This window comes from Pelobates fuscus, chromosome 6 (genome assembly GCF_036172605.1).
Source record: "Pelobates fuscus isolate aPelFus1 chromosome 6, aPelFus1.pri, whole genome shotgun sequence".
Classification (NCBI taxonomy): domain Eukaryota; kingdom Metazoa; phylum Chordata; class Amphibia; order Anura; family Pelobatidae; genus Pelobates; species Pelobates fuscus.
In genome coordinates, this window is record NC_086322.1 from 67,304,816 (window position 1) to 67,448,994 (window position 144,179).

Here is a 144,179-nt window from a genome sequence, read left to right on the forward strand (position 1 = left end):
CAAAGACAAGTATGCTTTTATCAGGTCTGCATCTAACCATTTCTCCATCGGCTCTCTCAGGTATCTCTTTTAGCCATTCTTATGACTGCGGTATCAATTTTTGCGAATTTACTGTTGCCTGAGGAATATGGATACGCCCTAGAGATCTTATACTTTAACCTGGATTTCTCGTCTGGTTTGTTCCATTCCTGAATATCACATCTTAGATTGCAGAGTGGACTGGAAAGGTGGGTCTGATTGATTTCAAATCTTCCAGCTTCCTGCGAATCAGGGCTTTCTTCCTGAAGTCTTAAGGTGTTTCTCAAGAGCGTAATGAGCTTGTCAATGGACCTAGCATCCAAGGATCTAGGAGAATGCTGTGAGTCTTCTTCCTATTCTTCAAAAAATTCCAGAACCTCTGAATCTTCTTCTGATTCTGATGACTGAGGTTCAGTTCTAATTATTTTGCTAGATGGTCTTTTCTCAGTAGTACTCCTAAAGCCTTCGTCTATAGCCAGAGATATCCATATTTTCAAATCTTCCTGAGGAGATCTCGTCCTGTTAGATTCATCAGCTACTTCCATTAGGCATTATCTACACAGGTGTTTCCCCTTCATGAGCAGAGAGATTGCAATTTATGCATCTATTGGATTTTTCCTTGAACTTCTTAGGTGGAGTGTCACGAGTTTTGCTGGGACTGAAACATAAAGCTACATTTATATATTTTATTAGCCCAATATTGCACTCTTTTTAAGAACCCCCTTATGGAATAAATGTATTTGGCTCACCTATTTTTTTTTAGTCAGATCTTCTAGAGGCAGAGGGAGAAGCCATACTAAAAGAAAATATTAATATAAGTATTTGCTATAGCATTACTAAGGTTATCCTAAAAAGATTATGCTCATAAGGAAAATAATTTCACTATACCTGGAAAATATGTACCACTGCCCAGGGCAGCAAATCAGAGAGTCAAATCAAGCTGGAACAGGGTCAGGGAGGCACACAGGAACAGTCTGCTGAATTTATAAGCAAAAACAAGCATTTTTCAATTTTGGCGCGATATCCCTCTAGCCCCTTCCCGACCAAGGATGTATCAGTTATATTCTACGAAACACAGTCCATAAGGACTGTGGTTGTACCTGATAATGTCCACAGGGAATTAGATTGCTTCCAGCCTGAAAAGAGGCAAAATACCCCAAGTTTAATATCTAAGGTTGTTTCTTTTAAAAAAATATATACATGTAAAGAGTTATTCTGGGATTCCTGACAGGTATCAGTGTTAAATGTAACTTGTGTTCATTTTGAAAAAAATGGTTTGGAAATAGCAAAGTGCTACTTGTACTTATAGCCCTATAACTTTCACAAAAAAAAAAGCTAAGAACATGTTAACATTGGGTATTTCTAAACTCAGGACAAAATTTAGAAACTATCTAGCATGGGTGTTTTTTGGCGGTTGTAGATGCGTAACAGATTTGGGGGACCAAAGTTAGTAAAAGTGTTTTTTTTTTTACATTTTGTCATATTTTATACAGCTAAACACAAACACCGCAGAAATGTAAAAAGAGCCCTGGTCTTTAATGGTAAAATAATTGAATGGTCTGGTCACTAAAGGGTTAAATGTCAGGATTCGCAAATGTCAGGATTCGGGCATGCACAGTGCGCTGGAACGCGTTCCAGCTGATAACCGATATTTTCTCAGGGGAAATTTTGAAGGTACGCACTAACCCCTTTTTCCATCTGAATATAATGATATGAATCCAAACTCAGAAAGAGAGGGAATCGGTAGTGGAGAACTCCACCGCCGATACCCAAAAGGGTTACAGGAGGTATGAGGGGCTTAACCCCAGATACAATAGTCAAAAAGAAGAGAGAAAGTGGAATAGGGAACCAACTCGCATTAAGCAGGTGGGAACACAGATCCACTAAGTAATACCTCCTAAAGTAGAGCGTCACATAAATAGGGTAAAAAACCTTTATTAGAAAAATATAGTACACACCAAAATATTGTGTGAAAAAAAAGTGAAAACCAACACCTAATTAAAAAACTTTGGGCTGGATCTAATAGTAACCTTGAATTACAGATAAATGTTGTAATGGGAGCCCGTGATATTATGAAGTAAATATATACAACTAGAGAGAAATCACTGAATATAGCTCCTAGAAACACAGTATAAGTAACAAGGCTGCTAAAAAAAATCGAATGGACAGGATAATGAATGTATAGCAGTGGTTATGGTACCATAGAAAAGAGACAGTTGGTAAAAAAGATAAGGGGTAGGTAGAGACACAGTGTCCTAATAAGCCTGAACAGGCAAAGGAACAGATATCCTATAATGTAACATACGCACAGGTACAGAATAGTATTGAGTAATGAAGGTAGAAACCACCTATGAGTAGAGAACTGGAGCCCAGAACTAAGTAAAGTAGGATAATAGCCAGGACCTAATCAACCCTAAGCTAACTGTCTCAAGAGACCACTGCTAGCTGCTGCTTTGAGGCAGCCTAACAATATCCCTCCAAACTTAAATAGTAAGACGCATGGATAGCGTCAAACACAGCCCAAGTTAAATAAAAACGAAAGTAGAATCAAATAGAATTCATAGCGTCGGCTATGCCACTCGACGCGCGTTTCGGCGTGTTACAAACGCCTTTGTCAAGAGCAACCGGCACATACAAAAGGGGCCGCTTATGAAGGGGTGAGTGTCCGCCCTTAGACGTAGAACCGCCAATGGGATTGCCAGGTTCCCGGAGATTGACAAGTACGTCCTCCGGATAGTAGACCAATCACAGGCGGTGGGCAGAGTCTTAACTCGTCCGTACTCTTAACTAGCATAGGGCAGGTACGGAAGTAGAAAGGGGACAAACTAAGTGGCTGAACATAGGATGTATACTGGTTATTGAGAACCGAAGAGCAACAAAATAATTGATCAAGGCAAAATATTGGTTCAATGTAAATAAACAAGTGATACTCTTGAAATAGTACCTTAGAGAAGAGGGTATCAAAATAACATGAGATAACACTGTTAATTAGGCTTACAACGAAACTCAGTAACCAGGCAAAAGTCATTCAGAGGGAGAACCCAGAGGATTGACAGTGATGGATGAATAACAAGCAGTCACAGATAGTAAACGCCACATAATAATAATAAGGGCCACATTTGAAATTGCCAGAATAAAGTAAATGGAATAAAGGTATATTGCCATGTAATGTATACAGACAGCGATCATTATAGTCAAGATACGGCCACTTAAAGAGAAAGGAGATAAATAAATAAATAAATAATAATTAATAGAAAATCTATATATATGTGATAAACGGTGCCATGGAAAAAGAGAGAAAGGAATACTGATAAAAGGGGAATGAAACCACTGACATTAAGGTAGAATGAAAGTTTAGAAAACAAAATCAAATATAGGGAGAGAGGGAAAAGCCTTCATTTAACCCCTTAAGGACCAAACTTCTGGAATAAAAAGGAATCATGACATGTCACACGTCATGTGTCCTTAAGGGGTTAAACCCCTTGTGTTCAATGTATTAAGTTTGTAAATCCATCTGCATTCTCTTTGGCGTAGGATTTTGTCAAAATCGCCACGTCTTTGTTTTCGTCTGATACACTCCAGACCGCAAAAACGGATGTCTTTTGAGGACCCTCCATGTTGTTCCTTGAGGTGTCTTGAAATGGGGGGTATCAAGACGATTTTTGGGGGATCTGACATGCTCCTTTATGCGCTCCTTAAAGGGCCAGAATGTTTTTCCAACATACATTAACTTGCAGGTGAGTAGATATACTACCCCTGTAGAGTTACAGTTAAAGAACTGAGTAATTTTGAAGGATTGTTTACCTTCACTGTCGCTTACTGTTTTGGAATCTCTGAGAATATACCTGCAGGCAACACATCTACCACAGGTAAAAGAGCCAGTTGGTATATTGCGTCCAAGCCAGGTGGTGATGGGAGGTTTTTTAATAGCAAAGTGACTAGGTACCAAAATGTCACGAAGATTCTTGCCCCGCCGGGCTGTAATCGTAACATGTGGACCTAGAACTTTGTTGATGTGAGTATCCTTTAAAAGTATCGGCCAGAATTTTTGAAAGGAATGTTTATCTGTATCCCAGCCAGTATCAAATGTGCCAATCATCCTGATGGTTTTATTGGCATTATGATGTGGTGCTGGGGGGTCTGCCAGAAGGTCAGACCTGTCTGATGTCAACGCTCTGGAGTAGGCTCTCTTAAGACACTTATTCGGGTCGCCTTTCTCTCTGAATTGCTGTCTCAGAATTTTGGCTTTAATTTTGAAATCCTCAACATCCATACAGTTACGTCGCAATCTGAGATATTGACCAGTAGGGATACCCTGTTTGAGAGGCCTTGGATGGAAACTGTCCCATTTGAGGAGGGAATTTGTTGCAGAGGGTTTCCTGAATAACGAAGTTTTGCGACAACCATCTGGAGAGATGGAAATAGTGAGATCCAAGAAATTCAAGGAGGATCCACCAAACTCTGCGGTAAACCTGAGGTTGTCCTCATTAATATTGAGGAGTGTCACAAACCTATCAAAATCATCCTTATTACCCTGCCACACAAGTATAATGTCATCTATATATCTGTACCAAAAAGGGATATTGGACAGAAAAGATGACAAATGGGTAGATGACTTGATATTCTCTTCCCACCACCCTAGATGAAGATTAGCATACGAAGGTGCACACGCAGTGCCCATTGCCGTAACTTGTATCTGATGGTAGTATTTATTATGGAAGAGAAAGTAGTTGTGGGAAAGAATAAAATTTAACAATTTGAGAGTAAAGGAAGTGTGTGCCTGCAATCCCAAACCTCTTTTATCCAAAAAATATTTAGCATGTTCAATGCCCCTATGATGTGGAATGGAGGAGTATAGAGCCTCCACATCAAGGCTACACATGTTAGCCATGGGGTCAACTTTAAGGCTTGATAGGAGAGAGAGTGCCTGTTTAGTGTCTCTAATGTACGAGGGTAGAAGCTCGACAAGTGGTCTCAAAATTTTGTCGATATAAAGGCTACCCTTTTGGGTTAGATTGTCAACCCCCGACACTATAGGACGACCAGGTGGATCTACAAGACGTTTATGGATCTTTGGCAGGCAGTAGAAAGTTGCTGTCCTCGGGTGATGATTCAGAATAAAGAAATATTCCTCGTCAGAGAGCAACCCTCCACTGCGGCCATCGTCCAAGATGGCTTTGTAACTTAAAAAGAAAGTGTCTGGTTTTGCCTGGTTACTGAGTTTCGTTGTAAGCCTAATTAACAGTGTTATCTCATGTTATTTTGATACCCTCTTCTCTAAGGTACTATTTCAAGAGTTTATTTACATTGAACCAATATTTTGCCTTGATCAATTACTTTGTTGCTCTTCGGTTCTCAATAACCAGTATACATCCTATGTTCAGCCACTTAGTTTGTTCCCTTTCTACTTCCGTACCTGCCCTATGCTAGTTACGAGTACGGACGAGTTATGACTCCGCCCACCGCCTGTGATTGGTCTACTATCCGGAGGACGTACTCGTCAATCTCTGGGAACCTGGCAATCCCATTGGCGGTTCTACGTCTAAGGGCGGACACTCACCCCTTCATAAGCGGCCCCTTTTGTATGTGCCGGTTGCTCTTGACAAAGGCGTTTGTAACACGCCAAAACGTGCGTCGAGCGGCATAGCCGACGCTATGAATTCTATTTGATTCTACTTTCGTTTTTATTTAACTTGGGCTGTGTTTGACGCTATCCATGCGTCTTACTATTTAAGTTTGGAGGGATATTGTTAGGCTGCCTTGAAGCAGCACCCTATTTATGTGACGCTCTACTTTAGGAGGTATTACTTAGTGGATCTGTGTTCCCACCTGCTTAATGCGAGTTGGTTCCCTATTCCACTTTCTCTCTTCTTTTTGAATCCAAACTCAGTTAGTCCTACCCGTGCAGGCTCTTCAAACAAAGAGAGGCTGAACTTCGTTTGGTGTACCCACGGAAACACAGGAAGGTGGCCCCCCCCAAAAAAATAAAAAAATAAATTATAGAAAGGAAAAAATATATTTCCTGTTTGTCCGGCTGAGGACAGGAAAAATGACTAGGGTATGAAGGGAGGAGGGACCTTTTATACCTAATAGTCTGATTAATGAGCTTATAATTCCTGTCCTGTGTTGGCTGGGGAGGAACTACCCATGAATAATGCTTACATGATTAGCCAGGAATCAATTTGTATTAGTGAGGGAAAAACGTGTTTCAAGGAGATATCTGACTGTCATTCTGGGGTCAAAAATATTTTTTTCGTAGTTTGTTGCAGAATTGGTTGCGCTTCAGACTGTTTTTTTTTTTTTTTTTTATGCCTTCTTTTGGATCAACAGCAAAACCAGATGTGAGAAAGGCTGAACTTTATGGACGCATGTGTCTTTTCAGCTATGTAACTATGTAAAAACTTAAAGGGACACAATAGGCAACCAAACCACTCCAGCTATTGCACTTAGTGCTGCAACGTAAAACAGCCACTGGAGGCGCTTCCTGGCTGTTAACTGAGTTTTGGTCCGAAAACTGACGCTGGATGTCCTCACGCTCTGCACAAGGACATTCGGTGTCAGTTTTTTCCCCATAGGAAAGCATTGATTCAGTGCTTTCCTATAGGGAGGGCCTAATGCGCGTGCACCACCTGCCGTGCATGCGCATAAGCTCCCCCTTGTTGGAGGAGGCGGAGCTGGGATGTCCAGCAGCGCTGGGATCCGGTAAGTGAATAAAGGGTTTTTAACCCCTTTTTTTTTTACCACAGCGGTGGGAGGGAAGGCAGAAGGAGCTATAGTGCCAGGAATACAGCTTTGTATTCTTGGCACTATAGTATCCTTATAATAACACATAATAATATCAGAGTAAATAAAGTCAAATGTATATGCTTGCAATATAAATATAATAAAAATCACATACCTTCCTGATCGTTACGGGTTAGTCTCTCGTTCTTGTGTTAATGCAGCTGTAAAAACATGCTCTCCCAATTATTTCAACTAATACTTGGTTTATATAGATTTCCGATAGCAATAATATAAATACCGTATAATACAACAAACAATAAAACAGGTAACTGCAGTTTACTTAGGGGTAAACTGAGGTCAACCAGCCAAAAGTTAATTAAATTTAAGTCCTGATTTCTTGGCAGATACACAAGGACATGATGAACATAGACAAGGCCATAAGCAAATAACGAAGAACTTGACATGGCGTAGCAAGACAAAATGGTATCTATAGTCTAAACATTTTACTCACATAGCTGGGCGTGAAGCCAGTTTGATAACAAATAGAACACAGTTTAAGCTACAAAATGTTCCATTGTAAGTAACAAGGGGGGAGGGGTCTGCCATTTCTGCAAGTGCCCATAACACACTGAATTATAGACATTTGTACACATATAGACAGAGAAAAAGTCACTCATATCAACCGTCATCAACAGTGACACAGGCACACACATAGAGACATGTACGGAGTTTGTTGGCGCTATATACAAATAATGATAATGTAAGAGTAAGTAGCAGGCTGTGCATCCCTCAGTTTGTATTGAGACAAAGTCCTGCTTAGTTACTAAACAAAAAGGAATATGGACCCTAGTTTATGCTCTCATGGGGCAACATAAGGAATCATAATATCTCCATTGCACTTAATAGGTGACTTTTGCCTTTTAGTTATAAACCAACAGGCTTTAATATTATATTCAAGACAAATATTAAAGAATAATGAATAAATACATGTGTATGAGTGTATTACATAATGGGATAAACAAACAAGAAATGAGTATAAGTGATATAAATATTATAGGTAGCGCTAATGGAAACAGGTGCTGCTATAATACCAAAGTATATTGTCACCACATATACTTAAAAACCAAGATACAGTAAAAAGATAAAAGCGAAAAAAAGAGGGAACCCTAGGACAGAAAGTCCAGGATACCCGAGTAGGATATCTCAGTGTGAACTGATGCTGTTAAAAAGCCATAATTTTATTTGTACATACTAGACATCAACAAAAAAAAGGAAAAAATATAATCCCAAACTATGGGGAAAAAAAAAAAAAAAAATAAATTGTTGGCATCTTACTAGGAAGGGACCCCAAATGAAATGGGAGACAAACAAGGTTTGTTGCTCATGAACAGCACCGCTGCTAAAGGTAATATAACCTAGGGTAGAAATATCCTGTATTTAGTTATAGAAAATAGGATCAGGACCCAAGGGGTTAACTACCTTTAGGAAATATGTAAGCACCTTAGAATCCCATAGGTCACCCAGCTCAAAGAGTAGCAGGATATAGGTATATAGGTATATGCCAATAGGCAAATATAAAGAACAAAAAGTCTCTCTGCTGCACTTTTCTATATATAGGTCAGCTATGCCTTAAGACTGCATATCCTAGAATAACCTCCTTGCTAGTCCTTGCTCATGCTAAGGTACCTAAGTACAGGTCAATGTCCTTCCTAGCTTACATCGAAAAAAATGCCATTAATAACTGAAAATTCCCCATAGATAAAAACACCCCAAATAAAGTGTAAAGAAAATAAAGTGAAGTGGTTAGAAACCCATCCTATGCCTAACGCGTTTCGGCGCTTAAACTAGCGCCTTTCTCAAAGGCTTTCAAAAGATGAAAACCACTCACAATTTTTTGAGCCTGTTAAAAGTTGGCTCAGAACTTATACAGCATGCATGTCTGATTCATGGACATAGGTGAAATTTTCTTTTGGATAGACTCTCTGGACTTTTCAGGAACCAGGGGTTTGGAGTAGAAAAAAAAAAAAAACTACTCCAAGGGAAGAATTAACAGGCTCAAAAAATTGTGAGTGGTTTCAGCTCTTCAAAATTCACTTTTATTATATTTTATACAGATCACACTATGTTTTGCTGTTTCATTATATGTTTATAGGTAACACGTATCAGTGTCGCCTTGTTCAAGTATATACCAGAAACATTTACTTTTGGTTACCACCATTGTATATATTACAGGTAACATTTTTCTGTTTTTTGTGTGTGCGCTTTTACCTTTTATCTTTTTACTGAAACAAGAAATGAGTGTCCTATCAATAAAATATAACTTTTAATAGTTCTATTAAAATTAGTGAATTGATAAAATATCCAATTATCACAAGTATTCAATATGGTGATGTACCAATGTGCAAATGCCAACTATTTAGTAGAGGAAAAATAGATCACATTATAATATTTTAAACTTTTTCAAATAACTCAAAAAAATATATGTATCCAAATTTCCTCTAAGGTCAGGTTTAGAATCCTGAACCTTCTGATGCAATGATTAAGACGCAAAAAAAGATAAAGAATTCTTAAATAAGAGGGTTAAATAACCATAAATCCGATCTGAAAAGGTAAAATATTACAAAAATTGGGAGGTTCTGTTCAAAAGTTTTCAGAAACCTACTCCCAAATGCATGTGCAAAACATAGTTTTGCAATCCACAGTGGTCAAATTAAATGTCTATTGTTAAATAATTCATACAGAAATAGTCTCAATATTGCATTGTTACCCGTCACTAAACCATTTAGTTTTTGTAATATTTTACCTTTTCAGATCGGATTTATGGTTATTTAACCCTCTTATTTAAGAATTCTTTATCTTTTTTGCGTCTTAATCATTGCATCAGAAGGTTCAGGATTCTAAACATGACCTTAGAGGAAATTTGGATACATATATTTTTTTGAGTTATTTGAAAAGGTTTAAAATATTATAATGTGATCTATTTTTCCTCTACTAAATAGTTGGCATTTGCACATTGGTACATCACCATATTGAATACTTGTGATAATTGGATATTTTATCAATTCACTAATTTTAATAGAACTATTAAGTTATATTTTATTGATAGGATACTCATTTCTTGTTTTTTTATCGCTTTTGTCTATGGGTTAACCCCTTATAGAGTGTTCCTTTAGCTTCCTTTTTCTTTCTCTCTTTTTTTGTTTATTACATAATGGGGGAGTGCAACCTTTTCTGCTGCAGTAAGTCCCTGTGCTTTGAGCTTTCTCCTGTGACTTGCTTTCCACAGGGGTACCTTACCAATTCCTAGTTCAGTAATGGCTAACACTGACACCATAAATTGTTTCTGGACTACATTTCCCATGATGCTCAGTTAGCTTTTAGAGTCTAAACACTAGCTGAGCATCATGGGAAATGTAGTCCAGAAACAATTTATGGTGTCAAGGTTAGCCATCACTGTCCTAGTTGGTCATTCGTTCTCCTAAGGGAGAATCATTTTGTGTGTGCACACACTGTTTATGCCCATTAGGATACACTGGAAGTAAAGAACACAGGGTTATCCTCTAAAAGAAGCCTCAGTTTGCACTTCAGCTTCCAGTGGGCGGCCGTTTTATGTGTTTCAAATTCATAGCGGCCATCTTTAGTGCATCCTACCGTGGTTCCATTATGGTTTCGCTGTTCACCCGGCCATTTTTAATGCGATCTGCAGTAATTATGAAATCTGAATGGCTTACTCTTATGTGCAGTTTTATTTTACTCCTTCCAGGCAATGCATCTTTCAATAGCGTACTCACGGAACTCCAAAACATTATTACAGGGAATCCAATAAAGCAGCCATATAAATTAAAGGCTGCCAGATACAAAAGTCAAACTTGTCCCATCTCTTTTGGCAGTTGCCTTTGCAAAGATATTTATAAAAAAATATATACCTCATGACATAACTTACACATTTATAAGAAGCAATGACAATAATAAAAACAAGATACACCTATTACAACAAATAAGATTAAGAAAAACTACCACTAAGAATTACTTAATTGTAAATATCATTATTTGTTAAAGGGAATCTAACTTAAAACATAAAATACATAATCTAACCTATCTCACTGTATTTAAAAGGCAAACTTTTGAATACAAATATATAACAAATAATAACAGGGGAATTAATATACCAAAAATTAGAAAGAGGAATAAGGCAATAACTATTTAAAAAACAAACAAAAAAAGAAAAACCCTTAAAGAAAATTATATTTAAAAAGTGACATAATTCAAAGTCACATTTTTAATAAAAAAATTCACTCAATTTCTTTACGTCCAAGTTTTTTTTTTTTTTTTTTAAACTTCTCTCCAACTTTATTGACCTTTTCAGTCACAATAGAATGGAGGTCTCGAGGATTTGTGTTACAACATTTTCAAACTTTTTTTTCCTTTTGATAATTCTTTATTTTTGTAGTGCTTGAAAGTATAACAGATTAAGCTGCAATGCCACAACAGCACATACAGATGTAAGATATTACACTTTATAACAGCTGGTTTGCATTACTAGTAATCTACACATATTTTGTATAAGTAATCATATTCACAGGCTAAGCATAACATGAGAAACATCCTGCGTTTGAGTATGATTAAAGAAGGGTACAACATATCAGGAGGACAAGTCCAGTATGTTGGACCATGAGAAAATGAAAGAATACTTTAGGATAGCATCGTAGCTGGCTTCAGGAGAGATATACCACTGGAGGAACAGAGTAAACTGTGGTTGAAGCACATTATAAACAACATTTATTACAACAGTTTAAGCAGTGCATGCATTGTGAACACTGATGCCTGGAGTAAAAGGTAAGTCAACCTATGCCAGACAATGGAGAGTCTCAGATACTGCCATTGTTAAGTACTGCTATGGGGCTTCTCTGCTCGGGCCAGGCATCCTCACCACACCTCAGTAGTTGTTGCATCCCACCAATATATGATCCTGCACAACCGGTAACAAGTATACAGGGCTTCCAATGTGGATAGTCTGTGGTGTGAGTGGTGGTGCTTTGTGTGCCTGTCTTTGGGGTGAGCTGTTGCGGGCACGTGGGCTCGGCGGTCCCCTGTTTGTTCTCCTCCGCCCCTCTATGGGAACGTGGGGATACCCACTCAGACAGGGTGGATCTGAGGGGTCGCGGCTTGGTCAACAGGAGTGGAGGTAAGTATATGCTCCTAGGGGAGGAGTCTCTCTAAAATTCCAAAGAGCCTGAATAGAGCCTTTCCGAGGCTCTAGTCCATTTGAGTTGGGCATTTGCAAATATATCTAGGTGTCTTTATTGCACAAGCTCCTGGTAAATTTGATGTCACATTGATTTATTTTATTGAAGCGCTACACTGCTTTGTTTGCATTGTTCATATTTGGTTGTCTCTCTTGCAATCATTACATTCGGCCTTACTGTTGGTACATTTCACGCATGCATTCAACCATATTCGACCACAGAAGGTGCATATAGCCATCATTCAGCCACAATGCATATTTAAGTTTTTTTTTAATTCAGCTCTTACTTGGCCATATCACATGTATCCCAACTTAATTTAGTCCCTCATACATTCAGTCATAACTTCTGGTAACGGACTGCAGGTCTGGTTTATCGATTGACTTATTTTAATTCAGCCTTACGGTCGGCCATGTTAATATGATAATTTTTATATGTGTGCTCATAACCCTTTCTAAAAGGTTTGTCCCATATAGAGATATATGAACACAATAGGTAGGTCAGCCGGGATACGACCATTATACTTAAGAAGCGGGGTGGCTACTGCCAATAAATATTTAACATTATACAGGAAATTTCATGTTACTTGTATACCTGCTTACACGGGAATTCATGACTTATTAATTCTATGTGATACTCTGTTACTTATTACTGTCAAAATCCCTACAAAATTGGAAGGAAGTGGGTTTGAATAGCTTTAAGTGTAATCATGTTACTTGCATAAGATAATCAGTGTTATCATACCTTTAGGTCTTAGTATTTTGTTCGTATGTCATATACATAGCCTGGACCTGCCTGAATTTTATTTTTATTGTTTTGCTGTTACTATTTCTTGATGCACATAAATTATTCCATAAATCCACCACCATGACATACATTTGTTTTTTCATAAACTGAACTAAAATTATTATTTTAGCTAAATGTAATTAATTATTTATTTTCAAGTTCTATTTGATTTATAGTCAAATAGATTTAGTCACTTCACACTTTAGAGAAGCACTGTGTGTTTGGTGAGTAGTTCAATGCTTTTCTCTGGGGAGGTCTAATGCGCATTTGCCGCGCATGTGCATTAGACCCTGTCCGTCACGGGACAGAGGGTGCAGAGCTTCGACCCAGGGCCGAGTGACATCAGCGCTGGGATAAGGAAAAGTAAAGTAGTTTTTAACCCTTTATTTACCAGGGAGGGGCGATGGGAGGCAGAGGGATACAAGTTTGTATTCCTGGCACTACAGTATCTCTTTAAATACTAAACTAGTGAATAAGGCAGACAGCATTCAACATCAAGAATTAAATTGTTTATAAAACAAAGTTTATTCACAATAACATTTTTACATTGAATCAAAAGACAATTGCATCGCTTTGTTTTTTTCTTCCATTTATTATTTATTTATTTAAGTTTAGAAAACTGTGCTTGCACAAATTGTGGGTGCAATACCCAGGCACAAAGGAAACAAATTTATCACAGTTGTCAGAATGGTGGAACATATTCAATGTTTATGGAACATAAAAATATAGCAAAACGCTTTTCCATTGCTTTAGGTTTTTCCCTCCTCTTCTTTTTGGAGGTAGACTCTCCCAACATTACACACGAATCACCTATACGTCAACATTTATTAATGCCTTCTCTGTAATAATAAACCATAGCTAAATAAGAAAATGCAGCATTTATTCATAAAACAAAACCCTGTGTAACAATTTCACATTTCATAAACTAAAAAAGGCGATTTTTATTTTTTTTCTCAAACTTTGGAAAAAACAATAGTGCAATGTACAGTCTGAAACTTTATATTGAAGACTCTTGGTCTTGTGGCGAACTGTATGTTAAGGCACTTGGTGTGTAATTCTTCAATATTTCAGAAGGAATTGCTTTCAAGCTGAAAAAGAGAAAAATGGTTAGGATTTACAGTGTATACACAAAACATTCTATATAAAAATAAAAAAAGCATAAATATATACATAAAAATACACAAAATAGTCAACTGTAATAAAAGGTTACAAAACTTTATTTTATTAATCTCATGGTGTTTCTTTCACTGTTCTCAGCATGAGAAAAAAAATCTTGGTAAATTAAGCTAATTTGAATAATAAATAATGCATTTTTATGTAATCAGAATAAAATGGAGATATTGATTTGCAGGAATGAATAATGTTTTAAACTATGGGAGAAAAACGTAATGAGAAAAAGAATCCATGTTTAAGTGGTTTGCACTTCGAAACAAGGTTTAAGACAAAAACAGCAAACCAGAACCAATTACATTAGGTTTTGTGGTATAAGGCCGATTTAAGTTTCTAGGTGCAATAATATGTGGAAGAACAGCCAGTGAGGAGTAGGTAGAAAACGAAAATGGAGGAAATGTTTACAATCTTATTGAGGCATCAGCTCTGAGGTTTAAGTGGGGCAAATAGGGGCATATAATGTACAAGAAACATAGATGTGGGTTGGATGTAAACATCTCTCTTCAAACCATTACCCCAAACTAGGTGCCCTGTACAGAAACAAACAAATGTGTGGGATATGCATAAGGCTGTCCTAACTATAAGATAAGGCCAGGGACTAATAAAAGTATTTTAAAAATTGGGCAGACTAGATGGGCCGAATGGTTCTTATCTGCCATCACATTCTATGTTTCTAAATCCTGCCTAAGCCCTACAGTAAGGAAACAGATAGTGCAACAAATGTTAATGCCGGTCATTGATTATGGGGATGTAGTGTATGCACCTGCATCGCAAACCCACCTTAATAAACTCAATACCAGGGCTTATATAATTCATTCTGACGCTTTGTGCTACATTGTAATTACTTAACCCACCACTGTGACATGTTAAAAGAGCTAAGCTGGCTATTGCTGGAATCCCGACGCACTCTTCATCTTTCCAGCCTTGTGCATACGAGCTATTCTGGGAAGCTCCCACCCTACCCAAGTAGAATGCCCCCCTTGCTTGAAACAAAATAGACAGCAAACTTAATGTCTGTTATCAGCTAAGGTGATGTTGACTGTCCCAGAGTCACAAATCTACCTGTAAAATCTATTTTCTGTATATTGCATTACAGAGTTTTGTTCTCCTGACAATTAAGATTGTGATATGGGGAAGGGAGGAATGGAGGGGGCGGCGATATATGGATTCAGGCATTTCTCCCCCTCATCAAATTCTTGAAAGCTGTATTGGTTATAATTATAGTTAAACACAAAACCTCCCTAACTCATTCAATTCCTTTTTGTTCATATGTCTGCATCTTCAGCTGACTAATTCAAAGCTGAACATAAAAAAGGAAGATGCGCACTGACACAATGATAAATGCCTCGACACTTTAACTGTTTATAAAAGAAAATATGAAAGAAAAAAAGAAAAATATTTTATAAATGAAGAGGGAATGGCAGTTATATCTATATGTATATAACCTTTAAACAACTTTGAATATGCTGTAGCTTTTCAAATATTTGCAGAGCCCATTTCCTGACCTAGGATTAAAAAAGAATATTTACTTTTGAAATCTTGTATTAGTAAAATTTAGAATACCTCAAAAAGGCAAGGCTTTCCCTATTTAAGGGGTTTCTACATGTTAAAGATTTTGCAATGCAAGCACTTATGTACTAATGTTTACCAAACAAGAAAATAGCAATAAACCAAGAAATTGATACGATTTAAACAGGCTAATATAAAAATACCCCTTTATTAGCTTTTACTCTTTATATGTATGAGGACATACTGAATATAAAAAATACTCCCCAACAGTTGCAAGGGTATCAATTGCAGATCCGTAAAATGGGTTTAGACTTAAGCTCATTGAGTTCTTCGGCAGCCTGGGTACCATAGAAATGTATTATAAATCTGCTTTAGGAGCAAAATTTCACATGTAATGTACAAGGACCTATCTCCTAAACACAAATGATTTATAAATATGCAAGACCTTTGTGATTGTTCAATGTTGTGATATACGAATTGGGGTCAATGAATACATTCCATCCCTGACCGAATGCCCCCTAGATGAAGGAAATCCAACTGGTTTAAGAGGTCCTAAAAGAAAAAAAGATAATTACAGTTGAAATTAATGAATTTGGAATAGTGTTTAAAAAGAGAAAAAAAAAAAAAAAAATCTCAATATAAATATATAAATACATTGGCAAAAGCAGAAGGACATGGTGCAAAATATTATACAAAGTGTAAAATGATCAGAAAGTGTTAAAATATATTTTGGAATGTTATAATATATGGTTTAAATCTTTTAAATCTTACAATTGCATCAGTAATACAAAAACAAAATAAGAGCAATGAAGCAGAAACTGCCCAGCCATGGACCCTATATTTAAACCAATAACTATGAAAATATCAAGGTAAATAAAAGGAACAACATAGGAGAATTATTGGCCCACCCAGTGTGTCGACTGATTGACTGGGCCTTTGTTTTCTTAGGGTATGTAATGTTCCATGAAGGTTAAATCGGATACCCTTTATCATTTCAAGCGGCTACTAAATGTGCACATTTGGAGGAGAGGATGTTGTGCTTCAATCATGTATGTACCGTATATACTCGAGTATAAGCCGAGTTTTTCAGCAAATTTTTTGTGCTGAAAAAACCCAACTCGGCTTATACTCGAGTCAATAGTCTGTATTATGGCAATTTGCATTGCCATAATACAGACTGGGGCTATGGGGGCTGCAGAGAGCGTTACTTACCTGTCCTGCAGCTCCTGTCAGCTCTCTCCTCCTCCGCGCCGTCCGTTCAGCACCTCGGTCAGCTCCCAGTGTAAATCTCACGAGAGCCGCGGCTCTCGCGAGACTTACAGTGGGAGCTGACAGAAGAGCTGACCGGACGGCGCGGAGGAGGAGAGAGCTGACAGGAGCAGCAGGACAGGTAAGTTACAGCTCTGACAGCCCCCCTCTCCCCCCCACTGAACTACCAATGCCACTGGACCACCAGGGAGTAAGAGCCCCCCTCCCTGGCCAGCTAGGAAGCAGGGAGGGGGGACGAAAAAAATAATAAAAAAAATAATAATATTAAAAAATAAAATAATTAATAAAATAATTAATAATATAACAATCAAAATGCCCACCAACACATACACAAACACACACACTGCATCACACACACTCACACTTCATTCATATACACACACTGCACTCACACACTGCATTCATACGCGCACACTGCACTCCTACGCACACACTGCACTCCTACGCACACACTGCACTCCTACGCACACACTGCATTCATTATATACACACACTGTAAATAAATATTCAATTAATATACACACACAATGCACTCATACACACACACTGCATTCAGACACACACACTGCATTCATTATATACACACACTGTAAATAAATATTCAATTAATATACACACACACACAATGCACTCATACACACACACTGCATTCAGACACACACACTGCATTCATTATATACACACACTGTAAATAAATATTCAATTAATATAATTTTTTTAGGATCTAATTTTATTTAGAAATTTACCAGTAGCTGCTGCATTTCCCACCCTAGTCTTATACTCGAGTCAATAAGTTTTCCCAGTTTTTTGGGGTAAAATTAGGGTCCTTGGCTTATATTCGGGTCGGCTTATACTCGAGTATATACGGTAACTATTATAAGCATGGAACATGACAGCATGAAAATAACTAGAAGATAGATTACTACTTCACTCTTGTTTGTAAAAGATATTTAGCATACATTCCCTTACAATCAAAGGGGAAATGACAGCGAGGGACATAACAAATATTCCTAAACCCGTCTTAAAGGGATATTAAGCACCCAAAAAACTTTCACCGTAATGAAGTAGCTTTGGTGTATTGGTGTCTAGATCATGCCCCTGCAGTCTCACTACTCAATTCTCTGCCATTTAGGAGTTAAATCACTTTTGTTTGTTTGTGCAGCCCTTGTCACACTTCCCTGCATGTGACCTACACAACCTTCCTACACACTTCCTGTCAAGTGAGATCTAATGTTTACACTTCCTTTATTGCCAGTTTGTTTAAAGGAACACTCCAGGCACCCAGACCACTTCTGCCCATTGGAGTGGTCTGGGTGCCAACTCCCACTACCCTTAACCCTGCAAGTGTAATTATTGCAGTTTTCATATTTACCTTGCAGGGTTAACTCCTCCTCTAGTGGCTGTCTTGTAGACAGCCACTAGAGGGTACTTCCGTGTTTATAGCACACGAAAAGTGTGCTATAGCGTCGCTGGCTGTCCTCACACTATGTGAGGACCTCCAGCGTCATTTAAATCCCCATAGGAAAGCATTTTTGATGCTTTCCTATGGGGAGGTCTAATGCGCGTGCGCGGCAATGCTCATTAGGTCTCCCTGCTCATGGCCGCGCATGCTCAATAGGTCTCCCCCGCCGAGGAGCGCGGGCGGACCCTGACCCAGCACCGAGGGACATCGGCGCTGGATATAGGTAAGTCACTGAAGGGGTTGGGAGGGAGAGGGGACCTGCAGTGCCAGGAAAACGGTTCATTTTCCTGGCCCTGGAGTGTCCCTTTAATTTAGAATTCATCTCCTGCACTAGTAAACAGCCTCCTGTGTGTTATTAAAATTAAATTAGCAGAGCAGCAAATAAAAATGTCTAAGGTAAGTTAACAGTCACAGCCAGGGGTTGTTTGGGTAGGGCTGCATTAACAGAAACAAAAGTGATTTAACTCCTAAATGGCAGAAAATTGAGCAAGAAGACTTCAGAAGCATGATCTACACAAAAACTGCTTATAGCGCCACTGTCACGCGAAACTTGCCTTTCTATTGTTCCCTCTTCTTTTACTCTCTCAGAATCTGTTTTCTTTATTTATGATCTAATTTTCTTTGAAAGACAAAGTATGAACTACTTTGTCTTGTGCATTTTTCCTATGTCTGACATTTTCTGACAAGAGGGAGCTTAATTCAGTTCCATTTCCGGTGTTGTGTTTTCAAGAAAAATAGATAAAAAAAAAAAAAATACATTCTAAGAGAAAGAAAAGATGAAATAATAGAAGAAAGGTAAGTTTGGCGTGGCCAGTGCCACTTTAACCCCTTAAGGACCAAACTTCTGGAATAAAAGGGAATCATGACGTGTCAGACATGTCATGTGTCCTTAAGGGGTTAAGCTACTGTTGTTTTAGTAACTTAATACGGGTTTAATATTAATTGGTTCAAGATACAGTATCCCAGTGAAATCACTGCACAAAGGAAATCATTGCAAACCTGTATTTTCTCTTTCTAGACTGCTACTTCCTTGGTTGCTCAGTTTCAAAACTTTCTAATTTATTTTTCATTACCTACACTATTACAATATTATAAATAAGTAAAGACAATCAATAAACTAGCAATAGATATACAATAGAAACAAATGGACACACTTTAAATTATTATATTTAGTGTGATTTTATTTAAGATGGGATTCATCCAAATATAGAGTCACAATTACATGGACTCTTAGCAACACATTTTGTTGTTTAGTAAGCACGTTTAGTGGACTTAACAAAATTGAGCAACCACTGGCTTAAAAGAGGACCTGGCATTGCAAACCTAGCGCAGTTGTGTCACTAATTTTCAACCTTTTAGGCTACGACTGGAAATCATCAATGCATTTAGAAATTAGCATATTAGACATACCAAAGGATAACATCAAACTCCCTCCTCCAAATCTGTAATCAATTCTGAGGCATTTTATTTTGTTTTTCATTTTCATCTAAGAATTTTCATAGCAATAACATTATGAACAAAAAGTAAATCTTAAAGCACATTTGTGATCCAGAGAGAGCGAGCTACCCATAGCACACCATTAACCTTGTATCTCAGTGTCTGCTATATTTGAAGAGGAAAAATAATGTCTTCTAAATTAAAAAGTAAGCAATAAATCCTTACCCAACTTTAACTTAGAATACTCACTGTCCCCCTTACCAGTGGATGAAAGTTGGTTAGATTTCTTGAGGCTTATTTTTCTGCATATAGATGGTCTTCCCAGTCTTTTCCCACCGTTTCTTCTTTCTAATATCCATTCAAATGAAGGATTAGATTTGGTAAAGACTGCTCTTGTGGATTTTCTTAAGCCCATTCTTTTTCCAGGTTTCTCATTAAGAGAGTTTTTTGATTTAAGTGTAGTGCTTAAGCTTTTGGTCACAGACCTGCTCCCCTGATCAATACATTCGGTGCTAAAATCAACAGGGAAATTAGGACTGGATCTTAAAGTGCATTTTTTTAGTTCAGTAGCATTGCTCACACCTAGGGCTTTCAATGAGGAAATATTTTCCTTTGGACGTTTTGTTTCAACATCACTAAGTTTTGTAAGAAAGACTTTGCAGCCTTTAAATTTTTTTGCATTTTTGCTTGCATAGGATTTAGTTTGCTTAGTCATTTGTTTCATATTCAACAATTCACTAGGAACACTAGTTGTTGAATTAGTACATTCCAAGTCACTGGATGATTCATCATCGTCATCACAAGGTAAAGCAGTTACAGGTGACTGAAAAGTTTCTTTATCTTTTATTTCAGGAACTGTAACATCAACATCTTCCAATATCTCTCTAGTGCATACAAATTTTAAACATGTATCTTTAGACTTGCCATCCACAATCTGTAAACGGTTTAGATTCCACACTTGTTGGCATTTCAATTCATTGTTTGTATTTATATTTTTTACTCCGACGCTTTGTGGTTGAGCAAATTTAGAAATGCTTGGACTTTCTTTTGGCATGACCAGAGAAGTTTGCTGCATGCAATTCTTTACTCTTTTGCTAGAATTTACAGCAACATGTTTTTTTCTTCTTTTACCTACCTTATTGTTTAGTTCTAAAGGGCTTCGAGCGTTAGCTTTTGGTAATATCGAGAGGGATTTAGTCTCTGTTGTTTGCATAAACAAAACAGAAATATCATTATTATTATATTTTTTTTCAAACAACATCTGAACGGGCGATCTTTTCTCCGGAGGACCACATAGTTGCAAGGTTGAGGAAGACTGTCTTTCATTGTCATTTCGCCATGCATTTATTATCTGTTCGTATTTTAGGTCTAAATCTTGTAGCAAAGACTCTTTGGAAGTAGACGAAGACCACCATTTAAGGACGGTGTTAGTTTGAAAAATGGAATCGACAGACGTGTCAAAGTTTCCATCAGTATTTGCAATAGTTTCTAAACATACTTTATTTCTTGATGAAATTTCAGATTGTTTGTCCGCAATTTTGCAATGTTTATTGCAAACTTTAAATGTCTTAAGCCTACGCTTTTCTGATTTCTGATGTAAGAGATCACTAAAAGCCAAGGCAGAAGAAGACACAGAAGAACGCAGGGAATACAATGATGACCCGCTAGACAATGCGGTTTGACTAAATAACTGAGAATTCCTTGGTGACGATCGTCTACCTCTCTTCTTATAAGGAGGTTTTCTTTGGCTCAGTATGTGTCTAGTTTCACTCCTGTTCCATCCAAGATCCTGTTTTGGATTAAATTGCCTCTTGTGAAGATGTAAAACAGTGTTCGGTATGGTCAAGATCCTTTCCTGAGGCGAACTACATTTAACTGTATTTTTCCGCAGTGACAGTCTCCTTGGATTTTGAAGAGTTTCAGAAGATCTTGAATGACAAAGTGCAGAACGACTTCTTGTAGTTCTTCCATTTTCAGAACTACACATATAGCCTTTTTTATCAGACTGTGGTAATAGATGTGTTTTGTTAGAAATTAGCTTTCCAACAGGGGATATATTAATTTTTGAAAAATCTGGTAAAGATTGTGTTTTATTATGAACCATTTCTCTATTTGGGGATGCATTAACTCTGGAGATACGCCTTTTCATAGTTGACGTCCCAAATTTAATAGACACTGTTATATCAGAGGTGTGTCGATCATTTCTGCTACGCAATGCAAAGTTCCTTTTAGGCTCTTCAAGCTTAATATTTTGTGTTCTTTTTATCTTTGTTGTTTTTTCCCCCAAAGGGCTTCTGATCTGCTTCAAAACTAAAGGAGCTATTCTTTTGGGCCTTCCTTGTGGTCTTTTTTGGAAACGAGTCTCTCTATCGGTTTTCCCTATACATTTGTATTGATTATAAACACCAGATTTTGTTCCTTTCAATGAGAGAAACTGGTCATTTTCTTCCAAACTCTTGTAAGACAGGTTACTATCAGCAGTGGATCTATCTTTGTCTTGTTTTTGATCATTAATGCAGCCAACTGCCTTTGGAGTAGGTGAGATAAAGACAGGGCTCAAAGTATATTTTACTCCCTCAGCACTATCTACATTGGAAAGAAACATGATCTTTACTGGACTACAAAGTCTATTAGGAGTAAGTGGTATACTTGTTTCCATTGACTCTGGTGTAGAGAGTGTACTTTGGGCACTTAGAACCAGAGGCACAGAGATGGTATTTGTTTTATCTTTAGTTTTATTCACACTTGAACATGTATTTTTTTTAAGAAGGTTTAGTGGCTTCATTGAGACTTCTCTCTCTGTACATGTCATATTTGTTTTATGGCTTTGTATTACAGAATTATTTTTAGTGCTTTTAGAATTGCATCTTTGTTTTAGTTTTTTCTCACACATAGCAGGTGTGTTTAATTCTCCACCGGTTAAATACACTGAATCTTTAAGACGTTCAACAACAACATGTAGGTGTGTGTTCCTCAAACGAATATTTTTATCGTTATTTTGAAAACAATTCATGCTATCCTTAAACATCCCCAAGATGTGCTTGAATGTGCATTTGCAAAATACATGGCTAGAACTCAGGGCAAAACACTCTCCCTGTGACACATTAAAAGTTTGAGATTTTCTAGAATTACTTTGGCTACAATTTGAAGTGCAGTCTTGAACAACAGTTTTGGGGCCAGTGTGGATTCTTACACTCTTTTTCTCAAGTGGCTGCTTTTGGATAGGAGAAAGTCGTAAGTGGTTGGGTAAACCATCAACTTTTGAGCAGTTCACATGCATGGAATTCACTTTCAAGTTATGGTAGTGAGGTAGTTCTGTTAGATTGTTCTGAGGTTTATCAGCTATCTGTCCACTTTTACAGTTTTCTACAACTAAAACACCATTGGCTTGTTTTTTATTGGAGCTGACTTTTTGGTTTGTGTTTTTTTTGGTATTCTTTTCAAAAGCTATTTTGTTCTTAGAAAGGGTTTCCACTAGGGTACAAAGTTCTCTTTTGACCTGTAAATATTGCCGTCTGGTTAAGGAAAGGGCAGAGGAATTAAATTCTGATGCCTTCTCCTGCCGTCTGCGAAATCTTGTTTGGATCATGTTTGCTTTTGAATTTTTTACATATTGGTTTAGCACCTCTTTGAAACTGCAGCCATTTTTTGCGGTCTTTCTTATAATATGTTTTACTAAACTTCTAAACTGAGGTGTGTCACTCAAGTGTTTTTCAGTGGCACAAAGATTGCGTGGACGGGACTTTGTTGCCGCAACTTCCCTTTTAGTGGTATAACTAAAAAGATCTTGCAAAATAGAGTCCTTTCTTACTTCAAGTTTATCCTTATAGTTTTCATGGTTATTGGACTTTGATGAGATATCAATCATGTTTTTGCAGCCTTTACTTACTGCATGTTTAACAGAAGATTTATAGTGTTTAGCAGTTTCCCCTTGAGAATGTGCCCTATCATGTTTTACTGATCGTAATGAAGTACTTGAAAAATTAGTTTTCCGTCTTTTGCTAGGTAGGTGTGCGTCACTACATAATAGACAAGAAGACTTTTTTCTGGAGTGCCTTGTTTTATCGTTTTTAACGGGATCACTAGATTTAAGACACACAGCTCCATTTTTGTTTGCATCCAGTTTAACAGTTCCAAACACAATACTTGGACAGGTAAGACGTAAATCCTTGAGACAAACAGAAACAGTGGGTATGTGCACGTTAGGAGCATGTCTTTTTAAACTGCCACGTCTGGTAAGTTTATGTGATGTAGCATCATGAAAAGTGACACGTGATTTCTCATTGTTCTTGCAGAGGCTCGTACAACATCTTTTTTCTTCAGTTAAGAATGTTAACATAAGTTGGATTTGTTGCTTGTGGTATAGGCACAGGGAATCTAAAACTTCAGCTAAGGCATTTCTCTTTTGTAGGTTAATCGGTTTATCCAGTTTTTGTATCATAGGCATTTTGATCACACTGAAAAGACAAAATACATAAATCAATAATAAAAAAATAAAAAAAATTATGGTTTTATAAAACAAAGCAAAAAATAAAATATAATACACTATATTACAAGTTGTCAAATTGTTCATAAGTTTGAAAAAAAATTAACAGAGCACTTAAGGAATTTAAAGTCTACATGTTGAATGGAAACTTCATAAACAATAAAAACGTAATACGCAATTTAAAAGACACTCATAACCCATATCTTTAAAGGTACACTATAGGGTCAGAAATACAAACATGTATTCCTGACCCTATCGTGTAAAAACCACCATGTAGCCTCACTAAACATAGTAAAATCTTACTTGTATTCAAGTCTGCAGCTGCTGGCTCTGCCCCTGAACTGCTATCTGCTGACATCATCAGAAGTAGTGGTCTGAGTCAATCACAATGCTTACCCATAGGATTGGCTGAGACTGTCAATGAGGCAAATCAGGGGCAGAACTAGCACAAGCCAATCACAATCCTGGCCAATCAGCATCTCCTCATAGATATGAATTGATTCAATGCATCTCGAGGAAAGTTCAGTGTCTGCATGCAGAGGGTGGAGACACTGAATGTCAATGCTGAATGTGCAGTACTGCCCCATGAAGCACCTCTAGTAGCCATATTAGGAGTAGCCAGTGGAGTTATCCCTAAGCTGTAATGTAAAAACTGAATTTTCTTTGAAAATACAATGTTTACTGAAAAAAGCATGAATGGAATGTATTCACCAGAACAAATACAATAAGCTGTAGTTGTTCTGGTGACTATAGTGTCCCTTAACTACCATCATAACAATGTATACAAAATACTACATAAAATGTATCCCATTAAGCCCACTCACCTTCCTCTTGGATATAGAATTTCATCCTGTACAAAAATACATTTCCTGGTCAGGGCTCCATCCTATCCCTTTGCAAGACTGACAGCCTTCTTGGTCATGGAAATCAGTTTCAGTAATTATTTTAGAGTTTTACTTGAACCCATCTTTTTTTCACAATTCAAATTTGTAACATTTTGCCCACCAAGACCACTATTGAGATCATTTGAAAGCTATGGAAGTTTGCAATACTATGTTAAATACAAATAATTGGCTTGCCTGTGAGCCTCCTCAGGGCTACTTCAATGCAGCAGCTTACAAACAGTGGTTGCACAGATGTCTTTGGCCATCAAGAATTGCATTTTAAACAATGAAACTAAACATTGTAGATATCCTCCCATCAGCCTTGGCCCAACTCAGGCACCAAGCAGGGAGCAGAAAAAGAGGACATATAACCCAAATATGAAATAAAGTTGTGGTCTGGGCACTTAAACTGATCGCAAAACAGCAGCTTTATTGGAGCATAAAAGGTATTTGTCAAGCTTGCCAATTCGTACTACTTTACCTTTGCATTGCCCATACCAGCCTCACATTGCAGCCATAGATACAAACAGTAATACATGCACACATATATACACACACACACACACACACACACACACAGTGTCATAATGTGTATCTGGCTGTGTATATTTCTGAGTGTGTCTGGCATGATCTACCTGTGTATGTGCCTTAGAGTGTGTGTCTGAGAGTATGCTTGTGTGCAAACATAGGTCTCTGTGGTCATGTGTATGGGACTGTTTACGTGTGGGGTAGCTGCTTGCTGTGTGTTTGGTGTATGGGGGGCTGCCTGGGGTCATATTTCATAACTGTGTGTATGATAAATGTGTTCAACTTGTGACTAACTGGATGAGCGAAACAATGCTCAGGTTGGGGTGTAAGTGTGACAGAATGATGGATGTTAAGTATGTGGTTGGGGGGTGTATAACAGGGTTGGCGTGAATGTGGCACGGTTGAAGGAAGGAGTGTGACAGAATTAAGGGAGATTAATTTGACATGGTGAGTGTGGCATGGTGGGGGGAGGGTGAGAGTTCCAGCGTTGGGGTGAGTGTGACATGGTTGGAGAATGAAGTTTGACAGGATGGGGGGGGGGTAAGTGTGACAGGATTAGAGGCATCAATGTGACAGGGTGAGTGTGGCACAGTTGGGGGTGAGAGGCATGGTTGTAGGACAGTATTGGAGGGGTTAATGTGATATGGTGAGTGTGGCAGGATGATACAGGAGGAGTGTGAAAGTGCGAGATCAGGTGAGTGTGACAGGATTAGGCGGGGTTAAATGTAGCATGGCGAGTGTGGCAAAACGAGGCCAGGTGAGTTTGGTATGGTTGGTGTGGGGAGAGGATTTACAGGATTAGGAGGGTGAAGAATGAGGGCAGGTGAATGTGGCTGGGTGAAGTGGGCGACAGTGTGTGTGGGGAAGCTGTATTTCAGTTACCAGCCTCCCCACACTGCTTCAAATACTTTTTTGATAAATTCCCTGGTGGTCCGGTGGGCAGGCTCTACTGTCTGCAGCTCTGCCGGGTGCGAGCTTCCAGGGCAGACTTCGTTTTTTTTTTTTATATACGTTGACCATGATACATGCAGTCTATCCGGTCTCTTGTAAATGTAAATATGGAGACCACTTATTTTTACGCTTTAAATTTTTTACTGATAGACATACAAAAAGACTTATTATATGTAACGGATATAATTGGATAAAAAAATGTGTATTGCTTGTATGCTGGGGTGCCTACAAGGCGGGGAAGAGAGTCACTAAAGCTATCTTTAAATAGTTATTAACAATTTGATGATCCAGATACAGTTTCGAGTACTGTCACAGATTTAATCTTACATTCCTTTCTTTCATGCCCAATCGGTTAATTTAATAATCAATTTCTCATGTTATAATATTCAAACCATCTAGACCAAATTTTATTATATTTCACGATATTTCCAATATTAAAATAAACCGATTTTTCCATTACCCCATGGTGATTAATTTTGGGTTATAATTTCAGTTAGAGAAGGAATTTATATGCTCTTCCAGTATCTGGAAATACAGATCTTTATTGCCAGATACTTAACAGATACTTTTCAGAATTTCTTAAACCAATAATATTTATATGAAAAAGAAACATTTCAGGAGTCAATTCCAATAACTTTAAAATCTAGTTCTTTAAAAAGCTGTAATACAAAAGCCTTAAATCAGATTCAAATTAGTACAATCCCACCAAATATGTTTCAATGTTCCAATATTCTTAGTGCATCTCCAATATTGGTTTGAGTAATGAGCTTTAAATTTACATAATCTAGTGGGAACTAGGTACCATCTATTAAGGATTTTCATAGTAATTTTCCAATAGGAAATCAGTACATTGTACAAACATAAGATGGTCCATAGAATGTGTTCATAATTGATGAGAAAAAAAAGAATAACCTAAATATTCTTCCCACTTTATAATAGTTTTTATTTTAACTTCAGGAGTGAATTTGTTGATGATCTGTCTGATTTTAGAAGATTTTTTTAGGACTTGACCCATAAAGAACTATCTAAAGGAGACTGGTCTACAAATTGCATTCGTTAAAAAAAAAAAAAAAAATTGTAATTCTTAACATTTTTTCCTCTCCTGGTTTTGACTGCCATATTCTGCATGAAAAGAAAAATAGTTTCATTTTCAATCAGATATGACTTTCTAGTGCAGGAGATATGGAATTCTAAATTAAACAGAATCTGCAATAAAAGAAGTGTAAACATTAGAGGACTCTTTACATGAAGTGATTAGGAAAGTTGTGTAAGTCACATGCAGGGAGGTGTAACTAAGGTTGCATAAACAGAAACATGTGATATAAGTGATATAACTCCTAAATGGCAAAGAATTGAGCAGTTAGACTACAGAAGCATGATCTATACACCAAAACTGCTTCAATAAGCTAATGTTTTGGTGACTATAATGTTCCTTTAATATATATTAAAAAGAAAATGCAGGTTAACACAAGTTGTAGGTGATTTTCGATTTTATTTAATGTTGTGACATCTCCCCTTTAAACACATCAAATCAAGTATACATTTTTTTATATTTTAATGTATTTTGCAGAAATTTACGTGGAGGTTGGGGGACTTATTCAATACCCATGAATCTAATTTTAGTAGCAGAATTAGAATGGTGAGTTTTTAGATGTCGTGAAATTGGTGTCTCTACTGGTCTCCTTACAGAATTAACGTGTTCGGTACAGGGTATTTTTATTTGTATATATAGTTGGCACTAAATACCATCTATAAATATTTTCTGCACTATCTCCAAATGAGTATAGCAGTAGGTCCTACTGCATCATAAAGGTCAATTTTCATTGTATGCCAGTTAACTCATAGCCCAATTTCTTTCTCTATGCAATCATATAACTGGCATACTGAGCAATAACCTTTTCTTTTAAAAGGCTTTGGCATTCAACAATATCAACAATAGTTTATTTGTAAATATCGTAACACTTTTTTGCGGTTTCGTTTATTCGAAATTTAAAGACATGTTTATTATTGGAACTAAATTTGTGTGTATAAAATATATTTATATCAACTGTAAATAGGAGTAAGTCAATTTTGGTCCAATTTTATAAATGGGAAGCAAGAGTTGCTTTAAATTGAAAAAAAAAAAGAGGATTTCTCCCCCCCCCCCAATGGAACACCCACTAACCCCTTTTCCAAACCCTAACAAACCCTTTTCTGTTGGTATAAGCCCTATATTTATTGACCACAAATGAGGTAAGCAACTTAGCACTTACAACACATAGTCTAAACAGAGTATTTCTGTATAAATAGTGTTTTAACAAATGAAACAGGCTGCTTTCTTAATCATGGACTTTATGAACGTGGCCCAGGAGAGATATTCCTTTCATAAGATGGGGTGAATATAGGTTCACACCGGAGAAACCAGTGGCAATACAATTGCAGGTTCATCCCGTCATTTCATAGAGACTTATGGACGTCATATGATCTTTGAAGATGGTGTACCATTTCTTTAATATATTCTTGTCATATCAGGTACCGGTTTGTAATGTTATATCTGAAGAAACTCATTGCAGCCCAAACACCTCATGACATCATCACAGGTTCTGCTTGTCGCAGTCTCCCTCACAAACACCCACGGCTTAAGTGGCTAATAAAGTTACAGTATGCTTCAGAAAATGAAGAAAAAAAAAAAGTGCTAGTGGGCAATTGCCCCCCTCCATCGCATGGGGATGTTTTTTTTTTTTTTTTTTTAATTTCCCCAACGACAGCAGCTGGCTCACCTTCATAGTGGAGATTATCAATTACCAACCAGCATCTCCTCCTAGAGATACATTAAATCAATGGATCTCTAATTTGAATGTTAGCTCCTTCACGCAGAGCATGGTTACGCTGAATGCACTGAGATAGGAAACACTTTAGTGGCCGTTTGAGTGACCGCCACTAGAGGGGTTACTAGACAGCAATGTAAATACTGCCTTTTCTTTTAAAAGGATGAGTTTACATTGAAAACCCTACAAGGTACAGTAAGCTGTAGTGATTCTGGTGACTAATGTTCCTTTAAGACATGTATTTTTGTTGTTGGGGGAAAAAATGGCTTCCAACGGGTTTAGCTGGCTCCTAGCTTGAAAGCAAATTTGTCAAGCCCTGCCCTATCAGCTTCTTCTAAATACATCTGCAGAGGAAGCAGGCACTTCAAGGATCAGATAGTGCAAAACAATTACAATGAAAAGGTATTTGAAGAAAGGGGCAGGAGGAGTAATTTTATAATATATTTATATTACTGAGATGGTTTAACAAGGGGGAAGTTACCACAAACTGTGGCTCAAAGTTTCTGCCATGTCCCTAAATGAAATAAGAACTGACACTAGCTGCCCTATGATTGTCTAATCCTCAAGTTGCTCAGTGTGGAGTCAGTGAAAATAGAGTGGTCAGATGATCGAGTGGATTGCTGTTCAGCTTGAAACACTGCAAATCCAGAGATTTATGCACTTTTGAGCTGGATGCTAGCTCTTGCGTTTGAACTAGCTGTGGCATAAAGATGCAGTGCTAGCGGAAGCAGAAGTTTTTGTTTTGAAGCATAAAAAGAGAGGAAAAAAAATATTATAATAAAATTGCCTCCTGGTTAATTAAACATGCTGCTGCACTATACTACTAGTAGTGGTGGTGGCAGTGGGGGAGATGCCAACAGTCCTCATAGCGGAGGAAATGTGTTCAGACTCTCAGAAGCCATGACACTACTCCTGATGGTGGATCTTATCTTAATACAATACATTTGGAATATAAAGGATTGTGTATAGGCAAACTAACAACTTTATACAGCAAAAATAGGCATTTGTGTTGCAAAACAGGTTGATGCTTGGTGGATTTAAGATAACATTGTGTTTGACTAAACCTACACAGTGCAGGGAATACACCAAATATATAAAATGAACACAAAACTTTCGTTAAAAAACAAAACAAACAAAAAAAACTGTACATTGATTTTAAGTGGTAGTAGTTAGGTAGATACAGCAGTAACCTAAACAAAAGTCTCACACACAGGTACAGCAATGCTAAAATTAAATCACTGATGGTCTGTCTCCCTCAACAGCTGCAGTCAAAGCATCTGGAAGGATGATAGATGCGAGATGCGGCAGCCGAGGGGGAGGGAAGAAGAGCATAGCGTACTGATTTTTTTTACACCCCAGCAGATTTGCCCATTTGAATGTTGGGAGTATCGGCTCAGAAATGGCTTTGCAGAGGAAGCTGCTCCTCGTAGCAGGGAGGGAATAGCTTCTCTCGGTAGGTTGCGGTGGTAAGGGATTCTATTATCAAGAATATAGACTAGGTAAACTGCTGCTCTGATCACCTCAGTCATACAGTTTGGTGCATCTCTGGTGCTCTGGCTCCACATGTTGCTGACATAGTGGATAGATTATTAGGCGTAGCTGGAGATGATTCAACTGTCATGGTCCATATTGGTACCAGTCAAAGGAAGATGGAGGGTCCTAAAGTATGAGTTCAGGTAATTAGGAAGCAAATTTAAGAAAAGGACTCCAAAGTAGTATTTTCTGAACTATGATCTGTACTACAGATTTAGTTGTCTAAAACCAAAACAAAATCAGATGACTAAAAAGGCTTTAGTGAAAACTCCGAAATACACTAAAACATGTTCATGCATACTTCGCGTACAGAAAGTCGGGTTGTACATGTGATGGAGCAGAGACCTGGAATTGTATAGCACACACAAGCCGGAGGACGGATCCTGCGTGATCATGTTGCTCCTAGTGACCATATTTGGCAAAACCTACACAGATCGCCCTATAGATAGTTGGCCAACTGTTGCAAGGACACCTACCCAACGAAACCCTGTTATCTGCATGTGTACTCTCTCCCTGTCCTATGTAATGTGTGTAACTTACTGAATAACATGTTCAATCTCTCAACTGATGTCTACGCATGAACTAGCCAATTAAGAAACTCTAAAAAAGAAAAACCTTTGACTAGTAGCAGAAAAAGTTAACCTCTAATATAAAATATGTACGCATAATGGTTTCATATATGTAACAGTGTTTATTTGTGTTGCAATTTCTTCGGCTTTTGCACAAGCCTTTCTGCAAATGTTATATCGCTATCTTTGTCAAGAAGAAAAAACAAAAATAACTTAACACTGTTAAATTAACACTGTACAGGTGATATGGAAGCATCATGGGCTGATATTTTCATAATATACAGGTGCGTTTATTATTGTAATTTCTTTATAGTACCAACTTATTCTGCAGAACTTTATACAACGTTATAAAAGAGGGATTTAGCAGCAAATGAGAGATGTATACATTTTGACAGGAACAACAAGTTAATTGATTGAACACAATAGGAAATGTAGCAACCACGTCACAGGGTGGAAAAGTAGCAGAGTTGAACAGTGAGAGTAAAGTGTGGCATGGACCTAATCAAGCCGAGAGCCTTGGGAGTCCATAGACTACTTAAAGCGGCACTGTAATGGCAGAATCCAGGTTTGTTTTTTTAACCCATTACGGACCAAACTTTTGGAATAAAAGGGAATCATGACATGTCACACGTCATGTGTCCTTAAGGGGTTAAACCCCCCTCTCCCAACTCAACTACATCTAATTGTCTCCCTAGCCAAATACCCCTATAGCCCATATTACCTATTTTCTAAATCTTCATTTCGTGCCCGGACCTAGGCGCCGCCATCTTTGTGTGGGTAGATGAAGTCCCTGTGGGACACGTCATCTGCAAACACTAGATAGCGCTGTGAAATTCCTGCACATGCCCAGTTAAACACTTGGGCATTCGAACAGGAATTTCGTCTATTCATTAATTCGTCAGAAAGACAAAGAAATGAATTGAAATGTCAGACAAACAAACACCAAATATCGGTGTGTTTAGTTTATTACAAGAAGGAATCTACCGGCTCACAGCTCCCTCAGTGCTCCCCGCCACTTCCTAGGGCCCCCATGTCCTCCCTCACTCTATGGGGGTCAATATGACCCCCATATTAGCATAAGGGAGATTTAGATTTCCCGAATGCCCCTACTCGATATGCCGCGAGTTGGGACATGCCTACTAAACAGTGTAATTTTTCTTTTTAGAAACACTGTAAAAATAAACCCCTCCCAACAAATGGCCCCATGGCGGGGCATCTATTAACTAGCAGGGGGGCCGAGCCCCCACTCGGCGATTAAACTAAACTGAGGACACACTGTTCCCCTTGGCCTCCATCCATAAGCTGCAGGTGGGGTCCCTAAATGAGTTTGGGGGGGGGGGACGACCTATTGTCCACCCCCACCCATGAGCGGCAGGTGGGGGCTCTCAATGACAAGGGGGTGGGGGGTATATACCTATTATGGCCCCCCCCCAGGCCCCACCCATGAGCGGCGGGTGGGGGCCCTAAATAAAAACTGTCCCCCCAGTGTAAAAATAACCACCAGTTACCACCCACCCAAATAAAATTAAATTAATCCTTATCTACCCCCCCCCCCCCCATAGCCTAAAAATAGTGAGGGAGAGACAAACTAAATACCTGAAGAAAACAAAAACAAAAAAACAATTACCATTAGAAGTCTTTTTTATAAAACCTTTTTTTAGCCACAAAAAAGGCAAAAAAAATAAAAATGAAAAATACCCGAACTTCTCAAATAAAATTAAAAACCGAGCAAAAGGTTTCTAAATATAGTAAAATCTTACTTGTATTCAAGTCTGAATCCGCTGCCTCTGCCTGTGAACTTCCTCGGACATCATCAGAAGTGGTGGCCTGATCCAATCACAATGCTTCCCCATAGGACTGCTTCCCCATAGGAGGCAGATCGGAGGCAGAGCCAGCACAATTCAAACAGCGCTGGCCAATCAGCATCTCCTCATAGAGAAGAATTGAATCAAGGAATCTCTATAAGCAAAGTTCAGTGTCTGCATGCAGAGGGTGGAGACACTGAATGTCAGTCACACTGTGCAGTACTGCCCCAGGAAGCACCTCTAACAGCAATCTGAGAAATGGCCAGTGGAGGTATCCCTAATCTGTAATGTAAACACTGCCTTTTCTCTGACAAAAACAAAAAAACGTGCTTACAGCAAAAAGCCTGAAGGTAATGATTCTACTCACCAGAACAAATTCAATACACAGTAGTTCTGGTGACTATAGTGTCTCTTTAATTTTATGCCACGACAGGAGGCTTCATATACGTTTTAACCTTATTTACTAAAAACCTTCCAGCAGCAAAGAAGCTGTAAAAGGTACACACACTTGCCCCCTCCTCAGTCCCCTTAAAAGTAATTAAAACTCACCTTATTTCCAGTGCAGCAAGGGCCCGCCCCCGATCCACTTTCTTAATGACAATCAGAATTGCCAATTTTTAGCCAATCCAATGCTTACCCTCCATGGTACTATCCTCACTCATAAAGCACTATGGAAAGAATGCCTACGCCAGGGATAGGTAACCTTCAGCACTCCAGATGCTGTGGACTACATCCCCCATAATGCTCTTACACTCATAATGCTGGCAAAGGATAATGGGAGGTGTAGTCCACAACATCTGGAGTGCTGAAGGTTGCCTATGCACTTAATTTCTCTTTAGCTGCCTGCAGAGATAGCTCTCTAATTAGGAGAGATAGGCAGCTGCCTAAAGCCTTGCAGCCACCTAACTTGGGGAAGAGAGTGCCCATCGCTTCCGGTCTGCAGCTCTGACGGGAGATCAGTCTGCAGTAAAAAAAAAAAAAAAAGTCACCAACATTTACCCTGCCACACTCACCCTCACCCTCCCAATCCTGTAACACTCAACCCAACACTTAATCAACACAAACAGCCAAGCAAAACACACTATACGAAAACTATACACTCTTACTCTGATAGCTCAGAGACTTAGACACGTGTGGACAGGTCCTTGTGAAAATGAATATCCTGCTTTTTTTTATTTCAGTCTTTGCCAATCTACGCACCAAAAAAAAAAAGACCTAGCTCACCTACAGGTCTCAATCGACAACTTCATCTGGCAAAATAAAATAAACAGGGTTGCCCATGGTGGTTTTATATCAGCCAAGAAAGGCTGTGACTTTCTCATCTCTACACTTCTACTATCAGCCTAGCTGGCCTAAAATGCCACGTGGCATTCCCCTCTGGACCAGAGCAGGTGGGTTGATCTGGAGTCGTTGCTCACCGATTCTGATGTCCCCCAATTTTACATGTGTGTAAATTGGACTAAATTCTGTCTAAACTCTTCCAGTCTTGACTCCCTTTCCTCCTGACATGATCCTTAGAGAATTTGGGGGACTGTCATCTGCTGGACTGTAAAAGTTTAGCCATCAGTCCCAGAACAACACATTCATCCTTTCCCTGAAAGGGATAGACAGTCTCCAAAATATTACTTAAGACGTATCCAATTGAGAGACTTTGCTACTCGAGGTGACACAAAACATGCTGCCCATACTCAAACTACATCCGAAAGTCATGCACAAATAAAGCCTCCCAAAATGGGTTGATCTCCCAGATTGACATGCTCTTCTGCACTAACTCATGGAGCAAATGGATAAACCTTAGGTACACCTATTTATGGTAAGATTATGGGGAGTAGATTTAGGAAGCAAACACCAATTCCTCCATCTGTGTCACATTGCCGCTGGTAAACCACAAAATTATTTTGCATAGGGAGTCTGATTGCTGGAGGCGTTGTGGACATGGGAACCTATATCCATATGCGGGCATGTAATTTCTCCTACAGAGAATTGTACTTCTGGACCCTTGGGTGAAGGTGTTCCTGAAACTCCTTAGGAGAATTATATTGGCAACTCATGGAGCGGTTGCCCCGTTTTGGCTTTATATCAAGACTCCTTCACTTGATATAGTTAAACATAGAATTAGGGACAACTTTTTAACTTAACTTTAAACTGACAGCACTTGTTCGAAACACTCTCTCTGCATTCCAGAAAACATGACTCTGTGAAAAGAACCTGAGATTGGGGGCAGCTCGTGACCTCAGGGTTATGTGTTCTATCCCCTTAATGCTGGCAGCAATTCTCCTCTGGCCTTAATCTCCCCTCTTTAGTCTTCATTACATTAATCTTACCTTCTAATTTCTCTAACTTTTCTACAATTTGTTTTCCTTCTCGCATTTTGGATAACTCTTGCACATAGTCTAATTAATTGGGCGGATCATATCCTCAAATGTACAGTAAAATCGAAAGCCACTGAGGGGTGAACCTTTTTGGAAATTCCCATTATGAAGCATGGTCCTCTGTGTTTTTAAACAGTGGTACCGGACACTATATTTGTCACCCAATGGGATTAAAGTTAATATGTTATTGAGCAGAAAGCCCCTGTTTGTTGTATGTAAAAGTATGCTGCTATATCCTTTATATGTCCATGACTGTATTTCATCTGCAGCAGCATTTTTTTTTTATATTATATTTTGTTTATATAATAGTCTTCAACACGTATTGAAAGTTTTTTTTTTTTTTTTTTTTTAAATCTAGTATATGTAAAACCCATCCCTACCTCTAGTAAATAACAGGATCCTTCATCCATATGCATGCACCTTGGGTTAGACAGCGTTTCAAAACGGAGGGAAGCAAAGAAGACTAAAGTCCGTTTTCACACACCATCTGACCCAAGGTGTCAGGATCTGATCATATACAAAAGGTAGGGAATACATTTCTCATAATTTTGTATACATTTAAAAAATGCAGTTATTGTATGCATTTACAAGTTTAGTCACTCAACGTGATCTAAATTATAAACCTACATAAGTAGGAGAGGACACTCAGACATATACAGAGTTATTTACCAAGGTGGGAATTCTGAATTAATTTTAAATAGTCAGGGTAGCTGAACGCAAAGCATAGCGGACTTAGATATATTTTTTTTCATTTTGGTTATAAAGACCCTAAATTTGAAATGAACTAAAATGTTTACTTTAGTAAACGACTGATAGGATATCACTTGCTATTTGTAGTTTCTCTGTCTGCAGACAGTTTGTGAATAAAAAGTAGCTCACTTACTGTTGACTGAGATGTGCGCATACATTTGAGAAGTATTTCTGGCATAAAGAGAGACTTCTGATATGGAATTTTGTAAAACATTTTTTTATTCAAAAACTTTCAAAATTTGAGCTTTCGAAAAAAAAAAAAATTAATAAGGGAAAAACCTTTCAACAATTTAAAGTTGTATTGGTGTCCAGAGTGCCCCTATAATGCCCCATTTTGGCATTAAAATGTTTAAAAATCAATTAAACTTCCTATTATTTCAGCACTTTGAGTTTCCTCACTATTGTTCCACTCCTCATCCTATGAAGTTATTAATACGGATGACCTATTATAGCCAATTAGAGAGGACACTTTGGGACGCAACGCGCACATACTCTAATCGTCCAAAGTGAATGAGGCAGAAAAAGCTCCCCAGTGTCTGATTGACAGACCGTAAATGTTACTAATGCAATTAATACAAGTGTTAATTTCTTTTGAAATTGGCACTTTTATAAAGTCAGTGGACATGCTTAAGTACCCCTGTTCCACTGGACCCGCTTTACTTCTCAGAAATATACTTAACCCATTCTGCTGCCGTAACTCATCAAGGTACATGGTAAAAATGGGATTACAATTCTGTTGGACCCTCTCTAAATTGTACTAATACTCATATGGATAACCATGAACATCTACAAAGTTTAGCATTTTTTTGGTCTTCAATTTCCAGGTTTAAAGTGTAAAAGAGTGTGACCACCTTCACTGGTGCAAACATTTCTCCTTTGCTGCCTAGCAGCTTCCCACGGTTCTCTAGTTTCCTCTTTTCTAAATCTGCAATCATTCAATAACCATTTTGTCGGTTTACTGTGCTAAAATTCAGAAGGAAGGACAGAAGTGCAGAGTCAGCACAATTGAAATATGTAGACACCTATCTTATGTGTTTCAGGATGTGGGAAGAGATGTGAGGGAGGTAGAGGTACACAAGCTCCAAACTGGGACATGAAGCTTCACTTGTGTAGTTTCTCCTTTGTCCTAATCTTTTCCTGCCTCCGGCCAATGGAACACAAAAGACAGGAGTAGATTTTCCTGTGTCTTGTAACCTGAACAGTATAGGTACACCATCATTGTCTCATGAAAAAAAAAAAACAACTCTCAAATAACATGCTTCTGAATTTTTTTTCACATTATCTTGCTTGTACTATCCTTTCTAAACCAAATGAAACAAAACTATTTATTTTGTTTAATCTTTTTTGATAAAGTTTAACAATATTAAAAGGTCACTATATAAACATTTTTTAGTATACATGTGCTTTTAGACACATTTTCTGCTATTTATAAGTGAGTGGGTGAGGGGACGGACGGACATATATATATATATATATATATATATAAAATCTATAGAGAGATCTCTATAGTGTTTCTATGCAAACATACAATTAGGCTGAGGAGGGGGGCGGGTATAGAAAGCGAGCTGAGAGTAAGACAGCTCGCGAACGCGCATTCCACGCACATGCAAGTTTGAGCGCGGAGTTTCTTCATAGGGCGGCATTCAATGCCGCTCTATGAAGAATGCGATTGGTGCAGCGCGAAACCGCGCATGTACACCACATCGCGATAACGCTTCTCAAGGAGAAGCATCCTATTGGGCCCTGCGATTTCGTTATTTTGACGAGAAAGGGGGAATGGGCTAGCGGGGAGCTCGGCGCTGGAACGGAGGTAAGTTTCATTATTAAAACTTATGATTTTTTTTCTTTTATGGCAAGTTCATATAAAAGCAAGAAAGAAGGCTGGGGCACCGGTCTCTCTTTATTTTATATGTTGACTATAGTGTCCCTTTAATTTTCAGAGGACCCCACACTCAAAAAAATACATTCAAAACAACCGCCTAACCTGAGATGGAGATTAGTCCGCAGCAAATTGACCACAGAACAGGAGCTCACACAGAATGGCACTGTACAGTGCAACAAATCACTCTGCAAACTGTGTCAACATATATGTGGAAATACCACAGCCAGACACAATAACAAATCACACAATATTAAGGGATCATATTCGTGCACATGTGGTGTACATGATACAGTGTACAGTGTGTGACAAAGGTTGCTACATTGGAGAAACTGGCCTTAAGCTGCATGTCAGAATGAATATACACAGACAATCAAGAACCACAAGGAAAACTGATATTGTACCCCTGTTGGTCATCACTTCACCCAGACTGGTCACTCCATCCAAAACCTCAGGATTAAAGTTCTTAAAAGGTAATTTCAAAGACTCTCACGAATGAAAGACATTTGAGATGAAAATGATCACACATTTCAACACCAGAAATGAAGGATTTAATGTAGACTCTGGCTTTCTCACACACTACCAAAACTTTTTATAAACACACATCTTATTGTCTTATATCATTCTTTTTTTTAATATTCTCGCTTCACCTTTATTGGATCAATTTATATACACACATATATGCAGCTATATACTTGCATGCCCTGCTATGCCGTTTTCTCTTTTTTTCTGTGTTTTTTTTTTCTTATTATTTTCAACTAGTTTATTGACTCCTGTTTATTTACTTTTTCTGGCTATTCTCGGCCAACCTGCAGCTTTCACTTTAAGGCACATCTTCTGCTATTTATGACACCCCACTAACCCCCCCCTCCTTCCCCTTCTCCAACATCAGTTGTTATAAGTGTTAAACTATCAGATTTATCTGTTTTGCTTCAGACCTGAGGAAGAGAGGAAAACTCTCAAAAGCTTGTCTTTAAAATATTATGTTGGTCCAATAAAAAAAAAAAAAAAAAAAAAAAAAAAAAAAATTTCATTGCATACTGCAATACTCTGGTATTTTTTTTTCCCCCAAGCAGTCCTGATGAAAGTTCCTGTAGGGAACCAAAATGTTGACTGACCTTTATGGAATCTGAGCAACAAAGCTGAAAAATACTTGGAGTGCTGGTATTTATGTGAAACAAATTACAAAATATATATATATATATATATTTTACAATTTTACCCATCAATATAAAATTGAGGCATAAGGTAGAATATAGTCATATAAAGCCATCTTCTTCAAATAACCGTTTTAACTCTACCTATAGGACAGGATTCATAAATACTACATTGTAACCATTGTTATTAGCTGATCGAGGAATAGATCTTCGTGCAAACAATAATGATGTTGACAATTAACACACTTTCAAATGCATATTGAAAAGCAGTGAAGTGCTTTACTTGAAATTATAATTTAAGATTACACTGACCAAACAATTAACTCCATACAATCAGGTTTAGCTTTAGAACATAAAAAGAAAAAACAGAATTACAGTACACTTACAACACAACAGGTACAGGAATTTTTTTAGAAAATATTGTAATAAATAACTCATGAATTATAGTGCAATTGATTTATGCATAAATACAACTCACTGCCTAAAAATCAGTTTATATTAAACAAAATATTTTGAAAAATCAAGGCAGCCACATTAAATTTTTACCAAATTACTGTGAAATGGAGTGGTGACAATGGGAATGCTGCAATAGAAAAGCAAAATTTAAATAATAATAAAAAAAAAAAAAGTACACAAACTGGAATTTTACTGTAAACAACTAAACAATTTCAGTAAGTTAATATACAATGTAATATAAAACGGTCATCAACTACAAGAAATGATTAAAATTTTACTGATCAGTAGTCTTAAAAACAGAGGCACATTTTTTTTGTGGGTTTTTTTTTTTTGCTTTTTCAATAGAAAATATTTCAGAAACATTCAAATAAGCAGAAATGTTGTAGGGCTAGCTTTTGCTTCTAGTTAAAGGTGTACTCATTCTAATAAGCAAGTCTACTCACTTACAGTTACCGAGTAGTAAATAAGACCTGTCACTTGAAAGGCATTTGACTAACTTTTTGAATTCTGAAAATAGACAAAAATAACTTTAATGTGAGTTTTACTATTGGAGTGTAAAATAGATAAAACTCGCCCTTGCAAAAAGTCAAAATTAAAACCGTAGTAAAAAGCTGCAAGGATATAAAACTAGTAAAGGTTGTTACTAGTAAACTGTCCCTGATAAAATTGAGCCAAGTACATTTTAACCACTTGCTCAACTTTTGAAGAATTACAATTCATAGCAAAATGACATGGTATTGACTGAACTGAATTCTTGGCATCTTATACACTGAATATAACATTCAAGTTATCTGACACCAAGAGCTTTTTATTATCAGAGGTCCTAAATAAAAATATTTATGCAACCAATGAAACAAGGTTTTAAAGCTCAGAACGCTATGCACAGGTTACATTTTTTAAAACATTTTAAGTGTATATGTGCAAAATGAAGTTGCTAATGTGAGTTTCCTTAAAAGAGCTACCCAAATATCATTTGATTATGAAAATAATTTTCTAAATTTCAGGAGGTAAAGAGAACAGTATAATGCCTTTGAAATCACATTATGGAATGTTGTATGAAGGTAGAGTTTGCTTAAAAGGAGGTGTTGAAGCTTTGAAATAACCATGGTAGCTACGAGCAAAACAAAATAAAAATCTGAAGAGTACCAATGCTGTACTCTTACACAAACCCTGAATAGACTGAAGATTTGGTTATTAGCCCCACCTCCCCCCACAAAAAAAAAAACCTAATAAAATTGCCCCATGGAAATAAAGTTTCGACCAACTGAAATGATATCGGAAACATATCAGCAGCAAATCCTTAACAGTTACATTGAGGTTTGTCAGTATCATGAATTTTAACAACCTTTGAAAAATATAATATATATATGAATAAAGTTAATATAGACTAAAACAGGACATTTAAACCAAAGTTTTAAGCTTATCTTGTGCACATAATATATATGTGCTCCAACCTGCTTATCAGGATCTCTGTAGTTTAAAAAGTTAATTTTCCCATAAAAAATTTTTATAAAACATTTTCAATAAAGATTTTTTTTTGTTTTATATATTTCATTTAAAGTCAAAGGGTATAGTTATGTGTTTAACTATCAGTATGGGAGTTTTACGTTCAGTAGTGTCAGTCTCTTGACTATATGCTGTAAATAAAATACTTTATTTTACTTTTACAACATTTCCATTAGTATTCTACACCTTAAATAATTAGGAATGCTCTCTCTTGTGTAGTAATGGATGCACAAGTGCGGAGTTTAAGTTGTCTTAAGTTAATACTGCACACATTCCCAGCCAGTTATACTGAAATGTCTCATGATTTTATCTATAGGTATAACTGGCACATATGAGCATTTCAAGTCAGAAGTATAAAACATAACTTGGAATATGAATATTTTGTAACTGTAAAATATGAGCAGTGGAAGTTGTCTGTAACCAAGTATTGGTATTGTAGAAATTATGAAGTGCTATGTTCGTAAGTATGAACCAAAAACCCTGAATCTCATCTATTTCAGCAAGTGTATGCTCAGTACAAAGTATCAGAATTAAGTGTGCAACAAAATAATTTAGTCCACAGTGAAAACCCTGAATTAACTATTTGAAAGGCATGTAAGTGGTTTTTGAACCGTATTCGTTTTCTTTCTCGGTCGAGGAGGTTTTATCACACAAACGTGCGCATACAGTAAAATGTGTGTATAAGTATATACACAGATCTTAAAATCACAATAAATCTACATATGCTTGTCATCTCTGGAGTTGCCAGTTCCTGAATTTACAACACTGTATATATCGGATTCCGCTAAACGAAGCTTTTTCTTAGGTGGGTTCTTCAATGTTCCGGATCTCTCTTTGACCTTGTATTCTAAAGTGCTGTGAGGTACTCCATAAATTCCTTGTGCTTTGGAAACACTCATTTTTCCACTCAACACCATAGCAATTGCTTCTTCCATAATTTCATGATCGTACTGCCTATATCTGCCACGTTTTCTTCTTGGTTGCTTATCTTTCCGGTCATCATCTAGATCAGAAGATAGGTCACCTGTTCCGTTCTTTGAATTAAGACATAAAGGAGAAATATCTCCATGTAGAACGTAAGAATCAACATTTGAGCGGGTTATAGTTCCGGAACATTCAACCTTGTTTTGCTTAGGGAGTATGTTTTTAAGTTTCTGAGGAGAAGAACCTTCCAAGACTGCGGAGGTTTTAGTAACTTGATACATGACATCCAGAAGACCAGAAGGCTCCGGCTGCGGTTTGGGCACAGAGCTAACACGTACCTGAGGAATTTTTAACTGTACAGGAGGAATTGAAGGTTCGCAATGAAAGCCTTCTTTTTTTTCTTTAAACTGAGCAACCATTCTCTGTAAAGTTAACTGATGGAGGTAACTGGAAGCTGTTGGTAGTTTCAGTTCAGAGGTTTCAAGTAGGTTGAGTTTATTTTTTTCTGTGTGCTCTGCTTGAGCCCTTGCCCAAAGGGCCACTTTCTGCAGGACAGCACAAGTTTCTGTATTGTCTTTGAATAAATACCCATCATTACATTTTTGAGCTGTGTTTTTTAAACAGGCAGGTTTGCCTGTTGATAAGGCTTTTAAGTGAAGTAGTAAAGTTTTCTGAGGTATGCCATAAAGTATGGCTGCTTTATTAACGTCCAGTGTGCCCAAATTAATATCTTTCAATGCTTTTGAAAGCAAACCGTCTGCAAACTCAGGACTTCGGTCCAAATAATCTTCGCTGTCTCCCTGTAGTCTCCTGGATGAATGGAATGAAACGATGGTCAACGGATGCATGAGACGTGCACACAGGTATGGAAGGGGATGGTCCACTCCTTTATTAAACGCCTTGCTTAGGTAACATCACCGCTTCTGACAATGTTTTTAGTCAAAGTGGCAGTTAGAGGTTAAAGGAATCTTTACAGTTCTGCATGGAAACTTTGTCAATCATACGATGGCTTCTATAACAGCCCAAGCAAGAATTCAAAAACCACAGTTAAAATAATTGCTTATTTGCAAGAATTCTCTTTAGTACATGCTACTCCATTTGACCGATCTTTGCAGAGTCAAACTGTTATAATTTAACTAATGTAATTAGTAAGCCCTCCAAGATTAAACTTTGTTAGTAGAAACGTGACGTTACCGCTAAACAAGTAATAAAAGAGTAAACCCCCTTTTAAACAATTTGCGGCAATAACACAAACAAAAACACAACACACAAATACTTTTTACATGAACTACAGTGAACCACAGTGAAAAAACAACAAAATAAGTTTATGTTGTACTGTTAAGCCCACTGCCACTAAAGAATGTGGGTAATATGTGGGTGTTTAATAGATTAGTACAGTTCACATTAAAACCAAAGATAAAATGTACTAATAAAAATACAAAAATAATGTCTGTGTAGAGTGGCAAGGTTTGATTAGAATTCTGAAGTCGTACTCGCACAAAATAGTTAAAACTGATATATGGCAAAATACCTGTACAACCGAACCTCCAAGCTTAAAAATATTTGTTTTTCTGATTTGTTGATCTTACGCTGAAAATGTATTAAAAATAATATACAAAAAAAAAAATAAGCTATCACTTGTCCATGTATAAATGTGAAATTCAAATATAAATTTTCCAAAAATAAATAAAATTTACCACTGGAAATCAAGTGAATTGAGGTTTTTATTTTACCTCTATTTAGTATTCATACACTGCAACTATAGCTACATGTCATAGTTTACTTAATGTTTAACTAGTATTTGTGTAGGTGTTATAAAAATATATAAATAAATGTTACCAAGAAAGTTATGTTCTTACCCATTCCTTGAATTTTTTATCTTTCCATTCTTTTCATGTCCATTACAGTTGCTTTTTAGAGAGAGGTCCAACACACCTTCTGTAAACAAGCAGAAAAAAATATAAAAATATAATATTTTTCTTTATATAGAAGGTAAATGTAGATAGTCTGAGCTGCTTATGAGTAATTTGTAAAAACAGAGAAAACACAAATTAAATAAGTAGCAAAAACAGTTATCCGTTTTAAATACATTACCAATTCTTAAAAAACTGGCACTTGCACAATGGAGGAAATTAATAAAAAATAGTCAAAGCAAACTGAAAGCATCACAGGATAAAGACTGTTCTACATTGCTTACAAAAAAACAACAGTAGTAAAGTCCACAATTACAGGTGGGGAAGAAAGGGAGCATCATTGTACTAAAAAGATAGTATGGCTAAACATCCCTCCTAATTTCACATTTGAATAGCACCCCATACATGCTGCAGGGGAACAGCAGGATAATAAAATGCACCGAACGGTACTATATACAAAAAATGTCTGGGCACACATTCATTTGCCAAGCATATGCACAAGCCTGCAAGAGAGTGAAACCCTAATAAATGCTTTAATACATGTATTGGGGTATGGTAATAAGGAACCATGGGGTAAGAGTGACCATTCTAGTTTATGCTTCTGTGGCAATTCTATCTATGCCAATTTAATTTAAATCAGATCTTTCACTTTCAAGGGGTCCCTGCATATTTTGGAAAGGTCTCTGAAAAAAAAAAAAAAACATCTTTGTTTAGAATCCAATGACTGAGGTGCAGTCGTAGGTAGGTTTACTTACATGAAGCTCCTGTTTGTGGCTGCAGTCATCTTCTTTGACTCCCAGTGCTTCATCTGCCGGGAGCTGCAAGAGTACAGCACTGAAGTCTATGGAGTATACAGGGAGGCTACACTAAGAATGAGACTGAGACTATTCTTTAATCCCAGCCGCAACCTGTGACATCTGGGATTTGACAAAAGTTGAAGACTAAGCTCTGCCTTTTGCCAACCGTAGGCTTTACAATAAGAAAACGTTTCTACTTTGTCTTTTATCATCTTTTGCTTGTGTTGGAATTTCAATGAAATACTTATGCAGACAGCATCATAATTTCATAAATATCAAATCGGCATGAAATACTGAGGTGTAAGGCTTGCGTACATGCAAGGATTTTTTCCCAAGACTTTTCAGGTTCTTGCATGGGACTGAATGCTCTTGTGATTAAATCACACCAATACAATAAATCAACGTTTATTTAATTAATAAGTCCTCCTGAGTACTCTTTTACAGATTCATTTATTAAGGCAAAATAAGATGGAGAGTGAGTACTGGGCCAATGTTGGATATATAGATATACACGCACATATACACACACAAACATACATACATACATACATACACACACGATAATGCTCACCATCCTGAAAATTATTTTCTTCGATTCGAGTTACAGTGAGGTCTAGGGGCCCATCTTGTTCTTCGAGAAATAAGTCTTCTGTTTGATTCACTTGAATACCATTGAAAGTAATGGGAGTGTCCGACAAAGGTTCATGGTTTCCTTGAAGAATCTTTCGACTTTTTGAAACATATTCAACTGCAAACTGACGTATCATTTTTTTCAATAGTTCCTGAGCTACAAGTGGAATGTTAGGATCACAGTTCTGAGGAAGATCTAAAAGAAAAGAAAAACATTTTTTTTCATATCAATTTAGCGCTTTCAGCATGCAACGAAAAAGTACTTCTTCCCATTTTGCTTATAACACCTACAGAACACTTATTTATTTTTAAAGCCATTTTACATGCAAGAGTGGTCTCATGAAATATGATTTTATATGCACCTGTTGCCTCCACAATTAGTAGACGGCTATTGCTTCCTAGAAGTTATGCTGACCTCTAAACTTTGCTTCTATCGACGGATTTATTAAAAAATAAACTGCCATTGTCAAATTAAAATGCTTAAGGTAAAACAAAAATATCTAATGAAACCAGTATAAATTAAAATCTTGTTATTTTTAGACTTTTATAAGCTACACTCCTATTTTATGAGTTGAACACAACATTGTCACTGAGAAAAAGCACGACACGGATGTAAATCAATGGAGAGCTCAATTACAGAAAGTTAAAGGAACCCTCCAGACACAAAGCACGTTAGCTTGCTGGTGCTCTGTGTGTCTGGAGTCTGTCATTTATTTTTTGACAGTTCATGAGACATTTCATAAGAAATCAGCATTTTTATAATTGGGGGGCAGAAATATATTTTATGCAGGGAGGGAAAGAGTTGCAAAAGCTGCAGACAGCCGCATTACCTGTGGCTTGTATGCCCTGCACAGTCACTTGTGAATTTGAAGTTTTACTGATATGCCAATGACATAGCAGCTTTGGCAAGAGAAAAAGAAAACAACCATGTCTTGACCATGACCGATTGATTAAGAGGTTTTTCTTTAATTCTCACATTTAAAATTAACAAATCAAGGCTACATAATTTAATGGTCATGGCATCGGCTCCTTGACAAGTCAAGGTAGATTAGGATTGTTCTTCTGTTTGCCTAACATGACCAAACAGAAAACATATAATGTAAGTATTAAGGACGGGGGGAGAATTTGAATGCTGCTGCATTTTACAAGACAGAGGCTGTCTTGTTCAAGAACAAGAGAGTATGTTATTCTATTTTATTTACCGTATATACTCGAGTATAAGCCGACCCGAATATAAGCCGAGGCCCCTAATTTTATCCAAAAAAACTGGGAAAACTTATTGACTCGAGTATAAGACTAGGGTGGGAAATGCAGCAGCTACTGGTAAATTTCTAAATAAAATTAGATCCTAAAAAAAATATATTAATTGAATATTTATTTACAGTGTGTGTATAATGAATGCAGTGTGTGCGTATGTGTGTGTGTATGAGTGCAGCGTGTGTGTATGAGTGCAGCGTGTGTGTATGAGTGCAGCGTGTGTGTATGAGTGCAGTGTGTGTGCGTGCATGAATGCAGTGTGTGTGTGTGTGTGTGTGAATGCAGTGTGTGCAGGGCCGGTGCAAGGATATTTGCCGCCGTAGGCAAAAAAAATTTTGCCGCCCCCTCCCCCCCCATATGTCCTGACTTCCCCTCCTCCTCCCTCAGTGGTCCTTACCTCCCCACCCCCGTGTTCCTTCACCCCCCCCCCCCCCCCAGTGGTCCTGACTCACCCCTCCCCTAGTGGTCCTTACCCTCCCCTCCCCTAGTGGTCCTTACCCTCCCCTCCCCTAGTGGTCCTTACCCTCCCCTCCCCTAGTGGTCCTTACCCTCCCCTCCCCTAGTGGTCCTTACTTCCCCCTCCCCTCCCATAATGGTCCTTATCCCACCCCATCCCTCTCATAGTGGCCCTTATCCCCCTTCTCCCTCCCATAATGTTCCTTATCCCCCCCCATCCCTCCCATAGTGGTCCATATACCCCCCCCCTCCCTCCCATAGTGGTCCATATACCCCCCCCCCTCCCATAGTGGTCCTTATACCCCCCTCCCTCCCATAGTGGTCCTTATCCCACCCCCTCCCATAGTGGTCCTTATACCCCCCCTCCCTCCCATAGTGGTCCTTATACCCCCCTCCCTCCAATAGTGGTCCTTACCCCCCCCCCTCCCTCCCATAGTGGTCCTTATACCCCCCCTCCCTCCCATAGTGGTCCTTATCCCCCTTTTTTTGTTATTAATTTTTTTTTTTATTATTTATATATTTATTTTTTTTCGTCCCCCCTCCCTGCTTGATATATGGCAGGGAGGGGGGCTCCTTCCCTGGTGGTCCAGTGGCAGTTCAGTGGGGGGGAGAGGGGTGCTGCCAGAGCTGTAACTTACCTGTTCTGCAGCTCCTGTCAGCTCTCTCCTCCTCTGCGCCGTCCGTGCAGCTCCTTCTATCAGCTCACACTGTAAGTCTCGCGAGAGCCGCGGCTCTCGCGAGACTTACACTGGGAGCTGACCGAGGTGCTGAACGGACGGCGCGGAGGAGGAGAGAGCTGACAGGAGCTGCAGAACAGGTAAGTTACAGCTCTGCCAGCACCCCTCTCCCCCCAGTCTGTATTATGGCAATGCAAATTGCCATAATACAGACTGACTCGAGTATAAGCCGAGTTGGGGTTTTTCAGCCCAAAAAATGGTCTGAAAAACTCGGCTTATACTCGAGTATATACGGTATATTGCAAGCATTTAACCTTATAAACACTTATTATAATAAGTTTTTTTTTTATATTTCTATATTTATTTCTATTGAAAATATAAAAAAATAAAATAAAAAAAAAGACAAAGCATTATGACTTCCAAAACAATCCCTATTTTTTTATTGTAGCCTCATTTATTTATATATTTTAAAATAGAAAAACAGCCAAACCTCAAAGCTGGATTGTCTTTATATTAAACATTAGTAAACGTTATTTCTCATTTCTGTTTAAGAAAATCATCACTATATGTACAGGGAATATGCTTGCAACATGACTTTTACCCTTGATAAGTAGCTTTAGACCTAGTTGTGGGTTCACTAGCCTGCTACTATTAATTTCAGTTCAAGGGCCCTTTCCTATAGGTGCAATAAAACAAACAAACCATTGTTACATATAGTGTGTCTAAATTCACAGCAATTATAGTCACAGTAACTTGACAACTGCAGGAGAGATGCAAACATATATTCAATGTTTTTACTGAAAAAGATTGCTGCTAGTCCAGGTCAGAAAACACATGGAAACATCCAGAGTGCATTTGGATACAGTTTTCAGCTAGCCTGGATGAAATCAAAAGGTTGAAATCCAGAAGCGAATTATAGAAATATGCAACTGAATGCTTAAATAAAACGAAAATATATAATGATTCGGCAGCTGTACGAAAATTCTGTTCATTTAAATTTCTACATTGAAGGGACACTGTAGGCACCTAGACCCCTTCAGCTCATTGAAGTCGCCTGGGTGCAATGTCCCATGTCCCTTAACCCTGCAAGCGAATTATTGCAGTTATTGAGAAACTGCAATAATTTGCTTGCAGGGTTACCACCACCTGTAGTCTACCAGACAGCCACTAGAGGGCTTCCTGGTTTGAAACGGACCTTAGGTCCGTTACCAGACGCTGGATGTTCTCACGCTCTGCATGAGGACCTGCAGCCCCAGATTTTAGGTGAAATCCTAATGTGAGCACGTCCATTGCCGCATGGGCGGAGCCTGACCAGCGCCGAGTGACATCGGCGCTGAATTCAGGTAAGTGACTAAGGATTTTAATCCCTTCCAAACCAAGGGAGGTGGGGCGTGAGAGAGGGGGGGGGCACCGAAGGATTCTATAGGGCCAGGAAAACGGCATTGTTTTCCTGGCACAATAGAATCCCAATTCTGATACAAGCCGACTGTGCAAAAAGCAAATGGTTTTGATAGCTATGGGAGAAATTGTTAACTACACTGATGGGTCCAATATATTTCAGCAATTAAAATTATTTGCTAGTACGTCATTCAATTTCTAATTATACAGTTACATAACAATATAATATTACTTGATGCACAATGGTTGACAATAGTCTAGACACAAAATGGGTATTTATCAGCTTTTTATTTTTCACCAAAATTTACCTAATAGCCGTTTAGAAAATATAGACAATACACATATGACCAGTATGCCCATGTAATGACCGTTCTAGACTTTGAAATTACATTCTTTGGTTTTAGAACATCGGTGCATGCACAAAAAAGTATACATTATATTTATGGAAAACTTACCTTTCTTTTGAAAGAGTGCATTTAAGTAATTTTCAGCTTGGCATTCAATATTTTCTGTGTTGAACTGGCCCTGAGATATCAGTTCCTCTGTAGGTGTGGACTGCGCAGAATCAGATATTGGACAATCCTGAAATAAAGAAAAAAGAAAAAAAAAATGTAAAAAAAATAAATATAAAAATATATATATATATATAAAATATCTAAACGAAGGGGGAAAAATATAAATCTGCTCCCGAAGATCTTTAAGGAACCACCGGTCCATGCGGACCAAGTGGGCTTTGTCCCCAACCGACAACTCTATGGCAATACTAGACGGGCGGTAGACATAGTGTGGTGGGCGGGCAAAACGCGAGCGCCTTCTCTGGTCCTTTCCCTGGACGCAGAGAAGGCGTTCGACAGGATACAATGGCCCTATATGTTTGCTCTACTAGAGGCAATGCACCTCCCTGCCACATTCATAAAAGCGACTAAGGCACTCTATGCCTCCCCGAGAGCACAAATATCAATCCCAGGGGCACAGTCGCCCCCTTTCGAACTAAGGAACGGTACCCGCCAGGGCTGCCCCCTCTCCCCCCTCCTCTTTATCTTAGCACTGGAGCCCCTACTACATCTCGTTCGCACGGACCCGGAGATCCGGGGGGTGCGGGTGGCCACCGAAGAATTCAAAATATCGGCGTATGCTGACGACATTTTACTCACAATAACAAACCCTAAAACCACCATTCCTCGGGTACTTGAGATTCTCGACGGGTATCACCAGGTATCTGGATACAAAATCAATATTGACAAGTCGGTCGGCATGCCAATAGGGATGACAGAGGCGGACATCCAATGGCTGCAGCAGGCGATAGCCTTAAAGATTAGCACACAACCCATTAAATATTTGGGGGTCAGGCTAACGCCGGCTAACGAGGACCTCTATAAGGAAAACCACCAGAGAATCATTGCGGTGCTACGGCGGGACCTAGATAAATGGCATGATAAGCCCATCTCATGGTTGGGTAGGCTACATGCCATCAAAATGAATCTCCTCCCACGCCTCCTTTTCATCTTTCAAGCGTTGCCTGTCGCTGTGACTAAAAATGATCTTACACCCTTACAAACCGCAATAGACAACTTCATCTGGGCGGGGAAGAGGCACAGAGTAGCGAGGCATACACTATACACCCCGAGAGGCAAGGGGGGACTGGGACTCCCAAACCTTCACCTGTACTACCTAGCTGCCCATCTAGCGCAAATAATTGAATGGCACTCCCCACCCGACACACACAGATGGGTTGACCTAGAAACGCACTTTATGGGTACTGATCTCCCCCAGTATTGGATGTGGGTCCCGAAGCCCGACCGTCCAGAGATTGGCACCTCCTGCCCCGCCATCCTCAATTCGACTCGGGTCTGGAACGCTACTGCCCACAAATATGCCCTCGCGCACCCGGTCTCTCCATTGACCCCCTATCTCCGTAACAAAGCGTTCCCGCCAGGTATGACCCCTCGAGACTTTCGAGGCCTTGAGAACACGGGTGTTCAGCGCTACTGTCATCTGTTCCAGGGAGGTTCCTTTCACACCTTCGACAACCTAAAAATGAGGGCCCCACTAGCTAACAAAGACTACTTTCGCTACCTTCAGCTTAGGGACTTTGCCAGGAAACCTGAAATAGCGGTAGCGGCCAGGGCCAAACCCACATTCTTTGAAGCGTTATGCCTGTCTGATGGACCACGTGCCGGCCTCATTACCCGCCTTTACGAGCAATTAAGCGCACCCACAAACGACTCCCGCGCACCCACAAACGACTCCCACACACCCTCCTATATACTACAATGGGAGGCGGAACTCCAACAAACTCTTGACAGTGGGGACTGGCAGGACATATGGGAGGCAGCGGCCAAATCCTCAATCTGTGTTACTCACCAGGAACAGTGCTATAAAACACTCCTGAGGTGGTATACCACCCCAGTGAAGTTACACAGGATGGGGAAAACGCCCTCAGATGTCTGCTGGAGAGGATGTGGAGCCAAAAGGTACTTACCTCCACATGTGGTGGTCGTGCCCGAAAGCTGCCCTTTATTGGGAGCAGGTAGCTAAACTCCTGACTGACGTACTTAACCGACCGATTAGGCCAGACCCCTGGACGTGTTTACTAGCCAAACCCATCGACAGTCTCCCACCCAGGGAACAGAAGCTAGTGAACAAGATCAACTTGGCGGCCAGACGCGCTCTGGCGCAAACGTGGCTCCAAATAGACACACCACCCTTGGACAGAGTCATAGGTAACATCAAGGAAGCGTTTCTCATGGATAAGCTCACTGCGCAGGTGAGAGACACGTACTCCCACTTCATCAAGGTCTGGGAACCATGGGAAGTTTACATTGACCCATAAGCCCGTACTCCCCACCCCCGCCAGCCTGTGCCGTCTCCCGACAGGGGGTATCTCCCCCCCCCCCCTCCCTACCTTTTATCCCTTTCCCCCTTTCTTTTTTTCCTCCTTCCTCTGCTTTTTCTCCTCCTTTCTCAAATCTCGCTAGGTGTTTCAACTTCACCACATAGTTTCGCAGATTTAAAGTTTTAAAATTTCAACGTTGACCATATAGCATGTTGCAGTGACCACTGAAATAGCCACAGAAATATTATATGCAATGAGGCTCTTGGCATATGTCATGACTGAACCCATAAGCAACAGTGCGATGTGGCAGTGAGGCCTCTACACAGGCCCCCGCAGGGCGGCCGACCGAGATGCCTGTGGGTGTCGTGACCGGCACAGCTGTCTCCTCCTCAACACAGGGGGCGAACCAATTATGCACTTATAAATATGCTAATATGAGACTGTCCCACCATGTAAATGTTCTGGCTTCTGCGTAAGCCACATTGTAAACTGCCTAAATGCCTGTTTTCTGTTTTCTTTTCCTTTGCTACTGTGGGCTTCTGCGAAAGCCGTGTCATTGCAACGTCTGAGGACCATTTGTCACGACCAAAAATAAAGAATTAAAAAAAAAAAAAAAGGAACCACCGATGATCTGTTATAGACGCAATAGAAATCTTCGTGACATATTGGTGCATACGGATCCGGTCGCCAGTTACTCTAACACAACCAAGAGCAACATACGAGGATGCATCCGCTGCCTTGGTTGTGTGACATGTGGACATATGATTCCATCAAAAAAATTTAATCATCCACACACCAACAGAGTTTATGACATTAAGCACACCATCACTTGTAGAACTTCCCACGTTATTTACAAACTTATGTGCCCATGTGGTCTCTATTACGTGGGAAAAACAGAGACACAAGTATGAACGCATTAGGGGTCACCGTTCCAGTATTAGGTTAGCCTATAGGGATGGACTTACTGACAAGCCCGTGGCCAAGCATTTTTTTGACAAAGGACACCCTCTATCCTCCCTCAAATTCGTGGGTATAGACCACATTCCCCCTCCCAAGAGAGGTGGAAATAGAGGCAAAATGTTGCTTCAGAAAGAAGCATTCTGGATACATCAGTTAAGACACGGTGGCCCCTAGGGGTTTGAATGAAAACATTCCTTATTACTCATTTATTTAGCTCCCTTTAACAGTACCAGTTTGATTTTATTATTTTTGATTTTAGACATACAGGCTATTACCCCTTATGGGGGTTTGTATACATATATTCACTTCTTTAAGTCTTCATTGATATGTTGTTTCATGGCTATGACGTTAAGTGTAGTGATATTTCTCTCACATATGTATTGCACAACAGTTTTTTGCATGTTCTTTGCACCATTTTTTGCACTTTATTCATTGCACGTCACCACTTTAAAAAACTACCTGGTGTAATATCTTCTATAACACTGTATATTATACACACTAGTTACATTATTGGTATGTGTTTCTAGTGGCACCATACAAATATGCCATATGCCTTCACCAGATAAACATTTACAGGGTTTCTTTTTTCATGTCATATTACATTTATAATATTTCATTTTTTCATCCACATATATTCACTCCTACAACACACACATGGAGTTTCTATAATGCACTATCGGCAGATTGTCCGCATTACGTTGCTTAGCAACGCCCCACTTGCCGGTTAACAACACGGCACGCGTCATGTGACGATACGAGTCACGTGCATCTCTGAGGGTGGAGCAACGGGTTGAGTGCTCGCGCACACCCGGAAGCATAGCCGACGCTACACGCGCGGTTGATATGCCGCAACCCCTCTCCATTGATTTACAGGCTCCCCGACATGTAGGGGAAAGGGGCGGAGCTGGGCTGATACCTAATGCGCACACCCGGAAGTATATACGGCGGAAACGCCGAGGACACCATGCACCTGGGTGAGTCACGTTTAATTATTGTTATGGCTATATATTGACATACATTGCTAGTACTATGTGTTGTCCTATCATTTTTTGTCTGACCCTGGGGAAGGTCCCGAGCGGGGACTGAAACGTTGGTCACAGATTTTAAATATGATTGAATAAAACTTTTGGATTTTTACAAGACCGGTGAGCAGCTATTATTTGGATATATAATATCTAAACGAAGGGGGAAAAATATAAAAAAAAATTGTTAACACTTACGGTGACTATATCTTTACGAAGGTTACATAATGAACATTTATCATCTACACACCAATCGACTAGTTCTTCAGGTTCACAATCTAAGTTAAAGAAAAAATAAAATTATACACACATGAATGAATACAACAATAAAAACATGAGTCTGAAAAATCTAGTTCTACATCTCTGCTTTAAGGGGATACATTTTGTTATATTCTCTTTGAAATGGATTGTCCCTTGAAAAAAAAGAAAAAGGCCCAGATATAAAAAATAAATACAAAATATGTACATTATTAATTTCATTCTACTACATTGCAAAGTTGAGACATTAAGCTTTTAAACACAATAGCTTAGCACTGCATAAATTAAAACAGTTGTCAGGATGAAATGATCAGTAATAAAAACTGCACAGAATTACCATGCAAAACATATCAAAGAGGCACTGTCACCATCTGGACCCCTGACTGACTACCCTCTGCATCCACCATACCCCTGCAGCAGTGTCAAACGTGAACCTGTCCATAGCAGACGCCACCTGGTTCATAACTGAGCCTCTCCATAGCAGGCACTGCCATCTTCAGGCGGGTCCTCTTCAGCGACAGGAGACGAAGTCCCTGCTGAACTCTCACATGTGCAAGAGTACAGCATTGAGGTCTATTGTGGTCCTGCGAGACAGCGGGATCCTCCACAGATAAAGTCAATACCCTGCAGCCATCTTTTAAAATTAAAATTGGCAGCACAACTTTAGATTGCATGCTGAACGGCACGGAGGAGAAGGGAGCTGAAATAAAAAGTATGTAACAGCTTGCTCCCAGCCCCCAACAGGACCGCCGGGCTTGAAAGGAAAGTTAGAAAATGCAAGAATGGGGGTCAAGGGCCTGCGCTTGAACAAAAGAAGTAAAAAATATATAAAAATATATATAGATAAAATAAGCAATAATAGTAAAATCAAGTAAAGTTCATCCGGATGTATAAAAAAAAATAAAAAAAAAAATATATATATATATATAATAGATATAAATTGAAACTCACTGGTGTGTAATAATACGGTAATAATCCTCAAGTGTTGCTCCGTCCGTATGGTAGGTAGTCCATTTATGTGAAGATAAAAGAAAAGGAAAAGCTACCAATGGTGAAATATTGTATGTCCAGATGTGGTATATATTCAAAGGAAATGTATTTCACTCACATTTGATGGAGCTTTAGCCAGCTCTAGGAGAAAAGACACTTAGTGGTTTGATCCCCACTATCGGATGTACTTAGATGGTTGGTCCGTCTATCCGGCTTGGAATTCCTGTAGTGTAGGCTAGGACCTACTCAGATATGCGTTGTTCTTTAGTGCTGGGGAGATAGGTCCGTCTTTCCGGTATTGGATGGTAGATGTCCACGGAATATATATAAAACAGCAAATAGTGTTCTCAGTGTGAACAACAAGATAATATATTTAAAAGAATTATACTTACAAGAATAGAGCAGACAAGTACTGCTCTATTGCCACAGCACTGGTGGAATTATCCCCACCTAAGGATTTCTTTTGACGGGATACACTCCGAGTAGATAATAAAATAAAAAAATAGGATAAAAATAATAATAAAACTATAGAATAGTAATATAAAAATTAATAAAAATGCCAGGAGTAGAAAAAGTGTATAAAATACAATAAAAATAAGTATACAATTGGTCCTAGTATAAAAGGTAACCAAAAATAACTTTTATTGATTAAAATACACTTATTAAAACCATTTACGCGTTTCACCTTTGGGGTTTTCTCATAATGGTAAAAGAACAGTACACATGGCAAGGAACTAAATATATAAGTTTACAGAGGTTGAATATGGTGCCAAAATTTAAGTGCACCAATCACAAACAAGTATTAGAAACAAAACTTTCAATACATTTTAAAAATAACATTAAAACCATATAGGTACATTTATATGAGCCTAATTAGGCTTAAGAAATGTAAATATTACTAAAACGAAGCTTTAAAAAAAAGTATTAAAAGGATTTTAACAGGATCTCATTACTTTTGGTCCCGATCATGTGATACATCTCAAAATAACATTAAAACCCTATAGGTACATTTGTATATGCCTAATTAGGCTTAGGGAATTTAAATTTTATTAAAACAAAGCTTTTGAAGGGATTTAATTACATTTGGACCCGATCACGTGATAGGGACACAGCGCACATGTGCAGATCGTCTAATGGGCGAAAATACTTCCTGGTATAGGAGGAGTGCTCAGTGATCGGCCAGGGACACAATGCTCTATGGGAAATGAAGTCCTGACGGTCACTGGGCGGCTCCTATAGTAAAATACATGCCGGGAATCTAGTTTTACAGTGTAAAGGAGACTTAACTAGAGTATAAAACCATATGTTAAAATACAGGCTATTTATACATAAGGGTTTTTATAGAAACAAAGGATGTCAGGAAGTAATGTTGAAGATATTATATGAATAAGAACATTGATATAATTATGTTATTGAAAATACTCTACAGAGAAAATAAAAATTAAAGTTAAAAATTGACAAGTGGTATAATTATACAAAATAAAAAGTTTATTATGTGATGAGGGTATTATAAATTAAGCATATCATAAAAAAATTGTGCAGATCAAAATCTGCATTAAGTCCATTTGGTATTAGGGTCTGTAACTTATAGACCCATTCCATCTCAGTTTTACCTAATATGTTTTTCATATCTCCTCCTCTCCAAGGTAAGGAGCATTTTTTTATTCTCATATATTTTAGCATTTTGGGATCTTTATTATGAATTAAGAAAGGTTTAGATAAAGAATGATTTAGATAACCATTTTTTATATTCCTACAATGCTCACCAAGTCTGATTTTTAAACATCTAGTGGTCATCCCAACATATTGGAAGCCACACGGGCATTCCAATAAGTAGATGACATTCTTGGTATTACATGTAATAAATTCTTTTATTTTGAAAGTGGTTTTGGTTTTGTTTGAGGTAAATTCTATTATTTTTGGTGGCATTGTAGGATCAGCTGTTTTGCACACAATACAGTTCTTGCATTTGTGAAAGCCTAGAGATTGGGGAAAAAAAGATACAAGATTATTTGATTTGGTTTCTTTGGTGAAATTGGTGGTTAAAATAAATTTAGGAAGGTTAAATAAAGGCGTATCCCAAGCAATTTTAACCAAACAAGAGTACAATTTTTTAAATAAAAAAATTTCCAAAAATTCCGGTAATATACTTCCTGCCAAAAATACACAAAAATGCTACTAATCCCCCAGGCAGACCAATAGTTTCAGGAATAGGTTCGCTTTTATGTAACCTATCCCAATATATAGACACTCTTTTACAACCTGCCGTTAAAAAAAATGAAACCTTACCTTCAAGACTCTATGTCCCTTTTAAACTTTTTAAATGATTTTAAATGGGACCCCAATTTTATTTTGGTCACTTGTGACGTCCAATCACTTTACACCATTATACCTCATAAAGTTGGATGTGAAGCCATTAAAAATATCTTAACAAAGGAAGATAGAATTCCGGAAGAACAAATTGATTTTATTCTAGAGGGTATTAATATTATTTTAAAAAATAATTATTTTTGGTTTTTAGATTCTTTTTACCTCCAAAGAAGAGGAACTGCTATGGGTACCAGGTTTGCCCCTAGCTACGCCAATCTGTTTATGGCAGATTGGGAATCTACAGCTATCTACAACGGAGATAATTTAAGGGCAAACCTGGTCTCATATTTTAGATATATTGATGATCTTTTTTATTTGGAATGGATCGGAAGACAATCTCATTTCTTTTTTTAACGTTCTTAACACTAATAACAGGGGCATAATTTTAACCCATGAATTTAGTAGAGAACAAATACATTCCCTAGATCTCAATATATTTATTAAAAATGGTAAAATAAATACAAAAACCTTTTTTAAAGAAGTCTGTGTCAATACAGTAATCGATAAAAATAGTTGCCACTACAAACCGTGGCTCGACAGCGCTCCGAAAAGCCAATTCCTTAGATTACGCAGAAATTGCACAGAACTAGAAAACTTTGAAGAACAAGCTAATGCCCTCAAAAATAGATTTATAGAGAAAAATTACCCAGAAAAAGACATACTTGAAAATATTAATGAGATAAAAAATAAAAACAGAGATGAGCTTTTAAAGTATAAACCCAAAATTAAAAATGACTCAATATCTCTTCCCATTATTTTCAACTATACCAACAAAAGTAAAGAAATAAAAAAGATTATCCAAAAACACTGGCATATTTTAGAACAAGATGAAAAACTCTCAAAAATTATTCCAAAAAAGCAGAGTATAATTTTTTTAGAGGGGCTCCTAACGTTAAATCTATTTTAACCACCAATTTCACCAAAGAAACCAAATCAAATAATCTTGTATCTTTTTTTCCCCAATCTCTAGGCTTTCACAAATGCAAGAACTGTATTGTGTGCAAAACAGCTGATCCTACAATGCCACCAAAAATAATAGAATTTACCTCAAACAAAACCAAAACCACTTTCAAAATAAAAGAATTTATTACATGTAATACCAAGAATGTCATCTACTTATTGGAATGCCCGTGTGGCTTCCAATATGTTGGGATGACCACTAGATGTTTAAAAATCAGACTTGGTGAGCATTGTAGGAATATAAAAAATGGTTATCTAAATCATTCTTTATCTAAACCTTTCTTAATTCATAATAAAGATCCCAAAATGCTAAAATATATGGGAATAAAAAAATGCTCCTTACCTTGGAGAGGAGGAGATATGAAAAACATATTAGGTAAAACTGAGATGGAATGGGTCTATAAGTTACAGACCCTAATACCAAATAGACTTAATGCAGATTTTGACCTGCACAATTTTTTTATGATATGCTTAATTTATAATACCCTCATCACATAATAAACTTTTTATTTTGTATAATTATACCACTTGTCAATTTTTAACTTTAATTTTTATTTTCTCTGTAGAGTATTTTCAATAACATAATTATATCAATGTTCTTATTCATATAATATCTTCAACATTACTTCCTGACATCCTTTGTTTCTATAAAAACCCTTATGTATAAATAGCCTGTATTTTAACATATGGTTTTATACTCTAGTTAAGTCTCCTTTACACTGTAAAACTAGATTCCCGGCATGTATTTTACTATAGGAGCCGCCCAGTGACCGTCAGGACTTCATTTCCCATAGAGCATTGTGTCCCTGGCCGATCACTGAGCACTCCGCCTATACCAGGAAGTATTTTCGCCCATTAGACGATCTGCACATGTGCGCCTTGTACCGATCACGTGATCGGGTCCAAATGTAATTAAATCCCTTCAAAGGCTTTGTTTTAATAAAATTTAAATTCCCTAAGCCTAATTAGGCTTATACAAATGTACCTATATGGTTTTAATGTTATTTTGCGATGCATCACATGATCGGGACCAAAAGTAATGAGATCCTGTTAAAATCCTTTTAATACTTTTTTTTTAAAGCTTCGTTTTAGTAATATTTACATTTCTTAAGCCTAATTAGGCTCATATAAATGTACCTATATGGTTTTAATGTTATTTTTAAAATGTACTGAAAGTTTTGTTTCTAATACTTGTTTGTGATTGGTGCACTTAAATTTTGGCACCATATTCAACCTCTGTAAACTTATATATTTAGTTCCTTGCCATGTGTACTGTTCTTTTACCATTTTGAGAAAACCCCAAAGGTGAAACGCGTAAATGGTTTTAATAAGTATTTTAATCAATAAAAGTTATTTTTGGTTACCTTTTATACTAGGACCAATTGTATACTTATTTTTTATTGTATTTTATACACTTTCTACTCATGGCATTTTTATTAATTTTTATATTACTATTCTATAGTTTTATTATTATTTTTATCCTATTTTTTTTATTTTATTATCTACTCGGAGTGTATCCCGTCAAAAGAAATCCTTAGGTGGGGATAATTCCACCAGTGCTGTGGCAATAGAGCAGTACTTGTCTGCTCTATTCTTGTAAGTATAATTCTTTTAAATATATTATCTTGTTGTTCACACTGAGAGCACTATTTGCGGTTTTATATATATTCCGTGGACATCTACCATCCAATACCGGAAAGACGGACCTATCTCCCCAGCACTACAGAAGAACTCATATCTGAGTAGGTCCTAGCCTGCACTACAGGAATTCCAAGCCGGATAGACGGACCAACCATCTAAGTACATCCGATAGTGGGGATCAAACCACTAAGTGTCTTTTCTCCTAGAGCTGGCTAAAGCTCCAACAAATGTGAGTGAAATACATTTCCTTTGAATATATACCACATCTGGACATACAATATTTCACCATTGGTAGCTTTTCCTTTTCTCTTTTATCTTCACATAAATGGACTACCTACCATACGGACGGAGCAACACTTGAGGATTATTACACACCAGTGAGACTGTTTCAATTTATATCTATTCTATATATTTTTTTATATACATCCGGATGAACGTTACTTGATTTTACTATTATTGCTTATTATATCTATATATATTTTTTACTTCTTTAGTTAAAGCGCAGCCCTTGACCCCCATTCTTGCATTTTCTTGTTTTCAATAAAGGGTTTCCCGAGGGATTTCCCTTTTAGGGTTGCTGCTTAATTGAATTAGCGCAGACTCTTCCTTTTTGTTTTGTAATGTAAGTTGCCATAATACAGACACTCACTCGAGTATAAGACAAGTGGTTTTTTTTTCAGCACAAAAAAATGTGCCGAAAAACTTGTCTTATACTCTAGTATATACGGTACTTTCATTAGTCCCTGGCCGTATGCCTATCCCATGCTTAAACTCCTATACTGTGTTAACATCTACCACTTCAGCTGGAAGGCCATTCCATGCATCCACTACTCTCTCAGTAAAGTAATACTTTGTGATATTTTTTAAAACGTTGCTCCTCTAATTTAAGACTAAATTGTTGTGGTATTTTTTCTTCTTTTAAATATAGTCTCCTCCTTTACTGTGTTGATTCCCTTTATGTATTTAAAGGTTTCTATCATTATACATGTTAAGTTCCTTTAACCTTTCCTTGTACGTTTTATCCTTCAATCCATGAACCAGTTTAGTAGCCCTTCTCTGAACTCTCTCTAAAGTATCAATATCATTCTGAAGATACGGTCTCCAGTACTGCGTACAATACTCCAAGTGAGGTCTCACCAGTGTTCTGTACAATGGCATGAGCACTTCCCTCTTTTTACTGCTAGTACCTCTCCCTTTACAACCAAGCATTCTACTAGCATTTCCTGCTGCTCTATTACTTGGTCTGCCTACCTTTAAGTCATCTGAAATAATTACCCCTAAATCCCTTTCCTCAGATGTGGAGGTTATGACTATCAAATATTCTGTACTCTGCCCTTGGGTTTTTACGTCCAAGATGCATTATCTTGCACTTATCCACATTAAAATGTCAGTTGCCACAACTCTCACCAGTTTTCAAGTTTACCTAAATCATTTGCCGTTTGGCTTATCCCTCCTGCAACATCAACCCTGTTACATATCTTAGTATCATCAGCAAAAAGACATACCTTACCATCAAGACCTTCTGCAAGATCACCAATAAAAATCTTAAAGAGAATGGGTGCAAGTACAGATCCCTGAGGTACCCCACTGCTGACAAGCCCAAGCTTCGAATATACTCCATTGACTACAACCCTCTGTTGCCAGTCACTCAGCCACTGCCTTACCAATTCAACAATATTGGAATCCAAATGTAAAGATTGCAGTTTATTGATAAGCCATCTATGTGCAACAGTGTCAAAAGCCTTACGGAAATCTAGGCAAGCAATGTCTACTGCACCACCCTGATCTATTATATTAGTAACCCAATCAAAAAAAATCAATAAGATTCGTTTGGCATGATCTCCCTGAAGTAAACCCATGTTTTCTCTGATCTTGAAATCCATTTAATTTTAGATGTTCAACAATCCTATCCTTTAACATGGTTTCCATTACTTTCCCTACTACTGAAGTAAGGCTTACTGGCCTATAGTTGCCGGACTCTTCCCTACTACCTTTCTTGTGAATGGGCACAACATTTGTTAACTTCCAATCTTCTGGGACTACTCCTGTTAACAATGATTGGTTAAATACATCTGTTAACGGTTTTGCTAGTACACCACTAAGTTCTTTTAATAACTTTGGGTATATTCCATCAGGTCCCATTGACTTATTTGTATTTACTTTTGACAGTTGAAATAGAATCTCTTCCTCTGTTAACTCACATGCAACAAATTACCGTATTTTTCGCTCCATAAGACGCACCTCACCATAAGACGCACCTAGTTTTTAGAGGAAGAAACCCAGAAAAAAAATATTCTGAAGAAACTGCCCCATAGTGTTTCTTACTATGGGACAGTTTGTACAGAATATTTTTTTTCTCCCCTGTCCCATAGTGCCCCCCCCCTCCCCATAGACTTCAATCTCCCCCCCCTCCCCATAGACTTCAATCTCCCCCCCCTCCCCATAGACTTCAATCTCCCCACCCCTCCCCATAGACTTCCATCCCCACCCCTCCCCCATAGACTTCCATCCCCACCCCTCCCCCATAGACTTCCATCCCCACCCCTCCCCATAGACTTCATCCCCCTCCCTCACTGTCCCCCTCCCCTTGTCCTATAATTACTTACCTGTCTTGCAGCGTTGGCCGGAAGCACAGGGCGCACCGCGGTAGTGGAACATTTTTATTTCATGTTCCGGTTTCTGGTGGGACTGAAAGGAAGTGCGCACTCAGCTTGTGCACACTTCCTTTCAGTCCCGCCGGAAACCGGAACATGAAATTCAAGTTCCACTACCGCGGTGCGCCCTGTGCTGCCGGCCAACGCTGCAAGACAGGTAAGTAAAGCTTCATATTCGCTCCATAAGACGCACAGACATTTCCCCTCACTTTTGAGGGGAAAAAAAACTGCGTCTTATGGAGCGAAAAATACGGTACTCATTTGTCCTTTTTTATAACAGGCCACTTTCCTTAATTTTCATCTGTAAATACTGAACAAAAATATTAATTGAGGCAGTCAGATAGACCTTTATCCTCTTCTACATACCTTCTTTTGTTTTTAATCAAACTAATCCTTGTTTTAACTTTCCTTTTCTTATTTATGTATCTAAAAATGTTTTGTCCCCTTTTTTTTTTAACCAACTGCTATTTTATCTTCTGTGTGTGATTTGGAAGCTCTTATAACTTGCTTAGCCTCTTTCTGCCTAATCTTATAGATCATTCTGCCTTCCTCAACCTGATTTTTTTTTTTTTTTTAAATATATATATATACACACACACACACACATATATACACACACACACACACACACACACACATATATACACACACACACACACACACACACACACATATATATATACACATGCCCACACACGGTCAGGAGGGCTGCACTCACCTAAACATGCATTTATTCATGGATTTATTACAGGGTGCTACTGAGACCAAAATACAAAATATACAGATCAGTGCACTCGCTTATTAACTAAACAGTGATTTCAAATCGTAAAAAGTACTACTTAAAAACACCTCACCTAGGTAAAAAATAATAATGGGTTTTTTACCTAGGTGAGGTGTTTTTAAGTAGTACTTTACGATTTGAAATCACTGTTTAGTTAATAAGCAAGTGCACTGATCTGTATACTTTGTATTTTGGTCTCAGTAGCACCCTGTAATAAATCCATGAATAAATGCATGTTTAGGTGAGTGCAGCCCTCCTGACCTTGTTTATAATTATAGGGGTCTAGGCCAACCCCTGGGTTTTGCACCCCTCCCTGCCACAGGTGACTCATTCCAGGATCCTATTTAGCCTTGACTTGCAGAGAGTCCCAGTAAGGAAGCATTTCCCAAGTAAGTGGATTAATCTCATAAGAGCAAGCATTAGGCTGCTAGAGTAGGACCTGCCAAGAATGGGGTACTTTGATGCAGTTGGCAGGCTTATGCAATGTATGATCATATAATGTAACCAAACCCCCATTATTATTTTTTACCTAGGTGAGGTGTTTTTAAGTAGTACTTTTTACTATTTGAAATCACTGTTTAGTTAATAAGCGAGTGCACTGATCTGTATATATATATATATAATTACTAAAGCTAACTTTTAGTTTACTATTTTGGCCACATCTTCGGGGTACCACAGTGGTTTATTGAATTTTTTGCTTTTACTGACAAGCCTAATGCAATTTTCTGTTGCCTTCAGCAGTGCAACTTTTAAGTAATCCCATTTCTCTTGGACTCCATTTAAATTGCTCCAGTCTGATAATTACTCCTTTACACATATTCTAATTTTAGAAAAGTCTGTTTTGTGTGGTGTGACTCAGTCACTGTTCTTATATTAAACCACACTGACTGATGATCACTGGATCCTAAACTTTCACCTACAGTAATATCGGATACCAAATCTCCATTTGTTAACACTAAATCTAGTATGGCCTCTTTACGAGTTGGCTCCTCCTTGTTTTAGAGACAATCACAATAGGGAGTTTAGATACACGAAAAGTGTTTTAAACGACGCTGGACGTCCTCACGCTATGCACCTCCAGCGTCGCCGGAATCCCCACAGGAAAGCATTGAACAATGCTTTCCCATGTGGAGGTCTAATGCGCATGCTCGGCCATTGCCGCGCATGCGCATTAAGTCTCCCCCCCACCGGCTGATCGCTGGGGGAGGAGTGTGGGCGGAGCCTGACCCAGCACTGAGTGACATCTGCACAGGATTTAGGTAAGCAACATAGATAGGGGTGGAAGGGAGAGGGACACTACAGTGCCAGGAAAACAGATATGTTTTCCTGGCACTGGAGAGTTCCTTTAACTACTCATTAGGGTCTAAATAAAAACTCCAATCACTTTTTCAAATAGAAAGGAGGGGAAAAACATATGAAACCCATCAATTTAGTGCAAGACATGGAAGATGTCAGCTCCTTTACATTGGCAGTATATGTTTACTCCACTTGTACACCACTAGGTATTTAGCTGGGAGAAAGAATACACACATATATAAATATTTTATAATCCGATTTTAGCTGACTTTTAGTGTGTGTTTCTATTAAATTCTGTGATCTTTGAAGCAGCTGTTTAGTGAATGAGTCGGTGCGCTGGATCTTGTATGATCTCTATATTCCCAGTAGAAACACTGGACAGATCTTGACACTAGGGATCGACCGATTATCGATTTTACCGATATTAATGGCCTATATTCTGTATTTTCGGCAATATCGGTATCGGCCAATATAGCCGATAAAACCTCCTAGGACCGCCAGGCTCATTACAAGCCCGGCGGTCCCGGGGGTGCCCCACAGGAAGCCGTTTCTTACCTTTCTTGCAGCTCCTTGGTAACCCGCGGCAACGCTCCACGCGGCACTAAGGGCTGCAAGATTTACACAGGGAGCTGGAGGAGCTGCAAGAAAGGTAAGAAACAGCTTCCTGCGGGCCCCCCCAGTCCTTAACAAGCCACCGGACCACCAGGGAATACTATATCCCCCCTTCCTGGTAAGAAGCAGGGAGGGGGGACTAAACAAAACCAATATATTTACACAAATTACATCACTATACACACTACACAAACACTCACTGCATTCACTATACACACACTACACAAAACACACACACTTTGCACTATATATAGACACACTACACAAACACTCACTGCATTCACTATACACTACACAAATACACACTGCATCCATTATATACACACACTACACAAATACACACTGCATCCACTACACACACACTATACCAACACACACAGCTCCCTTGTCTAAACACGCTTCATCCACTACATGTGGCATGTATATTTTGTGCATTTACCTTTAGAATTAGTTTATTTTTTCAAAAAAATGGTAAATGTACAGAATATCAGCAAGTTATCGGCTATCAGCCTGAAAGTTCACAGATTATCGGCTCTAAAAAAATCAATATCAGTCGATCCCTACTTGACACATGGGGGGACTTGGAGGACACAGAGTCAGAAGTACCATATTTAAAAACAAAAACAAACATACCACAAGCCAGTAAAAACCAAAGAAAAACATGTTACTTGCGCTCTCTCCTTTATCCCTATGTATTTTTAAAACAAATGAAGGTCTTTTAGTTACCTCCAATGGCCATGAGAGGTTGAGCCCATCTGCCACATCAAGGCAGACCCCCCTAGGTGGGTCCTAACTCTAACCATTCACCTTGCTTCCTTGAGCCTCTGGCAAAAATCTCTAATGAGACAGAAAGGGGTATTTTTTATATACACCCCTATACATTATTAACCCTTAATAGGGAACACATGGGATGGGCGGCTGCATTGTAACAAGGCTGAGTAATACAAAAATTGGATACAAATGCAGAAAGAAAAGTCCTGCGCTCAACTCCCATCACTACTGGGCGGCTGCAATGACTACAGTACACATCAGCCCCAATACATAGTAAAAACCAAACAAAAACATGTTACTTGCGCTCTACTTTATCCCTATGTATTTTTAAAACAAATGGAGGTCTTTTAGTTACCTCCAATGGCCATTGGAGGTAACTAAAAGACCTCCATTTGTTTTAAAAATACATAGGGATAAAGGAGTGAGCGCAAGTAACATGTTTTTCTTTGGTTTTTACTATGTATTGGGGCTGATGTGTACTGTAGTCATTGCAGCCGCCCAGTAGTGATGGGAGTTGAGCGCAGGACTTTTCTTTCTGCATTTATACCACAAGCCAGGGACAGTCATTTTAGCCCATATTTCACATGAGCGAGCGTCTCAACTGTTGGAATAAATCTACATATATTTATTTACTGGATCTAAAATGATGAAAGTGAAATATAATCATACCATCAAACAAACTGAGGTCTCTACGTAATCCTGGTCCATACAGCCCTTCTAAGATGCTCTCGAAACCTGTTAGGGTAGAAAGACATTATTATGAAAACAGCTATTTGATGCAGCCCTTCATTAATTTTCAAATATGTAAATATATAACAAAGAATATGCAAAAATACTGCCAGCCAGGTGAAACTGAAAAGCCATCTTTGACTGGGATGACTGAGGAACATGGGGGTAACTGCTGTTTTATGCAGTATGGGGGAGTTGTAATGGGTGTGGGTATGTTTTTTTTTTTTTGGTTCAGGTTACCTGTAAAGCAACTACCCATGTTTCTATACTCTTCCAATTTGTAATAAACATAGACCATCTACATTTTATATAATACATACAATGCATTCAGAAAATATGCAGACCTCTTTCCACTCCCCACTCCCCAAATTTGTTTGTTGCAGCCTTATGCTACAATTGAATTTTGAAAAACAAAAATGAAAAAACAACGCTTATTAAAAAGAAAAACTGAAATATCACATTGACATAAGTATTCAGATCTTCTCTGGATCATCTCTGTGAGGTTTCTATACTTTGATTGGAGTCCACCTGCATCAAATTCAATTGATTGTACATTTAGAAAGCGCAAAAAAAACAAAAACCTGTCTACATAAGGTCCCAACAGATATAAATGCATATTCAGGGGGAAAAAAAAAAATGCCAGGAGGTCAAAGGGTACTACTGCCTGCAGAACTCAGACAGGATTGAGTCAATGCACATCTGGGGAAGGCTACAAAAATTGTCAGCTGAACGGAAGTTTTCCCAAGAGCACAATGGCCTCCCAAACAAGAATTATGGAACAACTATGAGCGGACCATAAGTCCAAACTGAGCAATTGGGCGAGAACAGTTTTTGTAAAGAACCAGATTAACACTCTGGGAGATGGGAGAAACTTGTGAAATTACAATATCAGCACTGCACCAATCTGGCCATTATGCCAGATGGAAACCTCTCCACAATGCAAGACACTTGAAAGCCACATGGAATTAGCACTCAGTTTGTGAAAAATTAGATTTTCTGGCCTGATGACAAGAAGATCGAACTGTCTGCCTCAAGTCAAAGCATGTCATGAGGAAACCAGGCATAGCTGCTCATCACCTGCACAATACAATCCCAACAGTAGAGCATGGTGGTTGCAGCATTATGGTTTGGAGGCCTTTTTCAAGGTTTGGAACTGTTAGACAGGTAAGGATTGTGGAAAACTGAATACAGAGATATCCTTAATGAAAACATGGTTCAGAGCGCCCAGAACCTCTGATTGGGACGAAGGTGCACATGCCAACAGGACAATAACCCTAAGCACACAGCCAGACAACTCAAGAGTGGATTAGGGACAACTCTGCGAATGTCCTTCTGCAGTGCAGCCAGAGCACAAAATTAAACCCAATCCAATATCTCAGGAGAGATATGAAAACTGCTGCAAAATCTGTTGCATGATTCCCAAAAAGACAAGGTTGTATTTAAGTACCAATTGTGCTTCAACTAAGTACCAAATGTGCTTCAACTCTGGATCTGAGTACTTGTATCAATGTGAGAATTTATTTATTATTTCTGTTTACTATACGTTTGTCAGAATTAAGTTTTTTTGCTTTGTTTTTTGTATTGGGTATTGAGTGTATTAACTGTAGATTCATGTGAATAATAAGTTAAAGGATCACTGTAGTGTCAGGAATACAAACTCGTTTTCCTAACACTATACAACCCCTGTGGCGCGCGTATTCAAACAGTCCATAGGAAAGCCTTTCTCAATGCTATTTTATGGACGTTCTGCGCGCTGGATGCAAATTTCGCATCCAGCGTCTCAGAAGCGCCTCTAGTGGCTGTCAGGAAGACAGCCACTAAAGGCTGGATTAACCCTGAAATGTAAACATAGCAATTTCTCTCTAGGGACCCTTTAGGTACTCTAACTGCCCTCCTTCTTTGTTCCTTTCTTTACATCTACATACGTACCCCTTCTTTTCCTTACGATGCCCTTGCCTCGCAAGCATTATCTCCAAAATAAAGGAGTGGGAAAGTATGAAACAAACAAATACCATGACACAACTCATGCTCACGAAGGAAACCACAGGCACAGGTGCATGATAAGAAATGTTTTGCATGTTGTACTACCATAACTGTGATGTGTTGGTGAAAAACAAACAACGAAAAAACAAATACATAAGCAAACACGTACAATGAGATATCCTGTCTGGATCTGAAAAAGATGTATATATGTGCAAAATAAATCTGTATGTACCTCTGGAGGCCTGCGTGTCTACCACTATATCTCATTCTACTTTAATAAAAATAAAAAAAAGATCTACCACAAAAAAACAAAACAAAAAAAATAAAAAAAAATAGATTTTTGCCCCCAATTCCTTCTCTTTCCACATGCAGCTGCACAAACTCACACTTCGAGGCTTATTCTCTAAACACCAAAATGTTATTGAAACTAAGAACCTTTTTAAATCTACCGTTTTACTTAATTTGGCTATAATCACAGTTTGGGCATCTAAGTCCAAATTTTGCAATTTAGTTTTCAATTCGGTATTCAGTGAATAAACCCAGTTATATATTAAAAAACACAAAATGTTGATACATTCTCCCTTACATTAAAATGATTTGTGAACATAACATGCCATTTACTCCTAAAATTACACTTCAAAGATGAGACTTCTGTTGAACAACTCAACATGTTTTTCCTTGATCTGTATTTGATTATATGTATAGCTCCACTAAACCTGTAAGCAACTGACCACTTATCACTTGTGTTTCCATAGGAACGGTTGAATAATGTATATGACACAAATACTGTTTCCATGGAATCAAGACATTTCTTAATACCTATATAAGGTAGGTGAAAACATTTATGTGGAAGAACTGGAAGACAAAAAAGGCTTGTGCTGCATTTTGTTCTTACACCAGAACAGAACATTTGAGACTTTCAATGTAGGTTTTTATCGAGTCTAGTAAACAGAGACATAATGATTATATTCTGTGATTCTACTTTTTTAATGGAAATGTAAAGCAATGTTTTTACAAATACAAAAATAAAGACTATTACTGTGCAGTCATAGTATTAGATGAATTAACCCCTGCAGGGCTGTCACAATGGTACATTTGCCCGAATGGCTCAAGGTGTTCATCTGTGTTACCAGGCACCTCTTTAATCCATAGAAATCTAAAACAACTGAAGTAGAAAACACGAAGAGAGCTACAAAGACAATGGAAAAGTCTTCAACAATAAAACAAAACAAACAAGCGTTATGCTTATACACTGATCAGACAACATATTTAAACCCACTGACAGGTGTACTGAATAACATTGATTATATCATAACAATGGCATCTGTAAAGGGGTTGGATATTAAGCAGCAAATGTACAGCCAATTCTTGAATTTTATATACGGAAAGCAGGAAAAATTGGCAAACTAAAAAAATCTGAGTGACTGACAAGGGCCAAATTGTGGTGGCTTGATGATGGGATCAGAGCACAAAACGGCTTGTGGGGTTTTTAAGATATGTAGTGGTTAGTAACTAGTACCTACCACAAGTGGTTCAAGTTAAGACAATCTGTGATCCAGTGTCAAGGTCATGAGCACCCAAGGCTTACTGGTGCACATGGGGAGCAAAAGCTAGCTTGTCTGGTCTAACCTCACTGTAGCTTAAATGGCTGAAAACCGTAATGCTGGCCATGCAATAATTACAATTTTATTAAAGGACACGGAGGCTCTTATTAGGCTTATCTCATTCTTTTATTCCTCAGCAGCAAAGAAAAGCCAAGGTGTTTATTTGTAGAAAAAAAAGAAACATGCATAACTACCCTCACAGGGTTAACATTACATCATTATCTCCTAACCAATAGGAACAGTCTTTTTTTAAATATTTATTGAGGTTTTTCGTGACAGAAGTTAAACATTGTGTGAAGGCATAGAGACGTCAAACATTCTAGCTTTAAACATTTGCCTATACCATTGCAAGAAAATACATGTTGAACATTTCACATACTCGTCTATTGACAGGTAAGGTTACATAGTATCGCCATGTATGGCGTTTGCGTAGTATGTAGTCAGCGTGTCTTCCATAATTATACGTGCCTTATGTTCAAGAGAAGAGAGGGATCAGGAAGTGGGAAGGAGTGAGGGTAAGGGAGGTACCTGAAATAGGACGAGGTGCATCCAGATATAGGAAACTAGAGTAGAATGGAATTGAGTAAGATATATAGGCTCCCTGACATCGTCACTCTCCCTCTTGATTTAATGTAGGCCCAACATCATTCGCTTACATATGCTCTGGGGTCGGCTTTTGGTGTTGCTTGGATGTGTGTGTGGTAAGATCCAGTAAAGTATCTAACCATCTGGTAGTATCTATTTAGAGACGTGGGCAAGGGAAAAAGGAGGGGGGGGTGAGGGTGCATCGATCATGTACCCACCATGCGAGGGATGTGGTCAAGCTGTAGTGTTGTGTTGGAATGTGCATTGGCCTCGCCACGGGAGTTCGACGCCCCCGCGTGCGACGTTGTCCCAAACGCCCCTATCCCCGTGTGTTTTGTGCTATGAAGACAAACCATGGATACCATCGCTCTGCATGCTTTCCTCCCCTATCTTGCAAGGACGCCTGCAACGCCTCAGCCGCCTGGATATCCTCAACTCTGCGAATCCATTCTTCCTCTGCTTCCAGTATAGTGGTATTAAGGATTTGGCAGTGTTTAAGAGATGTCGGAACAGTCCTTTTCTTATCTCTTCATGTAACCTCCTCCTCTTCCTCTTTCTTGATGGCTGCCTCAGCTAAGTACACCTTTGCTTTTTCCTTACAACATTGTGATTATTAGCTGTGCATATTTGGATTGAATTACTGTTTTTTATTGCTTATTTTGCTCCAAAACACCTTGGGAGTTTTGTTTTCACCTCCCTGAGGGTCTTCCCTCCGTCAGGAAGCCTTTTCCCGCTTTTCCCCGCCTCCCCCCGGCGGGTGTACCGGTCCCGCAGACTCTACCGGGTAGTTTATTACCCTCTTCCCCCCCCCCCCCCCCGATCGCACAACACGGGGAATCCTCTAGGAATCCGCCGAAACCCCTCGGCGCGCATGCATGGCACGCGCATGCGTGGTCTGTCGCACAGAACAGCATCCATTTAAAGGGGCGGCGATACAATATTTTGCCGCTCTTTTTTCCACCTCAGCTTGCACAGCGCATTAAGAAGGCGCCAGCTGATTGGTTTAATAGCTTGCCTGTCAGCTTGCCAGTGCTCCCAGAGGCCATTCCTGAGGGAACACTCGGTAAGCTGACAGTGCAAGTTTTTGTCTCTGTTGCCTTGTCTCCTGCCTTTTATTAACCTTTAAACTGTTGCAGCAGAAGGTTAATTACCTGCCTTATTAACTGCTACTGCAGAAGGTTACCTGCCTACCTTTTTGTTTAGCTACTGTGTCACTCACTCTTAGCTACCCCAAGATGCAGACCCCTAGCAAATATTCTGCCCCTGGCCCCAGTGATAAGGGGGATGCCAAAGCCCACCACAGACCCACGGTGTCTGAACCCTTAACCCTGCAAGGGGACATGGTGACCCCTCTGGAGCACCTGGACTCAGGAGTTTCACTCGCTCCTAGACGCCACCATGTCAAAATCAGTCACCCAGGCTATTTATACCGCAATGGGGATTATGTCTGACAACATATCACACTCCATTTCGAACGCCATTAAGGCATCCAACCCCAAAATAACTCACGCCAGGGCCGCAGATGAGGCCCCTTTACACAGAGAGGGCCGTAAAGCCACGAGCAAAACCCACAACATGGGAAAACATGCCTCCAAAAACGAACTGACGGACAGGGTACGTCCTGTCACACCTGAGGTCGTGGGGCCCCCACGAAAACGAGCCACCCGCCAGGTAAAAGCGGCGCGGACATGGAAATGGGCAAAAGCCCTAACAGACTCTTCCGACTCGGGTTCGGATGTTGAGGAGGTTTCAAGCGAGTCAGACGAAGTCGACTCAAATGAATGGGAGGGTTCCTCCCCGAGCCATAGTCCAGCACGCAAAACGACCAAACCCTTGTATGACACCGCGGATACATCCGCTATCCTGGACCCCCAGGGCGAACCTTTGTTCGACCCTGATACACTACAGAACCCTAGGTGGGCCGAATGGTATCCGACCGATCATGTGGCACGGTACATAGCAGCCAGAATCCGTAAGCCCTTGGATAAAGCCACCAGGCAAAAACTGCGGGCAGAATGCTCACGCCCAACAGTGCCCGATATGGCCTGCGCCACGCCAGACATAGATCCCAAAATAGCACACTTCCTAGGAAAATCTGTCTGGAAAGCAAAAAAGGGACTTGATTACTCCCTACACCATTGCCAGGATAAAGTGCTGGATACACTAGACCTAGTGCCAAGATTTTTGAATTGGTCAAGGCGGCTTTAAATTAGGGGACACCTCTTTATTTATTAGCCATTAGAGGCTGGGCCCAGAGATCTATATGCCTCATCGGCAACGCAAATGCTGCGCTAGCCACCGAAAGGCGCAAAACGATATTAATGAAAATCGAGCCCAAGCTCGTTAACATGGCCCTCACCGAACCAGGTCCGCAAGCCAAGGGTCTCCTGTTCGGAGACAGTTTTGTTAAGGAACTGGGAACTTACGTGAGCACATTTACGGCCCTAGACAAGGCACAGACGAACATAAAACGAGTGTTCTCCCCTAGAGTTTTTGGGGCCGTCTGCCCAGCCGTTAATCCCGCGGTTCTTACCGGGGATACAGAGGTCCCGCCACGACTAGATTTCAGCCTCCAGAAACGAGAGCACCCTCACCCTTCTTTCCGATCAGGGCCAGACCATGGCAACCTCGAGGACCCAGAGGCAACTCAAACAGCAGACGACCTTATGGTGAGTGTACTGCCTTCCCCCTCCCCGGGGGAAGGCGACTGTGGGGGGCAGACTGTTACGCTTTAGAGAGACCTGGCAATAACGGACCGCAGACATATGGGTCCTCACTACTGTGGTGGGGTACAAACCCCTGTTCAAACAATCAGGCCGCACCGAATAGCATTCTCCGCGCGAGACGAGGCCTTAGTGAGCAAAGAGATTCTAACCCTACAAGAAAAAGGCGCCATATATCAGGTCCCATCACCCTCCCTTGGGTTAATGAGCAACCTATTCCTGGTAGCCAAGAAGGGCGGCGGAGTCCGCCCAGTCATCAACTTGCGGCCACTAAACGCATTTGTACGGTATCACCATTTCAAAATGGAGGGGTATCCACTGCCTGCGAGACCTGCTCAGATTAGGGGACTGGATGGTCAAACTGGACCTACAAGATGCCTATCTCACGATCCCTGTCACCACCTGCTTCAATTCCAATGGGAGAAGGAGACGTGGAGATTCCGATGCCTTCCCATTAGACTCTCGTCGGCTCCTTGGTGCTTCACCAAACTGCTGAAGCCGGTGGTCGCCTTGCTACGCAGCAGAGGCATACGAATGATCATTTATCTAGACGATATGCTGATCATGGCACAAGATGTTCGCCAACTTCGACAACACCTATCATGGGCACCGACGTTGTTACAAAACTTAGGATTTCTCATCAATTGGGAAAAAACGGTACTTACCCCATCCCAAACATAGAATTCCTTGGTTTCCACATAGACGCAATTACCGGGACACTCAGCCTACCGACAGAGAAAGTCAAACGCATCAAAAAGGAGATCCGCAGAACACTCACAAGACCAGTGTTAACACTACGGCAACTAGCCAGAATAATCGGACTCCTCTCAGCCTCCATCCAGGCAATCATCCCCGGGCCACTACACTACAGGGCCCAGCAACGACTAAAAGCCACACAACTACGCTCAGGGCACTCATACTCAGATTCTGTGCCACTCGACTACGCAGCCAAACAAGAACTCACATGGTGGCTACAACAGATGGAGGCATGGAACGGCAGGGCAATCTTCGGGACTGCCCCGGATTTCATCATAGAGTCCGATGCGAGCACACACGGTTGGGGAGCGCGATGCGGGCCTACCTCCACCGGAGGAATTTGGTCCTGCTCAGAGAAACTCCTACACATCAACGGCTTAGAACTAATGGCGGGATCATTTGCCCTGAAGAGCCTCCTCGGGGGCGCAACCAATTGCTCCATTGTCCTACGAATGGACAACATTTCAGCAGTCTGCTACATCAACCACCTCGGTGGCACGAAATCAAAGATTTTGACAGACCTGGCCAAGGAGTTCTGGCAACACTGCCTGGATCGCAATATTTCAGTCCAAGCGGAGTACATCCCGGGCATGTCCAACGTAATAGCGGACTGGCACTCCAGACATCTGCACGATGCCAGCGACTGGATCGCAGCGTGTTCTTACGACTCCAGACGCTCTGGGGCCCGATGCAAATCGACCTATTCGCATCTCGGTTGAACTCCCAACTCCCAACATTCTTCAGCTGGAGACCAGACCCAGACGCACTGGCAGCGGACGCTTTTCTCCAACGATGGCCGAACAACCGATTGTATGCCTTTCCCCCATTCTCCCTCATAGCTCGAACACTGGTGCACCTCGGACGTACCCAAGCGTCACTGGTCCTCGTAACACAGTTTTGTACAGCTCAATCATGGTTCCCAACACTCATGGAGATGTCCATAGACCTCCCGAGATTGCTTCCAGATGCCAGCAGGGCAACTCACACCCCCTGCTGGCCCAGGGACAATTCAAACTCTTAGCGTGGCTCCTTTCGTGAGACCCTGGATCGTACCAGAATCGAATTACTGGCAGGAGCTTGGGCACCTGGAACTAGACACTCCTACCTCTATGCCTGGAATGGATGGAGTAGTTGGTGCATGGAACAACAGGTGGATCCCGTACGTGCTCCTGTAAATTACCTGTTACGTTTCCTTACCAACCTGTATAATCAAGGCTTAGCCTACAGAACTATTAATGTCTACAGATAGGCGATTTCGTCAGGACATCGAGGAATAGAGGGAACCCCGATTGGTCAACAACTACTAGTATGCGGTCTTCTACGGGGAATTCGGTTTGCTCGTCCACCACAACCTCGATACACGTCACTGTGGGATGTCAATGCAGTCCTGAAACTGTTGGAATCTTGGCCACACAATGAAGCACTCACGCTTAAACAACTGTCAGCGAAACTGACCATGCTCCTTTGCCTGATCTCGTGCAAGAGGGTGTCCGATGTTAGAGCACTGGATGTTGATGCACGATCCTTTACCCCCACAGGAGTCTCATTCAACATCTCCAGGCGTACCAAGCCGTCAATTACATCAGTTTCATATCCTTCGTTCCCACATAACAGGAAACTCTGTCTAGTGGACTGTTTACGAGAATATGAGAAACGAACCTTGGGATTCAGGAACTCGACACACCCAGAATTGTTTTTGGCCATCAGACAACCTCACCAACCTGTATCCACGGTGACGCTCGCCCGCTGGGTGAAATGGATAATGGTTTTGACACACATAGATATCACTGTGTATGGCGCACACTCTACCAGAGGAGCCATGGCGTCAAAGGTTTTCAATTTAGGTTGTAGATTAGAGGACCTCTTGACAACAGCAGATTGGTCTCGTGAATCGACATTTAAGGAATACTATTTTCGACCTACAGACCATGTGTCGAGTATAGTTATCTCACAGCTTTGAACTAGCCTAATAAGAGCCTCCGTGTCCTTTAATAAAATTACCAGATTTGACTAATTACATGACTGATTCATTGAATCAATGAATCTCTATGAGGAAAGTTCAGTGTCTGCATACAGAGGGAAGAGATACAATGTTTTGAATGCATTTTATGCAGCCATGACCCAGGAAGGATCTCTAACCGCCATCTGAGAAGTGGCCACTGTAGTTATCACTAGGCTGTAATGTAAACACTGCATTTTCTCTGAAAAGACAGTGTTTACAGCAAAAAGCCTGAACGTAATGATTCTACTCAACAGAACAAATTCAATAAGCTGTAGTTGTTCTGATGACTATAGTGTCCCTTTAAATCACGTTTGTTTCGGTTTATGTAGCCCTAGTCACCTCCCCTTTCATTTTCAAGCAGATGTAACTTACTTTAAAAAAGTTTATTTCCTACTCCTTAAATTGAACTTTAAAAATCATATACGAAGGCTCCTGCAGAATCTAGCAAACTATTAACTGAGCCAGAGAAAATAAATGCTAAATTAAACTGAATTTGCAATAAAGGAAGTGTAAACATTAGATCTCTCATTACAGGAAGTGTTCAGGAAGGCTGTGTAAGTCACATGCGCAGAGGTATGCTTAGGGCTGCATAAACAAAACTGATTTGACTTCTAGATAGAGAACTGAGCAGTGAGACTGCAGTGGCATGATATCTACACTAAAACTCCTTCATTAAGCTAAAGTTGTTTTGGTGACTATGGTGTTCACTTGTACAATGAGATTGCTACATAACACACAAAAACTATAAAACAATGTAATTCTGCTCACCAACTTTTATTTTATGACTTGACAAGAAGTTAATAAAATTCACACAAAAAAAATGCATTCTAGTATGTGTAGTTGTATTGACTGATTGAAACACTAAGATCTCTAAAGCTACATATAAAATTTGACACTGCTGCCAATCTATTCCTTAATGTATTCTAGTAATCCCTTATGCTAGGATTTGCCTTGTGGGCTTCATGCACACTCTTTCCTAAACCAACCTCCTCAATAATTGTAAGAAAACTCCAGAGAAATGAAGGAAGACCTGGCATCTCAATTTAAACACTATGCTGATGCCAGATCATTTTATTATCCTGCAATCCTTTAATAAAATATACATTTACCGGGTAAAGGAGGCTGTGCAGTATGCTGCAAGTATCATGTAAAATGTGTAGGATATGCACCACAAACTGACAAATATTTCCAGAGTTTAGGAGACGAATTGCTATTCTTTATGAACAAACTATTAGTATGTACCAGCAGTAACCATTGTAGGTGCAACTTGGTTCCTGGCATTGGGTAAAAACAGACAATGGAAAAGGCACTTTAAGCATTACAGTCAATTGTGTCCTTGTCACCACATCTACAAACAGAAGGCCAGAAAAAGCTCTAAACGTGACAAGCACTTCCCAAAAGGCTAATAATACTCCCATTCCCAATGCCATGCCTACACCAGGATACAAGGTGCCTAGATATTTTAGACCAAATATTGCCCACCCTAATAATTCACCAATGGTTCCAAATGTCAGAGGAGATATATTGAAAAAATAAATAAATAAGATAAAATAAAAAAACAACACATGTACAAACACAATATGGGAAAAAGGTAAGGAAAATTTAAGTCTGAGTATAATCAAAACAAATCAGCAGTGTTTAGGAGTCCTCTAATTAGAGTATTTTCTTTGATATTGCAATGTTCTTCACATTTAACAAACAAATTCTGCAATGTCTGAAGTTACCAGAGAGAGAAAAAATAAAAAATAAAAAGTCGTTCTGGCAAGTCAAAATTTAACCCTGATGAGTGTGCTGTGGACACTCCAGGCTTGCAGTGGTGATTAACTTTTAAGACCTGGCTAGTAATTATAATGTCTTCTATATAGATAGAGACAAAAATATTGCTAGGATTATGGGCTGATATTTGCCATTTTGAAGAGTAAAACAGCTGTAAAACTCTTAAGGAGCTTAAAGCGGCACTTTCATGGGCGAATCCCATTTCTTTTTTTTTTTTTTAACCCCCCTCCCGCCTCCACTACATCTAATTGACCCCCTAGACACCCCCCCAAATGCCCCTAAACCCCCCATATTACCTCTTTTTTATTCTTTATTTTCTGCCCCGATCTTTATTCAGGGCTTCGCCATCTTTGTGTGGGTAGATGAAGTCCATGTGGGACACGTCATCTGCCCACACTAGACAGACTGAGATTCCCGCACATGCGAACGGGAATTCCATCTATTCATTCATCAGACAGACGAATGAATGAATGAAAAAAATCAGACGAACAAACGAACACCGAATATCAGTGTTCGTTTGTTTGTTCAGTTTATTACAAGGAGGGAGCTACCGGCTGGCAGCTCCCTCCTTGTAATATGTAAAGAAAGAAGCGGCAGGGGGCAGTGCTCCCCGCCACTTCCTAAGCCCCCCAGGTCCCCTCTCACTCTATGGGGGTCAATAAGACCCCCATAATAGCACAAGGGAGATTAAAGTCTCCCAAATGCCCCTACTCGCTATACCGCGAGTAGGGGCATGTCCACTAAACAGTGAGCAGCCCCATATAACAATGGTGGGGGGGGACCTACTGTCCTCCCCCCGGCACCCACCCCTGAGCGGTGGTTGGGGGCCCTAATAAACAATAAGGGGGGGACCTACTGTCCTCCCCCCGGCTGCTCACTGTTTAATAGACATGCCCCTACTCGCAGCATTTACTAATACTAGGTAATCTTTACTTAGCATTAGTAAATGTGGTTGAAAGACCAATTTAGGTCTTTCAGCCTTTTAGTAGATAGCTCCCTGATCCGGTGGGAATTAGGGAGTTATCTACTAAGCGGCTGCAAGATGCAGCCACAGCACGAATAGGATCAGAGTTTCATTCATTCAAATTAAATTGCGATCCGAACAAAGTGCTGAATTGCATCCTAACACGAATGGAGAAACTCTTCTCATTCGGTTAGGATGCAATTCGGCAGTTTTGCCGGCGTTCTGTCTAAGTGACAGGACGTTCGGCAATACTGACCGGAAGCATTGTGGGAACAGGGAGAAAAGCTAGGGATCATGGGAAAATTTCTCTGACCAGCGGAAATGAAGCACACTTTGCTCTTCCGCTGGTCAGAGCTGGTCAAGCGGAGGAATCCTCCATAAGACAAAGAGTCCCTACTTTGTCTTATGATTTTAAAGAAAACTAAAAAAGACAGGAAGAAAAGAAGAACAGATCCTGAGAGAGGGGGAGAAGAGGAAGAGATTGAGGAAAGGTAAGTTCGGCATGACAGTGCCGCTTTAAATAATTTTTCCAACCCTTTTTCATTTATGATAGAAAAATATCCTATTGGCAGTATTCTATTCGCCCCATGAGAAAAAAAAAACACTAAGAACTTTTATAAAATAAGTTTACTCACCTTAATCCGGCGCAAGGCCCTATCAAAGGCACATCCAGACTCTTACCACCATGACCATGTCAAAAATCATTAGAGGTCATGATGAAGTAACCCTTTAAAAATTCTTACGGAATGGAAGTGTACCCATGTATTGCAAGACTTTTTCCATATACCAAGCTTTTTTTATTATTATTTTTAGTTCTACCGTGAAGGAGTTACATGAAAAATGCCCAATTGTTTAACAGCTCAGGCCAGAGAGCCATTAATAAACCTACTGGACAGGAATAGAAAAGCAAATGAAAAGTTTCAAAAATACGGATTTGAGACATTAATCATGATTATTAAGAACTTGTAAGAGATCCTGGTTTTCTCTCTCAATTATGATGCTACTTACTTAGTTGTTAGTGATGGCTGTTAGCATGTGGTACGAAGTAGCAGCAGTAAACTGAGCCTAATCAAGTACCAATCTGTGCCACCTTCTTGTTCAGGTACCCATTGGCTGTGCCAGTTCCACCTGACAATGGCTTTGTTCCTAGAGCCTATAAACCGGAAAACCACAGTCATGCGTAGTTATGTAGAGTAATCAGAAAAAATAAATGTATATAGAGATATCCTATTGGTCATGAATAATCACTTTGAAATTTAGAAGAAAAAAAACAAGTGTATTTCATCTAAGGGCAAATCTCAAAGCAAGGCAGTAGCATTATTTTAGTGATGTGCATCTAAACCATGGGTCGTCAACCTGGTCCCTACCACCCACTAGTGGGCGTTTCAGGATTCCAGGTGGGCGGTAGGGATTTCCTCATTTTGAATGATTGGGCGGGCGTGCAGGTGCGAGCCAGCGGTACCCGTGCGACCAGGTACCGCCATCACCATTTGCGGCCCCGGCCCGCGCAGCAAATCGCCGGGGCTGCCGTCCAAGGGGTCCACCTGATGGATGTGGATTGTAAGGGGGCCCGATCAGCGCTGGGCGCTTTAACAGCGCGACCGGGCCCCCTGTGATTACATCACACGCTGGGAGGAAGTGACTGCACGTCACTCCTCCCAGCTAACACACAGACCGCGCGAGAGGAAGCAGAGGGAGTCAGAGTGGGCACTCTGACTCCCATCCACCTGAGCCACCACTGGAACCCAGAGAATGTCACCCTCCTGCACCTAAAAGGTAGGAAACAGGACGGTGACTAAAATATTAGGCGCCTGTCTATGTATATAGGCGCCTGTCTATGTATATAGGCGCCTGTCTATGTATATAGGCGCCTGTCTATGTATATAGGCGCCTGTCTATGTATATAGGCGCCTGTCTATGTATATAGGCGCCTGTCTATGTATATAGGCGCCTGTCTATGTATATAGGCGCCTGTCTATGTATATAGGCGCCTGTCTATGTATATAGGCGCCTGTCTATGTATATAGGCGCCTGTCTATGTATATAGGCGTTGTATGTGTGTATATGTCTTATGTGTGTGCCTGTATGTATGTATGTATGTATGTATGTGTGCCTGTCTGTGTGTGTGTGTCTGTATGTGTGTGTGTGTGTGTGTGTGTGTGTGTGTGTGTGTGTCTGTATGTATGTATGTGTGCCTGTCTGTTATAGTGGGCTGTAGTAAGTAATTGTAAGTGGGCTACCTAGCTCAGCCTTCCTACTGGGCATTGCTATAAGGAAGGTTAAAAAATAGAAAAAAGGGGGGGGGAGCGGAGTTGAGGAGGGGAGCTGCCGCACAGATGAGAAATCATATTATGAGCAAACAGAGAAGTGGTCTGAATATCACCGAGGAGACCTGCGTTTGTTCCTTACGAACCAGATATTTAGTCTCGCAGCATCAACCTCAAGGATCTCATTAATCACTTGTAAAGGTAATGTACTTTATTGTTTTCTCAATATTTTCTTGTTTTCTCAATATGTACTTTATTGTTTTCTCAATATTCTGCACTTGCGCGAAAACTAGTGGGCGGTAAGGACATTTGCATTAGTGGGCGGTAGGTAGAAAAAGGTTGACTACCACTGATCTAAACAATATATTACAATATTTATTAGACAATCTCCATAATGTAAGATTCAGTATTGCTTATAAAGTTTTAAATTTATTGTACCCGTTCTTACCTGTCAAACAGTTCCTACCCCTATAGAAATTGAATAATGAATAAACAATTATCAGTTATATAAAGGAATAAACATTTCCTTTAAATTCTTTAGCAAAAGCGCATACGATTTAAGATGGCAGTGTTGAGGCATAAGCAATAGAGTGGCATAACACAACATCTGAAGTATACATGTTGCAAGCTCCCTCTTGATGGTTCAAAGCTAATCTCAAGGCTCTAAAACGATGGATCTGAAGACAGGTGCTGATCTAATAGGTATTTTACAAAAATCAAACCACTTTCTTAATGCAATTCTTTAATTTTTTGCCACCTAGAACCAACAGTAAGTGATTATATCAGTAGATTATAGAGTCTTCTTCTAAGCTTTGACATCAATAACTAAAAGAAAAAGTAAGAAGCCACACACAATTCAAACGGGCTGAGGGAACAAGTAATTTCAAGGCATGTAAGGGAATGCATCCTAATGGGTCTCCATGGGTCTCCTAAAACACATTATGTATAAGCTCCGAGTACAGAGACGGACACCATGTCACCTCCCCCATTGAAATAAATTACACTTGACGGATAGAAAAAAAAAAAAAATCTGATATTCTAAAGCCTCATTTCACAATGGAAAATGAAAGTAAAGTTACCCAAGCACATTTCTGAACAAGAAAATCATTTTCAGTGCAGTTTAAAGAATATGACCATTAGGGTATATGCCCCAAACAGAGGAGAGCATGGGGAATTGGAAAATAAATACCGTATATACTCGAGTATAAGCCGAGTTTTTCAGCACATTTTTTGTGTTGAAAAAACCCAACTCGGCTTATACTCGAGTCAATAGTCTGTATTATGGCAATTTGCATTGCCATAATACAGACTGGGGGCTGTGGGGGCTGCAGAGATGTTACTTACCTCTCCTGCAGCTCCTGTCAGCTCTCTTCTCCTCCGCGCCGGTCCGTTCAGCACCTCGGTCAGCTCCCACTGTAAGTCTCGCGAGAGCCGCGGGGTCATAGTGCGGCCGCGAGACTTACAGTGTGAGCTGACAGAAGAGCTGCACGGACCGGCGCGGAGGAGGAGGAAGCTGACAGGAGCTGCAGGAGAGGTAAGTAACCACTCTGCAGCCCCCACAGCCCCCCCCACTGAACTACCAATGCCACTGGACCACCAGGGAAGCAGAGCCCCCCTCCCTGACCAGCTAGCAAGCAGGGAGGGGGGACGAAAAAAAATGAATAAAATAAAAATAATAATAATAAAAAAATAATAATAATATAACAAAAACAAATAGAAGCAGGCTGGAAATAGCTCTATTTATGATTTCAATGAAAATAGGAAATTGTGTTCTACTCTGCTCATGCTTCATGTAACCTTTGTGCTTCTGAGGGAAAAGACGTAACTAGGTAACATTGCACCTGACTCACAAATGTATGTTGGCACCCCGACAACCCCAAATCTAGATTTTATTATGTATTTATTAATTCATTGTTTTTGTTGATAATATACTTTGATAATTTCAACAATTTGATATAATAAAATTGGCATTTGTGCTCTTATGTCTAATCTAAATGAGATACTTTCTGGGACCCAATAGAGAATAGAAGCACTTTAAGTTAGCTGTATCTTATTCCATTAAATGCTGAATATGTGCCCTCCTTAATTGGTTAACCTACATCTATATTTAATGACATCATGAGCTGTTGTGCTGTTATGGGCAATACAATATAGTGAAAATAGGAAGGTTTTATCCATCAAAATGAACAAAATATATAAGAAAAAAAACATAACCTACAAATGAGAATGTATTTGTGTCTGGAGTGACCTTTTAATTATTAAATATTAAAAATAAATTAATAAAAATGCCCACCCCCCCCACCAAGGCTCTGCAACACAAAACACACACTGCATCACACACACACACACTGCGCACTCATACACACACACACACACTGCATTCATTATATACACACACTGTAAATAAATATTCAATTAATATAATTTTTTTAGGATCTAATTTTATTTAGAAATTTACCAGTAGCTGCTGCATTTCCCACCCTAGTCTTATACTCGAGTCAATAAGTTTGCCCAGTTTTTTTGGGTAAAATTAGGGGCCTCGGCTTATATTCGGGTCGGCTTATACTCGAGTATATACGGTATATATATATATATTTTTTTTTTTTATATATATATTTTTTTTTTAATTTATAGCCACTCGTAAATGTGCGTATTTCAAATAGCAAGAGGGACATTATTATCCTAAAAATAGTAAAATCTTACTTTTATCCCAGTGTGCTGCTGCTGGCTCTGCCTCTGATCTGCTTGCTTGGCTGTCAGATGGAAAGCATAGGATTGGCTGAGATTGTCAAGGAGACAGATCAGGAGAAGAGCCAGCACAAGCCAAACAGCCCTGGCCAATCAGCACCTCATCATAGAGATGCTTTGATTCAATGAAACTATGAGGAAAGTTCAGTGTCTCCATGCAGAGGGTGGAGACACTGAATGTCAGTGTTGCCCACCATGCAGCGCTGCCCCAGGAAGCACCTCTAGGAACCATATATGGAGTAGCCAGTGGAGTTATCCCTAGGTGTTTTTTTTTTTTTTTGCATTTTTTCTGAAAAGACTGTTTACTGCAAAAAGCTTAAGGGAATGATTATACTCACCAGAACAAATACAAGAAGCTGTAGTTGTTCTGGTGAACATAGTGGCCTTTAACCCCTTAAGGACCAAACTTCTGGAATAAAAGGGAATCATGACATGTCACACATGTCATGTGTCCTTAAGGGGTTAATGTACAGACTTCCACATACAAAAAACACATAATTGAGACATAATTCTAAAGAGACTAAATAAGGAAAATACATAAACCATAAGAACAGGAAACATCTGCCAGGGTCGTCTTGCAAACGTCAACGGCCTTTTCCCCTACATGATTTCAGTAACATTTTGTAAATACATCACTATTGAAAGCAAAAGCCTTCCTATCTATAGAAACCACAGAGTAAATTAAAAATATCCTTTCATACTGTATTGTAGTCTTAGTCGAATTTATTTGGTGTAAGGAAGAACAAAATTACAGTGAGTTATCCTGATTTACTTGGTGTAAGGAAAAAGAAAAATTACATCGAGTTATTCCAATTTATTAAAATATTTTTAAGATATAATAAAATGTTTGTTCGTTAAAAACATGAGTTCAGGAAGTTCAGGAATGCAATTGATTAATAACCCAAGAACTACCACCCATAATATATATAAAAAAAAGAAATTAAAAAAAATAAAGACACCTCCAATCGCTTAACTGCAAGCATACACTTAAAAATTGCATTGTTGATTGCAAGAAACTAAAAATATAACTGAGTGAATTCAAATACTTTATCACAAGACTCCCCAAAGCTTGGTTGAAATATAGATGAGGCTGATCTAGGAAATGGAAATATTCGAAGCAAAAAAAAAATAAAAAATCCCTAACCCATGGAACAAACTGGTAAGTGAATGTGACAAAATAGCATCTTTATTGGTCTTAATGCAAATAATTTAAGAAGCACAGTTGCTGATAAGGTAAAGAAATTTAAATCACTGATACGGCCATCCCCTTCTCCCTTTTAATTCTAAAAAAAAAAAAAAAAATCTCACATCACTTCAAAGATTTCAAGGTTCGCCTATTACCTCCTTTTTAGCATCATAGACCCCCTTGAGATTGAGGACACCTCTTGAACGAGATTAACCTCTACAACAAGGTATCCAATGTTCAAGTCAACCCATCCAAAAGTGGAATCATACCACTACACATTAACAAAGACAATAGGACAACCATGCAAACCAGATACCCCTTCAAATGGTCAGACATGAGTAGCCAATATTTAAGAGTCCACCTTCCATCCAGACTCTCCAAACTCTATGACCAACTTCAACCCACTCCTTCAAACGATCTCAGCAGACCTTAAATTCTGGGACAAACCACATTTTAGCTGGTCATGCAGAATTAACATTCTGAAGATGAATACTCTCCTCAAGATTCTGTATAAAATGTGAGTGCTTCCCAAGACGTTACCCAAACCATTCTTTTCCAGTATCCAATAAATGTTTAGTAGGTTTGTTTGGTCAGACAAATGTTCAAGGATAGCATTCCACATTCTGACAACATAAATTGCAAGGCTGACCCGGGGTACCTCAAATCTAATTATACTACAAAACTATCATGCTTTCCAGAATATACAAATGGTCCACCCCCCAAAATGACAAATAGTGGGTAATCTTAGAAAACACAATGTTCACTGTGCCACTTTTCACTGTCCCATGGCTCCAAAAAAAAAAAAAAAAAGTCAAGAACTTGTTCCCAACTCTCTTCACCACCCAATGATAATTCAAACACTGCAGACCTGGAATCCCGTCAGACAATTCCATTTCCTCCACCCCTCACCACTATATCCTCTGGGAAGGAAGAAAGGGCTAGTTGTCAGTCTGCACATTCAGGCCTTTAAAACACTTTCGCACCTCCAAATACCTCACTTTGAGTTCTACCCTAGAAGCAGGTAAAAATCAAAACAATAGTGTCACGGATACCGGATAATATACAAGCATACCCAAGGGCCTATCAATACACCCAATTAACACACTACCTACGCTCACACCCAAAACTACTCTATGGTTCTCATCCCCTCACCACATTAGAAGCACAATGCCATTCTCACACTGTCAAGCTCAAACACCTATCCACATTCTACAAACTTCTCCAAAGCGAACACAAGGACACGTTGCCTGCATTTACACACTCTTGGGGTTCAGAACTAAATATTTCTCTATTACCAAGTTACTGGACAAGAATCTTCCCACAAACATACACGTTCACCACCAACATTTAAGAGGGCAACTATAAGATACTCTCGAGATGGCATTACACCCCGAAGAGATTACATAAACTATTTCCGAACTCTTCGGAAAAATGATGGAGATGCACTCAGCACTTAGGCCCACATCTGGTGGACATGCCCTGTCATACAAGATTACTGAAAGCGAATAACTTCTATAACCAACACCTTAACGAGAGTTCACATCCCCCATACTCTTAACACACTTCTACTTTTCAACCATCTACTCACAGCTCTAATCTCTTAATCCAGGGCTGTCCAACCTGTGGCACCCCAGGTGTTGCTGAACTACAACACCCATGATTCTTTCACGTAAAAAGATAGCCAGGGAATCATGGGAGTTGTAGATCAGCAACATCTGGGGCAGGTTGGACAGCCCTGTCTTAATCCTTATCAAATGGAAGAATACTGGAGCACTGTTAGTTAAGGAGTAGATACAGAGAGTTGAAAACAGAGTGATGGAAGAGCTAGACTACTCATTTAGCCACAAATACACCCTATGCACCAAAATCTGGGATCCCTGCACAGAGGAACACAATAAACCTGACCATGACATGACCCTATGTTAAGCCCACAGACTACTTCTAGTCTGATCGACTGACCCGAACATTAGACCTAAATCTCAATAAAGAGGACACCACTCTACCAAGTCAACTAGCAAACTTTCATCCACATTTACCCAGCTAAAGAGCAGCAACTACTTTATACTGAAACCGCTTTCCTCCTATCCCCCTCACCCCCTGTATAACCGGTAGCCTGTTCTTGCAGGCTTTTCAATGTAAACACAGCCTTTTCAAAGAAAAGACAGGGTTTACAATGCTGCCTAGTAACAACTCTAATGGCAGTCACTCAGACAGTCACTAGATGTGCTTCCTAGTCCAGTGCTGCTCAGTGTGCAGCACCTATGTTTAGTGTCTCCATGGTCTGCATGGAAGCGTTGAATGTTCCACATAGAGATGCATTGCTTCAATGCATCTCTATGATAAGATTATGACTGCTGCAGCGTTTTGCAACGCATGCGCAGTAGCCTCAAAAACCTTTCCTATGAGAAAGCATTTGATCGGCTGAGATCAAGACTGATGATCTCAGCCACGGAGGTGGGGCCTGCTGTGGTAAAACCAGCAGGGGAGTGAGTAAAACACCTTTCCCATGCGATCAGAGGGTTACCAGTCACCTAAACAGACACACAGACAAATTATTATTTTACTTTAATTTATGTCTGCTCTGCTTCCCAACCTTTGGGAGATCTGGGTTCAAGTGGATTCAAGTGGAGCTGCTGTAATCCTGTAACCTTCTTGCACTGGTCCGTGGCACACCATTTAATGATCCAGAGGCCGGAATGACCTCATATCCCGGCATCAGAGCAGAGCATGCGCAGGGGGAAAAAAAAAATGACTAATCGCCATAGCGACCTGGGATTTGTCAAGTCCTGTGTTAGCTAGAATATATCAAATATGGGATGCATAGATACGGTTTGTTTTTCTAGGAAAGTTCTAAAAAGGGTGAAATGAACACCAGGGCCATTCATCAACATAGAACCCACATCTATGTCATGCATTCACTTAGAAGATAGATAAGGAGTAAGGGATACAAAAGTGGGTTAATAAGTCATGTGAAATGATGATCAGATAAAACAAGGTTAGAAAATAAGACCATTGCAGACAAGCAAGCAGAAGTGTGATAGACATAGTTATAGTTGATGACTATATATAGGTAATGGCCATTCAATGAACTGGGGGCTGTATACAAGCAACAGGCAAATGTATTATTTTTAAAGTATATTGCAGAGGTAAACATGCTTACTGGAAATAAAAACATCTAAAAACAAATGTTGCATTACAAATGTGGGCATTATGTAAACTGAAGTTAGGAAATAAATAATTTCTTTATAAAAGTACTTGTTTAATTTCCCAGTGTCAAGTTATACTAGATACGTGAAAACAGAAACCTGAATGTCTGCATTTTATGTATTGACTTCCTATGTATTGCCATTACAAGCAGTTCCTCCAACATAATCGTCCTTTGCAAATTTAATTACATACCCGGAGCAAAACCATTGTTGCAAAATCCTCACTAGAGATATGTTAAAAACAGTGTAAATATAAACCTCTCTGCCTTGAACTATTCCATGCAGAGTGAGATTATAAATGTTCTCTTCTTATACATGCAGTCTGAGAAGAGCCATACAAGTTGAAATAATGAGGGCATGTTCACAATAGTTTACAATGTTCTTTTGGCAAGCCCTGCCAAGGCTTGCGGAGTTAGACTCGACATTTGCTATACAAAGAATGGTCAGGCAACCATTTGATTTTTAACAGTTTACTGTTACTAAATGCACTAAATGCACATTGGCAATTTACAACTAATTTGCACATTCAGTTACAGTAACACTTGGCCCAATCAATAGACCAAACTACAATGGAAAATCTCATATTACTAATCTAACAGTTGTGGCTGTAACAAATTCCAGGTTTCGGTTAGAATCCCTAAAACTACCAAAAAGCATCATACAAACACTATGAATGGGCCTACACATCTAAAATGTAAGAGTTGCCCCTAACATTACAGTTCAAGATCACTCCCCACACTTCCCCAAATGCAGGCTGTGACAAAAGAAACTTCGCCACTAGCTTTTGGAGGGGCCTGTGTGCCAGCCTCCTATCCTGTGACTATGGCCCCTGTGTTAAATCCTATTTGAAAACACCAAATTGTGCCTCTTGGACTTATAACAGGCTCTGTTCGTGCAATTGGGACAATATGGTTCATTTACCGAACAACCGCACGAACCGGGGACCACTATGGAGCTTGTCAAGCTTAATTGATACATGGTTGCAATTTCCACCACTCTGGACCAAGTGTTCATCTGGGTAGCTGCATTCTTATGGACGACCACGAGGTGGCGGCCATCTTGTTTGCATGGACAAAAACCACGAATAGACTTCAGGGGACCTTGGCCGCAAATGCACTGGAACTATTTTCGGCATGAAAAACTCGCGGTTCCCGGTCAATCCTCCAGCGGCACTTAGCCGCGATTCTATGGAACTATTTTCGACTATGGGACCACGCCTGCAGTCAGTAAAAACTATGTCTTACATAAAATTTCTGAACCCCTGAACTGATCTGGGTGATTTTTGGATATGTTGGTCACCCAGATCAGGGCTATCAGGGGATGTAACATTTGTGGGGTTTTATGTATATTTAGGGTACTTTTGGGGCGTTTAAAAAAAAAAAAGTATGTTTTTTTTTTTCTGTGCTTGGAAATAATTGGATTAGAATTATTACAGTTACTGATCCAATTATCTACCAATTAGGGAGGAGGATTGTATGTTTGTTATGGGAGTGTCGGGCATTTAATCACTGTTCTTACTGGTTTGTGTCTTTGTGTTGGAGTCCCCAACAAGGGGATTGTCATAAAAGGCTAAGTGTGGCTCCCATTAAATTGAGATTAGTTTACCCCTTCATGAAGTCTTTGCTCATGTTTGGGGGATTGGAGAACTACATACACTCTGGGGATTGCTATATCACAATATTCCCCTGAGTATAATCACTAGCTCTTATAAGAGCTGTTCCTGCTACGCTCTCTGGACTAGGAAAGGTCTACCCACTGGAAGTAGGCGAGATCCCCAACCAAGCTGCGGCGGTTTGTGGGAGTCTACGGTGGTTATGGTGTTCCAGTACAGTGCTTATGGTGCTCACAAGTACTAGGAAGCAGCGATTGACTGAGGTACCCAGTCGGGGTGTCAGGCAGTCCGTCACACAGGCATATGTATATGGTTACAAGTAAATAAAATATTAATTAAAAAAATATTTTACAATTTTCCCCAATTATTACACAAACAAAAAGTGCTGTGTTCTTCAGTCCTTATGATCCTATGTAATGTGTATCTTATTTTTAATTTATTTATTATGAGAGGGGGCAATATTGTGTGTGTTTTAGCCCTGAAAGATACCACCATGATGAAATCAGAGCCTCTACTTTGTGACGATCCTATGAGTCAAGATGGCTATTTGATGGAAATACTGTACATACTTTGTAAGGAGGACTGGAGGTGACATCACACAAGTACAAACACGTGACAATTACATTACCCAGAACTGCCTGCAGCTGTGGACAATCATGGATGATTAAGGACTCTACATATTACAGTTGCTACCAAATGTCCTGCGTGAATGAATGAATGAACTGCTGCTGGTCAACACGGTCTGTTCTGCACGTCTCCCGAAGTGAGGCTCCTGCTCGGGACGTGCACTAGGACCAATGCCGTCTTCACCGGCAGCCGGAATACAGATCATCTGTCAACTCAATCCATATCCATCCTCAAATAATTCAAAGGTCCTTGCTGTCATTTGACTCATAAGTCTGATAATGCACTTATGAACTATTTCTGACCTGTATTTTTGCTTTTTTTTTAACCGTTTTAATTTATATTTAAAGGAACACTATAGTCACCTAAATTACTTTAGCTAAATAAAGCAGTTTTAGTGTATAGATCATTCCGCTGCAATTTCACTGCTCAATTCACTGTCATTTGGGAGTTAAATCACTTTGCTTCTGTTTATGCAGCTCTAGCCACACCTCCCCTGGCTATGATTGACAGAGCCTGCATGAAAAAAAAAAAAATGGTTTCACTTTCAAACAGATGTAGTTTACCTTAAATAATTGTATCTCAATCTCTAAATTGAACTTTAATCACATACAGGAGGCTCTTGCAGGGTCTAGCAAGCTATTAACAAAGCAGGGGATAAGAAAATATTTAATTAAACAGAACTTACAATAAAGAAAGCCTAAATAGGGCTCTCTTTACAGGAAGTGTTTATGGAAGGCTGTGCAAGTCACATGCAAGGAGGTGTGACTAGGGTTCATAAACAAAGGGATTTAACTCCTAAATGGCAGAGGATTGAGCAGTGAGGCTGCAGGGGCATGTTCTATACACCAAAACTGCTTCATTAAGCTAAAGTTGTTCAGGTGACTATAGTGTCCCTTTAAGTGTGAAATAAACTGGCATTTTTTTTTATTAATATATCCAGTTTTTATTGCTTCAGTCTATAGCAAAACATTGAGTATATCGCCTAAACTAACAGTTCCATGTACTGTGTTGCTTAAATATTTAGATACTTTTATCTTTGAAATTACAAAGTATATTATACCTCACACTATATTGGGGATTTAGATACCTGTTCTATACATATTCGCTGCATACTCATTCAGGAGCTCAGATTATTTTTCTCACCGTATTTTCTTTCATTTACATCTTTATTCCTTTTTCCCCCATTCTATTTTATTTAAATATTTATTTTATTCTCTTTATATCTATTTATCCCCCTTGTTTTTTCTTCCTACCTACTTTATTCATTTCTTCTTTTCATTTATGTTTTTTTTTTTTATCCATTATCCCTTATTGCATTTAAAGGGACCGCACATTTTAAATTTCACTTATTTTATTCACCTATTTTACTCCACAAATGTTATTTTATAGTGATTATCCATACATAGTACTTTAACCATTAGTCACTAGCTAGCTCCTGGAGTTTGTACTCTACATTCTAGAGTGTTTTCCAACTTGTCTTTTACATAGGTTTTTAGTGAATCCCTATTTTTTCCAGTCTTGAGCAGCTCAGTGCCAGTCTGTCTCCCTCTCCCCTGTGTGTTACATTAGGTACACCAGAATATTTTTCTTCTATACACCCAAACACACACCCGCGCGCCACACATTTCGCCCCCCAACAGGGAGAGCTTACACTCAGCGCCCCCTTGCTGCAGCTCGCAAAAATATTAGTTGTGGGCCGCGAATTTGACATCTATGCTGTAAACACTGCCTTTTCAGGCAAGCGTATTCCTGACCACAGTGATACAATCACTATCTCCCCCCTAAATATAGTAAAATGTTACCTTTTTCCTGCCTATTTTATCTCTTGCTCTGTAAATCAAACTTTAATCACACACACAGGAGGCTCCTTTTGGGTCTAGGAGGCTATAAAAACAGAGTTTACAGCCTTCTAGTTTAAGAAGACTGTGCACGTCACATGCAGGATAGTATGGTTAGGGCTGTATAAAGGGATGTAAATGGCAGTAAATTGAGCAGGGGCATGATATATACACCAAAACCACTTCATTAAGCTAAAGTTGATTTGGTATTTATAGTGTCCCTTTAATCCCTTAAGGGGACACCCTCAGGGCAATGTAGTGGCAGGACAAAGTGTTTTCCTGGCACTATAGGGGTCCTTTAAACCTTTTTGTATGGTTTAATCCTTTAAAGTAAGATCGCGTCCAAAACCTCCTGGCTACATAACATCATTGAGATGAAAGAGTTAAGGGGTCCAGAGTCCATTTAATGCCTACAATACCTATTGCTCACTAAGTGATGTAAATTATTAAAGTTTAGAGTTTGTGGGTTTCATAATACACAATACATATTATGTTCGATGTATGTTGCAAGCTGAAAATTTTGCAAAATATCCTTTCTATGATTATTCATGTTTACCAGAATGTTTCTACCACATTATAATAAGGAAGAAAAAACAAAAATATAACAGGGTTACCTTGCAGACTGTATGAAACTAAACCACAGGATGAACTACAGATTTACACCAGGGTTTCCGTTCTGCGTGACTAAGTGGGAGACTCACATGCAAAAGATGCAGAGACAGTCAGACACCCCAGTACTCCAAGAATTAAAAAGCATATAACATTTTACTCCCTATTGTTTACAATAAAGTTGTGTGTAACATGACCGGTAAACCAACAATAAGGTTATCCAGCTAAAGCACTATTCTAGGCCAAGGTTGTCAAACTAACGCATCTGTGTTAAGACCTGCAGTGGTTATGGTACTGCGGTCTTCTATTCCTTTCCCAATAGCTGAGCATAAGTGATTATAACTGCAGTTAGGAGGTAGAGGAATAGTGTAGATGAATGCAGCTTCCAAGATGATTCTCCCCAGCAAGTAGAATATTCCCCAAACATGAACCTAGACTTCATGAAGGGTGTAACAGGAATAACTCTTATTGATGCCACACTGGCTTTTATGAGAATCCCCCTGCAAGAGGACCTCCCACAGTAAACAAAGACAATAACCAATCAAGATTTACAGTAACCCCCGCCCTCTCTCTGCCTGGGAGATAGAGATAAGTTAAGGAATAACCCAGTGTCGCATCCAGGGTGCAGAACGTCCATAGGAAAGCATTGAGAAATATGAAGCTAAATGTTTATTTTAAAAAAAAAAAAAATTTAAAAGTAGATATTCTTATTTGTTCTATATAAAATTGTTTAAATATATGTGATGGGCACACACAGAAGTAGACTTTTACATCATATTTGATATGAGAGAAGACTATGCATAGGATGAGGTAGAGGCACAAAATATGCCTGCACAGTCTTAATATAGAAAACAAAAAGATTAAACCTGAGTTGCAGAGGCTCCCACCGTAGTCCCAACAGTGTAGTCCGCAAACAGAGAAAGAAATTGAGTTCTGCGCATCCAGTTTGTGCACACCCAGGTGCTACTACAGTTTGAGGACACAATTCAAAACAGACGTTTCGGGCAGAAGCCCTTTTCCAATACTAATGCACTGAGAGGAGAAAGAGAGTAAACAGAGGAAAGAAGGGAAATAAAAATGTCTTGCGTTCTATTTTCTGTTTTTGCTGGGTTGCTGCATGTAGAAATAAAGCCGGTTTAACAGAAAAGCGAACTTTACTTTACAAGAACAAAATGTTGCCCTATATTTGATATACTGTATGCAAACAATTACACAATTATATCCAGATTAATTGATAACATAAGGATGAAACCATAGAAACATCGTTACTTTACAACCACCCGGAGGACACTAAAGATTTATTCAGAAAGTGATTTATAAGGAAGAATGAGCTGTTATATATAATGTCTTGAAGCTTAACTTTAAAGGACCACTCTAGGCACCCAGACCACTTCAGCTTAATGAAATGGTCTGGGTGCCAGGTCCAGCTAGGGTTAAAGGACCACTCTAGTGCCAGGAAAGCATACTCGTTTTCCTGGCACTAGAGTGCCCTGAGGGTGCCCCCACCCTCAGGGACCCCCTCCCGCCCGGATCTGGAAAGGGGAAAGGGGTTAAATCTTACCTTTTTCCAGCGCTGGGCGGAGAGCTCTCCTCCTGCTCTCCTCCTCCGATCCGCCTCTTCTCCTCCCAGTCGGCTGAATGCGCACGCGCGGCAAGAGCTGCGCGCGCATTCAGCCGGTCACATAGGAAAGCATTCATAATGCTTTCCTATGGACACTTGCGTGCTCTCACTGTGATTTTCACAGTGAGAATCACGCAAGCGCCTCTAGTGGCTGTCAGTGAGACAGCCACTAGAGGAAAAAGGGGAAGGCTTAACTAATTGATAAACATAGCAGTTTCTCTGAAACTGCTATGTTCATAAAACAATTAGTTATCCCTAGCTGGACCTGGCACCCAGACCACTTCATTAAGCTGAAGTGGTCTGGGTGCCTAGAGTGGTCCTTTAACCCATTTTTTTTTATAAACATAGCAGTTTCAGAGAAACTGCTATGTTTATAAATGGGTTAATCCAACCCTCAAAGCCTCTAGTGGCTGTCTCATTGACAGCCGCTAGAGGCGCTTGCGTGATTCTCACTGTGAAAATCACAGTGAGAGCACGCAAGCGTCCATAGGAAAGCATTGATAATGCTTTCCTATGAGACCGGCTGAATGCGCGCGCAGCTCTTGCCACGCATGCGCATTCAGCCGAATGGGAGGAGAGGAGGAGAATCGGAGGAGAAGAGCTCCCCGCCCGGCGCTGGAGAAAGGCAAGTTTTAACCCCTTTCCTCTCCCCAGAGCCAGGCGGGAGGGGGACCCTGAGGGTGGGGGCACCCACAGGGCACAATAGTGCCCGGAAAACTAGTATGTTTTCCTGGCACTATAGTGGTCCTTTAAAATAAATAAAGATATGAATATGATGTGAGCTAACTGGCTATTTTTTTTTTTTTTTTAGTATATTTCTAAAATATGTTCAGAGCCAGAATGAATACTGTTTTAAAGCTGCAGCTTTATTTTCAAATTGCTACAGTTATAAAAAAAAAAAACTATAGCCAGGGTCACTGCCAGAGAACCTACATCAATTACCTATGCATTGAGACCAATTTGTTATGGTATTTGGAGTTTTCCTTAATGGGCAGCCACATTAGGAAATAAAAAGTGTATCTAAATATGTAATTTCTCAGGTGTGATTGGACAGCTGTATATGTACATGCAATGCAGTACTCAAAAAGGTATTTTAGCACGAAAGTACATATATGCCATTATTTCCCATTAATGTTTTTCCACAGTCACATGTAATGATGACACTTCTTTTAAAGCAGGATTTCTGGAAGAGACAGTTGAATAGGTCTTATTCTCTCTCCCTTGGAAGGCCTGAGGGCCAGGTGGGAGGAGCCAGGATACAGTGGTATTACTAGTTTTCACTTTTATAAAGCAATAATATATTCTAAAGAGCTGGATATGTGTCAACATAGCATGTAAATATACGACAACGTTAGCAGCATTACAGGAACAATATATTGATGGCCCAGCTTATTGAAGTAGTCTGGGTGCTGTGTCCCTTTTGCACCTAGTGCTGCAATGTAAAACATTGCAATTCCTGAGAACTGCAATGTTTACATTGCAGCACTAAGTCTGCCGTCAGTGGCTGTCTAGCATTAGGAGGTCTAGCATTAGATCATGCTCGGTGGGGATGGAGCTTCGACCCGGCGCCAAGGGACATCGGCCCTGGGATCAGGTATATAAATAAAGTGTTTTAACCCTTTATGTACCCCGGAGGGGAGGGTGCAAGGTGGAGGGGGGGGGGGGGGACGACAGAGGGATCTTTGTATTCCTGGCACTACAGCATCCCTTTAAGGGGTAGCCAAAGCAGTGATTGACTGACTAAAATACTAATAATCTAATATAATCTAAATATAAATGATAAACAGCAGATGTGCAGAAACTAGCATAGATAAAACAAAGGACTGCTTTGCTAACTGGTAATCTCTGCAATGACTTTTCCAGAGTAAAGTCTTAAATCCAGATTAAAGTGGCTCTGTCGCTTATGGAATCTTTCGGTCACCAACAGTGGGATCCCTTCTTCTCGACCCTCCAAAACCTTATTAGACCCTTTAACCAGTGTAGCGGTTACCCCGGTGAATAGAGGGGTTTCTACCGCTGGAGGGTGTCCTTCTCCCGATGAGTGAGGGGTATTCTCAGCATCCAGTAGTCATCCAAGTGAAGAAGCTCTTTAAAGAGCTAGTGTGATAGCGGTATAGCAGTTACCCCCAAATAAGAGACGAAACTCTAGATTGAGGGTGAAGAAGATCTGAGTGCACCGAGGCTTTATTGCTGCTTTTATACACATTTCCCCACAAGGTTGCCACCCACATGAAACTGAAACTGCAAACTTTACAACCAATAGAGTACAGGCACATAGATAATCAACTCCCACTTAGTACAGTGAATTCCTCGCCTCTGCTTGGGAGATAATGGAGTTAATTACTGTATCAACTCAATTATTTCCAAGCTAAAAATCAAACTTTTTATACATTTTTATAACTTTACGATTATACATCCGATATTAATAAAACATTTTTAAAACCAGCATAACTAGAGGACAAACATATTCGAAAATCACATGGATCGGTTCAGGGGTTCGGGAGATCGGTCAAAAGAGACTTTCACCTACCGCACGCCTGTTTGCATACCCAAAACCGTTCCACAGATTCAGGCTGTGCGGTCGGTCTATCGTTCCTTTTGAATAAAGTTCAAATTGCACGAACGGATCGGTTCGTGCTTACTGTCCTTAGATGCGGCTCGTTCGAGAGTTTTCCCCTAGAAATAGCGCTCTGTTCGCATGAGTTTAGCCGAACGCATGGAAGGTAGCAGTTTCAGCGGTGTTCGTGGAAAAGGTAGCCGAAAATAGTTCCACGCGTTCGACAACCAACCACCGCTGAGTGTGTTCGACTAAACAAAATAGCCGCCACCACCACATGTTCATGCAGACGAACGCCGACCACCCTGTATAGCAATTACAATGAAGTGTTCGCGGTTTTTAGAGGTGTTACACGAATCAGAGGGGTTAACCCCTTAAGGACACATGACATGTGTGACATGTCATGATTCCCTTTTTATTCCAGAAGTTAAGGAGTGCGACACTCCTGTTCTGGGTGGTCAGTTGTTGGGTAGAAAATGTGTGGTTGGAACGGCCCTTAACATAACAGAGGGCTCATGCAATTTAAAACGAATGGTTTAAACTAATGGCTTTTCACAGATTACAGGTCCTAGACATAGGTCTGTTACAACCAGTACAACTTGTGCCAGTCCCTCAGGGTATTTTACTAAAAGAGTTTAAGATGGTGTAGCCCAAAAATGCAACTCACCGCCCTGTCTTGTGCATGCCCAATGTTCACAAAGATCTCAAGAATAAAAAAAAACAAAAAAAAAAAACGTTAAGAGCTCCCATACATTGCGTTTACTTTTTTTTATATATAAATCAGGGCTACACATTTTTTCAAATCTCCCCCCCAGAAGTTAATGGAACTGGATATAAAATAAGATGCTATAAATGTATATATTTTTCAATCGGAATCAGAAGTGGTGATATGAGCCAATCACAGTGCTTCCCCATGGGATTGGCTGAAACTGTCAAGGAGGCAGATCAGGGGCAGAGCCAAACACAGCTCTAGCCAATCAGCATCTCCTCATAGAAATGCATTGACTCAATGCATCTCTATGAGGAAAGTTCTGTGTCTGCATGCAGATGGTGGAGACACTGAATGTCGTGCAGCACTGCCCCAGGAAGCAGCCATCTGAGTATTGGCCCTGAGGCTGTAATGTAAACACTGCCGCCTTTGCTCTGAAAAGACCTTGTTTACTGCAAAAACATTGGAGGGAATGATTATACTCACCAGAACAAATACAGTAAGCTGTAGTCATTCTTGTGAATATAGTGTCATTTTAAAGGAACACACTAGTGCTACGAATACAACACTATTCCTAATACTAAGTGTTCCTCTACCCTCCCCTCTCTACAAATAAAGGTTAAAAAAATAATAATAAAAAATGTAATACTGTTACACTCACCTTATTAACACTTAAGGCCATTGGCACCGGCTCGGTCTCTGCCTCTGCCTCTGCCTCCTATGTCAGCGCAGAGGGGGAACCTAATGCGCATGCACCTGGACCAAACATTTCAAACCCAAAGGCTAACAAGGACCAAATAAAACAAGGTTTAAGTTTGTGTGCCGCAAAAAAACAAACAAAAAAAAACAACACACTTCCGTTTTCAAAGAAACTTAGGCAACATTTTTATAATGTACTTTTCTAAATAAACCTAACTGACACTGGACATCCTCACGCTCATAAGGCTTTAAAGTAAACAAAAGAGCGAATTTATTTTAAGAAGACATGCATTGGCATATAACCAATGTTTCAGTCCAACTACCGTGATATATTAAGAGAATTTGGTAATGGTACTGAAATGGTGAATGTATGCTGTTACACAGCTGTAAAAAAACAAATGAATTTATCAAACTTGATGATCTTATAGGAAAGCATTGGGAGGCTATTGTGCATGTGTGGCCAACAAGCATCTCCATGGATAGCGTTCAGCGCCTCCATTCAGACCTAATCCCAATACACTGCCCCCTACCCCATTCCAATACACGGCCTACAAATCCAATACACTGCCCCCCTCCCACCACTAAATACATTACCCTCTCCCAATTTAACACAGTGTGCCCCCCTCCCTCCCTCTCAAATTAATACGCTGCCCCCCTCCCTCTCAAATTAATACACTTCACAGGAATGTCCTCCAAGCCCCACTTCCCCTACCTTAAGATGAGCCGCCAGTCTTCCAGTTCCAGCCATGCTCTTCTCTACTCAAGCAGGCCAGATGCTCCACTGGCACTGCAAGCAGGAGGGAAGGGTAGTGGCTAGCCTGCAGGAGCACGCGATCGGCCGTGGGAGGGAAGACAAGAAATATCTCTCCTGTCTTTCAGCTGGTTGCAGCCACAACACAAAGTGATCCCTGGGCAGGTGGACCACAATATATCCTGTGACGGTAGTAAACTGTATCACCGTCCAATATTCCCTTTTTCCCCAATAGTAGAATATTCCCAATAATCCACAGGAATAAATATCGCTGGTATTGCCAAATAATCCACACATGAGCCAAAGCTTAATGCTGGAAAAAGACTGATTTACTGGAAGCAACAGGCATTCAATTTATACAATAGCAGACTCCTCCTCTGGGCCAGGCTAGATAATTGAGTTTCAGCAGCATACTAAACTCAGTTATCTGCTGGCCAGAAATATTACAATTTTTAACATTTTTATCAAAGTACTTTCTGCATAACGTACAAATATAACAATCATATCCCTGGGTAGCTGAGGATACTGGGAGTCACATATCCAAATCTCACGAAAAATCCGTTCGGTAGTTTCCGTGTTGCATCGTGTGGAAGTATGACCGGCTCGCCATGTGGTGGTATTCGATTTAGAGTTAGATGAAATCAGCAGCAAGAGCCGGTCTCCGTTCGCGCCTAAGTACACGAAAACTACCATACGAATGTTGCAGCTTGTTATATGAGAATGCTCCCCTTGTTCGGTAGATTAAAACTCCCGAATGCCGGTTTGATTCGTTGAGTGGAAAGTAGTCAGCCGGGACTTCCATAATGACCGGATGTTCGCGTGGTTGCCATGCCGAAAACAATTCCAGGCAACTCACGCGTAAGTCCCACTGACCACATTCGGGAGATTTAAGAGACCTAGGAGCACTCAATTAAGTTGCGGTTATCTCAATGTTCCAAATTCTGATTGCTACCCAGGGTGGTCTCCGTTCGGTAGAACAAATACATTTTCTGGAACACATAGTTAAAATGAAATGGCTAAAAGTATTTAAACAGCAGGGAGAGGATATTAACGAAGGCACACAGGTGAGTATATGGAAATCCTTTATATATCCATTGTGGACCGCAAGTTTGACATGCTTGACCTAGACCAGGCATAGGCAACCTTCGGCACTCCAGATGTTTTGGACTACACCTCCCATGATGCTTTGCCAGCATTACAGGTGTAAGAGCATTATGGGGGATGTAGTCCAAAACATCTGGAGTGCCAAAGGTTGCCTATTCCTGACCTAGACCATTTAATCTCGTTGAAGTGGTGTGGGTGCACTGTCCCAGTCCCCTTAATCCTGCAGCAGAAAATATTGCAGTTTTAGAGAACCTGCCATGTTTACATTGCACGATAAAGACTCTTTAGTGGCTGGTAGAGCGTCACTAGAGGCACTTCCTGCTGTTTCACAGTGTTTAACTCCCCTCACTGGAGGCCCTCACGTTCAGCATCTTCAAAATCCCCATAGGAAAGCATGGATTCAATGCTTTCCTATGGGAAAGACCTAATGCATGTGCACAGAGCCAGCCGCGCATGCACGTTAGTTTGCCCCTTGGAGCTGATGTCTGAGAAGGCAGAGATGGAGTCAGCACTTTACTAAGGTGAATGCTTAAAGTGTTATATGGCCATTTGAGTGCTGTGGGGATTAGGGGGTGGCGCGGCAACCGAGGGACACAATAGCGTTACGCATACAGCTTGGTATTCCTAACACTACAGTGTTCCTTTAACTACAAGTTGGGAAAAGGAGAATGGGATTATCCTACGTGAAGCAAGTAAATAAAAGAAACCAACATGTACCTTCTATGATCGTCATTGCTGCATTTAATGTATCCATTGCGCTCACTAAGTGCCAAGAGGTTAAAGATAAGTGCATTTTCAGCTGGGAAAACGTAACCATGCCGGTCTACACAGATTCATAAACAACCGTTTCCTCCCTCTATAAAATACTTCTGTTTATTTCTAAACAAAATGAGATCTATTCATAGTCTGTTTTTCTAGAAAACAATTTCCACTAAATGGCTTGCCCTTCTGTGTGTATATGAATATATAGTATATAACAAAATATAGTAAATGTTCTCTTTACGTGTGTGTGTCTGCATGAGGACATCCAGCGTCAGTTAAATCCCCATTGGAAAGCATAGAAGCAATGCTTTCCTACAAAGAGGGCTTAATGCGCTCTTGTATTCCTAATGTTCTAGTGTTCCTTCAAACTAAAATCTGTTGCACTTTGTGTATAATCACGTGACAATGTTTTTCTATGAGAAGTACTGGATGCATATGCACATCAGGTCCCCAATGCTCCTCTATGAGGAGTATTGGATTGGACCACAGATGGAGGAAGTGATGCATCCTCTTGCAGAGAGGCAAGTCTCTGCACTGGAAAAAGGTAAGTAAAAACACTAACAAATTTTATCGTGGGGGGGGGGGGGGAGGCCAGATTCTATTTAGGGACAGGTACACTATAGAGTTAGGAATACAGGTTTGTATTCCTAAACAATAGTGTCCCTTTAATCTGTAGTTAGTTTCTAGTAGAAAGGAGATTGCAAATCCAATGGCAAACCATCCACTACCTACAGCGGCATAAACCCCCTTGTTTGAAACAATAAGCCCTCATTACACCTGAGTATCTACCCAAACTGTAAACACATTTTGCCATTTTCATGTGTGCCATTTTAAGATGCTAGAAGGGTCCTTAATTTGTATAATGTTAATGGATTGACTGATCTATCTTCATAATGCCTTAAATATGAAAACGATAGACAGCACCATGTGTCCTGTGCATTCCCGAAGCACTACAGGTGACAAAGAAGTTATTACACACACTAAAGTGGTTATTCTACATATAGCATTGTGACAGTCCGAAAACTAGTATGTTACTAGAGAAATTTCTAAAAAGATGTATGAGCTCTCCAGAAGCAGCACTATCTGATGACGACATTCTGGACATAAAACACAGTCTATACGTACCTGCAGTCCTCGTTACCCAGCTGTAGCCCTCATTACAGTATGTGATTTAATAGGGTTTTATGGGATGAGGGCAAGAAAAACTGCCACTTTCAGAGAGACCCGACAGTCCCTCTAACAGCAGCTGCCTGCAAACCTTGTGCTGGCTAATGAAAAAAAAAAATTATATATATTATATATATCTTGGCTGATATAGGGTAGACAGACACGTCTATGGATATCCTGCAGAAGTGACACTTCATCAATTACAAAAGCACATACATACTAAGAGGTATAGGTGGAGCCTCCATCTGCTTAAATTGACACTCCACTGTTCAAATAAAAATTAAATATTGAAAAAAAAAAAAAAATCATTGTGTAGTATATATACACACCAAATTAAAAAAGCACACATTTAACCCTTAAGGACAAGCTATTTTTTGCTGTTTGTGTTCAACCGCAATTTGCATCTCTCTCATTTATTGCACCAACACATATTATATACAGTTTAGAGGACAAAAAGGGCTTTAATTGGATGTGACATATACATATATAAAATCTCAATTATAAAAAAAAAAAAAAATACATTTCACCATTTCATCAATTTATGTCAATGTTTGTGGAGAGGGAAAAGAAATTAAATTTTTTTTATATACAAATTAAAAAAAATTTATATGCACTTTTGCAGTGTATTTCTTACACTTGATATGTGCCACGGTCATAAAATCCCCCAACTTATGCTCAGTTACATCTTCTGAGTAAAACAATATGCCCAATGTACGACCGCCCTAGACACTATTTTGTTAAGTTACAGTGCTGTAAAAGAGACGTGACAATTTCATGTTTTTAAGTGTGAATTTTTATTGATGGTTTTAAGGAGTCTGTGTTCCATTTTGGAGCTCTTTAGCAGGCTACATATTCCAACTACCCCATAAAAGCATACCATTTCTTAAAGAAGAATATTTCAAAAGGCATATTTAAAGCTTAGCAAGGTATCATTTTTCTGCTAGCTAGTACCAAGTGTAGTGGAAGCACAGCTATGTCATCTGAGTACAGGAACACCCCCGTATGTACCTTTGCCAGGTATATGTGGATAACGAAGTGGCACATTTGAGACGCAGACAGTTTTTTTTTTTTAAACTGAAGTTTTACGCTGGATCCATGTCCCATTTTGGAGTGGTTGAGCAGGTTGGCTATTCAAACTACCCCACAAACGCATACCATTTTGTAAAGAATGCTACCTGGGGTATTTCAAAAGGCATATTTTGAACCTTAGCGTGGGATCATTTTTTTGCTAGTTTGTTCCAGATGTAGTGGTAATATGCTATTTTTATTTTTATTTGTTGTGTTACTTTTTAACTTTTTTTTTTTTTTAAAGCATGTTTAAAACTTTTTTTACTCTAATTTTTATAAAAACTTTTTTTTTTTTTTTTTTTACTGTTAACACCTAACTAGGCTAACAGTAAATTCTTCAATTTCCCACCAATCTCCACACATCTTAGCTACTAAATATATAATTTGAAAATATTTAAACTAATTAAATGAAATAAAAATCCCCTGAGGGTTAAAGAAATAAGAGTAACCATCAGGGGTTGAAAATAAATAAATTGGCAGGTAAGGGGTTAACTTTCATTTAAAATGGGTAAATGGGGTGGGATTTTACTTAACTTTTTTTTTTTTTTTTTTTTTTTTTACAGGAGAAGCTTATCCGGCTCTCTACATTGCACATTCAACGCTGAAGCGCAGGGAGGCAGACCAGGAGTCCCTGCAGCACATGTGTTCGCTCTGACAGGCTGTCAGAGCGTTCACAGCTGCAAGGACAGCGCGATCGGGTGCTCCTGGTCTACCTTGGGTACTGAGTCAGACAGGAGCAGCGTTAACCATGCGATCCTGGGTTAACTTTAGTAAATTAGGGAAAGTTTTCCGTCATGTTGCGAAAGGGTTAATTATGGATTTTTTTTTCTTTGAAGGTATATCTAACAACAGCTTGCAAAATGTTGCAGTTGTCTTGTATGGAGGCTTTGCAAGCCCTCCCCCTTCTTACCCAGCCTGACTTTCTATGGCTGTCCGATCACGCACTTCCCAACGCCGCTCAAAGGGAAAAGAGGACACACTCTTCACACAAAAAGCACTTCCGCAAACTAAAGTACTTTAGTGATCGAGTGCCTCTTTAAAGAGGCTTAAAGCCGGAGGTTGACAAAAGCTGACAAAAGTGAAGGCTGTGTGATTCAAGAATGGCCTCACTCATGATCTATGGAGACATCCGCAGTCTCTTAGGACGTGGACTCTCACACGAACGACAATACAGCACTGACGAAGCATCCATCAGATGAAACAGCTGAATAGGATCCACAGGATAAAGATGGTGATGGTCGCAAGGGACAGTTTTAGGTAACTAAACCTACCTTTGACTGAAACCCACAGCCAGTGGACCCTAACCACATAGATCACATTCTGAAGCCTTTGTACAGTGACAGATCTACTTTCAAATTTAAATTTAAAATAGCCGAACTTGAAATATTCTCCAAGTCAGTGAAATTTCAGTACAGCCACTATGGCCATAAATTTTAACCTTCGGGAATAACATTGTACGTCAGTGGTTCCAAAGTACAATTGGACCATGGTACACTTCAATAAGAAGCATTTCAATGTCACATTTACTTGACGTCTTACTAGAGGCAAGTGTATACTTCTAGCCAAAATGAATTACTTTTAACTATCTGCCTGCTAAGAATCACAACTTTGAATGCCAACAATTCATAAAACCACTTTTTAATGACCTTTCAGTCACTTACCTGGGTCCAGCACAGATGTCCCTCAGCGCTGGCTCAGCTACGCCCATGCTCCTCCCCCACCGATGTCCACAGGCGGGGGGAGACCTAATCCGCATGTGCGGCTTTCCTATGGAGAAAATCTGACGCTGGAAGTCCAGCGTCAGATAACGGACCAAAAGTCTGTTTCAATCCCAGAAGTCCCTCTAGTGGCTGTCTGGTAGAGCCACCCTCAGAGGTAATTATTGCAGTTTATAAAAACTGCAATAATTACCACTGCAAGGTTTAGGGTGATGGGAGTTTGCACCCAGACCACTTCAATGAGCTGAAGTGGTCTGGTGCCTGCAGTGTACCTTTACGCCTTTTGCTAGTCTGATAAAGCTGCCCCATTGACTTCAAAGTAGTTTTAAAAAGGGGTGCAAAAGGAGGAAGAGTCCCTAATGGAATGTTCCAGCTAGTTTCTATGGTGATTGTGTCACGTTTAGTACTTTAAGTAGGTTTAGCTATAGCAAACTGGTTGAAAACAACTGGTTAAAACATCAAAAATACTTAATCTGAGGTAATTCTGGGGCATACAGAACAAAAACTGCATTTCAGAGAAACAGAACGGTTTACATTGAATTCCCTCACCTACCAGGGATGGCCATTCACAAACCACAACTAGGTCATTCACAACTAGCAGCTTCCTACGGTTTTCATAGCGATGCATTGGATTGGGGGGGATCGTGGCAAATTATTTTTCGTTAGAATTTTCCTTTAAAATATTTATATCTTGAGAGTGTTCATTTAACCCCTTAAGGACCAAACTTCTGGAATAAAAGGGAATCATGACATGTCACATGTCATGTGTCCTTAAGGGGTTAAAGTAGGAACTTTTAAGGCACTCTAATAAAGGAACCCAGCCCATTTCATCTCCAGGTGCCATGCCTCTGTCTTTTAAACCCTGCAATCGGTAATGTTTCCGTTTAGTAAATACAACAATGTTTACATAGAAGGTTAACATGCTTCTAGTGGCTGTCGTCCTAACCGCTACTGGAGGAGCTTTGGTGCCAAAACCAGAGCTCATCTCTGCTATTCAATCATATTGTCAAAAAGGCCATTTGGTCAAGCAGTGTGGAGTTTTGCCGTACATGCACACTAGCCTCGCAATGTTTACCTATGGCAGGGATAGGCAACCTTCGGCTCTCCAGATGTTGTGGACTACACCTCCCATGATGCTTTGCCAGCATTATGTGTGTAAGAGCATTATGGGGGATGTAGTCCACAACATCTGGAGAGCCGAAGGTTGCCTATCCCTGACCTATGGGAAAACATGGGATTGCCTGAGATCCTCAACAGTGATGATCTCAGTCAAAGAGGCAGAGCAGCATTGTGGAGACCAGCATGGCAAGGGCTGAAAGGGGGACATCAGAATAGGTCAATTTAAATGATAGCATTAGGAATACATGTTTGTATTCATAATGCTATAGTGTTTCTTCAATAAGAATAATAAAAATAAAAAAAATAACACGCTGCCAATGTCATTAAATCTAGTATTTCTAGAAACGTTTTCCTCCACTATTAAACATTACTAATGTGTGCACACATTTTCAGTCATAATTGTATCATACCTCTTTTTGACTGGTGTCTGTAGCCACAAAGTGAGAAAACAGACTACAGTGAGAGGATTATATTACATAAAATAAAATGTATCTATGACACTTGAATACAGGTCATTCCACAGAATGAATTCTAAATAGAAAATGGGGTCATTGAATACAAGTGTATGTCACAATTAAAACTGCAGGTGCATGTCATTTTTGAATGTGTATAACAAATGTTGCTTTAATACTCTTACTGCACACAAATTACTAACATTTTTTAAAAAAACACACACCAATGTTTTGTTTTGAGAGAGGCTACATATACTACAACAATAAGAACACAGTCAGGCAATCCAGTTTGTACTATACAAGAGAGGTGTGAGGGAAGAGTAGGAGAAAATTTTTTTTAAAAAAAAAAAATCTATCTATCTAAAAAGGATAGTAAAAACAGATTAAGCCAGCACAAAACTATTTTAGTCTGTAAAAGATGATTAGTGTCTTTATAAGGTTATTAAAGGTCTTGGTATTTAGGTCTGCTCTAGCAATTAATCTGCTACAAGAAACCTGTTATACTACTTGACTTAACATGCCAATAATGATATTTAGTGTAAAATGTTCCTTAAAAAGTAGCATACAAATGCTTTTATATAAAAACAGTTAAACCTTGACAAGCTTAAATTTTAATTGGAGATGCCCAAATAAATGAACTGTCACCCACACACTTCATAATGCTGCTCTAATAAATCAGTAAAATGTGCTATTGATAAAGAAATATTACTTACAAAAACAAAACGAGAAAGCACTGTTTCAGTAGCTGTCATGACATTGACCTTTTGACGATCAAATTATCTGTACAGAGCATGTGATGTAAAGAGGATGAAAAGATGGCACTCCCTTCCCCCACACAAAAAATCCTTTTGTGTAATGTTTAATTACAATCTCCCCACTCCCCTGTCAAGGGACTCACCAGTTCTCTCCACAGGCATATAAAGGAAAATAATGAAAATTCTATCATTATCCAGATCATGCACCATAACTTTGCCGCACGTGCTTGAAAATGGAGAAAGACTTTGCACGGGTATTAACCACAGCTAAAAAGGAGAAAGATGTCCATGGCATAAAAATGGGGCACACAAGTGATTATAATGCCTCCTTACCAATGTAACCACAAATCTATGTGCTTTTGCCGACCATTTGTATTGTAGTCATTGAGAATACATTACCTAGTTCAATTTTACAGCCAGACCACTTCCTGACTGGGTCTTCTAGCAACAAAATGGTTAAAGTGCATTTTGGCAGCCAGATGGGACCTTAACCCATTACTCCCACCATAAGTCCACAAAAGAGATTAAGTTTACCACAAGGCTCCTTATCATTAACATCAACAAAAAACAAGATGCAGCACATGCTTACCAGTAGGAGTGTCTTCTAAGCCCTTAAGAGAATTCCCATATTTCCATTTTTACTGCAAAGGAAATGTGGATTATCACATTCCTAATAAGGTAATTGCTTTGACGTGACCCCTCCCTGTCTCTTTAAAAACAAAACAAAAAATTGACAATAATGTCACCCTATATGTTACACTGCGGAACACTAGAATCTAGAAGCTATCTTAAAAGTTGTGTGTTTAGGGCGAATATATATTTTTTTTTTGTGGCGTTCTCTTGAACCTCATTAGGATTGTATTAATTAAAGTGAGGAGTGTGGAAACATGACAAGGGAACTGCTAACCTTAGGGAAATAAAAATAATTTGTTTCTTTTGCCAGTTTGGTGATTTTGACCTAACATGTACTAGTCTCCAGTCATCTGTCCTCAGAGCACAGTTTACTTATTAAACCCCACTGCCTACATTTCTCAAAAGCTGGATGAGCATGTTGACTGTCCTAGTCCACAACAGTTAAGAGTGCATGCGGTAAATCATATGTGAAGAACACATGACAGAAAGAAGGAAAGAGACTCAATCGCAGAATGCAATCGAAAGAGCATTCATTTCTAAAATAACCCAACCTTCTACCCATAATCTCATGCAAATATCGTCCTGTCACTGAATTTGGGTGGGGTTAGACAAGTAACTATAGATCTGGGGCATAGGTCACATCTGACAATCTGAGGTAAAAAAACAAAAAAAAAAAAAAACAAGCATCCTATTAGACGCAGGAAATAATCCTGTAATATTTACAAGCTAAATGCATGCAGGGACAAACTACTATAAGGTTAATAAACTGTGGGTTGTCATTTTTCTTTATAATATAGGCAACTAATGGTATACATATCAATTTCTGTAACACAGAACGCCAAACGTTACCTATATTATTATTCTGATGGCAATCTGTACACAGACATATTGTACCGCATATTTTGTCATACAGTACCGCCCCTTAAAATGTAATCTAACCTGTACGGTACCAAGTAAAATGTGCTTTGAGAATAACAAAAGAACCAACATTAAAAAGACAAGATGTGTTACACGGTTCTGTACATACAAACAAGACGGCAATATTTAAAACATACAATGCCACACACTTAAAACAGAACGTAAGTACCATGCAAAACACAAAATTAATAAATAAATGTACATTTAGCAGCGATGCCTGCAAAGGTTCCACTTAATGGAGTATTTTACAATCCATTGTACTAAAATTAACCCCCCCCCCCCAAGTGCCAGAGGGTGTTTCAAATTTACTCCTGAACATAACCAAGTAAATTGCGCTCTGCGGTTTAGCATTGCGGAGGCTGTACTTCTGTTAATAGCTGTCTCATACAAGCAAAAACCAAAAAGAACAATGCAAGTCTCCCCTCTGATTTTTGTTGGTAAAAAAAAAAAAAAAAAGACAAAAAACAAAAAAAAACACCACTGTTATCTGCACAAACTATATAAAAGGGCACTAGCCAACAAAAATAAAACTAAATCCCAGTTTCAAAAAGCATATTCTTCTAAAACTAGAGTTGTTACGGTTGGAACACAACTCCTTTAATATATTAAATCCTACAAAATAAATTCTCAGTTATAAAATATATGCAAAAAAAAAAAAGTTAGGAAAACCCACAGCCCCAGGATAAAAATCAGGAAAATGCAGACTGGACCCACTACCCTAATCTCTTTAAATTCTCCAAAAAAATAATGGTGGCTCACCCACCACCCCCAGGCAACCCTACCCTACACTTCCCATGATGCTCTTATCAAGTCTAAAGGCTGTCTGAGCATCGTAGGCTTTGCAGTCTTTTTGATTTCGGAGCCCTCGCAGCCACAAGGCAGAGGGGGTTTGGGGTTCACTGGCAGGTGCACTGCAACTCTTTTCGAACTACAAGTCCCACAATGCTCTCTACCAGCAGTTGCCTGGCTGAGGGTCCTGGGAGGTGCAGTGCCAGCCTGTGCCGATACCTAGTGAGAGCAGCTGGCTGGCTGGGAGGGACTGCCCCGAGCCTGCACTCACTGGGGACAGCCAGCCGTTCAGGGTTTGTTTTGTTTTTCCCTTCCTCCATGTCCTCGCCGGTCAGAGCCGGCACACTGACAGCAGGGGCCCCCCAGCTGCCCCCCACCAGCACACAGCGGGTCTCTCACCTACACAGTGGATGAGCCGGTGCCGCCAGGAGTCGAGTTCCCGCCGGAATCCCTTCCTCTCCGCCGTGCACCGAGGGCTCCGGCACTGGGCAGCCATTCTGTCGGTTCCCTTTTTCCATCTGCGTCTGACGTCACCACCCGTCACTTTACAACTCGCACACACACACACACACACACACACGAGAGTTCTAATCACTGGAACCCCAAGCGCCGCGCGCCCAACGGACGCAGAGCGCTGCCCGAAGCGAGAAACAGGAGCGGCCTATTGAGGCGGCCATTTTTTCGGAGACACGATTTATGAATCAGTTCAAGCGGAGCGCTTTGACAAAATGGCGCCCGGCTGTCAGAGACACAGAGGAAAATCTGTATTGTTGCTTGAGTGTTTTGAACTCGGCGGGTTTGACAGCGGCAGAAAAAAAGAGGAGGACGGGTTTCGTAAGGTGATTGACACGGATTCTGCCCTTGACATTCACGTGGACTGGGCGTGGCCATGAATGATTGACATTTCCAAGCTGTCAAGCGTTAAAGACACAGTAACATTTTTTTTTGTTTGTAATAAATCTTTTACATAATTCAAACCTTTAATTCATCAGCTCCAGACTATTACAAAATAAATAGTGTTTTTTAGAAAAATATATATATATTTCAAGACTGCAATAGTATGGCTTTATATTTGTGAATATTTAACAAAAAAGTTGTGTAGAAATGTGCTTATTAATTTATAGTAAATATTACAATATTCCCCAAGAATCTTCAGTATTTTACAGAAGAATTACAATAAATTTTGTTCAATAATCTCATTATTCTATAAAAAAAATTACATAGTATGCAGGGCATGGTCTGAAATACAATTTCTTAATATGATTACTATTATTGTTATTAATATTATTATTGGTATTTATATAGAGCCAACTTATTCCGCAGCACTTTACAATCTTATAAAAGGGAGAGATTTAATAATAATTGAAACAAAGTTACAATACGATTATGCAATACAATTTGATTATGTAACTTTCAAATTTGTATTGTCTTTTATACACCAGGGTGTGCTAAAAATTATGAAACACTTTATTATATGTTTCTAGAAACACGTTCGTATGAATCTAAGTATAATATATAGGGCACATGTAATATTAAATATATGAATATGTAATGTTTTTACATTGTATTTAAGACATAGTTTTCCTATTCTGCAAATGCTCTCTGCTATTTCCACTTTGTTTGTAACTAAGGCTTTTTTCTCATTTATTAAATTACTGTCATTAACTCTTTCAGGGTTATTGGCTAAACCAAGACTTGCTGGAGAATTGCAAAAGTAATTTTAAAATTTTAGGCAAAAAATAGCTGAATTTGAACATTTTTCCATCCATGCTATTTTTAAAGCTCATGTGTTTTATCTGTAAATTCTAAATTTCCCTATCTATTCACCAACATTCCTAGTAAAGTGAATACCCCGGAATTGGAAATTCACAGGTTATAAAGTCATCTGTTTATATAGCTAGGAGATTTCTGTTTTAACTCTTTACTTACTGTATCAATTTCTATAGTGACTGTCAAATACAATTTTGCCTTTATTGCACTTGCTACCTACAGTGTGTCTTTATTTTCTCTCTCCCCTAAGATCACTGCAGCTATAATAATTTTTTTTTTATTTTGCATTGTGTAACAATTATATTGATGAGCAGCATTTTACATTTTCATTACTATCATTTTACACATCGCTGCACATCTAATTGCAAACAAGGGGGTTGGGAGAATAATGTTGCCTTTCATTCTGCATGTGTTTTATAGTTTAAAAAAATTAAAAAAATGCTAGCCAAATACTCTCTGAAAAGCCTTTTCCAATGAACCAGTCAGAGGCCAAAAAGTGGAATTATAGGATCACATCTTTATTGCAACAGAGGAGAATCAGTCAAAACTGGTTCTAAGAGCACACACATTAAGATCTTAAATACATACATTATATCAGTGAACAAGAATTAAAAAAAAAAACAGGAAGAAATGTTATCTTGGCAGGCTTAGGATACACAGTTCTTTGTCTATTCTCCTAACAGGAAAGAAGACTATTATAATTGGGAGGAGAGTAATTGGGAGCAGGACAACTCCTCACACATCTGCTGGCCTTGAAAACTTTTAAAGAGTTACAAACAGTGAAAGTTTTTTTTTTGTTTGTTTGTTTTTTACAAAATGACTATATGGCTTTAAAAGGCAAACAGAAATTTAAATGGACCACAGCGGTGTAGGTGAGAAATATATTTAAAAAAAACAAAATATGTAAAAGCGCTTGAGAGTGGTAGAATATATGCAGTATAGCTGCACTTCCCCAAAGTGACACTACGTGACTGCAGTGTATACAGTATTTCCAATTTTATAATCTGAAATAAATAATAAAACTATATAGTGCAGACTATCTAGTTACACTAAAAAGAAATTGCAGGACTATGTGGGAGAGAACTCACATGTACAAGAGCCCTCTCACCCCTGGCTCTGGGTTTGAATAGCTCCACTTGAGAGGGATATTCCCACAGTTTACATCAGGATAGGGGTCTCCCTTCCATCAGGTTTCATGCCAGGAACGTCTGTGCAGTATAAGAGGATAGAAAGTCTTTTATTCAATTTCGTAGCTCTGCACTCCCACTTGGTTGTTTTAAGTGGTGGGTACATCACCTAAACACCAAGATTTGTTCCTTTTAGGTATAATATTGATCTGTAGCCAGTTCAAAATGATTTCTGTGTCGCATATATGCAATGTAGTCGCAGCTTTAGATGTGGAATGCCGGAGCTACAATAAAGTACGTCCGGCAATCTTGACTGTCAGGCCCCCACCCCAACATCACGCTCTTTTTATAGTTTCTTTATATCGAGAAATTTAAAGGGACACTTTAGTCACCTGAACAACTTTAGCTTAATGAAGCAGTTTTGGTGTATAGAACATGCCCCTGCAGCCTCACTGCTCAATCCTCTGCCATTTAGGAGTTAAATCCCTTTGTTTATGAACCCTAGTCACACCTCCCTGTATGTGACTTGCACAGCCTTCCATAAACACTTCCTGTAAAGAGAGCCTATGTAGGCTTTCTTTATTGCAAGTTCTGTTTAATTAAGATCTTCTTACACCCTGCTATGTTAATAGCTTGCTAGACCCTGCATGAGCCTCCTGTATGTGATTAAAGTTCAATTTAGAGATTGATGTACAATTATTTAAGGTAAATTACATCTGTTTGAAAGTGAAACTAGTTTTTTTTTCATGCAGGTTCTGTCAATCATAGCCAGGGGAGGTGTGGCTAGGGCTGCATAAACAGAAACAAAGTGATTTAACTCCTAAATGACAGTGAATTGAGCAGTGAAATTGCAGGGGAATGATCTATACACTAAAACTGCTTTATTTAGCTAAAGTAATTTAGGTGACTATAGTGTTCCTTTAAAAATGAAAAGGGCAATTAAAGCATTTAAATCAGACAAATTAGAGGCATCCTATAAAATATATAAAGAAGCCAATAATGCATGCAAAAAGGCGATTAGATTCACTAAACTACAAAATTAGGAAGTGATAGCCAAAGAGAGCAAAACCAACCCCAAATCATATTTTAAATATATGAATTCTTAAAAAACAAAAAATGAGATTGTAGGTACAATAAACACTGGGATGGGGTGAAAGTTAATGAAAACCAGGAAAAGGTAGACATTTTAAATAACAATTTCTCCTCATTATATATTACAGAAGAACCTATGACTATAGATTTGCAAACAACTTGCAAAAAGAAAATTAATTTGATGACTCAAGACAAGGTGCTGCAGCAACTAAAGAAAGTTAATATAAACAAAGCTCCAGGGCCTGATGGTATTCACCTACGAGTACTTTAGGAACTAAGTGTGGAAATAAGTGAACCTCTGTCATCTTTCAAGATTCTAAAGATTCTTTCAAGATTCTTTTCTTTCAGTAATTTAACCGGAGGATTGGAGAATAGTGATGTCCCAAACGGTTCGCCGGCGAATAGTTCCCGGCGAACATCGCATGTTCGCGTTCGCCACGGACGGCGAACATATGTGATGTTCGGTCCACCCCCTATTCGTTATCATTGAGTAAACTTTGACCCTGTACCTCACAGTCAGCAGACACATTCCAGCCAATCAGCAGCAGACCCTCCCTCCCAGACCCTCCCACCTCCTAGACAGCATACAATTTAGATTCTGAAGCTGCATTCTTTTTTTTTTTTTATTCTTTTTTTTTGTGTGTTTATTATACATTATCCTCCATAGCCAGTAACCTGTGTTTATTATACATTATCCCCCAATAGCCAGTAACCTGTGTTTATTATACATTATTCCCCCCATAGCCAGTAACCTGTGTTTTTTATACATTATCCCCCATAACCAGTAACCTGTGTTTATTATACATTATCCTCCCATAGCCAGTAACCTGTGTTTATTATACATTATCCTCCCCATAGCCAGTAACCTGTGTGTATTATACATTATCCTCCCATAGCCAGTAACCTGTGTTTATTATACATTATCCCTCCCATAGCCAGTAACCTGTGTTTATTATACATTATCCTCCCATAGCCAGTAACCTGTGTTTATTATACATTATCCCCCCATATCCAGTAACCTGTGTTTATTATACATTATCCCCCCATAGCCAGTAACCTGTGCTTATTATACATTATCCTCCCATGGCCAGTAACCTGTGTTTATTATACATTATCCTCCCATAGCCAGTAACCTGTGTTTATTATACATTATCCCCCCATATCCAGTAACCTGTGCTTATTATACATTATCCCCCCATAGCCAGTAACCTGTGTTTATTATACATTATCCTCCTCATAGCCAGTAACCTGTGTTTATTATACATTATCCCCCCATAGCCAGTAACCTGTTTTTATTATACATTATCCCCCCATATCCAGTAACCTGTGCTTATTATACATTATCCCCCGTAGCCAGTAACCTGTGTTTATTATACATTATCCCCCATAGTCATTTATCGTTGGACCCAGGCAGCATGATGTCTTAGGCCGGCCCAGAGAGAGAGTGAGTGAGTGAAGAATATAATATATATGTTCAGAAACATATTAGTAATATATGTAAATCGGGTTCATGCAAAGAGGGTGAAAAGGTATTAAAGAAAAACACACTTATTGCATCAAATTTACAAAGCCAAACTTTTAAAAGCTTTCCTCATTTCTTTCTCGGGATGAGGAATATATCGGTTGTAGACTGAGGATTTCCATCTGCCCAATCTTTTAATAATATGCACTGGAGTGTCAGTGTTGAAGGAGAGCGAAGCTGCCCCTATTCTAAATGAAAGACCCGAGACATGGATACAACTCAATCTGAGGAGTTGTGTTCTGATGTAGAAGATGAATTTAGCCGTAGTCAGAGGGATTCAGTGAGAGTAGTGGTGAAATGTGTGTGGCATGACTGAGTGTGGGTCAAGTATTTTAACTGGGCACTAGTTCTAGGTGGGATAAAGTGGTATAGCGGATGGATGAGTAGTTTGGTTCGTTTTAGAGGTTTCTAGAGAAAGTATATAGTGATCATGATTTTTAGCGATATCCAATATTTTTAAGGTGGTCTCAAACAAACATAAAATGCTATATAAAATTTGTGGGAATATCGAATAGTCGTGTACAGTAAATCAGAGAGGGCTCAGAATATCGAACCATCGATCGGTATCCAACCTTGTGCAAATGGGAAGTTTGCGGTTGTGCAAATGGACTGTTTGCGGTTGTTTGCGGTGCGTTAAACGGGGAGTTTGGTCTGTCACTGTGAAGCGGGCGTAACCCTTACACTACCTGATCGATACAACATCATACCTGATGTTTTAAAGCACGTTATTCCAAACAATTTAGGAATGTTAGGTGATTTATGCCCTTTATGGATTAAAACCAGACTCTGCATCAACTATGTAATTTTCCATGGGAGTTTTGCCCTGGATCCCCCTCCGGCATGCCACAGTCCAGGTGTTAGTCCCCTTGAAACAACTTTTCCATCACTATTGTGGTCAGAAAGAGTCCCTGTGGGTTTTAAAATTCGCCTGCCTATTGAAGTCTATGGCTGTTCGTCCGGTTCGCCCGTTCGCGAACATTTGCGGAAGTTCGCTTTCGCCGTTCTCGAACGGAAAATTTTATGTTCGCGACATCACTATTGGAGAAAGGTAGATGTGGTTTCTATATTTTAAAATGGTTAAAATTCATTGCCCGAAAGTTATAGACTTGTGAGCTTAACCTCTGTGGTTGGGAAGTATTTGAAAGGTTTTTAAGGGATAATATTCAGGAATTCATTGAGAAGAACATGGTTATCAGCAAACATCAGCATGGTTTTATGAAACATAGGTCGTGTCAAACTAACTTAATTGCACTCTTTGAAGAAGTAAGTAAAAGTATAATTCAGGGAGTTGCAGTGGATGTGATCTACTTTGGTTTTGACAAGGCGTTTATAAAAGTATAAATCAGGGAGTTGCAGTGGATGTGATCTACTTTGATTTTGCCAAGGCGTTTGAAATGGTACCACACAATAGGTTAGTGGTCAAACTCTAACAAATTGGTCTAGATAAAAATTATTGCTCTTAGGTAGAACATTGGCTTAAAAATAGAGTACAGAGAGTTGTCATTAATGGTAAATATTCAAGCTGGACAAAAGTGGTAAGTGGTGTCCCTCATGATTCTGTTCTGGGACCACTTCTATTTAATATATTTGTAAATTATATTGAAATAAGCATTGAAAGTCATGTTTCAGTGTTTGCAGATGACACTCAAAACACTGTAAAGTAATATAATGTGAGCAAGATATTACTTTGCTGGTTTAGATAGACTGGGGGACTGGGCACTCAAATGGCAGATGAAATTTAATATAGAAAAAAGTTTTGCACTTCGGGGTAAAGAATGCACAAGCAACTTATACCCTAAATGATAGTGACTTAGGGATAACAACACACGAGAAGGATTTAAGAATTGTTATAGACCACAAACTAGGCAACTATGTGCAAGACCAATCAGCAATGGAAAAGGCCAGTAAGGAATTGCCATGTTTAAAAAAAGGCATTACTTCTCGGTATAAGAATATAATTTTGCCTCTTTATAAATCATTTGTAAGATCACATCTTAAATATGCTGTGCAATTTTGTGCACCTGTTCTAAAGAAGGATTTTATAACACTAGAAAAAGTGCAGAGGTGGGCTACAAAATTATTAAAAGAAATTGAACATTTTAGCTATGAATAAAGGTTCACAAATTTACACCTCATAAGTTAGAAAAACGTCACCTCAGAGGGGATATGATAACATTATACAAATATATCTGGGGCCAATACAAACCATTGTCTGGGAATCTATTCACAAACAGACTAAATCTCCTTTCTTCCAGTCTAAATGCATTACCTTGTGTCCGATGTATAGTCCTAAGGCAAAAGACAGGTTTTATTATTATAAAAACAATAAGGATGTGTGATTCTCTGCCTGAAGAAGTGATTTTATCAGAGTCTGTACTGATATTTAAACAGCAACTAAATGCATAAACACAATATTCAATTATATAATTTTTCAATAATAGCTTTTGGATCCATGTATAAATCCGACTGCCATTCTGGGGTCAAGAGTGAATTGTGTCCTCGTTTGTTGCACAATTGGAAGTGCTTCAAACTGTTTTTTTTTGCCTTCTTTTGGATCAACAGCAAAAACAAATGTGAGGAAGGCTGAACTTGCTGGGCACATGTTTTCATCCTATTTAACTATGTAACAAATAAAGTCATTTTTAATTATTTTCCTGAATCCTCATCTTTTTCTGATTACATTCCAACAGCAATGTCCTTGATGGGGATACTATTCACATTTGTTTTTGCTGTTGATCCAAAAGAAGGCAAAAAACCCAAACAGTTTGAAGCACTTCCAATTGTGCAACAAACGAGGACAATTGGAAGTGCTTCAAACTGTTTTTTTTTGCCTTCTTTTGGATCAACAGCAAAAACAAATGTGAGGAAGGCTGAACTTGCTGGGCACATGTTTTCATCCTATTTAACTATGTAACAAATAAAGTCATTTTTAATTATTTTCCTGAATCCTCATCTTTTTCTGATTACATTCCAACAGCAATGTCCTTGATGGGGATACTATTCACATTTGTTTTTGCTGTTGATCCAAAAGAAGGCAAAAAACCCAAACAGTTTGAAGCACTTCCAATTGTGCAACAAACGAGGACAATTGGAAGTGCTTCAAACTGTTTTTTTTTTTGCCTTCTTTTGGATCAACAGCAAAAACAAATGTGAGGGAAGCTGAACTTGCTGGGCAAGTGTTTTCATCCTATTTAACTATGTAACAAATAAAGTCATTTTTAATTATTTTCCTGAATCCTCATCTTTCTCTGATTGCATTCCAACAGCAATGTCCTTGATGGGGATACTATTTATCTGTGCCTTTAAGCAATACCACATTGCTCTGGGATTTAAATAAGTAATATTCTTCTTTCTATACTATACTGTTTTATATCTACAGAGAGCAATATATTTTTGTGTTTTATCTTGCATGGTCACGCTGAGAATATCTGGCAGAGTACGATCCTAGAGTGGGGATTATACCACTTCATGCTGTTTAATAGGAGCAATAATAGGCTCATGCACATGTGAGTGCATGTACTTTATGTTTTTTTTTTATTAATATCCATATATTGCTACATACAACACTGTATAGCAATCATGTCCTTTTTTTTGTCATCCATAACACATATTCCACTGTGGTGTGAAGCTCCCAAGGCGGTTGTACCGCTCAAGTTGTACTTCAGAGCTGGTCTGAAACTCTGTAAAATGTAAATGGATCTTTATATTTCTCTTATCAAGTTTTCATATATACTCCACTCCACGTTTGATTTATGTCTTACACATATTTCGACTAGAATCTCAACTCCCAACCATCTTTGAAAATTGTTCCTACGTTGGCCAGGAAGAGAGAAACCTGTCAGGTTGTTGCTATTTTCCATCACACCAAGAATACATTTTTCAGTACTTGATCATTCTTGTTGTTATATTGCCCATGTTTTTAATGTGCTCTTCATCCAGGACCTAATATTAAAGGAAATCTGATTAAATCTTATAATACATTGTGCCACCACCGTGGGCGTTGGGGGTTGTATAGCCATTAACAGTCCTGGCTGAACTCTGTGGTAATTTTGGGCATTGCAACACAATATGTGGTTTTGTTGAAAAGGTATAAATGTCTCCCCCAGCTGGACCCCATCGCAGATGGTGCTGTCTGCCCCCGTTTTACTCCTGCACAGCAGCAGTTAGTAGAAATGATGCATATCACGTTCTCCAAGTGTGTGGATGAAGCCACATATGAAAGAATTGCAGTCCACAGCACAGCCTGGTACACGGTGGACCCCAAGGAAGTTATCCATCCGAGGCACATAGGTAAGACACAGGAGGGTGGCTGAAACCAAAATGTATTTAAATATTTTTTATATGGCTAAGTGTATCTGTGTGGGTGAGGGCAGTGTTGGGCTGCCCATGGGTTGCCATGGTGATTTATATTTGAACTGACATAACCTGTTAGCAGGGTATTACACTTTTTTATCTAGGAGCCGTTTTGAGACTCTGGAAATCTATTAAAGGGAGGCTGGGCTACATTTTTTGGTTTAACTGTGGTTAGATTTTACCTTTATATATTACCTCTATCAGGTCTATTAGGTTATCTCCACTTTATTTTCACTCTTACTTTATGCCCTCCTCTATCCTTTCGATTTCTGTATTTAAGTGTTAATCCTGTGGGGCTTGGTGCCTGCTATATTTTAGCTACATTGCTACTTGCATCCATACTTTCCATTTTGTCACAGTTTGTTACAAATACTCGAGATTGATACTAGGATGTATAGCTGTAGCTATATAGGAGAAACCTAGCCCTATTTACTTTTTTTTTTTTAGGCATTTTTTTTGCCGCTTGAGTTTTTACCCTTATTTTTCCAATAAAGTTGTTTATTATTTTGTTTGAGACGCCATTTTTGGGGTGGCTTGAAGGTGATCAGCCTGTTTCTAACGGCGTGATCATATCCTTCATTTCTTTTTCCTGTGTGTCTGAACATGTGTTTGACAGAATGGCTGAATGACAGTGTGGCTGAGTGTGTTCTTAGTGTATCTTTGTGTGTATGGTAGTGTGTATCTGAGTGTGTGTATGTATATATAGCAGTGGGTATCTGAGTGTGGATGGGAGTGTGCAACTAGCAAAGTGTGGATAATGCATTATTTGTATGTGCAAATATGAGTGGGAATGCATATTTGTGTGTGCGCATATAATCTTATATTTGTAGCAGTGTGTTGAGGGCCTGGGCAATGTGTTTTTGTAAGGGGCCCTAAAAAATCTGATCGCAGCCCTAATATATAATGGATAATGGATAAAACTCATATAATGTTTTGCCTGTAAAAAGCAAGGGGGTACTTTGAGTCAGACATTGCAGCCAACCTAGATGATAAACCTAGATGATAAACGTGAACAAAAGTGGACAAAAGTGCATGCATTCCAAGTGAGGAAGTGTCTGCCCAGGTGACGATTGGATGGTGCACAGAGCACCCCACTACATGAAGTGTAGCCCATAGATCTCAGTAGAGGATCTAAGTTATTCGCTGTCTACCAGTCGAAGAGAACTGCTGGGCTTGGAGGGGGCAGGGATATGGTGCTAACAGCACGCAGAGAGCTTCCTTCTTAGTCTGGGTAAAGTGTAATGAAGCTCCACCGCCATTCATGAAGCCACTCTATATAAAAGAAAGAGAATGGGAGTAAGAGACATAAAAATATGGGTTAGGAGAGACACACAAAGACGAACAAGAGATACACATGGGCGAAAGAAGGTGCTGAGCAACACACAAAATAAATTATGGAGGGGGTAACAACACACAGTTTTACCCTAGGTGCCAAGTGACCTAAGTATTCCTCTGATCTTGCATTACTTTGTGGAAACATTTACTTAATTCAACAGCATTCTAAGCTTTCCCAAGAGAGATGACATATCCATAATCACACAAGAAAATTATTTAAAACCCCTTGAGTCCACAAAGAACCCCAAGGCAATTGCTAAAATGTGCAACTATTATCTGTACCATAAAAACAGAAAAAACATTGTTTTATTGAAGGTGTGTTTCTCTACAAATATATAGTATTGCTGTCTATTTCTTAGAAGTATATTCTTGGGGAAAATTAAGATAATAAGGAATTCAGCATAAATCTGAAATGTAAAAAATGCAATCTGGTGTGAAATTGCTAAAATATAAATCCAAATTAATGTGAAATGTAGGTTGAGAATAATTCCTCTTCTGAAAAGCACCCTAGTGTGATATAGTAAAAAACAAAACATACCAAAAGATATTTCTCAATGGAGAAATGTTTCCATTCCTTAATGAGCTTGGAAATAAAGGAAAACTTCCATAGTGTAAAATTGTTACAGTATTAAGGATCCAGATACATAAAATGTTACACTTACAAACATATAAGTGCTTAGAGACAACAGCATTAAAATGTTCTCCTTCACTCTCGGGGCAATCACGTGTACCACAGCCTGCCACACTCGATAAAACTGTAACCGTACGTTCCAACCAGTGTCGTCCAAATAACATCTTCAGGGAGAGCTGTATGATTCAAGAATGCTTTAAGTGATTTCCCTAAATTCAACAGAAAATGGAACTTATAATGACTTCTTTAGTCTCAAAATTATTCAACCCCTTCATGACAAGCATCTTTAGTACTTAATAGAGCACCCTTTTACTGTTATGACCTGCTGTAAATGAGATGCATAGCCAGACACCACCTTCTGGCAGCGTTCCTGAAGAATCTTAGCACATTGCTCATGAGCAATGGACTCCAGTTCAGTAAAATTCTTGGGTTTGCGTTCTGCAACTGTCTTCTTAAAATCCCACCAGAGATTAACTATGGGGTTCAAGTCAGGTGACTGTGATGGCCACTGTTGAACTTTACAGGACTTCTTCTGCAACCAAGCCTTGGTGGAATTTGAGCATATTGGAGCCAACTTTTCTTGTGCATTTGGGTCAGTATTGGTGTACGTCTTAAATTTCTGGCATGGAAACCTTCTGCGTTTAGTACTCGCCTCACTTTGCTCACTGAAACTTTAGTGCCTGTTGCCACCAAGTCTTGCTGCAGGTCTTTTGCAGTCACTCGAGAGTTTTTCACAACCTACCTTCTCAGAAATCTAGTTGCAGCCATTGATAGCTTCCTTTTTCTGCCCCGCCAGGGAGTGTAACCACTGTTCCTTCAACTTTGAACTTGCAAACTATGCTTCCAATGGTGTCTCAAGGAACATTTAGTGCCTTAGCTATCTTTTTATATATTGTTCCTTGTTTGTGAAGTGCGATGAGCTCTTTTAACTTTGTGACCCATTCTTTTGGCTTAGCCATATTTCTAACATGCACTCAAACATGACACTCAACAAACCCCTATCCAGTTCAGGTATTTCCAGCTGAAGTGTACCGAGTGCAACTAATTAACTTGATTAGGTGCATCAGGTGTGCTTGAGACAAAACTTTTTTGCATATTTGTGCTGTTGTGAGGGATTCTATTCAGGTAGTTGAATAATTTTGAGACTGGAGAAGTCATCGTAATCTGCATTTTTTGTTGAATTTGGGGGAAACCATTTGAAGCATTTGTTTTGTTCAGCTATTTTAATTGCTTTTGTTTGACTTGTTCATTGCAAACAGTTGAAAGTCTGTTAATTTTGACAATTATTTGAATAATTATGATTACAACTGTATGTATATTATGATTACATTATATTATGATTACATTATATTATGATTACAACTGTATGTATATACACATATGATCTCTCTCTCTCTCTCTCTCTCTCTCTATATATATATATATATATATATATATATAGAGAGAGAGAGAGAGAGAGAGAGAGAGAGATCATATATGTGTGAATTATGTACTTTAAACATAATTTGTACTTTACCTTTATGTTGGTGCAGCTAGGAGGTTTTAAACACAAAAAATATTATTTACTAAACTAATTTTCAAGGCATTCTACATTAAAACATGAAGAAAATGGGTTACCTTTTTGATTGTTAAATCATATCTCGTGACGCAATGCACAATTTTACTCAAATTAGGCTTTATTAATTTCTTTTGAGAATTATGAGGAAAGAAAATCTGTTTAGATTTTTATGTAAGTGTATGTTGCTTGTGGGAATGTAACCTAAATTATATTAATGGAATGTTCAAAATGAACCTGTCCACTTTTAAATGGAAAAATATACTGTCAGGAAAAGGGTTAATTCCACTCACTCTTATTTTCATATTGTGTTTTTAGCAGATTTTTGCTTTAGCATGTTGGAAAAATATCACATCTACTTGGTTTCCTAGGTAATACCAATTTACCTTTAGGGAATTAATGCTCTAGTAACCCTATTATTTGGTTTAGAATAATTTTTGTTCTTTATAGATTTGTATGGCTTTGCCTTGGATTTTTTAATATAATTTTGCATTCGGCTCTGTGGGTGTTTCATCTTTTCTATTTTTATGAGAAAGTAATCGAAGACATTTTTGAAGATAGTCAACAAGGATTAAAATTGTAAAAGTGGCGTACAAACGGGGGGTAATGGGTGCGGTCCTCCCCAGGTACCACTCACTAGGTTGGTGCCATGACTGCAAGTGTCATGAGTCACCCCACACCCATTCTTGTAGTGCGGGCTGTTGCCATATGGAGAAGCAGGGGGAGGAGTGATGAGGCGCACAGAGGCGCGCTGCTTCACACTGATGTGCGCCACCACCTGTCCGCCTACACGGATCTCCAGGAACGGAAGGATCAGATCTGATGTGAGGGCAGCACAACAGCGGCAGAAGTGTTGTGAGCCTGAGGCCAGAGCAGAGCAGAGCACACTCCACAATTTGAGTCCTCCTCAATTGTGAGTAGAGAATGCAAGGGGTGCAGGATATTTAGGCGAAACAGAAGGGGGGTGGAGGTATGGACTTTTTATATGAAGGGGTAGGGGTATGACTTTCATGTGAAGGAGGTGCATGGTTTTTATCTAAAGGTGGTGTATGCACTTTATGTGAAGATGGTGCAGGGTTTTTATGTGACTGGGGTGCAGGGTTTATATGTGAAGGGATGCAGGGTTTTTTGTGTGTAGGAGTTGAAGGGTTTTTATGTGAAGAGGGGTGTAGGGTATTATGTGTAGGAGATGCAGGGTTTTTATGTTAAGGGGGTGCAGTTTGTTTATGTAAAGAGGGATGTAGGGTATCTATGTGAAGGGGTGCAGGGTTTATATGTGAAGGGAGTGCAGGATTTTTATTTGTAGGAGTTGCAGGGATTTTAGGAAAAAGGGAGTGCAGGGTATTATGTGTAGGAGGTGCAGGGTTTTTATGTGAAGGGGGTGCAGGGATTTTATGTGTAGGAGGTGCAGGGTTTTAATGTGAAGGGGATGCTGGGTTTTTATGTGTAGGAGGTGCATGATTTAATGTGAAGGGGGCGTGCAAGGTTTTTATGTGAAGGAGGTGCAGGGTTTTTATGTAAAGGGGGCATGCAGGGTTTTTATGTGAAGGGGGGTATTTTCACAGTTCTGGGGCAGGAGGGGTGCCAAACACAGGATCCGCCCCGGGTGCGAAATGCACTAGGTACGCCCCTGTATTGTAAACGAAAGCTATATAGAACATGGTTGTAAATAAGATGTGGACTATTTTTTTACAGGATAAATTCTCTCTCTCTCTCTCACTATACAGTGAGGGAAAAAAGTATTTGATCCCCTGCTGATTTTAAACCTTTGCCCACTGACAAAGAAATGATCAGTCTATAATTTTAATGGTAGGTGTATTTTAACAGTGAGAGACAGAATAACAAAAAAAATCCAGCAAAACGCATGTCAAAAAAGTTACAAATATGTCAATTAGTGAAATAAGTATTTGCACCCCTATCAATCAGCAAGATTTCTGGCTCCTATGTGTGTTTTATACAGGTAACGAGCTGAGATTAGGAGTACTTTCTTATAGGGAGTGCTCATAATCTCAGCTTGTTACCTGTATAAAAGACACCTGTCCACAGAAGCAATCAATCAGATCCCAAACTCTCCACCATGGCCAAGACCAAATAGAGTTTTTATGTGAAGGCCACCATGGCCAAAGATGTCAGGGACATGATTGTAGACCTACACAAGGCTGAAATGGGCTACAAGACCATCGCCAAGCAACATGGTGAGAAGGTGACAACAGTTGGTGCGATTATTCGCAAATGGAAGAAACATAAAATAACTGTCAGTCTCCCTCGGTCTGGTGCTCCATGCAAGATCTCATTTTCTGGAGTTTCAATGATCATGAGAATGGTGAGGAATCAGCCCAGAACTACACGGGAGGATCTTGTTAATGATCTGAAGGCAGCTGAAGTCACCAAGAAAACAATTGGCAACACACTACCCCGTGAAGGACTGAAATCCTGCAGAGCCCGCAAGGTCCCCCTGCTCAAGAAAACACATGTACAGGACCGTCTGAAGTTTGCCAATGAACATCTGAATGATTCAGAGGAGATGTGGGTGAAAGTGTTGTGGTCAGATAAGACCAAAATCGAGCTCTTTGGCATCAACTCAACTCGCTGTGTTTGGAGGAGGAGAAATGCAGCCTATCACCCCAGGAACACCATCCCCACCATCAAACATAGAGGTGGAAACATTATGCTATGTTTTTCTGCTGATGGGACAGGACAACTGCACCACATCAAAGGGACGATGGACAGGGCCATGTACCATCAAATCTTGGGTGAGAACATCCTTCCCTCAGCCAGGGCATTGAAAATGGGTCGTGGATGGGCATTCCAGCATGCCAATGACCCAAAACAAATAGCCAAGGCAACAAAGGAGTGGCTCAAGAAGAAGCACATTTAGGTCCTGGAGTGACCTAACCAGTCTCCAGACTTTAATCCCATATAAAATCTGTGGAGGGAGCTGTATCAGTTATTATTCCAATACTAGTTACCTAGAATCTATTTTTTCTGTCATTCTCATTGTACAATAATGCATCTTGATAAGAACTTTGCCCACAATGGTTATGTATCAGAAAGCATTTTTGAAGCTCGATGATCTCCTGATCTCTAATTACATTGGTGAATGGGCTTCTTTGTGGATGAATGTAACTATAGAACACCTTGACCATGAAGAAATTCCTGAAGGAATGGAAGAATCTTGTGTAAGGTTCTCTTCATGCTTTTTTGTTTTTGTATTATTACTGATCATCAAGGTTTGGAAGACTTTTACAGATCTGTATTACTTACATTGGTCTTTTTATCTAAAATATCTTCTTTCACAACTTTTTCCTTCCTCTAAATTAGCTTATTACAGTGCTGATTTTTCTTTAAACCACTTCCTAGCTATGATTTCATCATAATGAAGAAATAAAAATGATCATGAGTCACCCCTGATATTTCTCAAAGTAAACTGATTGTTTTGCACAATGATTGGAACCAAATATATCTCCTAGTTTTGTTCTATAGCAGTGATGGCAAACCTTTTTGAGCCAGTGTCCAAACTGCAATACATGCCAAAATTTTTTTTCCTCAAAGTGCCAACATGGCAATTAAACCTGAATACTGAGGTTTAAGTTTAGAAAAAACAACTCGTAAAGTTGTCTTAACTAATTAACATCTTTTGTTTTAAAAGAAAAACACAACAGAGAGTTAAATGATACAAATTATAAATAATGATATAAATTATAAATAAAATTAAGCTTAAATTTATTAGTATCTCCAACAAATGCAATATATACATATAATACATACACACAGACTGCTGAATACATATACCGTTATACTTACCATCAACTCTAGTAAGCAGTTATCTGTTTACCATACAAATTTCCTTTTAGTGTTTAACACTTTATATTTTTATCTACAATATGTGTTTTTATTGTTAAGTGTTAATAAATTGTTACCTAACTACTGCATTAATTAAATGTATGTGTTCATTAGCACTATGTAAAAGGGGGCAATTCAAATACTACACATACAGATCTTCACTATTATTTTTTTACATATGATCTTAAAAACACCATTGTTATCCATTGAGGAGTATAAGTATAATAATTTCTTTTGACTCTCTAATTTTGGTTGCACGTGGGAAGGGGCTGATCAGCTTTATATCGCTCCACTTCTTGAAATGTTTTCTTAAGACTGCTGAATACAGTTACAAACTGCTGAAACATTCACACACCAACTGCTGAATACATACACACACTGAGACACACACAGACTGATGAATACACATATAGACTACTAAATACACACACAGACAGACTGCTGAATACATGCACACACAAACATACACACAGACTGCTGAATACGTACACACAGTCCACTGAATACACACACATAGACTGCTGAATACACACAAACTGCTCAATACATACAGACGGCTGAATACACACACTGTGAATACACACACTGCTGAATACACACACAGACAGACTGCTGAATACACACACACACACACAGGCTGCTAAATGCACACACACACACAGTCTGCTAAATACACACACACAGACTGCTGAATACATACAGACTGCTGAATACATACACGCACACACACATACTGCATTGAGGGGTGTAGTGTATGTGTTTGTGTGTACGGGTGCAGAGTGGGGGGAAGGGGTGCTGTGTGGGGGGGTGGAGTGCTGTGTGTGTGAGGGGAGGGGTGCTGTGTGTTTGGGGTGCTGTGTGTGTGGGGGTAGAAGTGATGTGTGGGTGGGAGGAGTGTTGTGTGTGGGCAGGTGCTGTGTGTGTGATGGTCAGGGTTGCTGCTCTGTGTGTGGGGGAGGAGTGCTGTGTGGGTGGGGAGGTGCTGTGTGTGGGGGGTAGGGGTGCTGTGTGGGGGGAAGAGTGCTGTGTGTTTGTGGGGGGGGGGGGTGCTGTGTGTGTGGGGGTGCTGTCTTTGTGGGGGCTAGGGGTGCTGTGTTGGGGAGGAGTGCTTTGTGTGTGTGCGGGGGGTGCTGTGTGTGGGGGGGAGGGGTGCAGCGAGGAGGAAGGAGTGCTGTGTGCGTGGGGGGTTGCTGTGTGTGTGGGGGTGATGTGTGTGTCGGGGGTACGGGTGCTGTTTGGGGAGGAGGAGTGCTCTGTGGGGGGGTGCTGTGTGTGTGGGGGTACTGAGTTTGTGGGGGGAGGGGTGTTGTGTGGGGTGAGTAGCGCTGTGTGGTGTGGGGGGTGTTGAGTGTATGGGGTTAGGGTGCTGTGTGGGGGAGGAGTGCTGTGTGTGGTGCTGTGTGTATGTGGGGTGCTGTGGGTTTCACAAGTAGCGACAGGGAGTTATTGCTATAACATTAAATAAGGCAGTGGCAGAGTGATATAAATGATAAAAAAAAACAAATGGTCCTACCCTGTAAGAGTGCAGAAAGGTGGATTCTGCTCTCACCTGACATACAATACATCAAAAGCACCGAGTCCTGCCGTTCTCCATCAAACAGATTCAAATCATCCTTTATTGCAAAAAAAAAAAAAAACAATAATTAAAAGTGGACATAATACATTTCCTGGTTTAAAACATTCAAAGTAGTGATGATATCAAATACGCCACACCAGCCCCATGTTCAGAAGTCCCCCAAAACCAATCTCTTCAGACTAGCATATGGCCTCATATTGTAACTGTTATTTCACAACCTATCTCTCGCTCTCTCTTAGACAGCCACACTCCACTCTCACCTTCCAATTCTCCTTCTTTCCCTCCCTGTCTCTTGGTTGCTATTCCAGAAACATTGTTCTTCGTATTGTGTTTTTATTCGCCACGTCCTTCCTCTAAATTGTAAGTCTTTCAAACAGAGTCCTCATCAACCTATTGTCCCTGTAACAATTTGTGATTGTCTCATTTATTATAAAATGTACCCCTTTCTAATATTGCGAAGTGCTGCAGAATAATTTGGCATTATATAAATGCAAATAATAATTACAGGAAAACATCCCACCTGCCATCACTTCTTCACCAACAGTAATATTAGACATGCATTATCAATTTGTCAAATTTGAACCTTAGCGGCAGCCAGTAAAAGAAGCAACATGGTTAGAACCAGTTACTAAGTTCTTAACATAGAGAAAATGGAAGCTTTCTTTATAGCAGTAACTACAATATGTCACCAGCGATGGTTCCTGCATTCAGGACTTAAATAAATACCATATTCCATCAAACAGATTTTCTTTAAGCTTGGAGATAGCATTTCATATTCTTGTTTTGTTGACAGTGGTAATACTAATGCTCAAATTAACACTAGGCTTTCCGCAGAAACATGGTAATTCATTACCATCAATAGTACAGGTATGCATTATCATAATTATTATTGGTATTTATATAGCATCAACTTATTCAGCACCAATTTTCAATAATAAAAAGGTAATTTAACAACAAATTAGATAGGACTACAGAAGAGAGACAACTGGTGTTCTTGGACAGTGGGGGAGTGATCAGGGGAGGAGAGGAATATCTGGGTGTCATCAATATACTGGTGGGAGTAGAACACAAAATTCCTACTAATAGGTTTGCCAAGAAAGGCAGTATAAAGAGCAAACAGAAGGGTATTGAGGACAGAGCCCTGGGGGACCCCAACTAAGACAGGGTGAAGGGAGGAGGTGTGTAACAGAAAAGGAAAAAAACACAAACTAAACAGCCCATAGCATTAAGGACTGTCCCATGAATTGACTATCTGCTTATTTACAGTTATTGCGATTTTCATAGCATAAAAGTTATATAATACAAAAATCTCATGTTGGCATGTGGGTTATTCCAGTAAGTCGAAGTTTAAAGGGACACTATAGTCACCTAAACAACTTTAGCTTAATGAAGCTGTTTAGTGTATAGATCATGCTTCTCAGGTTTCACTGATCAATTCACTGCCATTTAGGAGTTAAATCACTTTGTTTCTGTTTATGCAGCCCTAGCCACACCTACCCTGGCTCTGATTGACGCAACCTGCATGAAAAAAAAATGGTTTCACTTTCAATCAGATGTAATTTTACCTTAAATTTTACCTCTTTCTCTGTAAATTGAACTTTAATCACATACAGGAGGCTCTTGCAGGGTCTAAAAAGCTATCAACATAGCAGGGGATACAAAAATCTAAATTAAACAGAACTCGCAATAAAGGAAGGATAAACTTTAGATGACTCTTTACAGGAAGTGTTTAGGAAGGCTGTGCAAGTTACAAGCAGGGAGGTGTGACTAGGGCTGCATAAACAAAGTGATTTAACTCCTAAATGGCAGAGAATTGAGCAGTGAGACTGCAGGGGCATGATCTATACACCAAAACTGCTTCATTAAGCTAAAGTTGTTTTGGTGACTATAGTGTCCCAAAAATACAATATTACAGGCCATATCCTAGAACAGAGGAGCATCTGTGTTTGATCAAATCTGGGGCAACACCAATGTACATCAAATTTATAGATAATGTATAGAATATCAAACTCTAGCTATACTTAATTTTATCTATTTGGGATAGAATAGAATGACAGCTTGGCGTACACCAATGATATTTGCTTTTAACATGCATCATGACCTCATAATATTACTCTGGTGGTAACAACTTCCAAACAATCTACAGTACTTTGTATTTTACAACGTTTTAAATCTTAAGGACATTGAGGACATGAAAAAGGTGGTGATATTGATTTTTACCACTTTTAGGTTCAATTTATTAGTGTGTTTGCTGCAGATGGTGTTTATTTATGCATTGGGTGTAATAAACCAGTTCTACAAACACTAATAAAAAGGATAAATAAATATATTTTTGTAGACTGATAAAATGTGTACCTATTAATTTAGAGTGAAACCAGTGGTAAATCACAAATTGTTCTCACGTGGAAGCACATTTGACCATTTAAAGTCAGAATGGGCCATGCGATTTCTGTTTGTACCCATAATTTCTTAAGCAAAAGTTGGCCACTGGGACAGAAGAATACAAAATTAATTGCAGATGGGAGAAATAAAACCATAATTCTCAATACATAAAGGTAAATATTTAAATATATAATTCAAAATATATGTTTGTGAGTACTGTAAATTGTATTTTTATATCTTTTATATAATTATGGAGCAAAAAACTCTTTTGTTTCAAATAAAAATCAAATAAAATATTTTTTTACTATTCTTCCATTATGTTCCTGGATATAAATTTGGAAATGGAATAACATTTCATGAACATATGTCCAATTAAAAAACAGTGAAACAAAATAAAATAATCAGTGAAATGAAAAAAAAACAACAAAAAAAACTAACAAAACTTCCTCCTTATGCAGACTAATAAAATTTCAGCAAAATTTGCAAGGAGAATGAAAAATAAACAAAGGTTTTTTTTTGTGTGTTTTTCTAAATGTAATTTAGTGCAACTGCAAGAAAATATCAAAATATTACAACATATTTTACATATTTAGATTGCATTAGGGTCTGCAAGTCGTGGGCACGTCTATGATTGCATCTAAACTCCTGGAAAAATGTGATATGCCTGTGTTAATGGTTGTGAATGTTCCTCATCAATGGAAAACCACCAATCCATTGTTGCAAATAACACCATGGGCCTTTAAAAATCTAAATGTGTAATAAACAGTTTTTTTTTTTAATTCTTTCTTTTTGTGGATAAAGCATGGTGGTTAAATTATCACATGTTAGCATAAATTTGAACAAAAAACAGTAGTCTGAGTAACAATTATAACATGTTTGCGGGAGCTATCCAATTTTTAAATGTTTGATAGCCTATTTAGCCCTCTCTCGCTCGTTCCAGGGGGGGATCGGTGTGGTGGCGGGGGGGGGGGCTGTTTATTGCGGTGGGTGCCCGTTTGCTCATTGGTAAGAGGTAGCGCTCGGCATTAATAAAGGGCAAATCGGGGGGGGGGGGGGAGGGTGTAAGGTGCTGAAAGGCGCTCGCTGAACACTGTAAGTGCCCTTATACTTTAATGGGTATATAGTGATGTGCCTTTTGGCAAAGGGCACGTCTGGGTGGGTGATTATCGGGCTTACACTGAATACCATAGCCTTGTAATGTGGCCTAGCTCGCTAGCCGAGTGTGTGAGTAGCTATCGAGATTAAAACTGGTCTTCACACTCTTAGTACGTGGGGGGGGGGGAGTTAACTTGACTGGGTAATTTGAACAGTAGCTGTCAGAGCCAGTGGTGGGAGGTTATATAACAATTAACATTTTTGGGAACTATTAGTGCACCTGTTGTTGTAACAGGTAAAAGTACATGGAACCTGCGCAGCTGTGCCCATATCAGGTAGGTAGGGCAGTCCTTTGCGGAACCTCTCCTCTGGGCACGAAGGGGGTAATATCTGCAACAGTCCAGGATGGTTGGGCTATTTCTTGAGTCGTCTGCGCCTGTACGCCTAGGGATCGAAGGAAGGTCAGGTAAGCATGTGTTAGCTTGTATATCGTGCCAGCCTTGTCCACTTGCAGGCGGCGAGGTCCCCACTTGTATGGGATGGCTTGTTCCCGTAGAAGTTGTGTGACCTGGTGAAAAGATTTCCTCCATTGTATGGTGTGTCTGGAATAGTCTCTGTAAAAGGCTAGTTGCGCTTCTTCAAACTGCACTGTGGGAGAGCCTCTTGTGGCCCCCATTAGTATTCCCCGGTCTGAGTCTCTCACAAATCTTATCAGTACATCACAGGCTCCTATATGCGGCATGGAAGGTGCCCTGGAGAGTCTGAAGCAGGAATCTATGGTTACTTGCTTAGCTTGCCGTGGTGTCAGCAGCGTGGCTATGAGCCTGCGGCAGTAATGAGGCAGTTCAGTGCCAGAAATTGTCTCTGGTACTCCCCGGACTCTTAGATTCCGTGCCTTGTGCCTGTCTTCAATGTCGGCTAGTTGGGCTTGTTGGTTGGCATATTGCTTGCGCAGGGAGTTTAATGCAACATCCGTGGCGTTTTGCACTATGGTAGTACCCTTTATGCCTTCCTCCGCCGCCGCCATCCTGTTGGTGAGTGTAGCAACGTCTTCCCTCACATGGTCTTTATTTCCTTCACCTTTCATATCAGCTTTGGTGGAGGGTGCTGAGTCCCCCTGATCCTGGAGTCCCTGGGGTGGCAGTCGCAGCTCTGTTCAGGGTGGAGGGCTCTGTGTAGCTGCTATCCTCATCCGAGGATTGAGAAGCATAGGCCTCGGGCGCCATCTTGGGAGGTACCTGCTGCGAGGCTGCGCGGATAAAAGCCCCGATATCTCCGGATCCCGCGCTCGGATCTGCCCGTTGTTTCTTGCTCCTTTTCCCCATGTTGTGGGGAGCCTGTGTGCCGTCTATAGCGCTCGGTGAGTCTGTTAATTTCAACTCCGGGCGGCCGGTTACGATCCAGTGCACGGAGCTGCTGTGATGTGCGACTCTCCCGCTTGGGCGCTGTCTCCGCCCCCCTAAACTGTTTTTTAAATTCCTTGCGCCTCTAAAAATGACTTGAGGTCTTTCTGATAAAAACTCATTTAAAATAGTATCTTTTACTAGCAAAGATCAATATTTAGAAATAATATTTGTAATCTTGTAACATTGTACATTATAATCACAAACAATACATTGTTACCATCTCCTATCTTCTTTTGCTTTTATATCTTATTACTTTGTTCCTATTAGAAGACAAAATGTCTTCTTCCAATTCATTTGATTTCTCTTCTGAATATCCCTTTTGCATAAAATCCATTTTAAGTTTATCTCTTTGATTGCATTCCATGTCTTTTTTGCTGCAATTTTTTTCGAAAAATCATTTTAAACTGACATTTAGCAATACTTTTTCAACTATGTTTTGTAATGGCAACTGTTGCTATCCACCTTTGTAAAATGTGCTTTTGTTTTAATTTCCTCCTTGTCAACACGAATAACTAGGTCTAAAAAATGAATCTCTGTTTTACTCCAGACTGCAAAATAATACCTCTCCAGATAAACAATATATCATCTACATACCGCTTATAAGTAATCAAGTTCTGCACCCAGTCATGCGCAGCAATAATAATTGTTCGGAGTGAGTTCTAAATACATTTACATAACTGGGTGCAAACTTGGTCCCCATAGTAGTTGCACATTTCTGAGGGTAAAATTAATTCCTGGACCAAAAATAGTTATTGTTTAGAATTCGCCTCATTCCTTGTTCCAATATAACTCAATTGCTCTGTTTTAAATGAGCAGGGCATGTTTGTACAATGGGCTGTAGTTGTAAATCAATGTATTCAGATATTCTACTTGATATAGAGTTAATTCCAAATATAATTGGCCTACCTGGAGGCTTAGCCTTTATGTATTTTTTTGGCAAAAAGTTAAAAAAAATACTCCCATTATTTTTTTATTTAAAATTCTTATTAATTTTTCTTTATCAAGACATTTCACACTTTTTTAAATATAAAATAGTAGGATATTTACATTTTTCATAAGTTGACTTATCCTCTACATTTTTTGAGGATTCCATATCATAACACTTTATTGATAAAAGCACTATTCCTACTCCCTTGTTTGCTGGTTTTAATAATTAAATCAGGATCTTCCGTGTACATTTAACTGTTAATGTGCAGTGTTAACTAAATATACATGTCCAACTGTTGTGGTATGTCAACTTCAACACAACAACATGAGATCTACATCAGTGCTCTATGAATATACACTTCTATTTATTACAGGGTATACATGTTCAATTTAGGTACTTTGGCTATGGTGATGTGGTTATATGAATGATTAATATACTGTGCTTGTTCCACTCACAACACAGTTTGTCTGTGAATTAATTCCCCCTCTTCATTTTCCTCGCTGAAAATAAATAAAATTGATGAGATGCTAATCTTAGTTCTGGACCAAAAAAATGATAATCATGATATGTACAGAGCCTGAGTAGGTACCGTATGCTAACGGATTAATCACACATAATATAAGGAGAAGAGATACATAACTTATAGTACTATTATGATAAAGTATGGGACGGACTTAAAATCCCTAGGTTATAAGTGTAGTCCGAGGTATATCTACTAAACATGTGGACAAAAAGAAGAAAATAAATGGTAAGTATGCATATACAGGGAGTGCAGAATTATTAGGCAAGTTGTATTTTTGAGGATTAATTTTATTATTGAACAACAACCACGTTCTCAATGAACCCAAAAAACTCATTAATATCAAAGCTGAATATTTTTGGAAGTAGTTTTTAGTTTGTTTTTAGTTATAGCTATTTTAGGGGGATATCTGTGTGTGCAGGTGACTATTACTGTGCATAATTATTAGGCAACTTAACAAAAAACAAATATATACCCATTTCAATTATTTATTTTTACCAGTGAAACCAATATAACATCTCAACATTCACAAATATACATTTCTGACATTCAAAAACATAACAAAAACAAATCAGTGACCAATATAGCCACCTTTCTTTGCAAGGACACTCAAAAGCCTGCCATCCATGGATTCTGTCAGTGTTTTGATCTGTTCACCATCAACATTGCGTGCAGCAGCAACCACAGCCTCCCAGACACTGTTCAGAGAGGTGTACTGTTTTCCCTCCTTGTAAATCTCACATTTGATGATGGACCACAGGTTCTCAATGGGGTTCAGAACAGGTGAACAAGGAGGCCATGTCATTAGATTTTCTTCTTTTATACCCTTTCTTGCCAGCCACGCTGTGGAGTACTTGGACGCGTGTGATGGAGCATTGTCCTGCATGAAAATCATGTTTTTCTTGAAGGATGCAGACTTCTTCCTGTACCACTGCTTGAAGAAGGTGTCTTCCAGAAACTGGCAGTAGGACTGGGAGTTGAGCTTGACTCCATCCTCAACCCGAAAAGGCCCCACAAGCTCATCTTTGATGATACCAGCCCAAACCAGTACTCCACCTCCACCTTGCTGGCGTCTGAGTCGGACTGGAGCTCTCTGCCCTTTACCAATCCAGCCACGGGCCCATCCATCTGGCCTATCAAGACTCACTCTCATTTCATCAGTCCATAAAACCTTAGAAAAATCAGTCTTGAGATATTTATTGGCCCAGTCTTGACGTTTCAGCTTGTGTGTCTTGTTCAGTGGTGGTCGTCTTTCAGCCTTTCTTACCTTGGCCATGTCTCTGAGTATTGCACACCTTGTGCTTTTGGGCACTCCAGTGATGTTGCAGCTCTGAAATATGGCCAAACTGGTGGCAAGTGGCATCTTGGCAGCTGCACGCTTGACTTTTCTCAGTTCATGGGCAGTTATTTTGCGCCTTGGTTTCTCCACACGCTTCTTGCGACCCTGTTGACTATTTTGAATGAAACGCTTGATTGTTCGATGATCACGCTTCAGAAGCTTTGCAATTTTAAGAGTGCTGCATCCCTCTGCAAGATATCTCACTATTTTTGACTTTTCTGAGCCTGTCAAGTCCTTCTTTTGACCCATTTTGCCAAAGGAAAGGAAGTTGCCCAATAATTATGCACACCTGATATAGGGTGTTGATGTCATTAGACCACACCCCTTCTCATTACAGAGCTGCACATCACCTAATATGCTTAATTGGTAGTAGGCTTTCGAGCCTATACAGCTTGGAGTAAGACAACATGCATAAAGAGGATGATGTGGTCAAAATACTCATTTGCCTAATAATTATGCACTCCCTGTATACACATACCCATGATTCTAAAAAAAAACAAAAGTAATAGTTCCCTAGAATGAACTAGGTCATCACCTAGTAAGAAGACAGTCATAAATGCGATTTTCACCGCGTTAAGTGTGCCATCGTCCGAAGCACATTGGCAAAAAAAAGAAATGCAGCTATAATCACAGCTAGTCCATTTTCACCTATATTTTCATACTCATTTTTAAAATCTATGTTTATTGAATAAACCCTGTTTGTGTATTGACTTGGTTTGATATTGGTATTTCAGGGCTGATTTATATTGGTTAGTTAGCAGAGTTTTCACTATAAGGAGGTCTGGCACTAACCATACAACTAATTTAGAGTTCTTTCAGTATCCTATGCCTGCCTAGAGCAGTCATAGGCTTTATAGCGTAATTGGTTTGTTTTTAAGCGCATATATGGCTTAGTCAATCTATTTAATACGAACTGATGTCACAAGTTCAATTAATTTATATGGAAGTTTTGGTACTTGCGTGGATATGGTTTTTCACTAGTATAGTGGAAGAGATAGGCACACAGTTAACTACCTATTTTTTCCTAATAATTAATATTTTATATGGTGAACTCTAGTAAATCGAGCTGTATGCTGGCACTAACAAAAAAACAAAGAAAAGAAAGACATAATTATATCTTTATGCAAATATAAAATTCTAAAAATAAATAATTCTAGCTTTATATATGTCTGTTTGCAATGAATTATTAGTTTTATATATATATTTTTTATTATTTGTAATTTTTCATTTAGGACAGACACTCAGTGAGTACAATGTCAGCAGTAGTACATGAGCATATGTAAGACACCACGCTATAATGCAAGTTCTGCAGGTTGGTCTGTCAATGTAAATGCAATTCAAATGCACCGAACCGTCGGCTTGAGCCTGTAGGAGGAGTGCGGTATTGGTTCTTCTTTATTGCTCCTGGATGTCAACTTTTTATAATAAGAGCAAAAGTAAAACAGAAGGCAAGGTTGGAAGGATAAAATTGAGGAAGAAAGGAGCAGCAGGATGGGAAAGGAGAGGTATCCACCTTAAATCTTCATGGAATTGCTTTATTATTGTAGCAGAAAAGTGCTAACCGCACACACATGCTCCTGAATGGCAGCCATTTTGTCTCCCAAACACAGGCAGCGGTACATGGTTGTCGAACGCCTGGAACAATTTTTGATCACGCGATTCCACAAAACCGGGTAAAGATTGAACCGCTGCCCATGCCACTTCCTGACCAGCTAGACGAACGACGTTCGGGAGATAGGAACTACCGACTGGGGGGAGCATTCGCTCATTCACAGCAAAGGTGAGCATTTGTCGGTGTTCGCACAGAAACCCTCGAAAGTCAGAACTTTACCCGAATGGTGATTCCGTTCTACCAAACGGATCTGAGCACTGTTTGGCTAACTTGGGTACTGAGATCCAAGCAATTCAGAGATATAAGACTTGTGGGGTTCCTGTAAAATATAGTAAAAAAAGGGGTAAGGTTAGCGCTAATAATATATTGAACAGGCAGCGACCTTTAGAGGGTAACCCTCTAACCCTCTATATAAAAGATACACAATAAAGAGAGAGAAAGGTTGCGCCAAAAATAAAATAAATAAATAAAAGATAAAAATTAAAACAACAATAAAAATATAAAAAATAAAAATAGGTAAAATACAGAATAGTTGGTAAGTTCCAATGGGTGTCTGGAGATAAGATAGGTATAGTCACTAATTCCGCTGTGGGGGTAGGTTCTCTTGTTGTAGTCGTTCCCACCGTTTCGTAATATGGAAGACACAAGGTGAAAGGACTAATCGTGCGGAGTGTATACACTTAATGTGACAGTATTGAAAATATATGTTACACTCACGTTTACACATTTACACTCAATTTTTCCCCCTATTTATACCACTATAATCAATTTATCCTATATGTGTATATATAACATGTCTAACCATAGTGTTTTTACCTAGTGACCAACTAATCTATACATTATGTCTATTTATATTCATAGACATTATGAATTTCCCCTATTCCTTCATGTATACCGATCTACAGACGAAAGGGCGCTTAAAACTACATTTCCCATGCGCCCTTTCGCCAATCTGCCGACCACGTGACCCGCACACTACTTCCCTATTGGCCGCGGGACACGTGCTGATCTCCGTTCCACCCTTAGAGGAGTGCATGCCGCCCACCAATAGGACGGCTGCACTACCTCATCAGCCATCTCACGCCGATCACGTGACTCGCACACTACATTCCCCAAGATGCTGTGCGAGTCACGTGACGCGCAATTTTTAAATTTATTATAACTATGTTTTGAAACCTCGTTTTAAAGCATAATTCAAACCACAAGGATAGGGTATACAATAGATTAAGATGCATACTTTTATTCAAAGTTTTTATTTGTTTTTTGTAAAATGTAAACTGTATGATTCTGACTGGCTGCCAAGTAATGATGTCATCTTGGCGCCATTTTTTAAAGTACTAGTGTACCTATATAAATTCTTTATGTGCCAGGTAATATGTTATTCCATTTTTGATAAAGCCCCAGCGGTGAAACGCGTTAGATGGTTATTTATATTGTGTTATTTTAAAATAAATGATTTTTGGTTAGATAAATTGTACAACTATCATTTTATATACACTATTATCACTATTTATTTTATTTTATTTTTTCCTGGCATTTTTATACTACATATCCTGAAGTGGGGATTATACCACTAACGCTATTTCTAAAGTGCAGTGTGACCTGCACTTTACTTAGTTGGACATACCCCTTGGAGGACAAGCACCAATATATCCCGTAAGCGGGGATTATACCGCTATATGCCTATATGTAACATATATATTTTCAATACTGTCACATTAAGTGTATACACTCCGCACGATTAGTCCTTTCACCTTGTGTCTTCCATATTACGAGACGGTGGGAACGACTACAACAAGAGAACCTACCCCCATAGCGGAATTAGTGACTATACCTATCTTATCTCCAGACACCCATTGGAACTTACCAACTATTCTGTATTTTACCTATTTTTATTTTTTATATTTTTATTGTTGTTTTAATTTTTATCTTTTATTTATTTATTTTATTTTTGGCTCAACCTTTCTCTCTCTTTATTCCTGTAAATTATGACTATGTTTTTGGGGTGTTTTATATATGTTTCATATATTTCTCTTTAACTGAGAGATAATAGAGTTACTCAATTTATACTCAATTGTCTCCCAGACACAAGGACACCTGGGAGGGGCTTGTGTATATTTTGAATGGAAATCTCATGCTGGGGGTCTGTGCATAAAAGGCTGAGTTTGTGCTGAATAAATCAGTTGTACTCCCCAGAACTGTGTGTTGTCCAGTTACTGGGGAGGGATAGAGCTATTCACATTTTAGCCACTTGCTCCTGAGTCCCTGTCTTCACAGATCCAATGGAGGAAAATGTATGGACTAGCGCTCCTCTACCATCATATCAAGCTCAAATGATCCTGTGATTAAGTGTACCTCAAAGCATTGTGGTGACACTTGTGTTATAGGACACATCTTGGCTGGGTCAGGACTGGGTCATCCCCTCTGGCCAATGGTAGTGGTCTCCTCGCCACCACCAATTATCCACACTGCGAGCGCCAACAAGGGCTCCTTTGTAGAGCCATGACTCTGGACTTGCTAGTAAGCAGCCAGAACATGCCGTGCTACTAGTATTACTTTATTGCATAATTTCTGCTCCCTTTGTGTCAACCTCTCAAAAGGTCTGGAAAGCAAGAATAGCCAGGGATCCAGTTTGAACGGTCTAAGGAATATCCTACTTAACAACGTGTTGATCCCCTGCCAAAACGAAGAAAGGGAGGGACAGGTCCACCACACATAAGAGTATGTTCCCTGCATCCCACACATTTTCCAGCAGTCGACTGAAGGGCATGTGCCCATCTTATACAGTTGGACTGCCACCTAAAAGGAATATTTTACATCTGTTCTTGGAAGATCACACACACTGATAATTAGTTATATTTTTAAGGGGTATGAGCTGAACTAAAAAAAGGTTGATGTCAAAAGTAGAGACATTTTAGGGTCTGAAACAGGACAAACAGGTATAATGAAGAACTGTGTAGTGTTTTAATATTTACATATTATTTGATGCAGAATTTCTTTGAGGTTAGTGTTTTACTATAATGATGGCAATGATGAGCAGTTCAGCTGATTGGTCAATGGATTCAAAAACAAGCAAAATGTTTTTTACACTCATTTCCTGAGGCTTAATAACCACTTGATTACATTCTTCAAATACTGACTATATTTTATGATTATGATCCAAGCTGTTGATACTAGAACTTGATGGGTGTCTGTATTTTTACGAAACAGCTCTGAATATAACTGCCGAAACATGTCCGAAAGTTTTGATTTTGAACATAAGCATAGTATGAAATACAAATTGCCTCCTACTGAGGGTTATATAGTAAAATGTCACGGAAACTTAAAGCTTGGCATAGAACAAAGTTTAAGTATGTAAAATCTGTTATGTTCTAAATACACATTCTATGAATATTACAGAGAGTTTTGAGGCCAATTCTCCTTTATATTTAAATTAATATTAAACATTTGGAGAGCTCTAAGCTCCAGTGTCAGCACCTTTTATAAACTTAGTAAACTTCTTCTTAATGTCGTAGTCCCTGTTTGATAAGAATATGCATAATGGTCGTGTCGAGAGAGAATACTTCATAAGTCAGTTCAGCATCCTCTGTAAACTTATAGTATTCAGTCAAGATCTATACAGCAACATAGGGCTAGCAAACAAAAAAGGAGCTCTGACTTCCACCCTGATAGGCCATATGCATTACATTACTCCAGTAAGAGCAAACTTGCATCTCTTATGGCTTATAATATATTCTCACAATCACAAGCATATTAAGTCGCTTGACTATTTTACACATTAAAGGGTATGGTGAGCCTAGGAGCAGAACATTTTGAAACCTTGGATTACATTAATAAAATTAAAACCTACTGAAAATATAAAAGTTGATTCAATTAATTTCCTTACTACAACATCAGCTTATAGGAAGAATATTGTTGAAAATCTACTTACTAATCTAATAGAAGGGAACACCATTGAATTAACCCCTTAAGGACCAAACTTCTGGAATAAAAGGGAATTATGACGTGTCAGACATGTCATGTGTCCTTAAGGGGTTAAAGGGACACTATAGTCACCCAGACCACTTCAGCTCAATGAAGTGGTCTGGGTGCAATGTCCCTCAGGTTTTAACCCTTCAGATGCAAACATAGCAGTTTCAGAGAAACTGCTATGTTTACATTTGGTGTTAATCCAGCCTCTAGTGGCTGTCTTCCGGACAGCCACTAGAGGCACATCTGCGACGCTGGAGGCATATTATGCCTCCATCGCGCAGAGCGTCCATGGGAAAGCATTGAGAAATGCTTTCCTAAGGACACTTTGAATGCGCGCGCTGCACTTGCCGCGCATGCACATTCGGCTCCGCTGACGTCGGGGGGGGATGAGAGATCACCAGCGCCGAGGAAGCCCGGCACTGGATTAAGGTAAGCTGCTGAAAGGTTTTTAAGCCCTTCAGCACCACGGGAGGGGGACCCTGAGAGTGGGGGCACCCTCAGGGCACTATAGTGTCAGGAAAACCGCTTTGTTTTCCTGACACTATAGTGATCCTTTAAGTGGTTTGCTGCAACAAGGAATACTACCTTTGATTGAGCAGGCTTTCATTGCTATATACCTGCTGGGGGATACTTTCCCTCCTGTATTGACTGAGTTACATTGGAAGTTGCTCTAGAGCAGTGGTTCCAAATGTTGGCAGGTATCTAGATTATGGAAATAGTTTATGGAAATAGTACAGCCAAATAGTACAACCTTTTTCAATTGAATTGCAGAATCGAATCATGTATCAAATCATCAACTGTAATGTAACTTATACAAAACGCCTTCATTAAACTCTTCCCAATGATCAGGATAACAGAGAGACAGCGAAAACCAGACCTAGCTGAGGTTAGGTACATGATATATGAATTATACAGCTAAACAAGACAGGAAAGGGTTACAGAGAAACTCAGGTTCAAGAACAAAGCCAAGGTCAATGCAAATAATATCACAATGTATCAAGGGACGCACTAAAGGGTACTGAGAACAGAAAACATGATAGGGCACAGAAATAGGGACAGAGGAGTTTAAATACCATTATGTGTTGATTGAATGGTCCACGTCATGCCTGCTACTCCAAAACTTACATGAATGGATAAGCTGAACTGACGTGGACCAAGCAGAGCAGGAGATGACATGGAGCCCCCCATTGGGATCTTATATTTGTTGGACAACTCTTTATATTTTAGCTTCAGAACTAATTTTTTCAAGTAGAGTATATACTTAATGTGATTGATATGACTTCAGAATGCATCCTAATGTTATTGAAGTATAAATTGGGCTTGCACAGAATGAGATCTTTCTTTAAAGCCACATAAAAGTGGATTTCAAACAACAACTTCTCGGGAAAAGTACAATTTACAACACAGAATAATAAACTAAAAATATGTATGGAACACGGAACCCAGCAGGAGTGCAATATTCAATCATTTTTTACTTGTAAAAGTATATTATCAGCATTTTCCTAGATGGTGGCAAGAAAGTATGAGCACAAGAATACTATTCTTGTCTCCTAGATAAAAAAACCTATTCATCTGGGTTGC

At 39.3% G+C, this 144,179-nt stretch overlaps 1 protein-coding gene across 3 annotated transcripts; it reads right to left on the reverse strand.

Moving 5' to 3' along the window:
* Nucleotides 1–13,740: 13,740 nt before the first annotated feature.
* Nucleotides 13,741–111,044, reverse strand: LCORL (ligand dependent nuclear receptor corepressor like). Of its 3 annotated transcripts, none has more exons than XM_063457812.1 (9): nucleotides 110,940–111,044; nucleotides 67,173–67,238; nucleotides 54,369–54,448; nucleotides 49,808–49,934; nucleotides 45,506–45,760; nucleotides 44,084–44,162; nucleotides 19,879–24,074; nucleotides 15,895–16,001; nucleotides 13,741–13,858 (listed from the first exon to the last, which is right to left on the reverse strand). In XM_063457812.1, the coding sequence occupies exons 1-8, from the start codon at nucleotides 111,034–111,036 to the stop codon at nucleotides 15,907–15,909; spliced, it is 4,995 nt and encodes a 1,664-aa protein (XP_063313882.1). In that variant the 5' UTR covers nucleotides 111,037–111,044; the 3' UTR covers nucleotides 13,741–13,858; nucleotides 15,895–15,906. The 3 variants fall into 3 exon arrangements, with proteins under 3 accessions (XP_063313882.1, XP_063313881.1, XP_063313883.1); XM_063457811.1 differs by having other exon boundaries at nucleotides 19,843–24,074; XM_063457813.1 differs by lacking the exons at nucleotides 13,741–13,858; nucleotides 15,895–16,001; nucleotides 19,879–24,074 and adding an exon at nucleotides 40,051–43,034.
* Between the last annotated feature and the right edge of the window lie 33,135 nt (nucleotides 111,045–144,179).

What these genes read in the sequence shown, in the direction of transcription:
- LCORL (XM_063457811.1), bottom strand. Translation starts at nt 111,036, where the DNA reads ATGGCTGCCCAGTGCCGGAGCCCTCGGTGCACGGCGGAGAGGAAGGGA. An exon ending in CCGGCTCATCCACTGTGTAG is followed by an intron (nt 67,239 to 110,939) that starts GTGAGAGACCCG and finishes CTACCCTAACAG; the next exon opens with GTTTCGAGAGCATCTTAGAA. An exon ending in TTCGTAAAGATATAGTCACC is followed by an intron (nt 49,935 to 54,368) that starts GTAAGTGTTAAC and finishes TCTTTATTTCAG; the next exon opens with GATTGTCCAATATCTGATTC.